The sequence below is a fragment of the Triplophysa dalaica genome, chromosome 1 (genome assembly GCF_015846415.1).
Source record: "Triplophysa dalaica isolate WHDGS20190420 chromosome 1, ASM1584641v1, whole genome shotgun sequence".
Lineage (NCBI taxonomy): Eukaryota > Metazoa > Chordata > Actinopteri > Cypriniformes > Nemacheilidae > Triplophysa > Triplophysa dalaica.
The window spans coordinates 9182722-9326900 of record NC_079542.1 but is presented as its reverse complement, the minus strand read 5'-3'; the positions used below and the strand labels follow the sequence as shown (position 1 = coordinate 9326900).

At 37.5% G+C, this 144179-nt stretch overlaps 4 protein-coding genes across 5 annotated transcripts; 1 reads left to right on the top strand and 3 right to left on the bottom strand.

Annotated features, from left to right (window-relative positions):
- Positions 1-36433: 36433 nt before the first annotated feature.
- stim2b (stromal interaction molecule 2b) lies at positions 36434-68000 on the bottom strand. Its single transcript, XM_056747532.1, has 12 exons — positions 66767-68000; positions 52265-52395; positions 50049-50160; positions 47789-47900; positions 46884-46999; positions 45296-45473; positions 44930-45107; positions 44454-44615; positions 43195-43295; positions 42830-43068; positions 42237-42417; positions 36434-41896 (listed from the first exon to the last, which is right to left on the bottom strand). Exons 1-12 carry the CDS (start codon positions 66906-66908, stop codon positions 41374-41376), a joined length of 2175 nt encoding a protein of 724 aa, XP_056603510.1. The 5' UTR covers positions 66909-68000; the 3' UTR covers positions 36434-41373.
- Positions 68001-69751: 1751 nt separating this feature from the next.
- Positions 69752-87788, bottom strand: tbc1d19 (TBC1 domain family, member 19). Of its 2 annotated transcripts, XM_056757322.1 has the most exons (21): positions 87609-87788; positions 87412-87484; positions 86977-87022; positions 85754-85829; positions 85557-85631; positions 85410-85473; positions 84774-84820; positions 82928-83038; positions 82297-82369; positions 80686-80724; positions 80043-80155; positions 77943-78017; positions 77039-77101; positions 75575-75659; positions 75447-75491; positions 74575-74607; positions 73575-73684; positions 73388-73479; positions 72340-72455; positions 71979-72049; positions 69754-70662 (listed from the first exon to the last, which is right to left on the bottom strand). In XM_056757322.1, exons 1-21 carry the CDS (start codon positions 87705-87707, stop codon positions 70588-70590), a joined length of 1581 nt encoding a protein of 526 aa, XP_056613300.1. In that variant the 5' UTR covers positions 87708-87788; the 3' UTR covers positions 69754-70587. The 2 variants fall into 2 exon arrangements, with proteins under 2 accessions (XP_056613307.1, XP_056613300.1); XM_056757329.1 differs by lacking the exon at positions 80686-80724 and having other exon boundaries at positions 69752-70662.
- A 2264-nt stretch (positions 87789-90052) lies between these two features.
- cckar (cholecystokinin A receptor) lies at positions 90053-94316 on the top strand. Its single transcript, XM_056752036.1, has 5 exons — positions 90053-90226; positions 90556-90807; positions 92403-92661; positions 92843-92970; positions 93539-94316. Exons 1-5 carry the CDS (start codon positions 90100-90102, stop codon positions 94123-94125), a joined length of 1353 nt encoding a protein of 450 aa, XP_056608014.1. The 5' UTR covers positions 90053-90099; the 3' UTR covers positions 94126-94316.
- A 2459-nt stretch (positions 94317-96775) lies between these two features.
- Positions 96776-140543, bottom strand: rbpjb (recombination signal binding protein for immunoglobulin kappa J region b). Its single transcript, XM_056749455.1, is given in 12 exon segments — positions 96776-101294; positions 101296-101479; positions 102259-102362; positions 102455-102610; positions 102979-103119; positions 103199-103311; positions 103471-103608; positions 104502-104676; positions 106479-106644; positions 110131-110226; positions 117625-117663; positions 140415-140543. Coding segments are annotated over 12 exon segments (1482 nt in total). The 5' UTR covers positions 140435-140543; the 3' UTR covers positions 96776-101144.
- Between the last annotated feature and the right edge of the window lie 3636 nt (positions 140544-144179).

The window sequence follows — 144179 nt, the reverse complement described above, 5'->3', positions numbered from 1 at the left end:
ATTCTGGGCAGCTCTTCAGCTGGATTGTTTTAAACAAAGACACTTACAGCGTCTGTCAAATGGAATCCAATGAAATCATCCAGTGTCAATCCAGTAGAAGGGGAAGGTTTACTTTACATACCTAAAACCAAAAGCAGGTTTTAGCTGGGAAGAAGTTTGCACATCAGTAAACTGAAAGCCACATCACATCTTCTTTTCCATTTCAAAATTACTCTTTCAGTTCAAGAAAATGTAACAAAGACTTTTCTCCTGAACACAACCCTTTCCCGTCAACAATGGTGTAATTTTGAAAAGAAAAAAGAAAAGAAAATCGGAGAGTTTGGATTTCAATTTCATGTATGAACTTCATCCTGAACACTAGAGCGTCAACCTCACGCATATATACAGGCCCACCAACACAAATCTTCCATATGTGCTAAATTATGTTTTGTAAATATTGAAACCGACCACCTGCAGTCGTAATTCTAACTCTGTCATTAAACAGGCGAAGAATCACCCTCCCTCACAACATCTTTCCAAACAGCTTTAACACACTTGATGCCAAATCTTAAAAAAAACACCATAGACACAGAGCCAGTCATTACATCTCCTCAATCCTCTCATAGCTGCTCTTTAAACTCCATGTCAACATGTTTAGATTTGGTCAAAAGTGATACTTGTGCTAAAAAGTTTGACAACCACTGTACTAATGTACATATCAAGCTTAAAGGCAGTTCCACCATAAATTTAAATATTTCTATCATATCCTCACCCTCATGTCATTCTAAACATGACTTTCTTCTGCAGAACACAAAAGACAATATTTTGAAAAATGTTGGTAACCAAATAACGTTGGCTCGCTTGATTTCCATTCTATAGACACAAAGGCACTGAGACGTTTCTTAAAGGAGCAAATCTTGTTGTTTTTGAGACTTTGATTATGTTTTTGTGTGTTTAACAATGGATGTTCATGATTCTAATAAAAAAAACTTTATATTTCACATATTTCACGTCTTTTGTTTACCGCTGTCCCTCTTCTCACAAAACGACTGGATTTCTTCCGGTCTATACAAAGTCCCTCCTTCCGAAAAGCTCTGATTGGTAAAGCTGACCGGTCTGTCGTGATTGGTTCCCCGCTTAGAGTGTGTGTGAAGATGTCCCACCCATACCATATCAGCAAGCTTCCGCTTCTCAGGCTGTTGTGATTGGTCGGTGCTCCTCTCAGTGCAAGTATATTCATGAACTTTGGCTTTGAGTAATAAACAGTATCACGTCAACTTTACCAAATCAGTGCGAACATGCAGATCCATTGAAGTTTAACGGTGGTCTTCTTGTACATGTGCAAACATCAATCTTTGTTGGAGGTTGTGAATTTTTTTCCTACTATGGCGATTGCCGAGGGAAAAGACATCGGACCGAATGGCGTAAGACCGGTTATATTAATTAACACTAATAACAGAAGCATTAGTTTTGCCTTTTTATATTGGACCCGAGTTGGATAATAAAACAAGCATAGTGACTAGGAGACATTTGCAAGCAGGACTTCAAAGGATGTTTCATAGAAGTGTTTAAGAGGTAAGCGCGCACACACACAATATAAGTGTAGTACACAGAACAGCTTTCACAGCCGATATCAAAGTCATGGAAGCTGTTATTTGACTGTTAGTTATCTCAGAATGTAGGTAAGTGAATTCTTATTACCAGCTGTAGGACTGTGATGATAGTCAAAGTAGTTTACCACGTAGCTCAGTCAAATGTTTATGATCTCTGATAACTAAACACTACTCCAACATTGGCTCGCTTGGAGCAACGTTGGCAACGTTGGACGCTTTCTCTCTAAGGAAGGCCTCGCCCATTTTTTTGCATATTCTTTTGGGCAGGTGGTTATTAAAAGCACTCGAAATAGTGACATTATGTGCCTGGGAAGTAGAGGGCTGCAGTCCGATTTAAGCCCTTCTCTGTAGTCGTTGAAACAATAATTCTGTTAAAGACAATATCTTGCTTGGCACTGAACTGTTAACTTTATCATTTTGCAGGTATTATTTATAAACAAACAGAAACATTACACACTAACTATAAGTGGAAAAATGCAATAGGTGGGAATGTGGCCTTTAAAATACTTTAATGTCATACTGAAGATTCATATCCAGGTTTTAAAAGCATGAGGGTGAATAAATAATTTCAATGTTCTTTCCCTCTAAATTTAGCAAATCTACTCTGGGAAGATAAGTCTATAATATAATTAAAATAATAATAATAAACCAATGATATCAGTACAGCAATTTATATCTGGTCTGCACTCCCCTTCAATGAGAGCCATGGGGATATTGTTGTTAAAGTGAGTGGGAAACCTGCAAATCTGAATAGCTAATATAGCTTTTCAATTTAATATCCAGTTGTGAAAATGTCATTTATAATCTGTGTGTGTAAGGTTTTCCTCCACTGCTCACACTCTCTATTTTCTACTACGGATATTTAGTCTATGGGCACCTAATTGTGTAAATCCCACGGCTGATTTTATCCAATGTGGAGATGTTTGTTCTCGCAGCATGCAGTATAGATCTCTCGTCGAACGGTCACACCAGCATCAGTCACCCGCTAACAGCTGTTTTGTTTTACACAGCTTCTGCCCAAGTCATGTCACCTCGGCCCTTGAATATGCTGATTCCAGTCCATCTATTGACACTTGTTAAATATTTGTTCATAAAAACAGGACACAGGACAAGAGAGTGGCAGCTAAAACACTTAAGTGGGTGTGGCTAAAATAAGCATCAGTTCACAGTCGAATTGAGAGACTTTTATACCCTAAATAAACCAACAGCAAGTCTAAAAATCCAAACGTATCCCCTACAAAACAAAGATAAAAAAAATGTACACAGTGGACACATAAGCAGTTAATGCAACTCAAATTTAGCCCATTTTGAGTAGTAAACACCTCAAACGTACAAGTTTGAGGTGTTAAATAACTAATCAAATCAATAGAAAACTGTTTTCATATCATGTGTAGTCCAGATAGCCTGTTGCCTGCGGCCTCAGCCTAGGGGCCAAGACATAATACTTAGACATACTCAAGGCACACTTGAATAGTGCTGCTTATATTGGCAGTTTACTCACCATCAAATAGGATGTGGGCCTGAGAGATTCACAAACATAACTCACCGTCCCAGGAGGACTCATAGACAAACCTATGAGTTGGTAATGTCCAGCCAATTTTAACAGTTTTAAATTATGGCTGTTATTTCAGTTGTTAAGAAGAAAAAGGACAACATTTTCCTTTCTAAGTCGACACTTATTGCTAAGACAGATTATTCTGACCAGAACAACTGTGCATCTCTCTGACTGCTTCACTACAGGGATTCCATGGCACTTTCCTTACAGTTTCCACTAACCAAGCAAGCAAACACCTGAATAAAACATTCACAGATATCAACTTACAGAATTACTTCCCTGAATGAGAGAAGGACTGTTTTTTATATTTCACTTTGCAAGTCTTTTTTTCTCTTTGTCACACTGAGTTTTGGCAATGCCATTGCAATCAGAACACCTGTTGTGCTAATGTGACATACTTGTTTGTGCCAGCTACTTTATATACATGGTTGGGAACCAACCCAACAGATGCCCATGTTTCATGAATTACTTAGCACTCGTCTCCAAGCAAAAACTTGTTTCTACTCATATTTCAGTTTTATTTACTTTTCAAGTATAGTCTACGTTTAGAAATTGCATTTCAGTATTTCTGATTAATTGTCAAAGATTGCAGATGCTGTCAATCAACTTCAGCGTTCTTCAAAAAATTCTCACAGCAACTATCTTGAGGTGAATAATTTGCATTAATTCGTATGATCTCGTCTGTATTTTCTTTTATTACAGCATTTAGGCATGACACCTCTTAATCATTTAAACATATAAAAACCTTAATGTTTAGCACAATATAAAGCAATTTAAGAAGAAACAAACACATACACGTGTACAGTTAAAAAAAAGGAAATAAAATGAAAAATTGCTATTTATTTTTATAATATTCAAATATTTAACATTTTACTTAATGTTTAGTCTATACTCATTTGTAAGTTTTAGTACTATTTGCTTTAGCACGATGATTAGGCATTGGGGTGGAGTTATGGGAGGGGCTTCAATATTTTTTTTTTCTAATAATCATGTTTTTGTACGATTCACATTCATGACTCACAAATTCATACGAATTAACCTTCACGTAAAGTAGTTACAATTCATGTGAGATCAGGCTGCAGTCTAAAAAGAAAGGTAAAAATGTATAATGGATAGGAGAGACAAGGAAGTATTTTGTATTTTAAGATGGATATATATGGTTGACAATTAATACATAAACCATATATTGTTTAGAAAATCAAAAAAAAAAAAATGTTTTAAATAGTATGTACAAATTTGTGATTCGTGCTTACTTTATTCTAACAATAACTACCAATATTATACAAATCACATAAGGCGAGAGATAAACTAAACTGATCCTAAATTCTGGTCCTAAATTCTCCAATAAAAAATAAAGTACAGAGGATTAGTTTTTTACAAGCCAAAATATATTTATCCATTCCATATTTGCTTTTTAATTGATTATACATTATGGGGAATTAAAACACAATATATAGTAATTGAAACATGCACAATTCAATTTACAAGTATTTACAGGTACAAAGTAATTAAAGGCGACATGGAAATCTCTGCAGTTGTGCATTATGCACAGTCATGAAAACAAATAGACATCTAATACACTAATCATAATTCTCCACTAAGTATACCAGCATACATCCTACTTCATGACACGCACCTGTTCATGACGCTAATTATAACAGAAACTCAATATGTGGTAATGTGAACCTGAATTTTAACTTCAGTATTGTTTTACTCTGCTACAACACATAGCTCCTTCTTCGTATCTCCATATCACAAACACATATACATCTGTTCTACCTGCTGGTCTTCAATCCCAGCTCTCTTAAAGCTCTCATTCAAGTTCTGACAGCCATGCAACACGTTTAGCACATCAGTGGGACTCCAGATCACTAGGGGCTTTGCCAGCGCTGCTATCTCCATAAATTATGTGGATCATGGGGCACGTAAGCAAGCTTGTTAAAATTGCAAATGAAATGAATGGAATTCAGAGGAAATGAGGAAAGGAAAGAGATGTGGGGTAAAAGTAGGGATGGTTTAAAAAGTGAAAGAGTCAATATGAGAAAAGACTTTTAGGAGCTGTTGATGTTCTTACGCCCACATAGGAGTGTTGCGAGGAAGAGAACGAGATCCTTGTGAGATAGTAAGGGTGTTATTGAACATCAAAGCTATTCAAATTGGAAAAAGGATGATTTACAAATGAATGTTTTGTGGGTGGGTCCACAGGGATGGATGGAAGGCACTCTTGAAGTCTTTGAGAGGTTATGAAGTTTGGGTGTCATGTCAACACAAAAGATATATCAGCAGTCTAAATTCAAAATATTGGAGAGACAAGTTTAGCCAAGTAACGGTCCTTTTTGGTTTCTTTTGATTGTTATTCTATAGTTTGTGAATGTGTACCGGAAGTAAGGGGGTTAAAAAAGTGTGTTTGTTTATGTTGTTAAGATGAAACCTTCTATATACAGTGCCAAATATTGTTTAGATACCTCAAGGAATAGTTCACTTAAAAATAGATCAATTTCTTCCCAGACTGAGCAGGTAAAGTCAGATTATCATTTCTGTCCAGAACTAGCATCCAGAGATAACAATATGCAATGAATTGATAGATTCTAAACTAAACTGTCACTTCATGAAGTCTATTCATCTCCTGCGTTATAAACACCTGCCGTACATGAACAAATGCGTGGACTCCTATTGCTATAAACCTGCCGATCTGTTTGTTCTCTCTCCCTCTCTCTTTCTAAATCAATATGCCTTTAAACGACATCTATGAGTCACAAAGCAATATTCGGTCCCCTGCTGAAATGTGCTGGGAACAAGTCAAGAAAGATCAGGCACACCAACAAAGAATTTAACATGTTTTTTCTTGGTTCCTATTAAGCCAAAGTTCATGAACTCAAAATGCACAAATCCTTAATCTATTCTCTTTAGTACAATTTAGTTCATTTTCATCAGTTTAGTGGCCAGCACTAGATTCAGATTTTTCAGCTAATAGTGTGAATTTATTGTGTTTGTGTGATTTTTTTTCTTTATGGGCCTATTAAGATTGACTGCATTTGCCCTTTTATGTTCATGTTCAAAAGAGGCTGCTATTGAAACAGGGCAATGCTATTAACTCGAGAGCTGAGAAACGTTCCAAGAACGTGATACCGTGTTCGGTAAAATGTCTTGGTTCTCTCAGACAGACTACTAATACCCCTAATGCTGTATAATCTCTGACTAACTGTAGGTTTTGCTTGCTCAGAACATGTCCCTGACTGCACACTGGTCAAACTTTTTCCTTTCTGATGGAAAATACATATCCGGGGCTCAAAAACAATGTCCGCTATCTGTTTACACCAGAGACAGGGATTTACATTGATTTACGTACCAGATATTTGTAGCGGGCAGACAAAAATATGGAAAAGAAGGAGAGAAAGAAAACAAGTATTAAAGTATAAATCTTTCTCGCACCTTCAGTCAAGAGATAAAAACACAGTTGCAAGACTAATCTTTCGGTAATTTACACAAAAACTTTTACCGGCATGTCTCTCATGGTGAGATTAGCAGAGGGATTTATTTTGCATTCACCACCATTGGAATTAATATCTAAATCCAGCGGAACCAGTTGTGTCAGTTTGAGCCGATAAGTGGAAATATGTCTCTGCTAGATTGCTTGCTCTCTCTCTCTCTCTCTCTCTCTCTCTCTCTCTCTCACATGCCCCTCCCATTTCCCCTATTCATTTTTTCAGTAGTTTAATAAATTGCATTTATTAGATGTTTAAGACTGTTTAATCCAGGGGTTGGCAAAAAAATATCTAGATCTAGATACTTTCTTGGATTCCCCGATAACGATAAGCAGTCGATATTTTGCATCCTATAGTCTTAATATGCTGTACTAGCTCCATTTTACATGCTTTCCAAAATATTCATTGTTTTTGTTAAAAGACAGTGTTCTCACTGTCTCATTTTCTCATCAAATGTTGTCATCATTCACTCATTCTCATGTCAACCTTTGTGACTTTTACGTCTGCAGAACTTAACTTACTTCTGTTAACCAAAAAACACTGACCCCACTGACTTCCCTCGTATGGACATTTCTCAAAATATCTTTTTTTGTGATTCACAGAACAGTCATATACCGGTTTTCAACAACATAAGGGAAAATAAACGATGTTAGAATAAATTCAATTTGAATGAACAGAAATTACATACTAAATGATATAATTTCGCACATCGTTAAAACAAGATTTACCATATTATCGCACACAATATATCACGCAAACAGTTGTATCCGTCTGCTTTTCTTTAATGGGTTGCATGAGACATTTTGTATCAATGTTAAAGGGCTCGGCAAATCTGTCTATAGCTCATTCACAGCACTAACACATGTCTGCTTCTGTCAACAAATGACTTCCCTCAATTTTCTTCAGAACAATTGAGAATGTAAGCTATGACTGGATGCCTGAGTCAAGTCTTAAGGTCTGGGAACTTTCAGAGCTTACTTTGGCCAAGGCCCACCCAAGAGGCCATATGACTGACAGGTAAAGCAACCCATCACGTTTGGTTTTGTGCTGCGTCATTCACAAACGTATGAAAAGTGAACCGCAACAACAATGATTACAAGTTTATGCCGTGAACCTCGCATACTTTTAAGAATTAAGCGAATAGTAGATCGTGATGAATTCTTATTACAACTGTTGCAAACACAACAGCTTACTTCTTAGACCAGATGGCTTTGCGTTGTTTCAAGGTGGACCATTAAAGAATGTGACATGCACATCCTGTGAAGTTAAATCAATCAGATGATGGCTTTAAACGTGCTGACGTGTTTCCAGAAAGGTGTGCCTTATGCATCAGACGTTTAGCCAACTGTCCGTAGATGTGGCATCTGAGGCTGAGATTGCCATGCAAAGGACAAAAATAAATCAAATTAAATTATTAACATCCTGAGATAAAGTGAGTCTTATCTGATAGAAACCTGGATAGAAATCATTTTTTGAAGAAATCAAGTGGGGGCCAAAAGTGGGGGGAAATTTTTGCTCAAATAATGATACATTAGTAATTTAGCATATGTTGTTGAGTTTGGAATATAAACTGAAGGTTAGCTTTGAGAACAATTTACGGAGTCTTGACAAAAATTAGGCACAACACAAGTTTATAAAGATTTGACTATAAACTACTATAAAATATTACCACAAGGAAAGAATGAACAAATATTAATAATGATAATATTGTTGTCAGTGTATGCTTTATTTTTTTAAAGCGATTTGTTTAGCATTTTTGTATTTTAGAATGAAACCCAAACCTCCTGATGTGCTGTGGTTTGTCTTTTCGCCAAAAAATGTTGTTGTATAAATATAATAAAAGTTTTGTGTTTTGTCCACCTTATATTTTCATGGTCTTACCCTGAGGGAGGAGTAAAAACAAACATCGTAAAATATCCCCCCAAGCATCACTTTTGACATTACTATCTCAATATTCTGTTATTTTATGTTAGTCTGATAACTTTTGTCAGTTTCCGCATTTCTTTGGTTAAACGTACCATAAAGCAGGTGTCTTGCTAAGCTCGGTTACCATTGCTTGATTTCCATTCCTTTCCCTCAGTGCCCACATCCACCAGGAACCCTCTCGTGGTTCCAGCAGGTTGGCTGCCGTTCCCCATCCTCAATACTGCGCTCTGAGCTGAGAAAGAAAAAAGAGAAGGTGGGCCTACAGCAGGAGGAATCACCCCTGGGGAACGAAGCAAAAGTGGGTTGTATAATGATAAGCTCCTACGTGCGTGCGTGTGTGCGAGCCGTTGAATTTCCAAATGTGACTCTGCGACCACTGTTGCAGACAAATGACGACATGAATATTTTTCAGGCACGATATTTGAAATGACTGTATCACTCAGTGGCTTTCATTAAAATCTCATTCCAACATACATGCTCGCGTACACATGGGAGAAGCCGTACTGAATATCTGGATTTACTTGAGAGAGTAGCAGCATATTCCGAGGTATCCTGGGACCCATTTCCATGGACTCCACATCAGCAACCCTATACACAATACTGGAAACATTAATGTTTAATGCATCGAGAAAAAAATGCACACACAACTACAGCACTGATACGGTGTAGGCTGGTTCTGCTTATAGATACATGAAAACGAATTTGCTCACACCTTTAAAGAACTGCTCAGGAGTCCCTATTTTACTAACTAAGCGCTGATGCTGAAAATGAAGATCAGTGAAACATATCATTTAGCAGATATCAGCTTTTTATCAAGATAAATGAAAACAGCAAAAGTGAGAGGCATGAAAGTCTTGGTTCCCCACGGGATATCAGATCTGCCGAGTCTATCTTCCTTTTTAAGTTTTATTTAAAAAACTTTTACATACTTGCATTTATCCACATTGAAATATATCTGAGGAAAGAATCCACTGTATAATTGTTTAATTTACATACGTTTGATGCTTTGTTTTTTATATGCGAATCTGTTGCATTTCTGTTAGTTTATCAAAGTGTTGTGGATTTTATGCTATTTGTGCTATACTTCATAGAATGCTAATCTAAAGATCACACAGTTCAAAAACATCAGCTCATCGTGTTGAGATGTCTACATGAGCCAACAAAAGGTTAGTTTCAAATTCCATCAACATCTTAAAACAATGTGTTTTTTTTAATTATTTGAATCATTTTGTTCATGTATGGCCATTATACTGGCCATACTGTGAGCTTTCCAGCCATCAGCAAGGTCCACTGAAAGACCCATCCCAGTCGACCATTAAACTGGTCTTTTCTTTTTCTACGGCCCTGCATCAAAATGACGATAAATAAGAATGTATTAAGATGCGTAGAAGAAAAGACAATTGAATATAATAATTTTATGTAAGAGACTTATATAATGAAAAATGTTTACCTATAATAGTTTACAGAAAGAGCCTGTTCTCCAAGCATTAAATGACTCAAGCTTTATGTTCCCATCCTTACAATAAGTATACACTAAAGATCTTAATGTCTTGAGAGGTTCTCTAAAGGTGCCATGCAAGTTTTTCTACACCCACCTACAATTATAATTGGACTGTTATGTTAATGTTGCAGGTCTTTGTGCAAGCCTGTTTGTTTTCATATTGCAATTTATGTATACACATGCTGTACAGTACAGGTACTCATGTATGTGTATGTGAATGTTATGGAATAAGATGAAACGTGGAAGACATATGAACACAACAGTAAAAAAGTAATGACTTGCCCAGGATGATGGAGATGGATAGAGAGACAGAAGTGGAATTCTGAGATGATTCTATAGTGTCACTGCTGGGCATCAGGGCCCATCGGGCGTGAGTGAATGGACGATCACCGCTGGGTCACTCGATATCAGCAGAACACACACTCGGATTCTCTTCAGCTCACATCTACTTTCTGTCTCTCAAACAAAGGTCAAAGCCCTTCTCAGGCATTACTTGGCTTTTTGATGAGAGAGGAAGAGAGAGTATCTGTCAACATACTGTAAATCTGCTGTTGTTGTAAAGTTTTTACATTAGTTTTAAAGTGGCTTGGAGACATTTATCATCCCCATCCCAAACTTGACTCATTCTAAGCTAACAAAAACACAAGGCTTCATTATTTAAGGTCTTTATTCACCTCTGAAGGCACAGTTATGTATATTATATTGAATTTCTGTCAAAAAATGAAACACTGGACCGTTTAAGCAGAGTTAGGAAAAACTATTTAACTCAATGCTTAACTGTAGCTCAAAGCTTCACAAAGATTTCCAAACAACCTCTATTCCCGAAAATAGCTGTTACGGGTTTACAAGGTATCCATACTGTTGGTGAACATCCTCTTAAAGCGTACCTGGAGCGGATTTCCCCGAAGGTCCATCAACGATCATGTTTTATTCAGCTTGAATTGCCAAGGGAATAGTTAAAACTCCCTGCCTTATTTTACAGGAAGAATCAATGCACTGCATAAGCATTACAGAGGGCTTCCTTCCTTCCTTTCTCCTCCTGACGAATACCATTGAACAAAATCATCTTACTCGGACGTGCACAAACATTTGCCCACACACCTGGTTAACAAACACACACACAAAATAAAAATGCAAGCTTGTGTGTTAGCATGTGTCAGTATGGGGGAAAGGGGAATTCGGGGAGCGTGGTCCATCTGATGAAGGGTAAATGGGTTTGGGGGCTTTGAAACTCAAATTCGAATGTTTCTTTGTTCCATTGATATTCTGCACGTAAAAGCAGTTGTTCTTGCACAGACATTCGCACCCAAACAGTCATGTTAATATTCTTTACATCATTACCTAAAGAGCAAAAAACAAAACACCAACGAAGAGAAAATCATTCACTCACATGAACTCTTATTCACACACGTGCTACAAACCAGACATGTTGCTTCAATGTTCTCTGTGTCTGTTTTTGTATCATATCTGGTAAGAACAATGGAAGTGCTGTCGCCATACAAGCTCAGAGAAGGCAGGATCAAGCTGTATCACGGATGTACTATGGTGCAATACAGACCCCTGCTGGATGGAGAAATCTAAAACGAACCAGATTTATTATCAAAAACCAGAAATGCATATCCGACTCGCAGGGAATTTTATATCAAGACCATGACATTCACTACTGTATATACGCCTATATCCAACCCTCACAGAAACCTGTTCACAATATAAGATTTAAAACAAAACAATTCAAGAGAAATAATATAGTGTCATTTTGAAAGTTTTTTCTTTAAAAATTAATTTCTGTGCACATTTTCAAACATTTGGCCCTAACAAGTTTAGCCAAACGTGTAGACACACATACAGCTCTTCAATCGATGCACTTTCCGAACCATATAATATCAGTCGTCGCCCTCAGCAGATCATTTTTTTCACACAGATTTGCATTGATACATTAATATGCACATATGATGTAAATTTAACATGAGCTCCCTGCTGCTTTCAGAGGCGAAATCTCTCTCCTTTTGCCGCTTTATTCCGACTCCTTCATTAGCATGCAATTCGGTTAAATGGACAGAATGGTTCTCAACCTCCTCTTTTTCCTCCATTAAAGGAAATCTCTTTCCCCTCTCTGTGTCCTGAGGTTTTATCTCTTTCCCTTTTCTCTTTTCTTCTCCTCTCTCTCTGCCCGCAGGTCCCTTCAGTAGATTAAGTTCAGTGTGGCTGTGAGACAGAGCGTTGCTGATTCAGCCATATTCTTCCAAATGACCCAAATCCTCGCTCACACTGGAAGAACCTCATTCACTCACAGACGACTCCCTCCCTCCCTCTCTCTCTCTCTCTCTCTCTCTCTCTCGCTCAACCCCTTTCACCTTATTCCTTTTCTTTTCTTTAGCCTCTTTTCTGCTCTCACTACTTTGAACAGTATACACTTCTTTCTTTGTATGCTTTGAACTGTCAGGAACACTCCCACACAACAAACATTAATGATAAATGTTTAATAGATGTCTATATGTAATTACGATAGTACTTTCATATAGAGAACGCACACCACTCGGGATGTGGAGGGTTCGTGCGGATAAAAAAACATAAAAGAGACCCGAGAATTCAGTTGATGCAAACACAAAAAAATCACACTTTATGACACATGTAGTGTACGTTGATTGGTGTTGTGCATTATTGTCCAAAAATTGGGATTGGCATGTGTTAAACACGTGAAATTGCAAACAACAAATGCAACAAAACATGCATTCTATCTTAAAGCGAATGCTCACACAGACCTGTCTGAAATGCCTCGTGTAACCACACCCATACAAATCTACGTCAGTTCGTAGTATGATTTGACTAAGACCGCCGTAATAAGCATGTAAGGTAGACGTACAGTCTGTACAATTGCTTTGGAACCTGATGTTCCAAATATGGTAAGAGACGTTACATTTTTGTCACACGCTTGTCGTATTAGACCAATCACTACATATTGTTTTCTAATATGCATGGACGATCTTGTCCTTTATTTTGCTCTTGAAATATGCAATCAAAAGACCAAATAAAAACAGCTTCCTTCTCCTTCTTTTAGTGGTGCTCCGGATTTAAACCAAATTGGGCTTCTTCATACCAACTCAAACACTGAAATGCGCTACTGTCATCCCCCGCTGTGCTCGGAGAGCTGCACTTAACTTCCATTCAGCCATGTTGGAATCGAGAGCCCATCTCTGGCACCATGGGGTAGACCCAAACCCATGAACAATGCTGCCCTCAAAGCGTCAAAGATCATTGGTTTATGACAAATGACTTGCATGCAGACTCTGAGAGCAAACCACATACAAGAACATCCAGAGTTTTATTCACTCTGTTCACTGACCCCTGAATTTGTATTGACAGTTCTCGAAAGGAAGCGGGAGGCCAAGATGTCAGCGTCGTGGAGCGTAAACATGGATGAGCCCACCATGACTTCAAGAAAGTTTAACTGAGATTGTTTACATCGTCTGTGGTAAAGTGGATTGTGTATGCTCTTGGGATGTTGTATTGAATATGTGGCTTTGCCAATCTTAACCAGGGCTGTCAATTGAGTGCACTGGGGCAATTTATTCTAAAAAATAAGCAGTAAACAAATGAACGCCAACCTAAATCCTGCTTCCTGATCAGTGCAAAAGGGATGTTTCACCATCATAGAAATTCAAGTGAGGAAACGCCTTAACGTTTCTGTGAGCGTGCAGTCTCATCATATCACGTTTACTGAAAGCATGCAGGACAACACTAGAGAGAAAAACTATACAAAATGTAGTTGTTTTGTTATAAAAAAGTGCAAGTCAACTAAAAAGTGTACATACTAGGGATGCCACAATACTCTATATAATATAAAAACGTGTATGTGAATTGCTGTTTTCCGGTTTTGCGGAAACCAGCAATAGCACCATGCCTAACCCCTTAGAGCGTAATGTACGTGGAGGTCTGTAATACAATAGAAGTTCATTCAAATACTGCGGCGCTAGACCATGTAGGGCTTTATAGGTAATAAGCAAGATCTTAAAGTTAATGCGATGCTTTATAGGTAACCAGTGCAAGGTTGACAGAACCGGGGTTATATGCTCATACTTTTTTGTACGTGTAAGAACTCGAGCTGCCGCGTTTTGAACCAGTTGCAGTTTTTGTAATAGGCCCGCAGGGCAACCACCTAGAAGTGCATTACAGTAATCTAGTCTTGATGTCATGAATGCATGAATTAATTTCTCTGCATCTGAAAGTGACAGTATATGACGTAATTTAGATATATTCTTAAGATGGAAAAATGCAATTTTACAGGTGTTTGCGACATGGCTTTCAAATGAGAGAGTACTGTCGAATACAACGCCAAGATTCTTAGCTGATGACGAGGATTTTATGGAGCATCCGTCAATCATTAAGCAGTATTCTTGGTTGTTACGCATAGCAGTTTTCGGTCCAGTAAGTAACACTTCTGTTTTGTCCGAGTTTAGTAGTAAAAAATTGTTACTCATCCACATTTTTAAGTCAACTATGCAATCCTTTATTCGATGAAACTGCTGGGTTTCATGAGGCATCGAGGAAATATAAAGTTGAGTATCATCAGCATAACAGTGAAAGCTAATTCCGTGTCGCTTTATTATATCTCCTAGAGGTAGCATGTATAATGCGAAGAGCAGGGGTCCCAAGACTGAGCCCTGTGGTACACCGTACTGGACTTGTGATTTCAGTAAAAAAAAATCTTCTTAACGTTTTTACTGTTCCTGTCACATAACGAAGAACACTGAAAAAACGCTTCAATTGTGCCAAGCCATCAGAACCGAACTGAAACCTGTGGGTGAAAAACCAAGGTTGGTGTTGTTGCATCCCCTGTACAAACTATTCATTTGATCATTTGTAATCGTTTCAAACCCTTAATTAATATAAGCTATTTCCCTTGAACCTTTTCGATTTTTGTTTGATTCCTTTCTTTAAAAAGTCAATATTTTCAGAAGTATTACTTTCTCCATCCCAGTGAATGTGCGGTATTAAGGATCACCTCTCAGACAACGGTTCTGTACTCCACCTCTTTCTGCTCTGTTCTAATATCTTTGCATGGTTAGGATAAAAGGATGAGAGAGTGAGAGGTAAGAGATCGAAGTAAAGACGAGAGAGAGCACCAAAGCAGATGAGAGAAAGTCAGTGTAGATGACAGCAAATTACGACAGGTAAAAAATATGTGAGCAGGCGAGCAAGAGAGAAAATGATGAGAGTTTCACTGGAATCAATCAAAAAAGCATGGCAGGATAGCCCAAATCTTTTTGATCAGTTCGGCACAGAGAGATGAGAATGAAAAAAGAGCAGGAATAGAGACAACGGAAAAAGCTAGAAAAACAAGTGAGTGGAAAAGAGAAAGAGTTTGGAGACAACACCGTGACTGTCTACCTTGTCGAAAAGTTATGATACGCTGCGTTTCAACTGCCACAAAAACAAGATGGGATTGGAGAGATGGGTGGCTTTAGGAAAAATAAGATCCAGATATCAAGCTTTACAGATACGAGGCCTTCTGCATTCGTGATACTGGCAGAAGACAGCTGCTCCGAGGGCTTAGCCAGTAGTGGCTGATAGTAAAGCAAATGCTCGACGATAATCAAAAAGGAGAGAAATTAAAGCACAGCTTCTTCCAGGCCCCTGCGGTGCTTCCCCCTTCTCTCCTCGCCAGCTTGCTATTTTTATTGGGCTGCGATATGAGTGGGCTTGGGTTTATTTTTCTCTCCTTTTCTTCGGGAAAGTAGGATTAAGAGGTTTGTGGAGAGGAGAAAAGAAGAGAGGAGTAATGTGAAGACAAGCTGATTCGAAATGGAGAGATGTTCATACGGTCGCCCTCTTCTAGCTGTGTAGAAACAGATTAAATCTAATTAAGGTTACACAAGCAAATTACAGAAGGTGGGTAGATGCAATCAACTGGAGTGACAATTAGAAAAATGGGTTAGAAACATGCTACCGTTCAACTCACAGGAATTACAAAATTACTTATTTTTACTCCTTCAAAAATATGATGGTAATAACAATTTCATACAAAAAGTAGGATTTCTTGCACTAGGAACTAATTACAAGCACTTGGCAACAGCGCTGAGGATTACCATTTGTTGAATAAGAACGTTTTCAATACTGGCTAAATAACATTATCATGTACAAAATGACTATTGTACAATTATTACAAATTTTGTTTATATATTACAGCCGTTATTTGAAGAAAAAAAGGCAAAAACAGCACGCAAACTATACCAAAACCTCTCTGCACAACTTTAACACCTTGTCCACTGAGTGATGCACACTGATCCACACACAGACATCAGAGAGATATACCAAATAAGTTAATAATAAATAACAGAATAAAAAAAAAAAAAAATGCTTTATCCAAGGTCATTTTAAGTGCATTGAAGTTCCCATCCATGTGGCCTCTGGGAATCTGGATTGCTAGCACTCGCGCCTCCAGTTAAGCAACACAAATGCTTCAATAATGCAATTGATGGTGTAGCAACAGAAATGTGACATACTTCTACAAACACAAATGATGCATTACACAGTTTTATATGACTGTTTTTGTTGTTTTAGCTGCAAAGTTTGAGCAAACAGAAATCTATCATACTTGGCAAAGAAACATGTTAACAAATATGATAACCAAAAACTAAAAGATGAATTTATCACATGATAATGCATAAACATGCTGAATGTGCTGGACATTTTTTTGTGCGTTTTACAATGAGGTGTGTGTGTGCATCTATGTCTAAGCCAAAGTAGATGTTTTTGAAAATATTAAAATAGCCCATTCTAATAACAGAACTTCAGATAAGCACAACAGTTTTACATGTTTGCTTTCAGCCATCCGGGGAAAATAAGATGATTCTGTCTCTCTACTAGAGAGTTTCTGTCCTGTACTTTTCAGCTTTGTGATCTATATTCAATCAAACACCAACCTTTCTATACATTCTTACATTTGATGCAGTTTAAAACATACAAAAACGGATACATTGCCCCTGTAAAGCTGCTTTGGAACAATGCACATTGTGAAAAGCGCTATATAAATAAACTTGGATTGAATATAAGAGGATAGCATTAGAGTACAAAAATACTGCTCATTAACATTTAAATTTACATTTGCATGTATTTTTTATTATTAATTAAATAATTCATGTATTATTATATACATATTTTTTTAAAATGTCTAATAATGTCACGTATATTTAAAAAAATCCCCAAAATGAAAGTACATAGATTTGATGAAGGTAAAGTGGATTTTGTTCAACAATAAAGCTATGCATAAAGTATCATTTAGAAAAAGCTATTAACAGCAGCAACATTTCAACTTTAAAAGTTTGTAGCACTGTAATTTTTCTATTAAGGGTTTAAACTAAAGGTATTTTGGCCACAAACTACAAACAAAACCCTTGCTGTATGCGTCAGGATTTAAATCAAGTCACTCTTCCAAATCATTGCTTAATATAAAACTCCCTGCAGTTGCCTGCAGTATCTAGCAAAACAAAAATATTCAAAACATGACATTTCCTGGTTTACATCACACCTGGACAACAGATCACCGCTCGGGCATCACAAGGTGTCTGGACCTTTTACATCAGAGTGCCAAGATCATTCCTCCAATCAGATGGTTTCTTACACCACCGCTGTGCTGACAGCATTCAACTACACATCTAGTTCCCCCCTTCTGTCTGTGCATCTGTGATCTCAGAAAGAAACTCTGCATATCTCTCTGACATACCAAACTACATGCCTACCTCTCACCCGAAGCTCAGTCCTGACAAGACTTAGATCATAATCTTTTCACCTAAGACCTCCTTATGAAATCTGTCTCAGCAGCAGTTGTTGCCTCTAGGTGTGTAACGCAGTTTCATCCTGGCTGACCGACGCAACAACAGTAAATTAATTGCATGTTCCTTGTATACATTTTACAATAAGATGAATTTGAAAAAAGTGTTGCAATGAACACTGTCCTTTTTTTTAATGCCCAAATGTTGCATTAATCCTCATTACAGATGTTATACATTTTTTGATTCATTATGTTATTTCCATACAGAATGCTATTAAAACTCTCTCTGTAAATGACAGAGAGAGGCCCACCAAGTCGGGCCCACCAATGTCTTTTTCTAGCCAATCAGAAAACTAGACTAAATCAGGTTTCAGTTCCAAAAGAAGGTATAGTGGGACAGTGTTACTTCAAGTCTATCAATGGCAATGCAGACATTTGCATTTGGCTCCTTACCCGACTCCTGCGACAGTTCAGCTGGCATTTGGCCCTGTCCTTCAGCACTTTCCCTCCATTCACAAACTTCCAATCATTCCAAAAGTTTTAGGATACAAACCATAAGATTAGAAGTCATGGTCCACAGTCAAATTTTGTATTTCTGCAATTACAAAGTTAAAGAATATGAGTAAATAACTGCTCCTTAATTTCTTCTTAATCATTCCATTAGATCAAAAATCAGCTATGGCTATGACATCTATTTTAAAAGTTTTTCCTTCCTTACTTTGCCAAAACGTGCTCCCACCCTCTTCTGGAAGACATAAAAAAAATCCAGACAACGCATCTAATCAGCTTCAAAAGTTTTTGCCATCACATCAAATACAGATGCCAACGAACCTACGAGACATTTTATGGTAGGGGAATTCAGTAAAAGCTTAGCAGCCATTAACTAAATTTTCCTCCAAACTGCAGTTCTGGCTTTGCACCTGAAATATTTTTCTCTTTTCCCATACCCTCTTCCCTCCTCCCCTCCGCTTCATTTCCATCGCCGGAGGATTCAGCAGCCACCACGATATCTGTAGCTTTTCAAAACTCAGGTCAGCAAGCAGCCCATCAGCAGCTGTATGTTTTTCTGTGATAAAGTTTGACACCAGGGTTCTGTGTTCCCAGTAGGCTTCATAAATTTGTCTTTAGTCACATTAGCTCTTCTCTTCCAAAGATGGCAGTCATTTACACCTGCCACAACTTTTTTGCAGCCAAATGTGCAGTATGTATACAGTGTATACAGTGGAATTGGTGTTTAAACAATATTGTGGGGTTCTTAGAAGGCATTCGTGAATGTGATCTCACAGGGAAAACGTAACTATTTTACATGTGAAAAAAAAAAAAAAAAAAAAATGAGGCCCCAACCTACTGAAAATTCACAATTCATATGAAATTCATACAAATTGCAATGAGATGTGTTGTTTTGATTAGTCTATAAAATGTTTCTGTAATTAAAAAAGTTTGGTGAAAGAGTGTAAAACTATTACTTACACATTCAGTCTTTAAAGTCATTACACCCAGAGAGGATTTTGATACCTTTCTCTTTCTCTTGCTGTATTTGAAACCTTTCTGTAGTAGATTGTAATTGCTTTTCGAAATACAGCTTGTTAGGTATTTCGGTTATATATATTTATCTAAATCGGTCATATATTTATATATCTATCCTGTACCGTGGGGGTTAAAGCGTGGCGTTAGCAACGCCAAGGTCATGGTTCGATCACAAGGCTTGCATATACTCAGAAACAACTAATGCAATGTAAGTCACTTTGGATGAAAGCTTCAGCCAAATGCGTAAATGAAAATCTGGTTTATCCTTTAAAACTGTTAGAAACAAGAGACATTTAATAGCTCACTGCAAAATGAACAGGCCATGTCAAACAATGCTGAAGGTTAGCAGCAAGGCAATGAATGTGATAAACACATTCCACACTAAAGCATTTTTCAGGGTACGAATGCATCTCCCCTATTGACTTTCATTCAGGCAAGACATCCTTTGGTCTCCCTGTTGTGATTGTCATATCCATGAAGGATTTATGGAAGAATCTTTCTTAAGACAGCATAATAAGATAGCACAATATATCTGAAGTAAACAAGTTATGTGGTAAGTGCCATTTATGTATGAAAGCATCTACTGTCTATGATGATGCTAGGCTTTCTTTTCTAACTATCAAACACAATATAAAAATTATATGGCAAACTTTGTTTAGCATAAATAACAAGACAAAAAATACATATACTTAAGAATAAAAATAAAATACTTTTAAAATCGTATAACCTACAAAAACACGAAGCAGATTTAAGATTAAAAAGAACTGAATAAATGTAGCTGCCAGAACATGACTGTAACAAATCTCAATAAAACTGAAGGAAGGAGGCGGGAACCGGCAAACATTCAAACATTTAATAAAGTAATATAACAGCCGGCGGCCCCTCACGGACGACCGCCGGCGAACAAAACATAATATAAATACAAACATAACATAAGTTCGGGCCCGGTCCTCTCTCTTCGACGGTCCGGTCGCTCGTTCCTTTTATGCTCCCATCTCCTACGTGATTCGAGCCCGGTGTGCGCACAGCTGGCGCTTATTCACAATTACTCACCGGACTCGAACCACGGTCTCGCCCCGCCTACTCTACTACAATGACATATTTAGGTTAAATATTTACATATAAAAATAAAATAAAACTATTGTTTAATCATACCACATTCGTGCATAATTCTTCACACATTCTTTCAGTGCAGGAATAGATCCCCTGCCTCACTCTCTCAACAACTTTGTGTGTCTTTTTACAGACAAGGGTGCCTCTCATTCATCTTTCAATAAAACAACTGAAGAAGACATTAGCCTAGAGGTCAACATACCTTTTCTAAAAGGTGGATGCTTAAATAATAAATAAATAGCTTAAAGAAAGGACATATGTTTAAACAGCTTTGTTGTTTGTGATTAACGTATCAGTGACTAAGTTTTAGCAGACAAAAGTTGTATTAATTAGTCTAATTAATACAGAAATCCCCTGTAAACATTACAATAATACTCATTACCTCAGAAGAGAAAAAGAAGTTTGCCATAGGTCGACAAGTAAAATACGACTGAAGTACCCAAAGTTCCAGTAGTTAGCTTCAAAATGTATTATGTGAATATGACTTATTAATTTGCATAATGATTCAGGCATTAGTTCGTGCATGGGGAAGCAAAGATTGATGGGAGTTTAATTATGACACTTCTTTGTTATTAAAGCCTAATCAGACTGAACTATCATATTTAAATCTTACCTTAAACTGTCTGCTGAAAATTTTACCACATAAAATCTTTAAGGAAAATCATTTCCTTTTCCTCTCAGCTGAAACGGAAATAATGCATGCTTCAGATGTACTTTCAATTTACCCGTCTCATCCATCCATAGAGAGGACTACGAATAGAAAGAGAGCTAAGCGATGCAAAAAAAGAGAAATACAGTGCATGGGTTGAAAAGTTGAAGGAAGATGAAGTAAAGAGTGGGGTCAGAAGAAATCAATAGAGAGAAGATGTAGAGCACAATGCAGCTGAGAGAAATAGCTTGTCTGTCGATATATTGAAGGTTGTAAGTTTCAGCATTGACAGTTTCAATCTCTAAGCCATTTCCTACGCTTGCAGCTTCTCTAAAAGTTTGTAGGTCCAATATCTAAGGCAATCAAATATGATGTATTACTTTGTAATCAATTTCTATGGTTTAACATTTGCTTGTTTTTATATCTACATTGCCACTTGACATTTTTTTCAAAACCTGATCTCATCCAAGCATTTTGCTTTCTGTTTTCCACTCTCTCTCTCTTTCTCTCTCTAAAATCTGTTGTCCTCCATTTCCTCTATATTAATGAACAGGCACACAGACACAAAGGGTATTCAATTCAATTACTGGTGAAGTGCTATTGAAGTGAAATTCTTCACCACCAATGGAACCAAAACCAAAATGTGTTTTTTGCCAAATCATCTAAACCTAATGTTGCCTTGTTGAGCCATTGATGCTCAAACAATGTTTTTTAAAGAGCAACCTAAACTTTTCAGAGCTGGATTCGTTAAAATTATTGGACATGAAGCCACAGTATGAGTATGTCCTAACTCCCAGTTTCAGTTATCTACCCGATCAAGTGTTTACATTTCCTGTCAATCAGATTAGAAAAGTTATAAACCACTTCTTAAAATCAGAATGAAATGTCAATCGAATTTAGCCATTCATATTTCGATTGAGCTGTTTATGTGGAGTATTTTTTTCGAATTGGATTTCAATGGAATACAATGGTCCAATGGAATACAATGTCACCTTCAATAAACAATAAAGACATATTTAATGAAGTGGTCAAACATATCGTCACATGGACATATCTACATAAATAACATTCTTTGAAAACAAACTCTTGACAGCTGAAATAATGTATGTATGAGTTGTTAGAATAGGACGATATCTGGCTGAGATACAACTGTTTAAAACTTAGGAATCTGAGAGTGCAAAAACGTCAAAATATTGAGAAAATTGCCTTTGAAGTTGTTAATCAGGGACACTATGGCAGCCCATCCACTCACACAATTTTATATATTTAATTTAGGAAATTTATAAAATATCTTAATGGAACATGATCTTAACTTAATATCATAATGATTTTTGGCATAAAAGCAAAATAGATCATTTTAACCCATACAATGTATTTTTGTCTTTACTAAAAATGTTCTAGTGCTACTTAATACTGGTTGTGTGATCCATGGTCACAAATGAGAACAATGTGGGCTGCTCATGCCTGAACTCTAAAAGCATCCCTGTCTCACTTTATTCGTATCTTAAAGTTCTTCCACCTGGACAGTCCACCTGCAGCACCCTGGGGTTAAATGCTTTGTTTAGAGAGCACATAGTGCTTATACAGCAAGACTGCAGTCTCAGTAACTCTGCAATTCACGCTTATCTGAACTAAAGAAACTGCGCAGGCCAGGCCTCGCCTGTCTGTCTGCTGTCTTGTCCTCTCTAATCAACAAACTACCATAGTTGTTGTCTCTTCAACGCGATGAATTTCACTTCTCAAATAAGTAACATCGGACAACCATTTTTCAATGATATTTTGAAACTGTTATGTATAATAAAGGTAGGAATAGCAATAAAAGATAGTTCTTTTGGGAGATGGTGAATAATACAAATCATTGCCCTTCATCACAGACAGCAAAACATAGCCTTTTCATGTATTTATTATATGTCACATTTATTGTTATATATTATTTTAATTTTATACACGTTACCAATTATTATTTGTAACTGTTAAGGTTGTGCTTGAGAAAAAGACAAAGTAAATTGAGATTAGCATGTACCTGTATGTTTATCCGATTCATCTTGCTTTACAAAAATCAGTCTATGGCTCTAGAGGTTCAAACTACATTTTTGTGGCAGTTGTTTAGATCATAAATACAGGTGTCCTCACATGGGCACGAGCTAGACGAGATTCTCTGGCTGAAAGAAAATATAAGGAATTCAGTCTAGGAGTGTGACAAGGAAAGGAAGAGATGATGATCTCTCTCGGCCCCTCACTTGACATCACCTTCGATCATGTGTGAAATATTACACAGTAAAAGCCCACTATTTATTTCCAACCTACCCAAAGGGAACAGAGGGAGAGAAGAAGGGGTGGAGTGAGAGAGGACCAGACAAACAAATATCAGGCTTTCCTCAATGGATTCGCTCTTATTCTGTTTCCATTATGGACGTGAGATTTTGTTTGTTTTTTCTGTCAGACGTTCGCCACTCTGTTTCCCCCTGACAGATTAGAATTACAAATTTATTTAGGGCCCACTGAAAAACAGAAACATATATGAGTGTTTGGATATTACAGCCAGCAAAGTAAGTGAATGAGTGTGTAGGTGGGACACTGTCTCCTGCAGGGTCTCTAGAAACTCGAGTCCTCAGTTCGTGCATCTTTAAAACACCTACGCAAACACGTTTAATTTAGTCTCACAAGCCACCTCTCCAGCTAACTTCACCACAGCACAGAGCCCTGCCACCTGCTGTTATACCTGACTTCTGTCACTATTGAGAGAAATAGAGTAAATGTATGTGCATGAAACATCAGCTTTTCATTTGTACAGCCTTAATTGCATTGATAAATTTTACAAACACTCACCTTTTGTGTTCCTGTGATCTGCATATTTTACAGTCTGCCAAATTTTTTAATAGTCTTTGCACTTTAATCATTATGATCACCAACGCAATGCATTCAACGCAATGCATTCAACGCAATGCAATATAGCAAACAAACCAAGAAAATAATGTGCTGCCAGATTTATAAATGAATGGAGAACCCCATTCCAAAGAATCTCCATCCTTTACGGCTTCATTGTCTTTATTCACATGAAAACATACATGGTCATGCAATCTTTGTTTTGGCATCCTTCAATAACTTGGATTTGGATTTGAAAGTCTCTCTTCACCTGCTGTGTTATTCACAAGCAGGCTTGATGATGCGTTAAAGTGATAATAAAAGGTAATTGGCTTGAAAGGTTACCTTTGTTAAGGATTGGTTATTCAAGCAGAAAGCCCTTTTGCCTTTTTCAAATGCATTTTGGATGGAAGCAAATGATGCCGCCTCACTTCAATATTCGTTCGGATTTACTAATGAGAGGAGGCTTGATGCTCTCATGCAGTGATTAAAGGGCTAGTTCGTGTAAAGAATTCTTCATCCTTTTTACTGACCCTTGTGTCACTGCCTCTTGTGTCAACTTACTTTCTTCTGCAGAACACAAAAGAAGATATTTTGAAAAGTAATTGCAACCAAGCAACATTGGACCCAATTGACCTTCGTTGTATAGGCACAAAGCCTTTCAGTCCCCATAGGATTTTGCAGACATTTGTGATTTCTGCGGCCAAAAATGTTTAAATTTGCAGCCGCTTTATTCAAATTTTGCAATAAAAATTGCGGGGTTTTTTTTACTGAAAAAGTCAAAGAAGTCATATTACATGGCTAAAATGAATATAATCGTTTGTTTTAGATGTAATGTAATGTGTATACACTATTTAAGGTTAAAAAAACGCTGTATTTTCCACATACCGTGCATGTTTGTATCTCCTCTTTCCCCTGCCTCTCTGAAACGCGTCGATTTTTAACAAAGCTCATCGCTCTGAAATGCGAGGTGTGCTATGATTGGCCAGTTAACCATGCCTAGTGATTGTTCGAATACTCCAAGCGTGTGATGGAAATGTAACTCCTCTTACCATATTCATATCATCACGTTCCCAAGCAATTGTACTGACAGGTGATAAAATGTTATCGGTACTTTCCTTATCAATTCGTTCCTGAATCAGATCCGGAAAATGTAGATGATCAAGCCGATATATCAACTTTGCCAGCGTGTTTTGAGCAGGTTGTAAATGATTGGTAGTTTTTTTTTATATTATGTTAAATAGTGAAAAACTATAGCTAAAATTTTCCATTAGAGATCAACAAGTGTTACGCCATGTCTAGTTGCGATTCAACAAAGACAGTAAACCCCATTATAAACACGACTTTTTTTGCCTCTAATTGGAACATAATTACTGATTATTAGGACTTATGTTGTCTTTTTTCACGTTGCACGCGTGTCTATTTTCAGATCACACAAAGAAACAACATGCGCTTCAAACACACAACAAACTCAACTTGCATTAGTCCGTTATAGAGTCTTTTACAATGAAAATATACTTACAGGCTGCGAATCTGAAGCGGCAGACTGTTCTTGCGAAGTTGTAATGGTTGGAATTGCCCCACTTTTCAACAAAAGCTTTCGTGCACAGCCGGCCTTGATCTCTCCCAGGTTCATGAAGAAATCATCTGTGCAATGCGCTGCACACACTTGAACATTCGGACTGTACTATTCTGGAACAGTATTGTAAATAAAATGTAACCATTAGAACAAAGAGGCTTTCTTTTTGCAACGAAAAACACAGGTCTCCACGTCATGGCTGCGGCATGACGATACAATTTACAAGTACAAGTACGCCCACCTAACTTGCGTTTAGATTTTGACGGTCTTAGTCAACACACAAAAGACACAGAAAAACACTTATTCGCGCCATATGACCCCTTTAAAAACACTACCTGAATTGGCAAATAGGGCTCATCTTTAAAACTACCACCCGTGGAAACATCATTTATGCATTTCCTGTTATTAAAAGGCATGCAGCAGATTCATCCTCAAGGTCTGGAAATCTTGGCAGCTTTAAGTTTAAGACTGACAACCAATCACGTTTCGTTTCATGCCGATTCATGTCTATGGTTGTGGAAATGTCTCTACGGTGTGCGATATCGTTTATGAGTTATACCAAGAACCTTGCATACTTTTAATAAATCAGTGTTTAGTTGTGTGATGAACGTTCTTTGACACCAAAATAAACATGACAGCTTTCTTTATAGATCAGATGGCTTTATGTTGTTTCCAGGTGTGTTGTTGAAGAACATGACACATACATGGGTGAGGCTGACTTGAATCAAAGCCAATAGCCTGCAACCTTTAGCCAAAAAAGCATAACAGCTAATGCTAACGCCTTCCGCAAGAAAGGATTTTTTTTAAAAGATGGCAATGGATGTTTTTAGCAAATTGTAAGTGATACAGACCCTTCTATCTCCCTTTTATACTATCTTTGCTTGACTTTTGAAGTAAATTTTTACGGAAAGAGTCAATTCGCGATGTGATGATGTCTAGCCAAATTATGCAGAAAAATCTGCGATCTCAAAAACCTGCAGGGACTGCTTTGAGTTATTTCTTGAAATAACTTTTTGTGTTCTACATAAGAGTCCTAAACAAGAAATGAGGATGAATAATTGATACAATTATTTGTTTTGGGTAACCTATAACACCTCACAGCAAAAAAAACAATTTTACATTTAGCTTGCGGTTTCTGAGGGACCTGTATCAGGAATTAATTCACTGGTTTCGTGCCAGATACACACTGGCTAGATTAAATTATATATCCTACTGGCCCTTTAAATAGCTTTAATGTTGGTATCTATTTCTTTGTGATAGCTACCAGTGTAGCAATCTACTCTTTCAAATGGATTGCTTGACTGTAGCTTACTTTAAATTATATGTAGCTCGTATCTTGGAAGGCAACCGTGTAAAAAAGTAGCTTTTAGAAAACTATAGAGTCAGTGCATCTCTTGGGAGAGACTGATCTCATTTGCTGATGACGTGTGTTTATGTAGCTTTAGAACACTGACCAAAAAAGATGCTAAACAAAATCTGCTTTCCATCTTGCTGCAAGCACTCAATTTGCTCAAATTTCAATAACTATAATCAACTAAAAACAGACTACGATACACAGACACGTATAGATATACAAACACACTTACAAACATCCTGATAGGGTGTCCGTTCTCAGTCCATGTGGCATAACTGCATGCATGCTCACGAATGCTCTTGACAGGCTTTGCTCTCCAACTGTTTGCTCGAGTTGTCTTGATTATAGTTGTTTGTGACACTCAGAGGTCCACTCTCTCCATTCCGTGAGAGGTCCGTGCTCCCTCACTGTCCGACTTTACAGCCTAATGGCAACTCACTAAAATGATCATTAATCTCAATCTCACAGTTAGCTGCCTTCAATTCACCTCTGAATGATAGTATTTTCTTCCCTCTGAAAAAAATTGCTTATAAAATTGCTATTGTATGGCAACAAATCATATTTTGACATGGCCAAATACAACGGGTTAGAATCAATCCGCCACGTAGTGAACTTTGACATTCAATAAACGTCAACCAATATTAATATGCGCTGCTAAGCGTCCGATGAAACCAGGGCTCGTGGATTACAGAATAGCATAACAATTATGCGAGAGCAGGATGTGCCGAGGGGCGTGGACCATCAGCGATGAAGAGAAGAGGGTGAGGGGCAGAGAAATGCCATCAAATTAGCCCGGTCGTTTGCTTGCGAGCTATGTGGCTCGTGAGAGGGAGAAACGCTTAAGACTATTTGCTTTTAATGAAGTATGTGCATGCGTGTGTGATGGAACCCAGGAGTGTGAAATCACTAAACAGGGGGAAAATGACAAAACTTTCTTACCCCAAACTGTGTCACGAGTTAAAGGGATAGTTCACCCAATATTCAGTCATCGTTTATTTACCCCCATGGTGTCTGTGGAACACAAAATAAGATATTTTCTCTCTGTGGTTTTGTATCCATGCAATGGAAGTCAATGGGGTTGGTTACCAACATTCTCCAAAATATATGTTTTTGTATTCTGCAGTAGTAAGTCATTCAAGTTTGGAATGATTTGAAGGTGAGTAAATGTTGATAGCATTTTAATTTTAGAGTGAACTACTGTACAGTATCACATAAACACAGTACAGAATACTGTACACAATTGTACCATCCAATCATTAATAATTGGTACAGTTTTTGCAGTTGGCCCATATTCCAGTGTGATGTCACAACCAAGTTACACTGGTCTCCTCAACTTCTGTATGTGCTTATCAGCTATCATAGCCATTGCCTCACACACACACAATTTATCACCTTTAGACTTGTCTGTACCCAGGGGCCTCTTCAGATTAGGTGTAAGAGATCTTTTCTCCTGTAAAATGAAGATCGCTTCATTCTCTTACAGCTTTGAATTCTATATGTTCTTTTCTTGTGCCCTATAATGACCAGGTAGGCAATGATTAAATGCACCACTTATGTGTATACAGTCAGTCGACATGTGTATATATAGCCACGGAAACAAAATTAAGAGATTAAAATTAGTTTTTAAGATTTAAAAATGTACGATTTATTGGTGTGTGTTGAGGTAAAAATATCACTTTTGTTCTACGCTGTAAACTACTAACAATATTTCTTCAAAATTTTAAATTAAAATATAGTTTCTATTTGCATTTATTTTGCAGAAAATGAAAACTGGAGAAATGCGTGAGAAAAAAAAATACTTGCAAAGAAAATAAGTTCATATTCACTTTTAAACAATGAAACAGTTATATTTTTATGAATTTAGGAAAAGTTATTTTTATTTGTTATCCTTGCGTTTTATCACAGTTTTTATGTGTCTTGTCGTGCTGTCGTGTTCACATTGCTGTTGGATAACTTTACGTCTGAGTTGACACTGGACTGGAATGGTCACAACACACTTAGAAATGCTGATTAAATAAAAATTTGGAATGGTCTCTGTACAATACATTTATAACTATGCTTTCATTTTACACAGAGTACAGAATAACTGATATCCTTTGTATTTTTCACATAAATCGCAAATACTCAAATAGACAAGCCAGCAGTTTGTACTACACAACACATATATAAACATACACAAAAGCAACTGTCTGGCTATGCGAGGGTGCTTTGTTTTAATGGTTAACGAGAGGGTCTGCAGTTTATGCGTGTATGTCTAGGTGTGTATCTTTTGAATCCAGCTAGTCTGTTTGTGTGTGTGTGTGCGTGTGTGTGTGTGTGTGTGTGTGTGCGTGTGTGCAAGGTGCAAAGGCTCAAGGTGAGTAAGTGGAGGTAGAATTGAAAATGACACTTGTGGGTAATGGTACTCCAACCGTCTGTGGAGCATCATGGGAAATGACCTGGAGGATGTTGTTTGGGCATCTCACTGCAACTCAGATTGTGTCATTGTTTTCATGTTTCACATTTCTGATAAAATCTGTTAAATTTGAAACAATGTAAGTTTTTCCTTAAGTATCTTTATACTTTTAGTTTCTGTCTGACAGGGAGTGTGTTAAAACGGCTGTTGTTAACAGTACTCTATTCTGCTTTTGTTAATACAGCACAATGTTTTACAGCCCACTGGAGGCGACGCATCTCCTTCCCTCTGAATGCTGGTGTAATTTAGGATTACCACAGAATTAATTAAAGAAGTTTTTGAGGGGTTCCAAATGACTGCTGTAGTATATTGCACTGCGATTCCCGCTGAGAGAAAAAGAAAGTGACTTTTAAGTGACTAAGGAACCGGATACGATGTAATGAGAATTTCATTTGCAATACAAAAGTGAATGTTGATTTACTCTTCATATAAACCATCAGCGCTCTTTCTCTTATTATTTCTTCACCACTGATACACTGAAGATCTCATGCCACTGTGACATTTTCCTCAAGTGCCTTATACGATCACACTCTCCTTCTATCTTCCCTTAAGGTCAGTGTCGGCCCTAAATCAATAAAATGATGTCAGGGTCAAAGTGAATGTTGTATCTTTAGCCTTGCTTCAGAACATCACAGAAAAAACTAAAACGTATCGCCTCGGTGAAAATATCTAAATGAGCACACCGGTCTAGAAACATAAGGTGTGTTTGTTTGTGTGAACCTGCACACGCTACTTTTGCAGTACAACAGAGATGGTGGTAATGATGTGCTCTCCCACACCTCCCTGTCTCTTCTACTGAGTGTGTATGCTGAGACGTGCCAAGCCATCTGCTGCGTTTGTGTGTACACACCCAACAGCTCTCTTTTGATCATGCCTGATCAAGTCACTTTTTCCCATGCGCTGTTACGGACTTTGATATCTTTTAAGGAATCGCTCTATATTTTGTCAGATCCAATGATTCCACTCACAATTATTACCCGGAGAAAAAAAGCGTTTCATGACGCCCACCAATGCTTTCAAATTTAGTCAGCAAAAGGCTTTTCTTTTGAAGCTCAAACTCAATGTTTTATTTTAGAGAAGGAAGAAGACTTTTCTTCGCCTCAGTTCTTTGATTATGTGATTGCATTAAATGCAGCAGAAAAGCTAAAATCATGGCTGAGAGTCATATGGAAGGAATAACAAAGAAAAGGACTGATTATATTAAGTAATGAGAGTTTGAAAAGAAATCTCTCACTGATTTGGTGAAATAAAGTACAACATTGAACTTAGAATAGGCCTACTAAACTCTCAAAGAAAGCTGTGTTATTATTATCCCTTGCTAAGTGTCTCTATTAGTATTGATATACGTTGTGTTTAGAGATTTTAGCAACCCACCTCACGCTTACACATCACAATATGTTCTGCATGTTACAGACAAGAAATGTGTGTGGCTTGTTGCAAACTATTGAAAACAGTTTTAAGGTAACAAAACTTGATCAAATAAAGTTGATAAAACAAGCTAATTTCACATCCTTTCAGACAGCTCTGAATTCTACCTCCAACTATACAGTTGAAAATCCCCAATCTCATGGAAATGCCATTTGACACATTTTTAGGAACTTTCTGAATTTGTATTGAATGTGATTACATGTAATAATTGACAGATACAGTAGAAAAAGTCTTAGTATTTTCACCCCCAAAAATGGTTTTGAGCCAGTTATATATTTTGCTGTTATATAAATACGTTATATCCTTCAGCATATAAGTGAAAACTTGATAGTATATTTGTCCTGTGTCAGCCACCGTAGTGGAAATGGAGGGTGAGCGGCGTACTTAGTTGTTGGTTGCAATTCACAACCTTACCACTAGATGTGGGTAAAACCTACACACAGAACCTTTAAATGCAAAAGGAGACCATACCGAACATTTAGTTGATTTAATTGTTAAAGGTCCAGTGTGTAATTTTTTGAAAAGGATCTATTGACCCAAATGCAATATTATATACATAACTATATCTTCAGAGGTGTATAAAGAGCTTACATAATGAAGCGCTACATTTTTATTACCTTAGAATGAGCTATTTCTATCTACATACACCGCAGGTCCCCTTGTATATAATTTGCGACGTTCTGTCAACTGTCGTAGTGTTTCGTACAGAAGGGGTAGGGGTGGAATGAACGTTCTTGTGCAATTCGCAACCCTGCCGCTAGATTTCACTGACTGGACATTATATTGATAAATAAAATTGATTTATGACATTATTTTTTTAAGAAAGTGTCTAAAACTTTTAGCTTTGCAAGAAGGCAGGTTGTGCATCAATCATTGTCTTTTTTGTTTGATTTTGTTTTTAACTTTTTAAAGAGCTACGCAGACATAAAAAATAACAATGCATTGTTATCGTTACATTTGCCTGTTACTTTAAATTGGCTTGAACTCTTTGAGTTTGGAAGTTCTGAGTTTGAATTCCTGCCTCCGACACTGTCTAGAAGGCATCACTACATTGACTTTGGGAGCACAAGAACTTATGGCGCTTATCCACTGCATAGTACTGCAAAACTTTTGGGGGTTTTACCATTGGGTACAGTACCTAGTACCTGATACTTTTTTTAGTACCACCTGGGTTGAGGTTCCAAGCGTGCCGTACCGATGCCAAAAATGTGACGTGTGTACTCACAAATCACCGATTGGGCAGAGATAATCATTACCAGCGTCATTGGATTTGCACATCAACACCAGTCACATTGTCTGTGTAAAACCTAGGTTCCTTACACAGCCCTATTTCCCTTTGTTGGCTAAGCAAACATTTTACAAAGGTTGTGTTCAATTGTAATATCCATCTTTACAGGGAACCAGTTTAGTTATATGTTGTCTATAAATGACTTCTTCTACTGCGCTGCTTAAATTAATAGCTCACTTCAGAATATTGCCCCATTCACTTTCTATAGTAGGAATAAAAATTACAATGGAAAGTGAATGGGGGCAAATTTTGAAGTGAACTACTTCCTTCCATGAAGAAGGGAAAAACAGACACAGAAAGATTAAAATCACTGAAAGAGGTGCTTGCCTTTGGTCACAGGTTATAATACTCACACAAACTGCATGCTGCAGTGGTATATGGACGAAGATGCAGGCACACTTTGAGCAAAAGAAGAGGCAGCCTTTGATCTGGGTAGGTCTATTTCCCCTTGCATTTCAAAGCGGAGACAAAGCACACAGTCAACACACTGATACTCTGAAACACAGAGCCACACATGTACAGCGGCACTCAGCGAAACCCTCTAGCACTGTGTGTCCTTGGTCGAATGACTGACTGACAAACCAAGGCTTAGGCCATCAAACGGACTTACTCTCTTCACTTTCTGAATTCTCTTCCTCTTTCTGTCAGTTTCTCACACATTCACTCTTTCATCCCCCATTGTTTTCCACACACGTTTTACTTTCACACCATTGAGCGTTCTGGAAGTGTATGGGAATATGTATGTAAGTGATATGTCAACTCGAGGCTTTGCATATTTGGATGTTGCACATTTGCTATCACAATCCCATGGTGTTTTTGTTACACTCTTAGCGCTAGTTTACAGCGTCTGCGCGCCGCAAGGCAGAGACTGTAAATCGCTTCTCTCCTCTACTGAACCAGATAGCAAGGCAGAGTTAAAGCGACATGCCAATATCATTCCCATTCTCTGTCTAAATTTATTCTTCTCTTGCAATTCACTCTGTCCCGTTTAAGGGTCAAAATTTCCCTCTCCACACATCCCATACACTGACTAGAGAGCGTCTGTCCTCCTCATCCCTCTACTTCGATCAAGTGAATTTAATAAATTCTATACAAGTCAAACAGCCAGGCTTGATCTCTCAAACAAAGAGAGCTTCTATTTGATTTGCGCAAACTCTGCGGATGAGAGCCGGGATGAATAATACATGCCTCTCTTCTTCATCGTATTCGTCCTTATTAAATATCTCCCAAGCACCCCTCTATTCCCCCAGCAGGCCCTGTCGCCCCATTGCCAGAACCCTGGGAGGAGAAGCCTTATCTTGTTCCACTCTCCCTTTGCCCTACACTACATACAGTCTTTGTTTTTTTTTCTTCAAATCTCTCATTCTCTGAGTAGAGAACGAGAGAGACACATTAATTTGATAAAGTGAGCTTTATTATTGGCTGTAGGGAGGCTCTTGTTGTGGTGGAAAAGACGACTGATACCGCTTGAGTCGCCAAGAGCTTGTTTTGATCCAGCTCTACCTGACACACACACAACTGCCCTTGCAGAATTGCCCATAATAATCATATGCTTATTGCATATATAATGAATCTATCATACAAAATCCATTGTGAGATTCACTACACAATGCCATCGAAAGGTTTTCACAAGCTTCTTCATTCTAGATCACGCATATTCTTTGGCAGACCAGTTCATTTTGTTGCAGATGGGAAAGTGAAGCCATGTACGCTGACACACACACGCAAGAAACCTGTGATATAGTTGGGAGTGGTTTTGAGGCTTTAACTTTATTCAAAACACTTCAGTGGTGCAGTACTGCCATCTAGTGCAATGCCATTTATTGCTTACAACAAGACGGTTTAAATGAGAGGCTGTTTTTTTTAGCGGAAATAAGTGTGAAAAAGAAAGACAGTGGAATATATGGAAGAGCCAGGTTGCGTTGTTTTTTAACATTTCTCTTTCTTGCTCTCTCTTTTTCAGCTGTCTGAACAGCACATTTATCAAAAGGATCTTCTTGGCGTTTCTCGGTGTGGAATTGATGAACCATCAACACAATTCTCTTCACTTTCTCTTTATATTGATAAAGCAATCATGCATGTTTCTCCTCCAGTCACCAGTGCCCACTTATAAGATAAATGGTGTGTCACACAAACACAGTTTTGCTTTTTTCTATTGCTCTAATGTATACTTCAACATGTGAGAGAGGGAGAGAGAGGGAGAGAGAGAGAGATTGTGCAGCGCAACTTCCACTGTCTTAAAATCTGTGTTGCTCTTGAAACAATGTGATTGTCTTAACTATTTTAACCCTTACAGAAAGGGATGACTGAAACTAAAAAACAACCTTTGACCCATTACAATTCACAGCTGAAAATCCCCTACTAAAATATCACATACACATGAGAATCTGCTTGTTTTGTTATCCAACTCGGGTCCAATATAAAAGGCAAAACTAACGCTTCTGTTATTTGTGATAATATAACCGATCTGACCCTACCGGTCCGGTATCATTTCCCACACCATAGTAGAAAAAACGTGATCTCTAACAAAGATTGATGTTTGCGTATGCACTAGCAGACCTCCGTTACACTTCGATGGATCCGCATGTTTTAAACTGATGAAGTGAAGCTGACGCCATTGTTATTGTTTATTGTTTAAAGCCAAAGCTTATGAATACACGTGCAGTGAGAGGGGGACCGACCAATCACAACAGCTTGAGAAGCGGAACTCGCTGATATGGTATAGGTGGAACATCTTCACACGCTTAGAGTAAGGGAGCCAATCAGGACAGCCCTGATCAGCTTTACCAATCAGAAATCCAGTCGTTTTGTGAGAAGAGAGACAGCGGTGAACGATTGACTTGAAATATGTGAAACATAAAGGTTTTTTTTAATCTAGAAACATGAACATCCATTCTTAAACACCCAGAAAGCTTCGAAAAGAGGGAAAAAACTATTTATATGTCATAAATAGCTCCATTATGAACAACCATTCAAAAACATTTGTTTATGTGTGTGTGTAATGAATTAACAAACCTACCATATATGTCTGCTTAAAATAACTTCGATCTCTTAAAGCTGTCTGGTCCTGGTTGCAAGAAACGTAGAAACTCTAATTGTAACAGTTTAGTAAGAGTTTTCTTACCTTAAGGGGTTACAACAGGGCCCTAACTTTTAGCAGGTGAGGAGTCTCAGCAAAAGAGAGAGAGAGGGTGAATGGTGATGGGTTCAGTGTACAGAAAGCTTGGGGTAGTTGCCTGCTAGGATACTTTACAAATCATTTTCAATGAGACAGGCAGAGGGAACATAGAGCTAAAAGTGCCATAAATGTGCAATAGATAACTGCAGTGTGCATCTAAAAGCTGTGCCCATTTCTGCTCTACAAATGTTCATATATCGCCTGTATCAACCAGGCAACAACCAGCTCTTCTTTAAATTAACATTTTATGTGGCATATTTATTTGTCTTGCCCTCAAGTTAAGTTTCCACAGGGGGAATCAGTGCTCTCTATGACTGGTCCATTCCTCCTTACAGATGAACAGCTTCAGTTGAAATATCACTTATCCACAGCTTGAGGAACAGAAACTCAGAAGTTCATGCCATTAAAAGCAGTGGTTCTCCGTTTTACTGTCCATCAGATGTTGCTACTTACAAATGACAACAGCAGTCCACACACTTAAAAACAAACTTTGACACCTTTTCTAAATCAACTTAAAAATGGGGAAACAGAAACCTAAAATAAGACCTTCCCAATCCCAACAATAAATCTTTACTACTGCGCTCCAATACGTTTTTTTGTATTAAAAGGCCAGTACATACATATGTTAATGACATAAAATGTCATTAAAACAACAATATCCGAAAAAAAAGTGTCAATACTTGTCTTTGCAAGAGTAGGAATTGCGTCATCATTTAATTTACTCAACCTGTTCAAGTCTCCAAATATTCATAGCCTATGGCATTAGAAGTGATTGTTGTCAAGCAAAAGTTTTCCTACCACTAAATAAGACCGTACGTCCATTTTCACTTAAGTCATAAGCAGTTATTTTTGCGGACTGTCCGAGTTCACCTTTATTTGAAAAGCCTTACTGAGGCTGAAAACTGTTTGTATTGCAACCAACTTGTAGCGTATGTAGCATTTTATTCCATTGCTTGTCTTGCACATGCGTAGAAAGTCGACCTTGCAGGAGGCCTGCGTAAACAAAGCGACCGTTAGTGCACTTGAAGCCATTTAAGTGAAGGATGGGTCGGTTTCACATAGAAGGCTTATCTTAAGCCAGGACTATGCCATTGGTAAATTAGTTTATTTAAGTAGCTTTTATTAAAATACATTAGAATAAACATTACTTGTGTGAATTTTCAGACACAAATATGACACTTACACATTTTAAGATTTTTCAGGGCTAGTTATTTACAGTTCATTTCAGACAGCTCAATCATTCAGTTTAGTCTGGGAACAGTTTTAAGACTTGTCTGTGAAACCGGGCAAAGGCATTTTATTTTTCATTCCTGTGAATTGCCTATGAGGGCTACAACCGGTGCTCGACGAGGATTATGGGATATCCTTTTATGACATGACAAGCACAAGGGCGCCAAAAACGTGGCTGTGATGATGTGTCAGGTCAGGCATGTCGACGCCAAATGTGTAAAAGTGACTTCTCATTCTTAAACTCCCCTGTAGCCAATGGTATCCCTTAAAACTCATATACTGTACTTGATCAAAATCAAAAACTGAAAATATTTTTCTTTTTTCAGTAAAATAATTTCCTGCTTGATTATTACCACATTAGCACATTAAAGGAATAGTTCACTTCACAATTTGAATTTCATGATAATTCACTCACCCACATGTCATACTGTACAAGCCGTCCATGTGTCTATTTCTTGTTTCGAAAACAAATTGAGGGTTATGAGGAAAAATTTCCAGGGTTCTTATCCATATAATGGACCTCGACAGGGGGCTATTGGTTTAAGTCTCCCATGCCCTTATCGTTTTTGTCAACTCACCATATATTCCATTGTGTACAGGCAACTTGACATAAAATACAAAAAAATAAATCACAGAAACTTTTTAAGGGATTGCACAGATGAGACTTGCCTCAATTATTTATTAACTAGTTCTACAGTATACAAATATTCACACAATAATCAACTCAATCATCTCAACATTCATATCTTGATGTCAGTCACTATATACACAACATATGTGTGTATGCATAAACCCTTCATCTTTGTGTCACCACGCAAAATGATGAGTGAATGAGTTTTGAGACACAATTTAGGCACCACTGTCTCCATGTCCTCTCTGGCACTGGACTCGCACTTCAAAAAAGGTGCAATATTTTTGGACAAAATAGAATCAGTGCCTTTTTTGAGATCAGAGCCTTGTTTGGGATGACTCTTATGAGGGGAAGAGAGGTATTATGATCACAGTGATGGTAACACCCTTGAAACAGGGCACTCAGTCCACAAGAGAGGGATTTGGGGTAAAATCTGCACATCATATATATTTCTCCTCAGAAAAAAGATATTTCCTTAGATACCCTTAAGAAATAAATTTTCTACAGTTAAATCATTTCTATTAAACATAAAAAACTCAAATAAAAATAGATTTCAGAGAATAGATGTGGTAAGAAGCATGGTAGACGCATCAAATAGTTTTTTTCCGGCTCTGATATTAATTTGTTGCTTTACGACGCATCTTTACAAATATTCTTCTTCATCTAACTAATATAACTTACTTTTATGCCGCCAAAAGCGACTCTTTCCAGATAAGGAAAGCAGTAGTGCAACAACCTTTAGCAGGATAATTCAGTAGCGGGTTCCCCACAGCAGTTAGTCATCATGATGCCTTAATCAAAAACACCTGGACAAAATACTATTGAAGTACAGCTGTACTGTACACAGCTTTTGTCTTTTTTAGTCAATGTTGACCTCAAACTTGAAAGGATATTTTAAAATAAGTGAAATAATGAAAAAAAAATTGTAATGCATATATTTTATGATAATTTGTTTTAATTTACTAATTAAGCATTTATTTGTGTTCATTATTTTACTGTGTAGGCGTTCAGACATGCTACTATGTGTTAAGAGTTTCCATTTTTTCTTGAAGGAAATTTTGTCAATTACAGGAGCACTGTGGAAGTAAACAGAAACTGAAGAAACTGAAAGCCTGTATTTCACCCTGTGCCCTTGAAATGAAGAGATTTTAGATGATTTTCACACTATAGGGCAAACCTTCATGAATCACAAAAAAATAAAAATGAAACACTGTGCTCACGATAATGCAGCAAAGTAATCTAAACTATTATAACTTCATATGGTACAGTATAGTTTAGAGTTCAAAAAGTATAGCTCAGGTCCAAAATTCTGTGGTTATTTACTCACCCTCGGGAAGTTATTAGTTTTTCATAGAAAGCAGAAATTTGTTTGTTTATTTATTTATTTAAATCCTGCCATAAGACACCAGTTAAAAGTAACCAGGATCTGTGAAGCAGAGCTCTTTTTATGGGTGCGCCAGACCTCCCGCACTTATTTCTCTACCAAAACACAACCAGTCTAAATGTTATTCTGAATATACTGTAGTCACAAGTTTTATTGGGTCTGGTATAACTTTAAAATATAGAAGTTAAAATTTCCTTCTATAGATTTTTTAAATTGCTGTTAATAAATGATAAAACAAAAATGATAAGTTCAAATGAAATATGTCACATCAGGAAGTTTCCCGTTCCTGCATTTCATGAAAAACAACAGCTACTTTCAGAGTGAGTAAATAATAACAGTACTTAATTTTTTAGGTGAAGTATTTTTTCTGTAGAATCCAATAATGTTGGGCTATTTTTACATAGATATATAATATAACTAGATGTCACATAGGAGCGCTCGTAGACATGTCCGCCATTTTGATGTCAATCATAGTTTAAAAATTCCACGACGATGCACAGCCATGAACATGAAATCCATCTGGATTTAAATTCCTGAAAAAAGGGGATACTCTTTCATTTTTGTCATGTGTTAGTTAAGCCATTATGAAGTTTGAGTTTACACAACATTTAATAAGTTTTAATAAGCATACATGTGTATAACTATAGTTGTAAACGCCCAGTCAGTGTGCTCTTGAGGTTTCACAGACAGTTTGCCAGATCTTTGTAACAACATCAATCATCACACCTAATATCCCTAATCCAAATAACAGGACTTTCATTATCATTTTACGAATGACATCTTAATATCGAAATCCTTACACTTTTAACCTGCGGAAAAAACATCCTGCAGTAACAGTTTAAAAAATAGACTCTATAAAATATGGACAATGCGCTCCCATTCACTTCCATTATAAAAAAATGAAGCCAATATGTCAGAGTTATGGCCACAGCCATTAACATCATTTGGTTGGAGCCAGAGGGTCCTATTTTAACGATCTAAGCGCATGGTCTAATGCGCACGGCGCAGGTGCTCTCAGGGCGTGTCCGAATCCACTTTTACTAGTTTAACGACGAGAATACGGTCGGCGCTCCCGAGCGCATGGTCTAAACGGGCTACACCGATTCTTTTAATGATTCATGGGTGGGTTTTGGGCAAATGTGCAGTAAACGAATCAGAGACTCATCTCCCATTCCCTTTAGGAGCCAGTTGTTTTCGCTCCATGGCGGACTGCTGTTTACACAGCGGAATTTGCAAGAGCAAAGACCGGACTCCTCTCCAGAGAGGAAACGCACACATCCACAGGACAAGCCAGATTTTTTATCTTTATGCACACAATAATAATCTTTTACATTGTAGTCCATTTATTTGTAATATTTGGCATGTTTGTGTGCTGCTGCGCATCCTTCTGTGTGTAATAAAAAGAATGTACGAGCAGTGTGCACTCACCCATAGGTGCATATTAGTTACTTTACGCCCTCTTAAAAAAAACAAAAAAACATATTGCGCTATTGACTTTAGAGCAGGTTTGAGTTGGTCTATGGCGCAGTCTATTGGCGCAGTATTTTCAGTTCCTCAAAATAGCAACGTGCCAACAATGCGCCTGAACACAACTCTTTTTTAGACCAGCACGCCTATGGACGCACAAATGAGCGCAACTGAATTTGCTATTTAAACAAGGTAGTGCAGGACGGGATAAAAGAGAACTGCGTTGGGCTGAAACTAGCAAAAACACTCGTGCCGCTTAGCACCGGGTGTACGATAGGGACCAGAGTCTGCGCATTAGTGAGCACGAAGTGGAGTGCGGTATCAAGGTCCTGCCCATATTCCCTGATGACTCCTTCGTAATCAAAGAAATCATGTACCACACCACTTTTTATAACTTCTTATAACTAACTAAAACTAACCTTATTCGATAAAAGAACACTTGGACATACATCAACGTGATAAAAACTGACCAAAAGAACAGAAAACATCTTTAGATTTTTTTTTAAGTATAATTGGATTTTATAGTTCTGTTTTGGCTCCGTTTGCATTTGTTTACATGGAGAGGGCAGGGTCTATGACCTATACTGTAGCCAGCCATCAGGGGGTGATCATTTTTCAGGATTTGTGAGGCACACCCAATTCCAAAGGGGGACTTGGCATCACAGAAAGACTCGTATAGTTCCAAAATGGCAGACCACCTACAAATAGTGAAACGGCATCTAGATATATATATCTATGAATTTCTTTCCGGGTTAGTATGCTTCCTGATCCCTTCCAAATGGCATAATAATAATAATGGACTTAACAGAGAACAGAAACTGACAAAGACATTAAAGAGGCCATTCATGCATCCCAATTCGCATACATTCCATCCAAAATAGTATTTCAAAGGAGAGTTGGTATCTTCCAAATTGTTGAATGAGTATTCTTTATATACCCTAATGGTCTACTGAAGAGCAGATCTATGCACATTCTAATGGCTGGTGTTACCCATAAGTCATTGGGAGAGGGAGGAGTTTAGTGATGCTACACTGAACAAATAAATCAAAATAGTAATGCTTCACTGAACAAATAAATAAAATGATTTAGTAAACATCGAAAAAGATTAATGAATGAAGAAATGCTTAAATGCAAGGAGGAGTCGTATTTTAATGTGTGCAAGTAGGCTAATTGTTCTGCAAAATTCTGGCCATAAAAGGATTATGTGCGAGACGAAACCATTCCAAAAGGTTTTCAACCCAAGACTTTATCTAGATGGAGCTTCATTTTTTTTAAATAAAAAAATACAAAGAAACTAAAAAATGTTTTGGCTTCTGGTTGACAACATCCCCCTCCTTTGCTTTGTTTTAAGGCTTCTTTTCCTCTCCATTCTTTCCACTACCTCTCCACTGTTCCTCACAGCTTTTTGCTTTTCTTAAACAAGCTCTTGATCTTGGAGCGTTTTTTTTCTGCATTATCGCAGGAGTCCTGTGAGGAGTGAAGCTGCTTGGGTTCCTTGATAGCTTTGCCTTCTGTGTCGAGTGAGCTAATCGAGGGGTAAATTCCCTCTGAAGGCATCCCTCCGGCGGGCAGCTGCCCCATACTGTATGACTTTTCCAGAATGCCATTATAAGCCACAGCTTTGGTGCCATGATGAAAGGTCAAACTTTGAGATTCTGGGAGGGCAGAGCGGGTGAGGTCGGGAGAGCCCTTGTGAACTGAGGAGGAGTCAAGTGGAGATGAAGGGGAGGATGAGGATGTGGGATATGTCTCCATGGCGGCTGCCTGGGCCTCTTGCGCTATCAGGAGAAATTCCTCACGAGAGATTTTGCGTGGCGGGGTGTCCGTGCCTGAAGCACAGGTACCTTGAACAGAGAACTGTTTCCTGCCCAAAGAGGAACTGAGCGAGTCTGTATCCGAGTATGTGTCCTGGGGGTCCCTGTATAACAGAGACACAAAAAAAATCAATTTTAATTAAAATAAAATTACAAACACACAATAGTAAAATGCATTATACAAATGACAAATAAACATGTCATATAACACATTAACAAGTAAGTACTTTCACATGAAGCTTTCAAACAAATAAAATATAGGATTAAAAATATGTAATTTGTATGATTTACGCATACTTCATTTAAAGCAGTTATTAAACAATTATATATGAACACTTAATCCTGCTATTGACCAGAATCAGGTTTTCCAGGCAGCTGTGAATAATAAAATAAAGGTACAAGGATAAAGATAAAATGTACGCAAAAAAGCTGTAGATGTCGCACCCCTTCCTTTCTACAGTGAAGAAGATGTGGTCATCGTCTCCATCGGGTCTGTAAGCCAGCGGGGCCGATGCCATGGATAACAGGTCAGGGTCAGCAGAGAGGCACGAGGGCTGAGACATGAGACTTCTGCGAGAACGACACACGCTGCTGTTCCGGGTCAGAGGAGGTCGAATCAGCGGAGCTGTGAGGAAAGATGACGGTAAATAAAAAATTCAGTTTGAATGTACAAAAAGTGACTGATGAAAAATATTTTCTTTCAATATTAATTTGCTTATATTCTTCCAAATATATTTGTGTTCTTTAGTTGCATTTTTTTATTCCGAATTAGTTGAATAATAAGGAAAAGCAGCCCAAATCTTATTTTAAAATTTCCATGTTCATATTTTATTTTTTTTTGTCATTTTTTTACCTTAGACTAATTCGCGACAGTAAGTTTAGAAATGATTTCTAAGTGGAGTTGTTTCTTTCGATTTCATTGGAAATAATTTGACCTCAACCCAAGCAAAGATTTTATGTTTCAAAAAGTTACTGCATGGACTGCAGCTTTAAAGTAAACAAATTTTCCTAATTTGTCTTTAAACAGAGGAACTTACAGGTGAACTGTGGAATGATCGGGGGCATGTCCTCGTCGAGGTCGTCCACCCCTCCGGCAATCGGGTAGGGCGGTACAGACATCCTTGGCATGACAACCCAGCTGTGGTCGGCATACAGGGAGGCAGTAAGGCTCGACAGCCCAGAGTTATTAACCACGGGAAAGCCGCACAGTTTCTCAATTTGCTGCCAGCGGTGCAGACGCTCCCGCAAACAAGCCGTGACCTCTGACAGCGATTTTCTATAGAAAAAATAAATGTTGACCTCTCATCGTGTTATGCGGGTAACCCTTAGCTTTATCTTTTATTAGAGCTGTGCGTGTGGTCGGGTGAGTGGTTTGTGAGTGAATTTTACTGTGTGCGCTTACTTAGCCTCCAGTATTTTGTGGTCGACTTCATCTAGCGATGAGCTGTGTGCAACATGGAGGGTACCGAACACAGAGTTCCTCTTCTTCTTGATCTTTTCTGCCTGAAGACCAGAGAATATACCAACATCATATACACATCATTATTGAAAACTTAATTGTAACATTTTCAGAAGAATGCAAAGTTCACCATCATAATGTTAGAGTGATGTAGGTTGATGTGGTTGCTAAGGTTTTTTAAGCATTCCTTACTGCATTGCTATGTGGTTGCTAGGGTGTCAAAAGCGCCCTAAGTACCCATGATATGACAGGGTTAGAGATTTTAAAAACGTTTAAGCAAAATAAGTAGTGATGTTATGTTAGTAAACACCTAAAAATGAGCAGTTGTATGGGATCTACACATTTAGTGAGCATTTTCTCATCTCTCGCACTGCAGCGATTGCTAATTGCATAACTGCTTGATGACTCGTTCCAGATGCAAATAACAAAAGGCAAAACAAACTACATAGTTAAAAAGTCATTTAACCGCATCATTAGAAATCTAAATTAGAGGGGAAAAGTTTCAGCTTAATTTTGTTAGTCTTCATGAGAGATGTTTGCTTGGGGGATTTAATCTGTTAAATACTTTACTTACAGACGCGTAAAAGAAATGTATAAGTAAATATTTTATAAACCCATGGAAGTGAAAAATACAACAAAATGTCAGTCATTTATTCATGCTCAATCCGTCAAGTTATGTCTGAAATAGTCCCCTATATAAACCCTTTCACTATTAAAAACGATTAGTAAACAAAACTTTCAAAGTATTATTAAAAGTCATTTAACATACTATTTTAAATTTTGACTAGTTATAAGTTGCATTACCTTAAAAACATGTTAAAATGTATTACCTCATTTTAATAATGTAAAGAATTTTTTTACTGTTTATAGTGCAGTTTAAAGGGACATTACCGGATGTACTCAAGTGCACACGTTCAACCCCATGATGCACTGGGCTAACAAGTGTACGACTGATGTACACTCGCATCTAGCTGCCAGCCATTCAATTGTGAGACTTGCACTGAATAATGTTCTGCGTCTCTGCACAATTTGATGTTTGCAGCACTTCCGGCGAACTACAAATTCACTCACTCATTTTCATTCACTGCTTCAAGGGGACTAAATAGTAAAGTAGGAAAAAGTGAATAAGGGTATAGGGGGCAATTTCGAATACAGCCCTACAAGAAACAGACAGAACAGAAGTGACAACATAATTCGCTCACCTCATCCTTTGCGACTGCGAGCTGTAGTTCTGCGTTGTGTTTTTTGATGTTGTAGTACTGCACTTCCACCTCATGTGTGAGCTGTAGCCACATCTGCAGTGATTCAGGCACGGACCATTCCGTCTGCATTTCTTTCTCTGCTCTCTTAAGTGCCATTCGCACCTGAACATACCCAACAAATAAGCACTCGAATCAGCACTGTACATTTAAGATATAAACTGTGAAAATGCTTCCATCTAGTGGTGTATTATGAAAAATATGAAAGTGTCATTGTTATAGAAAAATCAAATAATTGCATTACCAAATTAACAAATGATTTCTTAAATTTAATCATATTGATTTAATATGACATATTTATTTGACTGTAGAACATACTATTTTTAGATATACAGCAATTCTGAACACATAAATATAATAAGTTTATAAAAAAAACCCTCAATCTGTAAGATGCTTAGTGTTATTAAATTGGTTCCTACCTGCACGAGTTCCTCCTCTGCATATTTGAGTCTGCTAAGCTCACACTCGGCCCCCTCTCGCAGCTCCTTCAGACGGCTGGCTTCTCTCTTAGCACCGTTGATCTCATCACGCATTTTCTGCTCCAGGTTCTGCTTCTCCACCGCCACCGTCCGATTTTCCTCGTGCGCCTTCTCCAACCTGTTTAAACCAGACAGCATCAACTTAAGTCACGTGAAATTGGATATGTCCTGTAAACCAAACAAATCTAATGCTTAAGATAAAAATTAATATTGGTCAAAATAATAATAATTTCTATAAAGACAACGCAACGTCCAGACCATTGTAATGTGACTTATACAGACATTAAAAGTCTCTCTCTCTCTTACTGGCTCTGGAGCTCTGTGAGGCTCAGTTCAGCATTCTGAAGACTCTCCAGGTCTTTCATCATCTGAGAGATGTGAATTTTAGATGACTTGTTCTGAATGTATGCAAACCAGCAGCCTCCAACTCCAATGATGATTGAGATCATTAATATAAAGTCCTTCAGCCAGTTATGATGAGGACCTACAGAAAAAATGCACAAAATCAAGCCATGAGGGAAAAGATTGTTAGCTGGCTTTATTTGATTTTACTTTAAGTTAAAGCAAGCATGATGAAAATGTGGTTTGTGTAAAATAAAAGAAATTCACTCTCACAAACCAGTATGCATTTCTTTCTTTCATTGAATACAAAATATATTTTACAGAATTAAAATGAAACAAGCCAGTCTTCAAAAGCCAAATTTAACCAGAGTATGTTACATTATAAAGCCCAATTAAGAATTAAGAGACTATTTCAAAATGATACTATTTATAGGGTATTTGTTTAGGTAAAATGATAATTTATGTTTCATTCTGGGAATGACGTCTACTAACAATATCTCTCCCAAATTTCAAATAAAATTATTGCTTCTATTTACATTTATTTGCAGGAAATCTTTTTTTCATACTTTAAATACTGCAAATTAAAAAAACAAGTGCATATTTAATTTATATATTTTTATTTACAGTTATATTTGTACATGTATTTCAACAATATGTTTTTAATGTGATAACCGCCCTTTTTATCCGTCTGTGTCATGCTGTGAATCTTTCACATTGTTGTTGGACGACTTTACATCAATCCTGAGCTTTGATTTTGTTGAAATTAAACAGACACTGGACTGGAATAGCCAGAATACAACTTTAAAGCTATAGATGTTTTGGTGCTTTTAATGCTCAACTTAAATCACATGACAGCAGTTTGAATTTTATACCTGTACTCAGTGACTTTGATTGGAGGTTGCTGGGTTGGTGTTTGTGGGGAGTGGGGGCTTGTTGGTTCTGGTTTGGGGGGTTGCATTTGTTGGGGCTGTTTGGGTCTGGTTTGATCTTGTTTTGTGGTCGATGTAAGACAACAGAGGAATAAAGTTACATTATGCCATTACTATTTTTCCCTGGTTGTTCATCTGTTGTCTTGTGTCGACCGAACTGAGTGCAGCTATGACACGTCAAAGGAGATCTTGCCCTACTGGCTGAGCCTGGTTTCTACCAAAGTTTTTCTTTCTCCATTTATTCATCATTGGAGTTTGGGTTCCTCGCCACAGCAGGACAATGTTGGCTTGCTAACCGGGATACTGCATGTATTAATTAATTTCATTTCTTTTCATTGACTTCATTGGTCTATAAACACCATGCACAGTTCTGTGTTTTACTCTTCTGTGTTTTTCTTAATCTCTCTTGAAAGATGCTTTTGAACAATGCACGTTGTGAAAAGTGCTATATAAATAAATTGAATTGAAAATTGACTTGATTTTATGGTATTTTGATGTCTTGGATCTCGACAGATGTCAATATAAACTGTCGCTGTTTGCCAAAGGCTGAGAAAGAATTTGTGCTCTGGGGAAAGAACATCAGCATACGAGTTAAGAACAATGAACTAAATACTGGCACTTACGTAATGGAGGTCCAAAAAGTACTGCGTCCAATGCTTTCAAATTTAATTTCTGTTTATGTCGTTGGTCTAAAATCTTTAGCTGTAATGACATAAACGAGGGTTCATTGGCCGCTATTCTGTAACAAAAAGCATATACAGAGCAGGTCAAAGAGCAAGAATGTGTGTCACGGTCAAACAAAATCTGTTTGTAGTGACAATGACAACAAGCCTAGAAGGACAGTTTGTGATTCCTCAAACAAATGTTACTTCGAAATGTCAGGGTAAAATGCATATAAACAGAAGACGGCCGGAGAAATCTTTCGGGGATAAAATGTCTGAGAAAAAGTCAGAAAAGCAAATCACTAACAAAGTACAAAATAATTCAACTTAGTTGTAACATATACGGAAATAAAGCGGGGACAGCTTATGTTACTGTGTGTGTGTATGCATGGCAAGTTCAAGCTCAGAATGCTCATTTAAGAAGCGCTCAATGCTAAAATCACATGTGCTGCCACAAACATACTGGTCAGAGCTGCAGGAGAAAGGTGATCTGGTGCTGTGACATCATTTCATGAGTCATGGAGAAGTGACAGTGTGAGGAAACTCAACACTTTCTACAGCCCCCCCACAAACACATGCACATCTCCGTACACGCACTGAAACACTATCAACACTAGGGGGGGACACTTGTTAAAAATTAGAAAAAGCAATCTCTGGTTAAAATGCTGGTTTAAATTTCGTTTCTGAATGTAGTGAATGTACGTTTGCATATTGAATGAGTTGAACACATCAAATGAAGCGAAAAATATGTTGATTTTGTGAAGCAAAGTTATGACACGATACCCTATTTCTATTTTCAACCACAGTTTCATATCACTATGAGGTTCTATATCACTTTCACACATGCAGTGTGGGTGTGGGTTTACCGAGGTAGCGTGTTGCCATCTACATTAAACTCTCTGAAGTTTGTTTCATATTGAGGCAGCTCCACTGACTCCTTCAGCCACTGGACTGCATCCTCTATTGTCCAGTTATGCACTAAGAAAGACAGAAAGAAATGGGAGAGAATGAGAGAAGAAGGGGGGCAGAGAAGATGATCTTAAAAGCATGAGTTTAACTCAAGTTATTTTTCCAACTGTTGGCCTTTTGTCCTGTATTTACAATTTCTTGACATTAGTAATTGCAATACCTAAAAATGTCAAAATGTGCACAAAATACCCTAAAGCGTTAGGTCAAAAATGATCAAACTCAACAGTTGGGTTATAAATTAACCTATGCTGGGTTGTTAAAAAGCCAAAATGGGGAGTTGTTTTTAAAAAAAAATATATTAATCCAAAAATTTACTTTTGCATTTTTAGATTTTTAGATTAGGTTTGATTTATAAGTTTCTTTACCTATGGGGACCTCCATTTTGGTCCCTATGAGTGGGTGTGCATTTGGGTTTAAAGGGGTCATGTGACACTGCTCAAACGAATATTATCATATGTTTTAGATGTAATGCAAAATGTATATACACGATTTAAGGTTAAAAAACGTTGTATTTTCCACATACCATGCAGGTTTTGTATCTCCTCTTTGCCTGCCTCTCTGAAACGTGTAGATTTTTTACGAAGCTCATCGCTCTGAATAGCGAGGTGTACTATGATTTGGAAGTTAACTAGTGCGTAGTGATTGGTCGAACACTGCAAGAGTGTGACGGCAATATAACTCATCTTACCATATTTGGAACATCAGGTTCCAAAACAATTGTACTGACAGATACGCCCACTTTACTTGCATATACATTTGGGCGGTCTTAGTCAAATCATACCACAAACTGACATAGATTTGAGGGGGTGTGGTTACACAAGCCGTATCAGGCTGGTCTGGGTGAGCATTCTCTTTTAGATAGAATGCTTTTTTTGTCTAAAACATGCATGGGCAACTTATAACAACAAAAGTGTGTTGTGAAAAATATGTATTCGTGCAATATGACCCCTTTAACTCCCCACTGGGAGATTTGCAAGACATAGCTAAACCTTTACACACACACACACACACACAGCAAAGTGAATCTGCACAGGTGTTGTACTGGGGGCTATTTAAGATAACAATAAAACTAATTACTTAAATAAGGGCTAAGGAAATGAAAACCCACTGCAAATTAATATTTAATTATTTGGCTATCAAATTTCTTAAACTGAACAACATATTGCACACACTACTATATCTTTCCTAAACAATAAGGAAATCCCATTGTGTTCTCAGATTACATCTCTTCAGGGACTGATGCTGTGAGATTCCATCACTCCATTTTTGTAGCTCAACTGGCAACAAAGAATCTTTGTACAGAGCCATATGTGCTGTCGGGCTACAGTGAAAGCACTATTCGCATCTTATGATAAAACCCACTGTTTAAGACTACGTAAGTGTATAGCTGCAGACACCAAGCACTGACCTGCAAAATTCAATGTTAGAAGCTAAACCGATAGTAAGCAACCCTTAACGTACACGTTTTGTCTATCAAGATAATCTTTACACATGAACACAACATTAGTTACTTTTGAAGCCAGAAGTATAAAGCTTACACAAAGATATTAACAGACTTCCCCACATCACGAGCAGGTTATAACTGTGTAGTAGAGTAGGCGGGGCGAGACCGTGGTTCGAGTCCGGTGAGTAATTGTGAATTAGCGCCAGCTGTGCGCACACCGGGCTCGAATCACGTAGGAGATGGGAGAATATAAAAGGAACGAGCGACCGGACCGTCGAAGAGAGAGGACCGGGCCCGAACTTATGTTATGTTTGTATTTATATTTATGTTCATGTTTTGTTCGCCGGCGGTCGTCCGTGAGGGGCCGCCGGCTGTTATATTCATTTATTAAATGTATGAAATGTCTTCCGGTTCCCGCCTCCTTCCTTCCATTTTATTGAGATGTGTTACAAACTGGTGTGTTTTATGTCAAAGAAAGGTCTAAGGTTTTGTTAACCACAAATCTTATTTCGGGCAATTTACCAAATACTCATTTAGACCTTGGGGCGATAGATCTAGAAATGCTAAAATGCTCACTCAAGGTTTGCAGAGAAAAATCTGTAATCTCTGAGGTACTCTATGTTGGAAGCTACAAACTATCTTTAGCCACTCCACCAAACAAAACATAACTAACTTTTCACCGGTTGTAGGGTACTTCCTTTTGCTTTTTTTACCTTCTGAGATTTTCCAGCCCCGCCATAGCTCTTCCACCGTGATGTGCTGGTCCTCTCGATGAAGATTACTGTGTTTATTAGTCTGATGCTGCTTCATGTCCTCTATAATAAACTGGAGGAACAAGAAGACATTAATGGCCACATGAAAATGAGTTCATGGCATATCAATAGCTTATCATGCCCAAGGGAAATAAACAGAATTATCAAACTTTTTATCAATAAAAATGTCCTTCATATAAAATGCAAATATTTAATATTCAAAACAAAGAGCGATACCTCTTAACACAGTCAGACCTGTTGAATTACACAACATTTATGTATATGAAGCTATATAACTCACACAATGAAAAAAAATGTATTATAAAGAGGAGTAGTTCAAGTGCAACGTTTTGAAAGCTAACAGTTTCAGTCCCCATTAAGAATAAATGTACAGGAAAGAGCAACCAGTGCACTATTCTGTATTTCATTTATTGTGTCAATAAAAGAAAGGAAGTCATACAGGTTAGAAAAGACATGAAGATGCATACAATTTCAGTTTTGAAACAACTTCATCTTTAGACAGCAGTTGTCTTTAGGTTAGGCCTCTAGGTTATGATTTACATTATTTGGATCCGCTATTTACAATCTGCGGACACAGAAAGTTCCACAAATAAAAAAGTTCAAGTTATTGGCATGCCCCAGTTCTTCTGTGTTTGTTTATTGCATATTTAGAACCATATGAATCAATTTTATATGCTTTCTGCAACCAACAAAACTGCTCTACCAGCTCAGTTCAACCTGAGTAAGTTACGCAAATTGTTTCCCAAAAATAAACACAGAAAATATGATGTGACCCAGTCACAGCCAACAAACGAGGTACAAGACATCTCAAAAGTCGTGTAGGCTTACTTAGCAACTCTCACACAGACACACACACTCAGGAATCTGCTGTGCCCTGAAAGAGGACACCAACTTTCAGTAGCTGAAAGGAGGAGAAATTCTTGGGCCTCTTCTCTGAACAGGAGCACCTGCCATGACCAGAAACAATCCAAAACACACGTCACAGCCTCTTTAACAACACACGTACGGTATTCACAGAATAATCAAACTACTTAACAAATGCACAAACTCCTATTTCAATTCTAAGCCTGTATGACTTCGTTTCTTCAATGGAACACAAAAAATGAGTTACATGTTTCTACACAACTGAAGTAAATGCAAATTTGAATAAAATAATGATAAAAACATCAAATACTTTGTTCACAGCAAACCATTATAAAGTATATGGTATAGCTTTCACTGGCACATTCATGAGAGTAGCGATAACGTCCATCTCAAACCAGCTTTTTTTTCTTCTTACGTGTATAACAAAAGAAATCACATGCGGGTGCAAGAATATTAATAGAATCGTTTTTTGTTATTGAAACTGACCCTTCATTTAATAAAATTTACACATTTAAAAATAGAATATGAACACAATGAGCAAGGTTTCCATAGAAAACCATTATAAAGAAATACTTAATTTATCTAAATGGAACAGTTCACCCAAAAACAAAAAAGATATGTCTTTATTTACAGAGTTGTTCCAAACCTGTATACATTTCTTTGTTCTGAAGAATACAGAGAAAGATATTTGGAAGAATGCTTCATCAGAACAAAGAAATTTATACAGATTTGGAACAACTTGAGGGTGCGTCGATGATGACAGATTTTTTATTTTTAGAGAAAATTTTGCTTTATTGCATTAGTATGGCGTAATTAAAAGAGAAAATTAAGTACACACCTTAATAATAAACCATACTATGTACAGGAAAATTTATAAAAGTAGAGGAGACTGATTAAAACCGAGAAGTGCATTGTGGGATTGACACATTTGAGTGGTCTCAGATGGACTCTTTTCCTCACGGGTTAAAATGTGTTGGAATTGATGTATATCTCACTTGACTATTACACACCTGTTAAGTCATGCATAAATCTTAGCAAACAAGTGATCAACAAATTAAAAATAATTGATTTTTCATCCCATACTGTAAAAACAAACACACGCACATACAAAACACTTGGAGAAGCACTCAAATATCATTATTCTCTCAGTCTCTTCTCGCAGGCACGAACCAATGTCAACTTTGCCCTTTGAGGTCTCTACGGAGCCCTCCTCAAAAAATGCCTAAAAACATTCCTGGCCTGCATGTGTTATTGCACAGATGCATTTCCAGACCGAAATAACATATGCTCACCTCCACACTCTCGTTGACTTCAATTCCTCCATCATTGTCATCATCTAGCTGCTTGTGAATGTGCCGGAGCGCTTCTAAACTGAATCGGTCGGCTTCCGTCACACATGGAGGGACAACTGTTAAACATGGGTCTGCAGAGAAAAAAAGACAAATAATTATATTACTAAATACACTTAGCAAAGCAATAACCTTCTCATTGCATGGTCAGACTAACAACTGATGATTTGAATAACCAGGCCTTAAATGCAAATGAAGTCAATAAATGCTCCTAAAACTGGTCAGACAGACCAACAATGCTGCTTATTGTAAGTGATGTTCAAAATATTTTATTTCCAAAAACTATTAAATGAAAGATAAGCATTCTGACAAGTGGACTCATACTTGTGAATGACACTGTACATATAAAATTTCTATCTTTTCAAACTGTCTGTGTGTGTTTCCCATGTGCATGTCTGAGTATTTGTTGGGATCTGTTTACGGCTCTATGCTTTCACTGGTCTTGACACGCTTATTATGTTGCAGTCTGTTGATGGTGTTAGTATGCGGTTGGATCATATCATTGCTCTTATTTAAGATGATAAGCGTGAGGGAAAAATCCACTCAGTCTTAACAAAACTATTATTGGAAAATAAATCTGATTGGACGAAAATCACTAGGGGGTATAAGAAGAGTGTATCAGAGAAATAATTCACACAGAAAAATCATTTTTAAAGGTTCAGTGTGTCTTTATAATATACATAATGTTTTCTTCAGAGGTGTATAAAGACCTTACATTATGAAGTGTTATGTTTTTATTTCCTTAGAATGAGCTATTTCAATCTACATACACCACGGGTCCCCTTACATTGAATTCATCATGTTGTTTCTATGGTAGACCTAAAACGAGAAACTGTCGTTTCGTAAAAACGTTAACTCCCTCAGTAAAGACGTGAAAACGTGACGACGTCTTAGTCCTGTCTCAGCCAAAGTAGTGCTTTGAAAGGGCGGGGTTGAGTGAGCCTTTGGTTGCAATTCGCAATCTCACAGCAAGATGTCACTAAATGTCATACATTGGACCTTTAATATAATACAAACATTTTTAATCCTCACTTAAAGGGAAATCCATTAAAGTGAGTAATGAAGAAAGACATTTTTTATAAACAACTTAAAAACACTGCTAGACAAATGTAAACAAAAGAAGGTATTCTCTCAGTATTTGCATTATGCCTTGCATGTGTTCCCGTCTGATTATGTAATATATTTGTGTACCAGATGTCCCTATCCACACTCATTTCCATATGTGGTTCTTTGCCTAGAACACGCTTGAATTCGCAACCATCTCATGAACTCTGTGACAAGGATATCTACCAATGATCAATTTATTCTTCGATAAATTGGACACCAAGCTGGAAAACTGGGGTGTTTTTAAACCACAAATTAAACAGAAAGTGTTAGGATTTTTGAGGGAAAACATTCTGTAGTAAATAGGAAAGTTTATTATATGTTCAGATCTAATAAAATCCAAGCAAAAAGGACAGGTTTGTTGGCTTAAAAAAACAATTTCTTAAGATTGTTGATGATAATCTATTCTTTATTATTTATTTTAAACACAAGTCTTTTATTTCTATTAAATTAAACTAGAATACAATGCTAAATTAAAGCACTGACAGTGGTACATTTTGGGTCATATCATTAAATAAACAGGAAGAAAATGAAGAGGCTTTCAACAGCGTGTTTACAATAGAATGCAGGTCACTTTTTATTTACGTCACTCATGTAAACGTACTTCAAACCTCAAAGAGTTCCTACAGCGTGCGGCAGGATGTGACACAGCCGGGGGAAGAATATATAAAATCATGTTACAAAAATAGTGTGAGAGAACAAATGAGGGGGTGTCAAATTTAGAAACGCAATGATAAAAATAGATGCGTTTCCAGTTGTCAGGAAGTGGTTTATCTAAACGAATAGTAAAGGTCTCCATGAGAAACACACACATACACAAACTTATTTTAAAAAAAAGCTGTACGCATGAGATATGGATAAAAACTAAACCGTCACTCGCCAAAATATTATTTTAAACTAACTTAAGGGACAGTTAGCACCCCAAAAATGAACATTCTGTCATCATTTACTCACCCCTGAGTTTTTCCAAATCTGTATAATTTTCTTTGTTCTGATGAACACAGAGAAAGATGTTTGGAAGAATGTTTGTAACCAAAAAGTTCTTGGACACCATTGACTACCATAGTAGAAAAAATTTGCTTTATAAATTCCTTTGTTCTGAAAAAATATGATATTTTGAAGAATGTAGGAAAGCACACATTTCTGGGGCACTTTTGACTACCATTGTCATTTTTCTAGAATGGTAGTCAATGGTGGCCAAGAACTGTTTGGTTACAAGCATTCTTCCAACTATCTTTCTCTGTTTTGGAATGACTCAGGGTGCGTAAATGATGACAGATCATTTTTTATTTTTGGGTGAACCCTTCATTTAACAAAAAAGGAAGAGGATCTCAAAGAAAATGTAAAACTGTCTTTGAGCCCTTAACTGAAACAAATGAATTATTGAAATCATACCTAAACTGGGCTGAAATAGTGGGATTATAACACCTAGTCATATTTAGCGAATCTGAAATAGAGATCATTTTTAAACCCATTTAACAACTTTAACCCTGTCAGTGAACCAATTTCCATGGTTCACTTGGCAGGACTCAAGATATCATATCAGTCTCAGATACAATAATATTTTGATTCTTGGTGTATATTAACTTACAAGCGTGATATATTGGATGTTGTGCGTTCTCTTTCATCGGGTTGGTAATTACAGTATTGCAGGAGAGAAGTGGCTTGTAATTGACGTGTAAAGTAAATGCATACAGTGAGTGATGTGATATGTGCCTGGAGCGCTCAGGTTACAGTTGAAGGTCTAGTTCACACAGTACTAAAACACACTCAATGCCCACAGGGTCTCACTTTCGTCATCTTCTGAAGGAACTACGCAGAGTTAGGAACAAAGTTTATGTAGCCTAAGCCTGTTCATTCATCACCAGAAAAGAAAGGTTGAATGTACAATATGAGGACTTAAGGGTCTATGAGTGTGCAGACCAACGGGAGCCAGTAAAGGCTGCTAAGCCGCTGCTGTGAGACAGTCTCTCTTTATTTTAACACCCAGACTGGGCCTCAATTGGGTTTAAAGGTGAGCGAGAGTAAGAAGTCAAACAAGACATGACGTACAAAAGAGGATCTTACTGAAATTATGTAAAGTGCGAACATTCCCTCAGAGAAAGGGGAGTGGTGTGCAAGACAGAAAGACGAGAAAATAGATGCAAAACAGCGAGAGTTTAGATGAAGCTGCTCCCGGAACTGTACGATCACCAGTTCTGCCATTTTTTATTCTGAACTTTCTATTGCCAACTTTTAGAATAGAATAGAACAGATGGAATTGAAAATTACAATCACAACACAAACACGGAAACATCTGTGCATACTGTCAAAACCACAGGCACAAATTCTATTAAAGCCCCTGTGCATATGTCTCTCCGCATCTCCATAAAAAGGATAATCACTCTTCCGTGACAGAGATTGCCTATAATCCTCTGCTTATGAAATTGCATAAGTGTGTGAAAATACCTACAAAAATCCTTTCAAAATGTGAAAAACGCACACAAGCCAAGAGTTCTGCCTTCCAGAAAAGGAGATGCGGCTTGTGCGCCATTAGAGTCGGAATGTGCGGATTGAAGCTGAAACTCAAGACATGAGGGGTCAACCAGTAGCCAGAGAGAGAGAGAGAGAGAGAGAGAAGAGAGAGAGAGAGAGAGAGAAGAGGGAGAGGGGAGAGAGAGAGAGGGGTATACAGAAGGAGAGGGGGTGAGCCAATGTCTTAATTAGGGCAGATAATCATCTCGTGGAAGCAACAGTGAAAAGTTGTGTTTGGACATGAAGAAGAAAGAGTAATGTGGAATCCGATAACAGCACACACACACAGAAGAACAACCACAGATCTGTGATTGAAGATTAAGGTGTTGAGATATTAGTTAAACAGGCTGTGTGTCAGAAGCATGCACTCTCATTACTCTCAGTAAACACATAACACAAAGGCAGGACGTAGTCCCCACTGTCCATGAGTGAACTTCTCTGATAACATCAGCCTCAAGTAACATCAACACAGAAAGAGGAGAGTCCTCCATTTTGCCTTCATGACCTAATGACAAAAGCAGAAGTGATCTCACTGATACTATGATATGCTGCCTAAATTACAGTCGAAAGTCAATGGGGCCATACTGTGTAAACTAATGTCAGCTGTGACTCAATAGGAGAATTATGGTTGCCTCGTTTCAGATTTTTAAGGGAAAGATTTATCCTGAAATTACATTTCTGTCATGATATATACATCCTTACACCAATTAAATGTTATGTGTCTGTGCAACACAAAATAATTAAGGAATAAAATTAAACATCAGGGTGAATAAACAATTACGGAATTGTCATTTAGTGGGTTAAATATTCATTTAAGGGACAATCCAATTTTGGCACAATGGATATTAAAGGGATACTTCCTTGCTTAGATAGACCTTTTGAAATGAACATGACATATGTTCAGCTCGACCTTGGGCCTAAACAACCCCAACTGTAAACAGACAGCTCTAAAGGACCAGTCAGTGAAATCTAGCAGCGAGGTTTGGAATTGCAACCAACAACTCACTCCATTTTAAGGTATAAGAAAATATAATGCTTCATTATGTAAGGTCAACGTCTGAAGGCATAGTTATGGATATTGCATTTCTGTCCATAGATTCTTGAAAAGTGATACACTGGACAAATACTGTATATGATGTGTTGCCAATATATGAAAAACAGAAATGGAACCACAAGTAAGGTGTTATGTAGTATGTTAGGTTAAGTTACATGTATTACGTAGTATTTCTGTGCTCGATACACTACCCCCAGCGTTCGTATAGGTTTCAGAAATGACACGAAATTCTGTTTCGTAACAACTTTTCTTAGTCCCTTATTAGACAATTCTCAATGCAGAAAAAGTTTATTTGATAAAACATAGATTAAAGCCTGCATTACATCTGCTTTAAAGTCTTATTCTGCCCAAAACATTGCTGATTTCAGTAACACCATGAATATTATGAGTACCCTTTCAACTTCCTGTGTAAGAATTCTGACTTCCTGTTTGTCTGGAACCACTTCCTTCACACTTTGCTACAGACTCTCAAGAATGATTAAAGATTAAAAAAAAATCAGCCTACATCGGAGAGTATCATTTTCTTCTTTCTACATTTTTCAAACACTTTCATGATTTTAAAGGAATTAAAGGTGTTGCAAATGGTATTGATATAGGCTACATTTATGGTTAAGGATGCAAGTAAAAAATATGGCCTCCACATAGCGCATTTACAATAAAAGCACAACCCAATACATTTTATAACATACTGTAGCAGACAGCATACAATATGAAACTATATTTGAACACAACAATAAATTCAGTTGATAAAACTCAAACTGAAACAGTATTTTAGCTTAACAGATGCTCTGCTCATCATCAAAGGAAACAAAACAAATGAACTTTTATCTTGGACTGTGACCACCTCCCATGGACCCAAGCAATTCAGTCTCTCGGTTCATCCGCAATCTATATGCCAAACAGAGTAAAAGAGCAGGACATAACAAAACACAGAGATTTTCTACACCTATAGATGGTTTCATCTTAACAACAGGAACAAACGTTACTGCGCATGCATACTTTTGAGATCCCAGTACACATACTAGTACACATTCACAAAAAAATATAGTGCCTGTAGATTATTTCTGATTACAAGCGAAAGAAACCGAGGAGAACTGTTACTTGGCTAAACCTTTCTCTCCAATATTTCGAGTTTAGACTCCAAAACCAAGCTCAACCGCTAGATGTCAATGTACTAAAAGCTTTGTTTAAATGCGACCGAACTACAGGCCCCAATCAAATCAAATTGTTTATATAATAAAATAAACATTTAACAAATCATATATTTTATACAATTATTATATAGTAAAACAATAATACAAATTAATATTAACATACATTAAATCAAATTTAAAGAGTTAGACACTATTATTAGACACTAGCCAAACACGAATTTGTAGTTACCTGGGGGTCAGGCATGCGTGTGTCGTATGAAATGGTCTACAGTGGTTTGTAAAGCCGGATAAGCATACCTCTAGAACACACCTGATCTGCCAGATGCACAGAGCTACATAACCACTAACCTCAAATCTTATGCTGACTCATCCAGCACGTCAGCCTTCTGCACCCACAACTAAAAATAAAAAGGTCTGATTTTCTCATCGACCACTTGTGAATCACTAGAAATCAATACATGGGAAATAATACCCACATGCTGTATGAATAACTCAAGTTTACTGTTGAGATCCTCTTAATATAGGACATGTCTAAGAAAAGGCGTTTTGAAGAACAGAGTGGGATTAAAGAGAAAGTGATGTGCTTGCCATATTCTCAATGAAGTGGAAGATGAAACCTGTGTGTGTGTGTCAAAGTGACATTTCACATCTCAGGATTGCGTTTGGTGGTTTTAATGCTGGTTATTTTGTACAGAACACATCCCTTCTATTCAATCTTTTTATTTCTCAGTTGGGCATTTTGCTAAGTTGCAAAATAAGATCTGCAGATAAAGAGTCAATGCTCTCTATCTCTCTCTCTCCTTGAAGAAGAGGGAAAGTCCCTGAAATGAGAAGCTGCTGGTGTTCCTCTCATCTAAAATACCCCTTCATCTATTCATGCATGATTACAGATCAGCCCCAGCTTCTGTATAGGATTCATTTATGGGCAACACTTACAATAAGTTTGCTGATTTCAAAAGTTTTAACTGTTAAAGGTGCAGTTTTTGATTAACAGAGCCCACTAGCGTTAGATTATATATTTGCAACGAATCGCTTAGTCCAGTGGCCACCACTGTACAAAAAGATGTCGTTCTAAGGCAGGAGCGAAGACCTGTGTTAAATTATAAAGGCTTTCCAGAAAGGCTTTTAGCAGAGATACTCGTAGATATCTATGGAGATACTTTCCAAAAAAAAGACGTTGTAGAGAAAGACTGTCTAAAAGTAACCCCGAGGAGGTTGCTTTGATTCGGATCACCATGTGAGTAACATAACAAGATATGTTGTTGTTGTTACATTAGCTGTGTGCCGGAGCAGTTTTGAGTGTTATTGTTTATCTGGAACCGCTTCATTGTACTCGTCCAGATACTGGAGAGAGAGAGCGAGAGCACGTTGGAGCGGAAACTGAGCAGCGAGCAAGAGCGCGTTTTACTCTTTTTATGAATAAACTTTCTGTTAATCCGTGGGTCACAGGCGTTCCGAACCATAAAGCACGATCCGAACAGATCACGGATCATCCCGCGATACGTTTACCCACTATACCACAGTGGAGAGACAGAGGAAACGCTCATTGTAAAGTTGTTTGTCCGTTTAGGGCTGCTTTACAAAACATGGCGGCGAATTCAATGTATGCAGGGCCGCTCTGTATGTAGATATAAATAGCGTATTCTAAGGTATTACAAACATAATGGTTCATCCTGTAAGGTCTTTATACACCTCTGAAGACATAGTTTTGTATATTTTATTGCATTTCTGTCAATAGATCTTCCTAAAAACCCTGTATTGTTACTTTAAGATTAGTTATCGCAAAACTAACTAACAAAAACAATTATAATGACATTAACTACAATTGACAAAGATTATGCTGAAAACGGTATTGTTCATTGTTTATTCGTGTTAGCAAATAAAACCTTATCATAATGTGTTACCCATTCCGTGAATCCATCACTAATATGTTTAATGTTAACACAGTACAACATCTAAGATATTCTCATGCATCCATTAATAGTGAAAAGACAGAGATTCAAGTTATAGTTCACACAAATTTTAGATTATGTCATTATTCTGTTACTTATTTGCGAAAATGCCTTAAATGCACTGTAAGTCAATTTGATTTTTTTTTTAATACCTACATACTTTACAGTCGGCCTACTGGCCAAAAGTGATATCCAACTTTGGAAAATTGGCGTCTTTGCTTTTTTTATGTATTACTAAACTTACATATGCATTTTGCAAAGCTGTTAATTAATTGTAAACGAAAATAAATAAATAAAACTAAAAGCTTGGCAGAAAACAACATACACATGAACAAAAATATATTTAGTCAAGGCCTAGGAGAATGGCTACAAATGTTACTATACAAGATGATCAATAAATATTAATAACAAATAAAATTGTAGTAAATTGATGCTTTCTTTAATGTGAGCATTGTATTTTATGTATTTATATTCCCTCATAAGTTTGCTTTTCTGCCAAATAATTGTGTCTAATAGATACCTTATGTTTAGTGTCTTGTGCATTTTGAACAATAGTCCTGACCTAATATCGTGATGTTTTAATGTAACCTGAGGGAGCATTACAAGTAAATATTGTACAAATATGGCCATCCAGACATCCCTTTTGGCCACTACTGTACATGCTCGTAAAGACATGATGGTAAAAAAATACAGTTTTAATTTTGGGGTAAATAATTCCTTTAATGTAAAATGGCCTCTTGAAAAAGTAAAGAACATACCGTGATTTGGTGTGAACAATTAATATGTCCCACTGACAGCACGCTCATGAATACATATCAAGGGTACCGGATTCATTTGAAGACAATAGTACAAACATCAAACACATTCAGCAAGTTTGTATGTGTCTGCCAGGTGATCAAGGGCATGTCATCTAGGAAGCACAGCTGGACTAATGTGTGGCTTTATTCTGCTCTGTAGTGAGTATTAGCACCTCAGTGTCTTTCCCTCTTTAGCACCATTCCAACGGAAGCTACGGCTGCATGTATGACATCCCAGGCTTCCTGTTGTGATACCTGCAGGGTCATCGCTAAAATTCAAAGGGCCCAGGAAAAATTATTTATGAATAGGGTCCCTTTCCATCAGATCCATTGACTATGGCGACTATGGTGTACCCCGACAAACAGCTTATATCCCTGTACATATCATTACAAAATTGTAAGCATTAACAATAAATTATTGATATGAAGAGTGCACGTGTTTAACTTTGTCCGACGCGTGTTTGTTTCACTGTTTATTTGACCGTTCGGGTTTTGTTTATACTTCTCATTGATTGTTTTATGTCCTCTATTGCAAAATCAGTAACGGCACTGGTCAGCAAGCATTCTGAAATGCTTTGCTCACCTCGTGAAAGCAGGCAGTATGCTTACAGACCAACAGAAAGTCGACTGAAAATGACAAGTAAACCCCACAACAACCACATGCAGCGGATCACAAAGAACTCGTTTGGTTCCACTCGCTGAACAGTCCAGCTCAATAAAGTGACCTAGATATCCATAAGGCACAAATTTTCTGCATGAATTACAAATACCAGTTGGATTAAGCAAGCAGAGAATTGTGTTAGTTGTGAAGAGAATTAACCATGCCATTTCAATTGTAACCAAATGTAAAGCAACAGCAGCTTGTAATATAGCAAAGGTCATGGGTTTGGGGACCACATACTTATAAATCATACACTTTGGTTAGGGTTAGTCACTTTGGATGAAAGCATCACCCAAACTCGTGTTAATTAGTAATTATTTAGTGCGTCACTCATCCCAAGTCACTTGGAATACAACATTGAGTGGAACCTCAAATCGTGTGACTTATTGAGGCGAGCATTCATGTCACTTCAGTATGCTACCACCCATAAAAAAACCCTTCATCTGCAAAGCACTATCCTGGCAGTCACCCACAGCATCCTCACAACATGGCTATGAGTTCTGCATATCAAATGTAAGAACACTTTTGTAAGCAACCAAGAACATCTCTTTAGCCTGAAAAAACAGAATGTGAGAGAGCTACTAATGTGGACTGAGGCATTTAACTATAGATCTTGAAGGCAAGTATAGTCTAGCTCATGGTTTTAGGATGACATCAAGTACACAGAATATTCCCAAGATCTGACTAGTCCATTACAAGTAATGGAATTGATGACATCTGACATACGATCTAGAGCAGCCCTGTGACGCTGTTCCACTAGATCTTATCGGAAATCATTAGCAGGTTCTATAAAAATCCTCTGTCATAACCCTTTACTAGATCATGAGATAGTAATGGCACACAAATTTGGGCAATCCATGACCGATGACTCATTTTTTTTTTTTATAATATTATGGTAAAGAATATGAATAAAGCAGAAAAATCCCAAAATGCAAAGAATTCCTAGATAAATTTACATGTGAGGCATTTAAATTGTTTGTTACAGGCTGAGCATTTTACGGAAACATTATTTTCACATATTTTTATTACTAAGGTAAAGGGAAAGGAAGAGTTTACCTTTTTAGTAAATCCTGCTTTATCAGAATGTTAAAAAAAATGTTACATTACTGGTCTGACTTCAATGTCATGGCTTACCCAATACAACCAGCAAGTGAATATTTGCCGCCTTCACTAATATGTTTGCTTCTGATGTTTGCGTCTAAAGAGAAACTAAGAAACTTTTCTGACATAATCTCAGACTGTTTCCTAAATAAATAAAACACTCTAAAAGTAAAACCACTGATGAAAGAACAAAAATATATTTTTTTCTACTACGAAACAAAGTTTTTGTTATACTTGAACAGTAGTGACCATGAAATCATACTTCCGGGACAAGAGGTGGTTTGTTTGTTGAGATGCTAAACAGTCTCAATACACAAAGGCATTTGAATGTGACCAAACATGTTCACAGGAATACCATTTACAGGATTACATCTGTCAACCTATTCAACAAACATACATCCCCAAACTGAATTTGAATGAATCCTCCTAGCTTGATGGATACGAACGGGGAATAAAAAGCTTGCCTATTGATAACAACCTCTTGGGCATTTAGTGAGAGTTTAAGAAAGTTCATCCCATATTCTTAATCATCTGTTTGGCAATCTTATAGTCGAGAAAGTATGGGAATATAAAGCAACATAATATTGCTGTTGCTGTGTCCCAACTACGGTCACAGGTGTAAATTGTACTGAAACATTTTGGAATGGCCAGGTGAAAGACTGCAACGCGAATTGAAACATTTTGGCAAGATTTATGACAAGTTAGACAGTTCACAAGACAAATCAAAATTACAAATAAATGAATCACCTAAAAACCAAATAATTTACAAGTCGTGACACACTATCAATCTATCACTAATTGCAGAGGTTCTCAAATTTTTCAGCACGCGACCCCCAAAATAACAGTGCCAGTGACTCGCGGCACTCCCAGTTTCCTTGAAGGTGCTTAAAGTATACAAACGTTGCAGGCGCAAATGCCCACATGCACCTATTCTACCCAAACGCGCAAACTGACAACACAAATGAGCACAGTCGAAAATAATTTAACTTATTATACATAAACTATGAACTATTACTACAGCTGGTCGAATTTCATCAAACTGATTCGAGTACTAATGGATGTGGCTCTTTTCGTACCTGAGTACGATGGCCCCTCTGACTGCGGTGCTTCTGCGCCTTCCTGCGCTGGCCTCCCTGCATTGTCTTTGGTCTATATTAATCAACGTTTCATTTCAACAAATAAGTATTCTAAATTTAAAGCCTGAAAAAAAATCTGCGTGCACATGGGACTGATTCACGTGGTTATCACCTCAAGGGTCATGATCGAGGAAGAAATTCCAAAGGCTGATGGCTTTCTTTTTGCCTGGTTTTAGTTTTAACTTAACTAATATTTTTTATATTTTGTTACACTTATTGATTACATATGCTATTTCTAATAATAAAAAAAATATTTCTTGAAATGATCTTGTGACCCCGTCCTTCGGGGACTTGCGACCCTCACTTTGGGAACCCCTGACTTATAGAGTACACTTGATATGATAATCATCTGTGATACAGGAAATTCCAGCATTATCATGCTTACAATTGGTAGCCCTACGAGCTAACAAGCAAACTCGCAAACACAGACAGTGTCCGGCTCGCGTGCAACAAATGAACTCAACTACTTACAACGGCTGTCCTGCTATGCTCTCCCTTTCCCTTTTTTTCCTCTGTACAAAATATTTAACCATATTTAAACATTGTCTCATTCTCTCACTTATACAGACACACACAATAACAGTGGTATCCTGCAAAGTAGCAGATGACCAAATTCTGGATGGGAAACGGGTCGCTGGGTCAATTCCAACAGGGATGTTTCAGTCCCAGCACATACAAACGCTCATAAGCGTTTGTATGTTTATGGAGGAACCGGCCACAAATCGGAGGAAGGAACCGGCCACAAATTTACCAACAGCTCAAACTCTGATTTTAGATCAAAACTCATACACACAACACACTGCTAATCCAACAGAATACCACATAAAGTATCTATCTGCTCTGTCTCCCACTAAACACCACGAGAACTTCCTTCTGACGCCTTTGCAGGTATGTATTTTAATGACGAATATTATTTATAAATTATGTATAACAAAGACATAATCTGTGAAGATTTGTATTAAAGGGAGAGTTCACCCAAAAAGTAATTTTGAAAAACGTGTCTGGGTCTTCACCTCCATACAATGGGATGGTTTGGTTACCAATATTCTTCAAAAGTATCTTTTGTGGTCTGCTGAAGAAAGTCACACCGGTTTGTAATGGCACGAGGGTTTGTAACTGATGAAAGATTTAAGACAAGTAGTGCATTTAATTTAGTAACTTAAGTTTGATTGAACTTTTATTTGATATTCACACAGATCTTTGTGCTTATAATAAGTTAATGAGCAAAACACAATTCCCAAGTATCGTATCCAAGCCGAATGTACAGTATTAGCATGCAGACCGGGTCTGCCTCTATCTTATTCTTCTGGGAAGAGGAAACGATTAAAGTGAAACAAATATTTACTTTGATTAAAAGCAGTGTGCCATAAAACACCTACCGGTTCATTGATTATATAAGTTAGTTACTAAACTCAACTGGCTGGAGAGCAATAATGAATACATTGACCTTTCCATCTATTTATTGAGGTTGACTTTATTTAGACAGCTCTCTAAAACAACAACCTCGCCGTGTACAAGTTATCGAAAAAGCTTTACAGAAAATTGGACTGTAGTCTCATAAATGTGTTTTTACAGCCACTGAGAGATGCACTTACAAACTAATTAGTTGGCAAAAGAATATGAGAATAAATAATATTATGAGAAATGCGAGATGAAATGTCACTTTGCCCAGGGGTTAAGACAAATATTGAAAATATGTAAATCCTAAACCTTAGAAACGCTAAACTCTTAAAAATATGCTCGGAGTGTGAGCCTTATTTTAAGTGCAAAGATATTTTACATGCAGTCAAGCAAAAGTCAAACGGTTTAATATTGTTCTGATCTTGACTTTTATTTGATAGCATGCTGTACTTCCAGCATTCCAGACATCCAATTAGAGTGCACTAAACTACAGCAACACCAGAAATAAACGGTCCGACAAACAAGCGCTTTGCTTGCCGATGAGTCAATGACCATTTGCATGCAGGATTTTTAACTCCCCCGAGTAGTCTGCATTATGACCACAGATCTGCGTTCATCTTAAGAAGAGATTGCAGGTCCGTACAGAAAGCAATCTAACATCTCACCCTGATCCGTGTCCTCAGCAAACACTCAGACCAGACTGCAGCACGTCAGAAGCGATACACTGTCATGAATTCACGACTAATATTGAGAAAACAGCTGTGGGGTCAGGAATCAGAGCAGCTTGATTGATCGAAACAGTCCTGTTTGTTGCATTACGGTGATGCATTTCTCTTTGTTCCATTCGTATTTGTTTACATTTTATTTATAAGACTATAGGTTTCCTCCAAAAAAGGGGGTAAACAGGAGTGTGCATGAGGTGAAATCTAGCTATATCTTCCTGTTAAATGACAATATCTGGACATTCAACACCAAAATCTACCAGCAATATAGATTTGATTAACATATTTAGGGGCGGTTTCCTGGACACGGATTAGTTTAAATCAGGACCAGGCCTTGGTTAAATTAGGATATTTGAGTTGTTTTTAACTTGCATCTTGAGACAAAACAATCACACTGATATATTTGAATACATGTTAATACAAATTGTTTTCAAGACGCCTCTAAGATTGAACTTAGTTCTGGGACTAGTCTTAACCTCTGTCCGGGGAAAGCGCCCCATAGTATACAGTATTAAAACTATGGAATGAAATGATACTATATCTATATGGTGGTGCCATCTAATGACTGGTGAGAAAGGAGCAAATTCCAGCACTGTCTTTTCTTTTACCCCTTTCATAAGCCATTGCAAACTAATGTGCAAAACCTTTCAAAGCCCCCAGATGTTATGTGTGGTTGGGTAAATCCATCAAGACCCACAGTAGGCATCATGCACGCAAACACTGTTTAAAACACCCACCAAAACACTGGTGACAATGGAGCACCATGTGTTCTTCTTCGCTGTTATCTACTATGAGAATAAACACAGGTAGATTTGCGCCACGGTTATTACAAGGATGCGGCTGTTTTACCTGTAGGAGCAACAGCTGGTGCCGCTGGATCCGGAGTGACTCGGTTCGACAGAGTACTCGTGTATGAACTCTCTAAACCCAATACCGCAGAGATGACGAGTCCACGCAGCAAAAGAACCGCTGCCCCGGAGAAGAAAGTCATGGTGTGTGCAGAAGGTTTACGATAAATAAATAAATCAACAGACACCACACAGTATTTCTTCACTCAGGAATTAAATGTGTGTTATGAAAATCATCCGAATTCGTTGAATCAAAAGAAAGAAACGTGTGATGTCAACAGTAGTTCCATTAAAAACACAAAAAGACCAAACCTGTAAAAAGATAGTCTAAAAGACACGTCAAAAAAAGGAAATCCAACGATTAAGAAACACGGTCTACGATTTATGTATCCGAGGCGTCAAAAGAAGGCACAGAACAACTCCATCCAAAAGAGATGTTCAACTCTTCCAGGGTTTATAATCGGACACATTGAAACAGACATCAGATATTGTATCGGATTGAAAGACGTGGCCGTATCGGGTAAACCCGTAACCCACTTTACAATCCAGAGACAAGTGCAAACCGACGAGGAATCCCCCGTCTTAAATCACCACCAGAGAGATGAAAAGCACATATTCCTGCTAGAAAATAGCAAGTAGCCTACAGTCCGACGCGTTTAAAGTGCCATATCCCAAATTACAAAGCAAGTCAATGTAAGTCAGTCACGGTACATCCACAAACAGCCGGAAGATATCCGGCATAGTCAACGTGAACCGCCTGTGGGAAAGAAAGTCAGATCCCAATGTAGCGTTTAATCCGAATCCATCCGGGCAATCCGAATTAAACGCGTCCGCCGTTCATGTCCAAATATTAGACGAGTTTAAATGTCAAGTCCGCATGACCACGTCTAACATGAGGGCTCAGGTCTGCCCACTGCCTTTGGTAGTTGATGCAGAAACTAAATTCAGGGGGCGGAAGTCCGTATGCAAATAATTTGACAGCAGGACGCCGGCGATACGATTCTCCCTCAGAACAGATGCGATTGAGTGCTCTCGGGTGCTCTTGACAGAAAACCTCCTTTATTTCTACCAATTGAACAGTCGGTTTTGACTGAAACTGATTTTTAAGTCTACAATGCGCGTTTGGTTGACTATCGGCAACCAGGAGGAGAGAAACCAGAAAGTTCCTGATGGGGAATGTTGGCGCCTCCCTGCTCCATTGTTCAACACTTCCCACTTTTATTTCTTCTATTGCGACACGCCATTCACGCACTGAATCATCCAAGTTTTTCTCCTCGCTGTGGAATTTGATTGGTCGAGCGCTCCCAACATGGCAGGATCTTATTGGCTGAAACCAAAAGCGAGTCTTGAGCTTTGAAAAGACAGACGGCGGGAGAACGTTGAGAAAAGGTTTTGTTCATTCATACACGCAAATTTTGCTTTGTTAAACGTTACTTGAATTTTTCCCCTTTTGTATATTTTCCATTTATATTGTAAATAATCATTTTATAGCAGGCTCCCCAACTTCCTGCGTAAATAGGTAGGACGACACAAAATTACACCTGTAATTCCTCAGTCTGGCCGCTAGAGGCGCACATGATATTCCCAAAACGACTGCAGATCCGGTAATAAACGGGACGGGGGGTAGGAAGCATATTATAAACAGGTGGTGGCAGATGTACCGAGAGACCGGCGTGAGGCGATGGGGAGCAAAAGCATTGCAGAATACTGACGAGTGGCACAATTTGATATGAGGCGCAGAGGGAATGCGAGAGGCAGATACAAGAGGGCCATGGCAGTTTCCTGAGCTCACCTGCAGGGTTAACGATCATGATTCACTGCCTTTCCAAAAGGGTCATTTTGTACCCATGTGTGAAATTGTTTTGACAATGAATAGCTGATGCCATCTTTATATTTTATGTCCAGTTTCTTCTGTGTCCATGTAGGAGGAGCTTTGTATTAGCAGCAAATCATAGGTTTTGATTCCAAGGCAACATTGATAAAAATGTATACATTGTATGCAATATGAATAACTTTTTAACGTTTGGCCCAGTTTCACAGACATGGCTTATCTTAAATCAGGATTGCCTTAGTTGAATTAAGATATTTATGATGCTTTTATAAAATAAGAAGAATTACATTACTGGTTTGCATCTTGAGAGAAAACAATGGCACCAATTTATTTTGAGATATTTCTGGGCAAGTTATGTTGAGTTAAGACGGGTCACACGTTCATTTTAGTCTGGGACTATAGCCTCAAGCCTTGTCTGTGAAACCGGGCCATTATCTCCTATTTGAAAATGTATACATAATGAGTGCAATCCTTCACAATTCTTAATTAGAAACTGAATTACAGTTTGTAAAATGATAAAATGCTGTTGTGAAAAAAAAGACGATCAAATAAGCAATCTTGTTAAGTTTTTGGTGAATTTGTTTATAAAAATAAATACTGATGTGTTGCACACATGCAGAGATGTGTGTCTTTTAAATTATACACCCCAATAAACAGAATTAACCTTTAACCATTTTTTCTATTTGGATATTCAAAATATTGCAAAATTTTATTCCATTTGTCTTCCAAATAATAATTACAGACCTTATTAATTGGGTTAAGCAAATCACTTATTATCCAAACATGAAAGTGTTACACTCGTCCACCAATGCTTCCGTCATCCATAGTATTTACACTACAAGTCATTGCCTGGTGATTGTACTCAAATTTACTGGCACTGGGCCAGGTCTTTGGAGCAATGTGGGGTGTCTATAGGCTACAGGGTACCTCAACAGCCCTTTCAGTTTGTTACATTCACGGATCCTAATACATTGTAGAATTATATTGCCTATATCTTTTCTTTTAATAACTGTACGGTTTTAGTTTATTTGACTACATATAAACCAAAATTGCTTACAATATATATAGAAAGTCCTTTTATATCCAGTCATGTTTTTTCTTTCTGTCGCTTACAGTTCAAACCCAACAATGGAACTATTGGTCACACTTCACGATTGTCTGTTTGGCAAATATTTTACCAATGAAAATATTGAAAAGAGCTTGTCAACTTAAACAACACAGTGTTTAATTATTTCAAACATACAGTTTTACCATATTCGAAAAGTAGTGTTTTTATACTTGACAGAGACAATATGGAACTTGTAATCTATCTTACTTCAGGGTTAAACAACCCAAACCCAACCTATCAACCTCAACATCACTGTACAACTGGCTTCATCTACACTAACCTTAATCGAGACAGCCAGGAAACCGAGGGTAGTGTGTTATGACTACTTCGCTGCCCCATCCGGAAGACCGCCAAGTCATGCAGGTTCACACTTTATAATAAATAAATTTTACGCTTTCTCTTTGAGTCAGCGCAGCTCCAGGGCCAAGCTTTTGTCATTTAAAAGGGATAGTAAACTCGGTCACAATTTATTCAGCCTCATGTCATTATTCAAAAGATGTTTTGAGAAATATGTGGTTTTCTGTCCATACAATGGACCAATGTTGTTTGGTTCCCAACGTTCTTAAAAATATTTTATTTTCTACAGAAGAAAGTCATACAGGTTTGAAATTACATAAGGGTGAATAAATGATGAACGTATTTTAATTTGGGGGTAAACTATCCCTTTAAGATTGGACTATTAAAATGTTCTTTTGGTCATTTCAGAAGAGGAGAACACCGTCACATTATTTTGATTAAAATAATGAAGATAGATTTCTTCTTTGAAATAACATGCACTAATGAATCATGCGTAATGAGAACAGATTCAACTAACACCAGGAACATGTATTAAAGAGTAAATGGGGTCAGCGGCTTTTGGTTCAAACAGAAATATGCAGGTTCCTCAAACAGCAGTGGCGAAGAGGAAGATCTGAAGCAGGGGCATCACCTTAAGGGTTGAGAGATCAGCCAGAACAGCCTGCGAGACAGAAATTGTAAGAATCAGACTACATGAGCAGACTTAGGGCATAGACATCACAGTAAGTATTCATGAGAGAGGCATCCATTAAGTTAGTCTGGCAATGAAAGCAATGGACACCTAGTCAAAGTAAAAGAATGCACGACCAGCAAGTCCTGTTTCACAAAATGGCATCCGCTGGCCTGCTTTGAAGCTACTCAAGAGCTTGCAAGGTGCTAAGAGTACATCCGACTCGCAGGAGCCATCCGGGCGGGGGCCTTCAGAAGGAATCAAGTGTTCCCAAGCTTCTGTCCTCTTGGAATTGGAAGCAAATAAATTTAGAGGTCCCTATCAGGTTAGCACATCTCCTCTAATGTTTCATGACTAGGCCAGGGCACTAAAAATACAAAGTGTTATGATACTTTCTCCAGTAGGGGCCAGGTGGTACATAAGCAAGCAAATACTGTCCAGCAGCATCTTTACAGCGCCTTGGGGCCCAGGCCTGTGCGTCACTGCAGATTACAGCCAGAATCAATGCCAGCAGGTCATATGCACTTTTACTACAGCTGTCAGTCACGCAGTTGTATGCGACAGCATCTGACAATGCAACCCTCTTAATTGCCACAGGATGCTGTATTAAAGATGGCAGTATGGAACTCCACCATAAATATTTATCTGTAATACAGTGTCAAATCAGAAAAAAAACATTATTTAATGTCGCTGTAAAACAGCATGATTTTACTTTCCCAGTGGAACACGAAAGCTCACTAAGGAAAAATGATATCAGTAAATAATGACTTCAATTTCAGTTTATCATATGGAGCTATAATATGGCTTCATAAGACTTAAAATATAAAATACGAGTCATATGGAACTCATACTGTTCTTATTTGTCGTTTTTAAAGTTTGACTGATGTGGTTGCATGGGAAATAGCCAACAGAGTATTCAAACTTCTTTTGTATTCCATGGACCAAAACAACAGCATACAACATTTCTAGGTAAACAGAAGTCATATATTATGATGACTCGTATTATAAAAAAGATGATATCTGACAAAAGTATTTGGATAGAATGCCTTTAGTTTTGACTGAGCAATATTGATTGAGTGTGAAACAGTCACACATGGCGTGCCTATAGTCACGCTTGTTCCCAGGGCCTTTGAGATCACATCTAAACATTTTAGGCGTGGGGGACTTGGTCTGCATTTAAAATTGACTATCCCAGCAATTTTAAAACATGTGCCTTGGCTGGACTGGGTTACTAGTGTTGGCTGCAAGACACTATTTCTGTATTCGTTAACACAGGCACACACAGACACGCGCTTGCAAATAACAACCTCGGCCGATGCCAGTGATGTCACTTCCATCAGGTTTTCAGCTCGGAAAGCAAAGACTGCAGCGGCCAGAACTGAAAGGAAAGTTAGATGGACACTTGTCAAATGCAGGAATGTGACGTGTATTCCATGTGAATAATATCCATTTCATCCTTTTTGATTCTTACAGAAGTGTGTGCTAACTTAGATTTAAAATAAAATGTAAATCATAAAAGTTTATGACTTGTTAACTGACTTGTTGATATATATGATTGTATATACTAGTTGTACGATTGTGTTTAACTAGTGACCTTAAACAATGAAGCATCAGGATGTTACCATTATCTTTAGATGAATAGTGACACATCAGGAAGAACTAACTCACCTGCCACTATCTCTAAGGAATCATATCCCAATATACGGTCCCATAACAATAAGAGCTGGTCGGTTGACAGGTATCCGGAGAAGGCCCGGACTATCCATTTAAACGCAATACGTAATCTAAAGAAGATACATAAATAAACACAGACAAAAAGGTATATTAAATCATACATGTTACCAAAATTCAATTTTAAATCCTTATCTTCAATAATCCTTATCCTCCTTCAATGAACGGATTCAGAAAATAATTGTGAGGCTGTATGTGTACAAGTTAGCCATTAGATGGGGCTGCACTGCTATACATCACACTGTGCAAAAACAACTTCCCACTTGTATCGAGAATGACTTGATAAACAACTGGAAGCTAAAGCAGCATAACTACTAGATGTTTATCAATAAAATAACATGCACATTAGTAAATTCAGACTTAAAGGGATAGTTTACCCAAAAAATATCAATTTAATCACCATAAGATTGTTCCAAACCTGTATAAATGTCTCTGTTCTACTAAACACAAGATATTTGGAAGAATGTCAGTAACCACATAGATCTCATCCCCCATTTACTGCCATAGTAGGGAAAATAAATACTCTGGGAGTTAATGGGGGATGAGATCATTTTGGTTACGGACATTATTCCGAACATTTCAAAGACATTTATAGAGGTTTGGAACAATCTGAGAGGGAGTAATTGATGACTTTTTCATGGGTGAACTTGTAGTAAAGGTGTTTAATGTGTTTAGTTACTCTTTGCTCCAGCATTTGTTTTCGGGTTGGTCAGAAGATACACCCTAGGTCACTTCCTTAATGTTAGTGTATGGATTTTGAATCGTCCAACAAGCAAACATCACAAAACAAATCACTTAGAAAACTAATAGCATACATCTCTAGCATAAATTCAGGACATACACAGCTTACATGTAACAATTTGAAAACTTGAATTAAATAACTGCTGCCCTAACAACCAATAACAAATAAGAAGACACATTTTAAATACTGTATAATGTCCACAATCAGATTGATTGCATAGGGCACTCTGTATTATCAACTCACGGTTGGGCTCCTATCTCTCGTAGGTGGTAGAAAAGCTGAGGCAGATGAGTCTGCAGTAATCTCTCAAACCGCAGGCACAGAGACACTAAACCCTAACAAACAACACATACATGTCAGTTAGATGAGATCAGAGAGTGTTATTCTCAGCAACAGACACAAAAACCTACAGATGTGCGGACAGACTTACAGACGGATGTGAGGAAATCGAGTGCAGTCTGAAGAAGTAGCGAATGTACATCTCTTTAAACACGCTGTACAGCTTGGATGGTTCATTATATAAGAAACACAGAGGGGCCACTGCAGAACAGAAATGCAAAATAGTCATTTTAAAATGTAGAGAGATTGTTGCACTTTAGATTATTAGTTATATTAAGCCCTACATGGTTTAGCTTCGCAGTATTTGAGCAAACTTCTATTGTATTACAGTCCTTCATGTGCATTACACTCGCATGCATCCTGTCAGTTGGTAATACCTAGAATTTCAAAATCATGTTCACGTGGAAGATCCTTTTCCTATCTAGCGCCTAAACTTTGTGCGTGCCGACCTGACACTACTTCACTACAAAATTTCAAATGCTATTAGATTATTAATGATAATCTTAAATCTATAATTAACCTTATTAGTATTTACTTTTTTATTTAGCGTTGTCGTGCAAGCACTGTCAAACTCGTGCAGATGCAGCAGCTTTTGCCAGAGGGGAACTGGAATCCCCAGGTTGGGCCTGGTTTCTCCTGAGGAATTTTTTCTAGTTTGGAGTTTTGGGTTCCACGTCAACGTTTGCATACTGTTTTGCACTATTTGCCTGGCTGAGGGGGCTGCTTTAGAATTCAGAAGTTTATATAATTAATATTGCATATAGAAATTAATAATCTGTTTAATATTTGACCTGTGTTTCTCTCTCCTTTATCTTAAATGTTTGCTTTCACTGTGAGTGAGTGCGTGCGTGCGTGTGTGTCCGTGTGTCTATGTCGATATGTGTGTAAATATGTTCGCATATTGTGTGTGTGGAGCGTATGTCTGTCTTCTGTGTTTTCACCTTTTTCTTGTTTTTGCAGGTATATAACTTTAGTTGTTTTGCTTATAGTCAATATGTCTCATGTACAGCTGCTTTGTAACAATAGAAATTGTAAAAAGCGCTATATAAATAAAGTTGAGCTGAGTCATATTCTTTATGCTTCAAACCTACCATACATCGAGAAGCCATGGAATGGAATGACACCTGTGAGACAAAGAGGATTGATATTCTTTCATTTACACTCACATGTATACATTCCTTAGACTTAAAGTCTAGAATCACCTAAAGGATTATTAGGAACTCCATACTAAAACAGTGTTTGACCCCCATTCGCCTTCAGAACTGCCTTAATTCTACGTGGCATTGATTCAACAAGGTGCTGAAAGCATTCTTTAGAAATGTTGGCCCATATTGATAGGATAGCATCTTGCAGTTGATGGAGATTTGTGGGATGCACGAAGCTCCCGTTCCACCACATCCCAAAGATGCTCTATTGGGTTGAGATCTGGTGACTGTGGGGGCCATTTTAGTACAGTGAACTCATTGTCATGTTCAAGATTTGAAATGATTCGAGCTTTGTGACATGGTGCATTATCCTGCTGAAAGTAGCCATCAGAGGATGGGTACATGGTGGTCATAAAGGGATGGACATGGTCAGAAACAATGCTCAGGTAGGCCGTGGCATTTAATTAATTTAATTTAATTTAAACGATGCCCAATTGGCACTAAGGGGCCTAAAGTGTGCCAAGAAAACATCCCCCACACCATTACACCACCACCATAATTGCAATAATGAGAAATTGAACAGGTGCTCCAAATAATCCTTTACGCGAGTGTATATATTTCAGTATGGGTATTGAACACATGACTGTGGTGTTATGAGTGCAATGCTCTAGCAAAAATAGCTGTTTATAAAATTGTTGTGCCAATAAGTAACGTATCACTCACACTAATGCACTAAGTGACTAAACTTAATGAGTATAAGGTGCATGCCAGGACATGTTGCCATGTAGATACATGTACTGTACAAGCTGCTTTCTCACCATTTGGAGGGTAAACCACAGAAAACTGCTCTGAGCCAGACTTGCCTAAAATAGAATGGCACTGTCTTAAAAGTAGCCAAGGGAGATATTTTAAAATGGCAATAAAGCTAAATATGTAAAGGTATTACTGTGGATGGAAGATTTAGGTGGTGTAGCGCTGTCATAGTTGAAGTGCTCAAGAACTGAAGTGTCTCGAGAGAAACAGAGCAAAACCTGAAGTAAAAACAAAACACAAATAAGTGCCAACATACACACACACACATTTCTATTGCACATTTTTTATCTTTAAAAGTGGCTAATTTCCTGGTACAATCATAGTTGAAGAGCGTGTTTAGAGCCTTAGCGTGGCAAGGTCTAAAAGCTGCGTTCTTTCTCTTCCACTCCAGATTCTTGTAATGGAAATGTAATTCATTTTAAAATAAAAGCATATATCTGCAGGTACATTTTTTCATGTTTCCAATGATAGATTTTCCCTCAGTATCTTGATTTATAATTATTGATTCCAATCTAATTCTGATTCTAACCGTACATGGTCAAATACCATCACAGAAACCTGAAAACAGATCATATCAACTGAGACAATGATATAATGTTTCTAACTTTTCATGGCTTTCAAAATGTGAGCATTTTTATATATGATATACTATAAAATGAAAATGTTACAAAAACTACATTTTCTTACTTCAAATATAAAAAGGAATGTTATTGTAACAGCATTCAAATAAAACAATATCACAACAAAAAGTCTCTGAAACTGTTAAACTGCTCCAAGAGTTCACACTAAACCAATATTGACAAGCAACCAGGCTTCTTTTATCACCTCACACCTGCAACCCACATGACAATTCCAAAGTGACGACATTCTATGCTCCCGAGAAATACAAACTACTTGGCTTATCTGTTAAATTTTATCAAAATTCGCAGAAAACACAGAGAAAAAACACCCCAGCAAAGAAGTCAAAGAAGTACACTAATGGTTGTCCAGGAGATACAGGCCAATGAAACCCGCTGCACCACCAAAGTGAATAACAGCTTTAAAAATCCTGAGTGCTCTATAGAGTCCTTCTCAAATTGCTAGCTTTTAAGACTAAATTGCTGATGTTGTTTGGAGCCATTAACGCTATCTGGGTTGATAAAGTATATTCTTTCCCAACGACCAAAATGTCTATAGCGGATGTTAAATATTGTTGAAGTCAACATTTTGACTTCAACAACAATTTTGCACAGAAATAAAAGTGAACATATACCCATGGGAAATAGTAAGGATCCTACAGTTTCCTAAGGAATGACCCACGAATTCCCACTGAATCGTGTCTTGTTTAGAAAGCCTATCTGTGAGACTACACAAACCAGTCCTCTCTGTATCTATCCAGATCTAGTAACATAAATCCAAAGAACATGGATTTGCATGGATAATGTTCTCACGATAGCCTACAGCGATATGTATACACAAAACTACATCAATGTCGTTTTGAAATTCTCGGGAATGTGTTTTGTTTAATGACTCAATAAGAAAAATTCTTGAAAGGTCGTCTTTAGCATGTGTTAGATAGAATTAGAGAATTGTAAGAGAATGGCATGCATTCACTCACCTGATATAAATAGTCCTCGAACACAAAGTAATAATCATCATTGCTTGCAGTCAGCTTCACGTCCTGAGAGGACAATACGTCTTTTTAATCAAAAACAGGTGCACTTGACTTTCTGTACTAAACGCTCCCTTGCTGGACTAAAGTACTGTGAAGTTTCTTTCATTAAATCTGTCCAGCGGCTAAATGTTTACAGAAAAGTAAAAAAATCGGTTTATCTCTATATAAAGTCCAGATTGCTTTTATAAACAGTTACCACATAAAAAAAGATTAAAGGTACAGTTCATCCAAAAATAAATAAATTCGGTCATCATTTACTCAAGTTCTAGTTCATAGTTTATTTTTCACATACAAACCATACATAGTATGACATGCAGTGAAATGCTTTTTCGACTGTCCGAATAGAGTAGAAAAAGAGATAGGAAAAGAAGGAAGGTTAAACTATATATAAACAATGTATAAATATATATAGTGTAGGGGAGTGGGGAAGTGTCAGTGTAAAAAGCAGGTGCTCACCCTCGAGTTGTTCTAAATTTGTATAAATTTTGTTGTTCTGACGAACACAGAGAAATATTTGGAAGAAAGCTTGTTACCAAACACTTCTTGGCCACCATTGACTACCAAAGTAGGAAAAATATAAATGGTAGTCAAGAGTGCCCCAGAACTGTTCGCTTTTCTACATTCTTCAAAATATCTTCTTTTGTGTTTAACAGAACAAATACGTCTATAAAGAACTGTTTGGTTACAAGCATTTTTCCAAATATCTGACTCTGTGCTCATCAGAACTAAGAAATGTATACAGATTTGGAAAACTTGAGGGTGAGTAAATGAAGAATATTTTTTTGAGTGAACTGTTCCCCTTAAAGGCACAAATGTTTATTAAAATGTTATGTTATACCATCCTTACCTTATAAATGAGGTTGTCCACCAGCAGGTCATGTTGTATGACTCTAGCCTTCAGCTGCTCATAATGTGTTAGGTCCTGTTTGAAATAAAAACAAAAAGTATTGACAAAAACTACACAAAGTGAAATTATATCTGCAAAGTAGAGCTGGATGATATATCTAAAATGTTTCGATGTTACAAAGTACCTTTCTGAATTTTGATGATGCTTAATATTTATTTTAATTATTATACTCACTAATTAAATGGATACATGTAAATCAAATGTTGCTCTGTTGTGCTATCACCCTTTGTTGCGATTGTCTTCTTGAACAACTTGTAAACGAAGGTATTTGACAGAAAAAAAAAAACATTTTACAGGGGATTCTTTTTCCACCACTTTGCTTCTTTCCACACCTGTGTCGCTTGCTTGCACGATTTGCAGTTCTTGCGAGACATGAATTAGGGAAGTGAAATTGCCTGTTGGTGCCAACTGTGACACATTAATCTTATCTTTCAACAATATACTGTACTTTGATGTCTTCAGCACAATTATTTTGACATCTTATATTTGATACGTCACCCAGTCCTACAGTCTGCTTCACTGAAACGTCCAATAAACAATGAATAAACGCACTGATCAAACTACCCCGGAAATCACAGCTAATTTCATTGTTATAAAAAACACAGAGCAATTAACTAATTGATATTGGAAGTGTAATTGCTGTAATGAAGCAGTTATCCAAGACCACGTGAATCTGAATAATTCTATAATGTTCTCATTGGGATCACTTTCTAAGAAGCGTCCGGTCTAAAACTGTACAAATGTCACTGAAGAAAAGAGAGATGAGCCGGCCTGGTCACTGTCTTCGAGACAGCTGCTTCATAAGCACTTTCGTAATTGTTCCGCCGAAAGCATTTCAATGTCTTCTGATCTCCTCTGTCATGCTATGGGCTCATGCCCCAAGAGTGAAGGATTACTGCGCTTGTTTAAAATGTGTCGCCACACACCAGGTGTTTGTCTTCTTGTTAACAGACAGTGAGGGTACGCTGTCCAGATGTCGATTTCATTGTTTTAATGGAGGTTCAAGAACAAATCAATCAGCTGGAAGACATTGTTTTAGGTTTAAAGATGGCAGCTATTAAACTCACTGAGTGAAGAATCACAGCGGGTACCTGCTCTGTCATTTGTGCCACACAAGTAGTTTAAAGCTAATTGTATTAAAGTCCACCTGTGGTGAAAATCAAGTTTATATTGTCGTTGACTCATTTATATGTCTATGTGGTGTTTTTAATATGCTTTAAGATACACCATATGCAGCCTATCATTGCCGAGTTTTTTTTTCTTGATGAAACTGAAGTTTACCAAAGACTCTCTGTTTATGACATCATAACCCTGTAACCAATCACGTTTACAGATTTGAGGCATGGATATGTAAGAATGGCGAAAGACTGGGCACTGAAACGATCGTTGCTGTTTCAGCTCTGCTTTTGCAACACAAGCATGTGCTCCTCACACGTCGAATGATGCATCTGTGTCCCTACAATCCAAGATCCGAGCTCAGATTCATGAATCTGCACATAATAGATGGAGCAAGGGCATAGCGTTACATTATAAGGTATATTTTAAGGTAAGGAAAAATTGTATCACAGGAAATAACCTGCATATGCTATTTATGCTGATAAAGAGCGGTTTTAAGTGATAAAATGATCGAATGTAGCAGGACTTATTTGAAGTCTCCATTACCTGTGGGGCAGGACATACTGAGGGGATCAAAATGAATAATATCAGCTTTGCCCTTTTACCGATCATGTTGACGGCTTTTCCTTTGATTCCTAATTCTTGCAAGTCACTTCGAAAGCATCTGCTAAACGACACATGTGGTACCCACATAGTAACACTTATACTGTACTATGCACAGCAAATGGAACATTTCTGTAATTAACGCATCTGATAAGCAAAAATAAATACCCATAAAATGTCGATTCTGGCACATGTACACAACAATTACCATAAATGTCAAATAAGCTACACAAATACTTTCAAATGTTTAAATGTAAGTAAATGTTTATGGTACGGTTTCATATTTCTGAGGATCTGTGTTTATGTAAGACTGTATTTTACCTCAGGATCGCTGTAAGAGTTCAGGATGAGAGTCCATAGTTGGGCTCTTAAACCTGTAGGGCATCCCTGCCTGCTGTACTGCTGAGCGGCTGCACTGTCCTGAGCACTCACCACTAAACAAACACAATACACACATTATTCACACCTTTCAGTATTCACTTCAGAGAGGCTCTTAAAACCTTAAACACAAATCCATACACTTTGTTTTTTTATAGTTTGTTGGCACAGGCCAAAAAGGCACTTAAAAGGCCCAGACATTATACAGGCTGTCATAACAACTCTTTCTGAATAGCAGCAAACACACTTTCGACACCTTTGGCCTGAATTAAACTTGAAAAATTATGAAAACTTAAGAAGCTTAAATGGCGAGCGTTGTGATTCATACCTTATCACTGATTTAGCTTAGGGTGTTTTTTCCCCCTTTAAGACTTACTAATAAATGTTCTGAAAAGAATAGTTCCCTAACAAATGCATCAAATATATAGCCTCTTTCTGACTAAAATGTTCTGGGTAACTGGAAGATGGCTTCATTTGATGTGAAATGACAGACATTAAACAAGTATTTTCCGAGCGATACAGGAATACTACACAAGCATATGTGTCACGATAAAAAGATAGAATGACAAAAAGTGTTTATTTTTACCTTTCTTTCCTACCCGAATGTGCTCGCTCTCAAACAAATCTGTGTTGAAACAGCCGAAAGATAACAAGGGATCAAATAAATGTACGAACACAGCATACAAAACAAATATTTCATAATGTGTAGTGAACCTTTCCTAGCATGACTGCCGCTATATTGATCTCTATAGCAACTAATGGCGAGTTCACACTGCATGATTTTGGCCCCGATTTTCAGTTGCCGACTTGTTTTGAGAAATCACAGACAAATTTCTGAAATCGTAGTTCACGCGAATGACTATCACGCATTGTGAATTATCAAAGACGCGATCTGAGAGAGTGGGCGACTGCTGTGTGAAATGAGTTCTTAATAAAAAAATACATCGGCGGTGACCTACAGCCAATGAGAAGGCAAGATATTAAAAAAATAAAACTAACACTAACCCTCTCTCTTGATCTCAACAGGTATAGGTCTAGCTTTTTTTGAAACCAGAAACTTTGCATTAGCACCTATTGCTCCATTATGACATATCGCTTATGCTCCCTAAACTCTTTGAAAGTCGCTTTGGATAAAACTAGGGATGCACCGAAATGAAAATTCTTTGCCGAAGCCGAATTTGATGTGAAATGCGTGATAATGCAAATAATACGGAATAACGTACTATTCTACTATATAATGTTCTTTTTGTTGCAATTTGGACATTTCTTTAGCCCTTTTTATCACATTACATTTATATAATTAATCAGAATATCCTTTTTATTTTTTTGTATTGCTTTTCAATAAAAATAGTAACACAGCTATTCAATTTAAAATATTTATTTAAAACAGACAATCAGAAAACTAAAGCACAATATAAGCTACAAATAAATTACGAAATATTTGGTCATCTTTTAATGGCCCTTCTTGAATAACCATAGGCCATAACTGTCTGCTAAAAGACTGTTACTGTATATTTATTAACTGTAAGTGCAAACAAGTGGATGAACCCACAACAAATGAAAGATGATTCATAAATATATAAGCAACTTTTTTTTTTTTTTGACACTTTAAAGTGTTTCCACACTGCCGACATGTTTACTGCTTTAGTCAAGCTCGCACACCTCTAACTAAACGCTCACGCACCACTTATACTACCACTGGTGGCTGCGTCATAGTTCGGTAAAAATTATTCAGCCATTAGCCAAATTCGGCCGAATATTTTCGCTGGCCGAACATTCGGTGCATCCTTCGATAAAAGCGTCTGCTAAATGTATATGTAAGATACAAGGCAAGATAACATCAGCAAGCATAGTTTCCAATGTTGCACGAGAACTCTGATATCACGTGTCACTTCTCGTTAGGGATGTAATGATTCACTCAGCTCACAATGCGATTCACGATTCTTATCTCACGTTGCGATTTAATCACGATTTTTTTTTTACGGAATGAGTTGAGGAAAATTTTAATTGAACAACCGCCCAGAACAAGATTAGGGACACACTAGTGAAACGTCTGTTTAGTATTGTTTACCAGCATGGTTCAAAAGACCATCTTAATCCCTTGACCACAGCTTGGAACAACTAGCGTCTGCTTTGCCCTTGTAATATGTTGTGACTTTTGTAAACCAAGGGTTGGATGCAAGGAGTGAATTATTACCTGGGGGAACATGTGTGTGATCGTCTATACCAAGTTGGCCATAAGTAAAACTGAGCTCTGGATACGTCTCCCTCTGCAACAAACACAGTTTACAAGTTATAATTATAAAAAGGTTTCCTTAACAATAGGGACAAGGTGGTTAAATATGTAGTGATTCTAGATTGTAACGCTTAAAAAGCAACAGATTAGATTTACATTTTGGCCAAAATCTTTCACTTTACGTTGTCAAAATATACAAGTATAGTCAAAAATGTGATATTAAAAACCATGATTATTGATATTGTGCTAATATAACACATAGCATAACATTGTAAATTATTAGGTGCCAGTATCAGGCAGACATGATTTATTTGGCAAACATTAAGGAATATTTTGACTGATATCATTATTTGTTTTTTATATTCACTTGCAAAATAAAGATATATTTGGTAATTGAATCGTTTTATGAATTGTTTTGGATATTGTGACAGCCCTGATTCACATAAATATTTTCAGGCATCTGAACTTTTATTTTAAAATAAAATCAGTTGCAAATCAGGACAGTGTTATTATTTAGACTCTTACATATCACGGTTTCTTTTAATTTTATTTACAGAAATAGTTGTACAGGTGGAGAAAAAGATTGGCTCACCAGTTGTGAAACGTCACAGACATTGAGGGAAACCTGGATTAATCCCCAGTGACTTCTGACAGTGACCTCTTCACTCCGGTCATTATTAGGGTTCCTTAAACCGATTAACACCTAGAGGAAAACCAATGTAATCTTTCATTATCATCTACATACATTAACAGAAATCAAATTAAATATGCTTGCATATGTTTAACAAAAACACAATATTTGTTTTCATTGGCACAAATGCGGGGAACAAAAAAATAAGACAAAATTCACATCAAATAGTAACATAACTTAATAAATTAACAAGTTTCTACAAACACCTCATCACCCTTAAACCTATCCAAGAACGCTACGATTTGGAAGTGTCTAGTTTCTTTTATTTCAGATTAACATGCAACGATAACTATTCGTCCACACTGTGTTTTTATTTTTGAAAGTGACTTATTTGTCAGATATGGTGACCCATACCCGAAATGTAACCTCTGAAATTAACCCATCCAGTGAGTAGTGAGCACACGCACAGCAAGTCGTCAACGTTCACCCGGAGCAGTGGGCAGTGCCATCTCCTGATTGGGTCAGTCATGTATGTAGGATGTGACATCCTTACAGCTCAAAAGAGACTACGAGAAGAGACTCTCTGTGTTTTTCGGTTTGGGTTTTCGGTTTGCAGGGGTTCGTTCATTCTCTCCACTCTCTCCTTAAATTTTGTTTTTCTTTTTGATCAGGTTCTATCCTTGCCACCTCTAGAAGGGTAGAACTATCTCTAAAGGATGGACTAGAAGAAGATTTCACCTTTGACCCCTAAGTTTGTGCCAGGCTGCGGCCTTGTCTTTCCAGATACAGATCATCTGCATAAAACTGGTTCTCTCTGATCACTTCCGGCCAAGATCAACTGGAGCCTCAACAAACTGCATTAGGTGACTTTCTTTTGACGGGCAACACATCAAAGTATCATAGTCTTATTAATGGGTGCATAGAGCATCATAAATCCTTTTAGCAAAAATGCTTTAAAAGTAAGAAACTGATGTTTTGTTCAGGCTATTGATCTGAATATCATATACTGCCAAAAATCCATGTTCTGTTCTTCTCTCAGATTCAACTTCAACCTTCTTCCAATGGTAAACTGTATGTGTGTGTTATATTAGTATATGTCTAGTCTAGGTAATAAAGTCCTGTTTTATGACGTTGTTTGTAGTTCATGCTCATAATTCGGAGTCCCTTAACATGCAGATTCATGCTACCTGCTTGTAATTAAAAATAAATGATGATCAATTATACTTATCTGGATCGAAGTACATGATTTGATTTTCCCAAATCATGTACTTCTATTATCTAGTATAATTGATCATGATCAACTGAATTCATCCCAATTTGGGCTGATATTTGTTTCCCTTACAAAGGGTGGTGGAGAATACATTGCTTATAATTGAACCTTGTTTAAATAGTACTGCTCCTAATTGAATCCCCTACACAGCAGCGCCTAGGGAGCAAGCGGGGGTAAGGTTCCTTGCTCAAAGCCACCTCAGTTGTTCCCCCGTCGACCCTGAGAATCGAACACCTTCTGGTCACGAGTGCGACTCTCTAATTATTAGGCCACGACTGCCCGTGACTATATTCTGTGGCACAACATTCATCCCTATGCAACATAACAATGTTTGATTCTATCTGATCATAAATCAAGATCAGCTCGTGCAAATCACTTATTCAACCTTTCAGTCAATTTTCACTCAAAAAGTAATTTAGATGAACATTTCCTGAAAGAATCGAATCAGCCGCTCATTTCCGGGCCTGTCTTTCTCAATTGGACCGGATGGTTTCAATAAACTCATTAGGTGGATTATGCAAGCAAGACTATACCCACCTCAAGGAAATCTTTGGGTGCATAAACAGGTCTGAATTTGCTTAGGTCTGCAATACAAAACAGAGATAAAAGTGCATGCAATTTTGAATTACAATGCAAATTAGTGTAATTGAAAAGCAGTGAGCAAGTAACAAAACAGAATGGCAATCAGAATCTTTCTTGTTAACTTCATCCCATACCCAGTCCATTAAATTAAGATCCATCTGTTACATGTATGCTTTGGACGGATGCGTTTATACAAAGCAACTTCAAGAACATTACATTTTTTGGTGCACACTATAGATATCCTTAAAGTGAAAACCTTTTGGTTTCAGAGGGACTTTAAATCACCACATATTTACAGAAAGTAAAGTTTCAAAGAAAACTCAGTGGGGTTTTTTCGAGTTTTGGTAATTGGGATGTGGTCCAGGAGTCTGGCCATGCTCTGGTTTCACAGAAAGGGCTGTTTATTCCAGTGTCCTGCACACCGCGGTAAATGTTATCATACAAACTGATAGCATTGTTATGGAGCTGGTATACTGCTCAGGGATTCTGTGTACGAGCCAAACGTCTACATGTAAACCTTCTGCAATGCACAAACGCACATACACTGAGATGTAACAGTAACCTCTAATACAGAACAAACTGGGAGGTCACCTGGTTCATCGGTTCCCATCTCGTTCCATTTTTTAGTGAGCTCTTTCTGCTCTGGGACCGGCCGCTATAAAACAGGAATACAAGAAAAATGATTAAAATACCTGCACTTCTCAAGTGTATGTGCAATTCAGATATTTTCATGTTTACCTTTCGTGACAGTGGGATTCCTAATTCTGTACACATACTGTTCAAACTCTTCATGATTCTCTTCTCCCAGCCGGCCTACAACACACACAAATAATCTGTCATTTCTACATGTGAGTTTACAAAGAGAAAGGTGTGAGGGCAAAGAGAAAGAAGACAAACTGAGACAGACAGTGTAATAAAGAGACGGTGGGCTTAACCTGGGCTTTGCGCATATATGCCAAGGGCTCTTTGGTGTGTTCGGGAGGGGCTCGTGGATGCCCATGAGGAGGAAGACTATGGCAAACAAACACATCCGCAACACACAGGACAGTTACATACACACTGAATTATACTAGTTAAAGCTCTGTATATACCTAAACAATAGTCAAAATTATTACATGTATATCAATTATTACAACCTATACATTTTGTTTGAAATCATGCATATACTTTGCTGTCTTCGGCATCTTAATTCCAGATACACATCTTAATGCAACTTCAATATGATAGCATTTTAGAGAAATTATACTGCAACAGTTTGGGGAAGGCACTTTTCTCTTACATGACATCTGCAATGTGCACAACATGATGCTCATATAGAGAGATGATTTTTGTGACTGAAAATCCCTGCATTCATGTTCCAACACATAAGGAAATAGCGAAATAAATCCCCCTATTAATAAAATAATTATTAAATTAAGCGTGTTGAGAAAATATTTATATGCTCTCCTACTTGTAAATCACTTTGGATAAAAGCGTCTGCCAAATGAATAAGTGTAAATGCCCAAGAAGCACATATTTGTGTAGTGTTTGGGCGTGCACTTATGTTTGGCTATACAGTTTCTATTTGCTTCTGCCACTTTCAAAACATTGACATAAGATAGACCTTCCCATTCATGTCTACAAAAAAAGACATTTACTAGGAAACTTGTACCTCAAAACCTTTGGCTGTGACCCAAGGCAGATTAATCTCTACTTTTTCATTCATTTGATCAAACTTCACAACAACAATTGCCCCCAAAAAATTAACTAACTTCAGGGGTCATATGCTTTAGGATTTTTCTCATGTGTACTGTAAAAATTTCCATCTTAAAAGGTTTTACAGACTTTCATCTATAGAAGCGATTTGTCCTGTTGATTAGACACTCCTGTCAGTATTTGGACCTGGATTGTTTTAGGATTCATCAATTCGATCCGTCTCTTGTCTTGTTTACATTTTGCAAAACGGAGTTCCACAGTTCCTGCCATGACTGTTTAAACACTTAAAGCGGAAGAAGGAACATTCTAGACACTTAAATGAATGTGTCTGAGAGAGCAGATTTATCTTTTGAAATCAGGATTACACATAAATACAGACATTTTGGCCTAATACAAAAAAGTACACTAGAAGAAGCTAAGACGATTGCAATACACTTCGAATAATAAAACATGACCCACTTACATGTGCAATTCTCTGTAAACTGCATTTTGCAATTTTCTCTCCCAGCCTGGATGAATGCAAAGAATTCATCAGTGACACAACAGCAAGAAACTATGAATCAAATCACTAGTGACAATAAGAAAACATTATATTACTATTGTTGATTATGTATGCATGTGTAATTTCCATGCATTAAAAATGTATATGTGTGTATGGATAGATGACTAATAAACCGTGCATGTGTCCTTTAGGAAATTAGGAATTTTGGAGAAAGAATAACCTTGAAGATGAATCTCTTATTTATCAATAAATATTAATATTATAAAATTGTATAGTATTACCATATTGTTTTCTACATATTTGCCGTCACACCATAGGACACACATTACGGTTTATTTGACAACTTTACACTACTTTTTGTGACGTTTGAAATTACGTCATGATGTGACGTCATACCTGACGCTTTTAACCATCTCCGCACGTCATCTTTAAGTGATTCTAATTTTATTTCCGGTCTGTGCAAACATTCCTAAAAATAAGAACACACTTAACACAACTTCACCCACAGAATACGCATGCTGGCATAAGTGTAGCTGCAGCGACCGTATTTGGTGTTGCACATACTGCAGTGTCGGTTAGCTGTAGCCACTCACTTTTGCCTGTTTCTCCAGCTGAGAGTGTAAATGAGTCCCTTTGAGTCGCTGTACTACTTGTGCGATAGTGACAGACGGATCTGAACCCTCGTCCATCATTATCACACTCTGAAGTTCTTCTGTCAACGTGATGTTCAGGTCCTACTCATCTGTTACTAGCGCAGCATCACGCCTGTATCCATGCAAACGGCAACAACAAACCCTTCCGGAAACACGAGCCTGAACACAAGGTTCCTCTTAGAGTCAAACTCAGAGAGCAAATATAATTCAGTTTAATGTTGAAAATGATCGATTTAACATTGATTCGATGTTAAATAAATTATTTTTGCTATCTGTGAAAATATTTTGCTATCGAGTTTTGTATCGTAATCTTACAACATAACGAATACAAATAAATGTCATTTGTAAAAGACTTGCAATGACATTTTCTTTTTACATTCCTGATGAAAAGTCATTCTAAGGCTTTATTTTTTCATACGAATCAATGAAAAGTTTATAAACAGGTCACCAGCTCACAATACTAAGCATTTATGCAGCTGGGATGTCACTTTAGTTGTCTTTCTGTGTGGCTGTGTAAGAAAGCAACTTCATTCTTAATAATTTGCTCATTTAATCAGATTTAACCTAAACATGTAAAGACATGAACAAAAAGCAGATTTGCAGGAAGTGGATGAATGCCTGAATGACCACTGAAGGATACTTACAGTATGTAGGCTATACACATTAGCCTACGAAACCTGTGTTTTCTGTGTAAAAAACCTACCAACTATAACTTATGTTTTACTACTAATGTCATGGTGTAGCCTGTTAACTGTCACCCGTTCCGTATACGGGACACCTACGTTTGTGTCAATATTGTGCACGTAATTTCTAATCGAATCATGACAAAATATAATTGGAAAGGTCAAGAATTCAGATTTCTTTGGTATTTTTTAAAAACAATTTATGTAGGGAGAGTAATTGATTTTTTTATAAAGAGTGTGCTTACATTTTTGTTATTCTTTTGCGACCCTTATTTTTTAATCAAAGAAAACCATAAACTTTTTGTATTTATTTTTTACGATAAACCTAACAACATACCTTTATTTTTGTGTGTGTGTGTGTGATTTTTTTTGGAATAATCAGCTACTTTTCTTTTTTCAAACGAGACCAACCGTCTGTATTCCAAAGAATTCATGAGTTACCGCCATTTTAGTTTCAACATACGTTTTTATGTGTAGGCTCAAAAAGCTCAGACCGTTAACAGGCTTTAAACCTTTTACATTTACTCTTAAACTTTTACAATTTATACAAAATGCATTAGTAGACAAAGCTCTGCAAATGGCAACAAACAACCCACTCTTAAAAAGCAACGAATATTGATTTGAGATGACAAATTAAAGATGATAACAGGTGCTTTGCGGTTTTTGATGCAATGCTCAAGTCTTTCTTGCCAAACAAGTAGGCCTAAACAGGTTATTGCCCTTGGGTGAAATCCAGTGAACTTTCCTCTGCATTGTTCAGTTGTATACATTATAATATGATCAGCTACCATGGTTATTTTATTCATTCAAAGTACTGTATTAATATTTCTAAGTGGTTCAAGTGTTCTTGTCATGTTGCAGGAGATCAAGCACAAGCAGTCATGGGATTCACAAAAATTCAACACAGGCTCAAAGTATCACTTCGTTTGCAAATATTTTCCTTTAAATATACACACATTTACACACATATACACACAGTAATAGGGTTTAAAGTTATGCTACACAAGTTACGTAAATGTTTAAAAGCACTTTATGTCTAGGTTAAGTGTGCAGGTCATTTTCCGGATGTTTTGCTTTCTCTGTCTCTTCAATTCTATAAAGCAGGCTGTTGGAGATCCCTGCGTGCTTGTTTCAGTGAGTGATCAATAAACAACACTAAAATGGCCCTTAAAATGTCTCTCTCTCTATCTCTCTCTTTCTCTCTCTCATAAAACTTATGAAGTCAGGATAAAAGAGTAAAGACCAAGATCAACATTTCTTGTAAAATAGGAAAGAATTCATTACAATATTAAATTTAAAGTGCTTGAAAGGACCCTCTAATGGAGTCATAGTTACGCAGGTGTGTGTTTGAGAAAGAAAGTGAGAATGAAGTCAAGGCGGGGTCTGTGGATCTCTGATGGACACATGAACACTGCTCAAGTGCATTCGTCTACTTCTCAACTCATGAGCATGCAGCTTCATGCATATGCTGCAAGTAGCCTATTGTTTTTCTTACTTTTTAAGATCGTTTATTTCATCGTGACACTTTAAACAGCTTAATTCACGCTAAACACTAAACTATTCCGTAAATGTTGTAATTTAGAAGAGATGTCGTTATGATTTAACCTACAGTCATGTAGTTATTTTATTAGAGAGCGCAGCTGCGTATTATGGCACAGTGAGTGTTGCTCTAACCTGCAAGAGAGGAACTTCTGGATAGAAATCTTTATATTATACCATCGAGAAAAGCTATCAGAAAAATACAAACCATGGAGACTTACACAATTCAGGACATGGTTATCAACACGACTGATATTTTTAAACTATTGTGTGGATTGGGAATCGGCAATGCGTCGGACTGCAAAAATGACAGTGACAGAACAGCAGAACCAAAAGGTAAGAGCTGTTTTATTTGGGGTTTTAATTGATTTTAAGAAAGAAACAGTCAAAAAATGTTTGCGCAATTGTTTATGCTGACCAACTTGTGTTTACATACGGCATGTGAACGAGCGTGTGTAGACAATAATTTTTTAAAATCAAACGTTAGTTACAGTAGACTAAGTAAATGCACTGAGAGGAACCAACACTGAAAAATTGATACGAACTATCACATTGTCAAAAATATTGTTCACCTTGTAATGCGTAATGTTAGTTAGAATTGTTAAGTGTAACCGAATACATATTTCGCATGTTAAATAATAGTTATTTTCTCCTTTAAATCTCAGATATAAACCATACAGTGCGGATTGCGCTGTATATCTTTATCTTCCTGCTGAGTTTCATAGGGAATAGTTTGATCATTGCTGTGCTCGTGCGCAACCGGAGGATGAGGACAGTCACCAATCTGTTCCTGCTCTCTCTGGCGGTCAGTGACCTCATGTTGTGTCTCTTCTGCATGCCCTTCACTCTCATCCCAAACATCATGAAGGACTTCATCTTCGGCAAAGGCATGTGTAAAGTGGCCACGTATTTTATGGGTGAGTCAACTTTCAGTTTAGGAGACACTGCACTTCAGTAGTGGAACTTTTGGCATCTTCTTCACATTGCAGAATTGCTCTTGATGTATTTCCTTCCTCTTCAAAAATGACCATGGTAACCATAGTTTTAATTCATTACATGATATAAAGAAGTTGTCTTATATAGTCTTAATCATTTTGTAACATTTTGATGGTAGTGCCTAATGAAAAAAACAATAACTTTTTTCCAGTTTATTCATTTATGCTGACGATTCAGTTGTGTGATGTGATTGCGTGCTGTGTGCACAAAAACGTTTTTGGAGAATAAGCTAATAATTGTACAAACAAATAATTTCCCTTATGAAAATCAACCGTTGTTTTACTATAGGAAAAATATAATATTTTTGGAAGATTGCTTACCATTTTTATACCATAGTTTTAATGCAAATATCATGGTCGAACTTTAGGGTTAGTAATACAAAAGCAATTTTGTGTTTAATATGGTTTTACTTCTTTAAACTTAAAGTGACATGAGCTATTTATAGCCATGTTGATCTCACGCCTTGATATTTATTCTTCAGTAATTGTTCAGCATAAATCATTTAAATTATTTTTAATAAAGAAAAAACTGAAAAAAGACTTGTTGACAGTAACATAAGTTTTTGTTCAATTTCATGAAAACATGTTTGGTGACCATGTAGCCAATAGAGGCAAAACGATACAGATCCTTCCAAAAAGCAAAATAATTATATTCCAGCTGAAATTGTTTTTTAAAGTAATTGTTTTAGCGAGTCAGAACAGGTTGTCTGCACTAGAAAGATCACAGTACTGTATACGCTTTGGCAACCTGGATCAGGCCTCACACTCGTTTTTTTTTAAGAAAGTCTTTACAAATCATGGATTGGCACATCCTTTGTAAATTCTGTGGAACATCTTTAAATTTAAAGTGACATGATTTATACACGATCTCACGCTTGCAATTTATCACATAGTAGCAACTGTTCAATAGTGATTTCAGACCTCATGTGTATAATATCTTATGTTTGATGGGTCACCGTGTTAACTGTCTTTGCATTGTGCTCGGGCTATTATGTCATACTGTATGTACACGATAAAGCTGTGTGTGTATTTTAACATTCATACAAAACTGATTATAATTTGGATAGTGCAAAAAGACTTCAGTTCTTTCCTGTTCTTTAGTTCTTTTAGGTTCTTTCCTGTAGCTCAGTGGTAAGGTTATGGGTTTGATCCCAGGGGATTGCACATACTTAGAAACAAATGTATAGGATAATGCAATGTAAGTCGCTTTGGATAAAAGCGTCTGCCAAATGCATAATTGTAAATGTAATTTAACTCAGTGCCTTACGAGTCCAGAGGATGCATTGTTAAGCCATTAAAGTGCCAAAAGCCATTACCTTCACAAACAAGTAATACCTGTGTTATCTAAGCCTTAGATTGTTATGAAGTGTTTCTGCCTTTGTAAGTGGAGGCAGATGTTTCCATGTTTTGTTTACTGTTGCTTACATATAACTTATACTTCATGTCTCCTTAGGACCAGTAACAAGCCAATATTTATTTCCGTATGTACAATTTAGTTCTGTGTGTACAATTCCCAGGTATTTCAGTGAGCGTGTCCACATTCAACCTCGTGGCTATTTCTTTGGAACGCTACAGTGCCATCTGCAACCCCTTTACTTCTCGTACCTGGCAGACCAAGTCGCACGCAGCCAAAGTCATCACAGCCACTTGGGTCGTGTCTTTTCTGCTCATGCTGCCTTACCCGATAGGCAGCACGCTTGTGCCCTTCATGCGCAGTGACAACAGCACTGGAAACATGTGCCGCTTGGTTTGGCCCAGAGATGTCATGCAAACCTGGTGAGAATCATATACGGTTTTGAATTCAATGAGGGTTAGTAAATAATAAATAATAGAAAGGTATTTGGTCGAGTTAAACACTACCTTTAAATGTTTGCACAAACAATATTGCAGATGCACTCGAATGCATATTTTTTTTGTCTTGTTTGGCTTTGCCACTGACCTTTCTGAGGCTTTTTAGGTCTGTTTTACTGTTGCTGATTCTCTTTCTTCTACCTGGAATCATAATGATGACAGCATATGGCCTCACCTCAATTGAACTCTACAGGGGAATCAAATTTGAAATGGCAAACAGGAAGTCAAACAGAGGTATCTCTGACTTTCCAACCATTACAGTACATTTTAATGGTGGCATTTTGGTGCCACGGTAAGATAAAAAGTCATAAAGGTAATTTTATGAGATTTAAAGTGATAGTTGAGGAATGAACATTCTGTCATCATTTACTCACACTCATGTCATTCCAAACCTGTATGACTTTCTTTCTTCTGCAGAACACAAACGAAAATATTTGGAAGAAAGTTGGTAACCAAACAACAGCGGTACCGCCATTGTTGGGTGACCAACATTCTTCAAAATATTTATTTTTTGTGTTTTGCAGAAGAAAGAAGTTGTGTAAATAATGGCAGAATTTTCATTTTTGGGTGAACTTTTCCTTTAAATGTGTATTATTTCATAAACATAATTAGTACTTCAGGGCAATTATCAATAATAATTTCTTTATTTTTGAAAAAGATCTTTTTTTCAAAAATCCTTAAAACTGTGACTTTTCTTTTCAGTTCTTTACTGTCCTAAAATGACATATTACATTTCAGTTGTTGAGCTGCTGTATAAATATATAATAAAATCATGTCATTTGATCTTTACTTTGCTCTTTAGAAAACAGCACTACCAGCTTGAAAAAAGGTGACGGCGATGGCTGCTACCTCCAGCCGTCTAAGAGAAAACGCTCTGACCCGTCGACCCCCAGCTTGAGGGACACAAAACCTAAAGTTGGCAGAGTTAGCAGCAACAGCTCTACGGGAAACCTCATGGCCAAAAAACGTGTCATCCGCATGCTGCTGGTGATCGTAGGCCTCTTCTTCCTCTGCTGGACGCCCATCTTTGTCGTCAATGCTTGGCGGGCGTTTGACAGACGTTCAGCTGACCGTCTTCTCTCTGGAACCCCCATATCCTTCATCCACTTGCTGTCCTACACCTCCGCCTGCGTCAACCCTATAGTCTACTGTTTTATGAACAAGCGCTTCAGACAAGGTGTGTTGTTGACTTTCAACTGTTGCAGAGCCGAACCTGAGGATTTGAGCAGGGCAAGCAGTCGTCGAAGCGTTGTAGGAGCTGGAGGTCTTGGAACGCAGTTTGGAACAGGAGGGAGTGGTGGGACCGGACAGACTGATGGAAACACACAAACCTGTGGCACGCTTACCAGACTAACCGACGACAGTCTTCGTGGGTCTGCGCAAGCATAAAGAAAACAACCGGCAATGACCACAGCTTTACAAGCCTGAAAAAAAATCAAGAGTAGGAAAACTTTCCAAGAACTTGATTTTGAATAGTCTAAAAAATATATGTTCTCAGTAACAAAACATCAATGACAAATGAGACATGCTCTTGACAAACTAGTTTATATAGGCTAGTCTAGAGTCTTCAGGTTTTTATAGCTAAACAAATGACCATTTCCCTGCCTGCTAACTGAATCTAGACTTGCTATATACAGTCAATGACAAGTGAGAACTCCAACATGCAGACAATGGCTGCCAATAGCACTGAAATGCTGACAGAATCCAGTGCTTATTTTATAGACATGTCACAGTTAAATAAACAGAGACGTTGAATGGAACAGGACTGTTTCCTTGAGAAAGACTTCAGTCCCCATTAGGACTTTTGACTTATAAACGTTGGGCTTTACAATATGACTTTATGGCTCGTCTTGGCTCTACGATTGTCTGGCCCACCTTTCATTCCTTCATTCTTGTACTTTTTATTTCTGTGTGGCACGGACAATACACGGTAAAATGAAAGGGACAGTTTACTCAAATATGAAAATTGACATTTTCATACATTATTTACTCACCTCCATGTTATTGCATACTCAAATGACTTTCATTGTTCTGAATGCAAACAGAAAAGGAGATGTTAGGCAAAACCAATGCAAAGATTTTGTGACAAACAGCCTCAGTCTCCATTCACTATAATTGTATCCGAATTACTGAATAGAAGATAGCAAAGACTTGAAATGACATGGGGTATGTGATGACAGCATTTTTTAATTTTGAGTTAAAGGAACAGTTCACCCCAAAATAAAAATTCTGTCATCATTTACTCACCTTCGAGTCATTCCACATCTATATACAATCTTTGTTCTGATCAACATGATATTTGAAAGAATGCTTGTTACCAAACAGTTCTTGGCCAACAATGACTAAATTGGTCACACTTTCCTTGAAGCATGTATGTATAATGCATTATAAAAGTAGTTTAAAGCATTGTTATTTGTCTTTTAATGCATTGTAATATCTTATAAATAATTGTTATTACAGTTAATACATTTTAACACTTAGCAAGTCATTGTTACACTAAACATTTTAAATTGATTATAATTGGTTAGACCACCACTGGTTCGGCACCCCCTTATCTTCACTCGCTAATGCAGACATATGTACCCGCCAGAACCCTACGCTCTGGAAATGAACGACGTCTTGTCGTGCTAACCCAAAAATGTAAAAAAATCTCTCTCACGCACCTTCTCCGGATCGGTTTCACCTATGTGGAATGATCTGCCCGCTGCTATAAGATCTGCTGATTCTGTAGTCATCTTTAAAAATCGTCTGAAAACACATGCGTCAACATCTGACTGACCAGTTCTGACTTCTATTCCTTTTCTACTCTTTATAAAAAATAGAATTGTAATGCATTTGAACTCTATATGATACATTATACATACATGCTTCAAGGAAAGTGTGACCGAAAAAATTGCCTTATAAATTTCTTTGTTTTGTTGAACACAAAAGAAGATATTTTGAAGAATGTAGGATAGCAAACAGTTCTGGGGCACTTTTGATTACCATTGTCATTTTTCTTACTGTGGTAGTCAATGGTTTCAACTGTTGGGTTAAAAGCATTCTTCCAAATATCTTTCCATGTGTTCATAAGAACAAAGAAATTTATACAGGTTTGAAAGAACTTGATTATTGTCTGGGTCCACTGTCCCTTTAACTATTCCTATATTTGATTTTGCTTCTGTGATGACCACTTAGATGTAACACCATGTACGGAGACACAAATGTATATATGCTTCTGTAGATAGATTGTGGCGTTAACCTTTTTCTAGGAAAAATAATTGTTATCTTGTGTGTTAGCCCAAACATACTGTGTGTACCCTCTAGAGAGTCCATCCTTATCATAGCATGAGATTTTTCACACCTGTTACTCACTTCAAAGAAACTACCCAAGGCTGCTTTGGACATCTGGGCTATTTTCATCATATTATAAACGGCTTTACGGCTTGTGATATTTGTTTTAACTTTCTTTTTCATCTTGAGATAAAAGTTTTCTTTATATTTGTTTAACAAACTCATAACTTGATCCAGCATGTTCCCTGACTGAAATACATTGATCTATAACCACTGACAATGACACATTCAATTGTGTAAAGTCTTAATTAAATGTCTAAACAAGAAGGTTTTACAGGTATTTAATGGTTGGTCAATACAGCATCGTATACATTAATATTTTAATAGACCATTTTTTAAGAGTCTACAACATACAAAGTGTTTGATCAAAACTCAGTTTCAGCCCAAGTGTTTTAATCTCAGTATACGCGTTGTGTAACCTAGTTATTATAATATTTGTATCCTTTACCTAAATACCGATTGCTTTATCCGAGTGAAACTATCCTCACATAACATTTTCATCAATATTGTTTATATCAAAAGCATTAAAGTGATAGTTCACCCAAAACTGCCATCATTTACTCACCCTTTTGTCATTTCAAACCTGTATGACTTTCTTCTTCACAACACAAAAGAAGATATTTTAAACAACGCAGGCACCCATTCACTTCTATTGTAAGGACACAAAACCAATGCATATCAATGGTTGCCGGTTAACAACATTCTTCAAAATATCTTCTTTGGTGTTCTATGGAAGGAAGAACGTTTGAAATGACAAGAGGATGACAGAATTTTCAGTTTGGGGTGAACTATCACTAAGTGAAATTAACTGAATGGTACAAGATGAGGACTAACAAAGAAACCTACTATAAAAGTTATTTTAACTCAATTGAATTGTAATTACATTAAACTGACTTTAAACATCAAGTTGCTGGTACATGGTTACATGACTATGATTGTAAAGGAAAAAATCTCACTTTATAATGGATTTTATGCCAATATTGCAATTTTATTTGATGACATATGGAACTGAGCAGGTGCAATATGTACAAAAACCAAACAGACAGACACATGAAACAAAGCTAATGTTTACAAAAAATATAACCGGCCCTGTTTCAGGTTAGGGCACATAATCCTAACATCGGCCGCCGTGAATGAGTGAGACTCCTACCGTACTGATACCTCTGAATATTATAACTAGAACAACAGACCGAAAGAGTATGAAAGAGAGAGCGTAAAGGAAAGACAGAACCAGATTGATTTACAGATTAACACAAAACGAAAAGCTAAGAGTAATGTTGAATAAACTGTACATAAAGCCCAGCATAGAGCTTCAGGCACACCATAATCAATCCTAATATGAAAAATGACACTCGATAAGCAACAAATCTAGACAAGTTTGATTTACTCTAAGTGCAATACCAGTAGAGAGGAAAGTGTGGATTACTAAAACTTGCCCTAAAGGGATAATAACGTCTGTACCACAGCTTTTTGATTCCAGATGCTTTCTAAAAGGCAAATCGCTATAACATTATGACCAATTGAAGAACTTCATATAGACATATGAAATATAGTGGCAGCAAAAGAAAACAAGTTTGCAATTGCCAGTCTTTTTTTACGGTACGTTGACATCCTCTATTCTTCTATGACTATTGAGACATCTTTGTAAAGCTGCCCCTCAAGCTGTGTTTTATAAGCAGTGCATGAGAATGTAAGTATAAGACATTTGGCATTTTAGAAGACATCAACATCTATCATCTACATTGATCAGAGCTCATAAAAAAAACTGTTTTTGGAAGAGCAAAGTTAAACGGAGACCAACAGATACACAGAAATGACACCAGTTGACTCTGGACAAAAAAAATCGACACATTTGGAAAATAAAACGAATTATCGTTCACAAATTTGCCATGAACTGTTTTTAAGGCTTGGCACATTACCGCTATACATAGAACAACAAAACTATGACCTGTGTTTGCGATGTTGATATCTTCAAATGTTTCATAATTGACTCAATTAAAATGCAAATGTGTGTATTAAGTTAAAACGCACCAGTTCCATATGGCCATTTAACCAATCCTTCTAAAGCTCAACACCTTAAAAAACAAACAACAATGTAAACTGTAAAAAAACAAGATTGTCAATTGATATCTTTCAGAGAGCAACACAATGAACTTTACCACAGTAACATTACGGTAAATGATGGGGGCTGAACATATCCACAATGTAAACAAAACCGTGAAACAGAAACAGTTGAGAAATGTTCTCAGCATTAATGTGTGAATGACTGTTCACAGTCAACAATACGCCAACAAAAACGTGATGACTGGATTAAAAAAGTAAAGACGAATTGCTTTCTTTTGTTTGAGTAGGAATCGTTTCAAAAATGCTGTCTCATTAAAAGGCGAACTGGCTTAAAGCACTTAATATTTCTTTTTTGGGGTTGGGGATATCATAAAGCATGGGAAACAAAAACAACACAGTACAATAACACATTGTATAGTGGCTCTCATAATGACAATCGCAATTAAACCTTTATCACAAGAAAACATCAAAGGTGAGAAATGAAACAAACTGTCTTCTGTGGTTTATTTAATTCAACACAGCGGACAAATAAGCAACACTCGCAATTTTTTTAGTATAAAATGCATACATTTTTGCCCAGTGTCTCCACCATCTTTTGCCAAATGAAAGTTTGCATTTATTCGATTTCGAATTGTGAATATACAGTCAAACGGAAGAAGACTGGTCTGTTAAGCAAAGAATTCTGCTAAACCAAGTGCAAAGGTTTTTAGGGCATCTTTCAGAAACTAAAACCCCATGGAAGAGATTTGCAAAGAGGCAGCCGAAGAGATTTTTCTCAGAATAGAGGGACAATGATATTAAAAAGAAACAATTTAGTGGAGGCAACAAGTGAACTTTTTTTTGCAGAGACATTCAAGTTACAGTTTTTCCCGAAATATACTACATTATACAATGCTGGAGTATTGCCTTTTTTGATGTGTTTTCTACATACAGTACACTACGCTAAAGATTTTCCAAGTAGGGAAGACACAAAATCTTTCCAAAAAGTGTCCGATTAAATTAGCATGAACAAGTGAGAATAAATGAGATGACTCCGGTTGAGCCATGCTGCTCTACATGACCACGTGCGCTGTGGATCATGCTGGTGAAAATCAGTGGCTATTTCCACAGACCGAGACACACAAGTGACCTATACAGTATTGCTGTATTCTTACATCTTTGAGAGACACACACTTAAAGGCCATTGACTCCCATGTTTATAGTCCCATGATGTCCGTTCACTCTCAGGACATTAATATACAAAGTTAAGACAAACTCAGACGCGAAACACCTGTTGAGCTAGACAAACCGACAAGAAACATCTAAGACATACAGTGAGTGGGTTGAAGCCACAGACGCACAAAAACCGATAACAAAATGGAGGTGGGTTTCGCTTTGTTATTTTCTCTTATTATTATTAACGCATAAAATTCAAAAGTTAAATTACTGTACAAAAGAAGGTCACAAAACACTATTAGTGCTGGTTGATGAGTTCATTACACCTAGTTATTTCTTTTTGTCAATAATACTAGTCTAGTAGTTGGTGAGACACCAAGGCCACGATAAACGAATCCAATGACCAACGGAGTAAAGCTTCCTGCTTTTGGTGTAAGAGATACATACTCTTCAATTATAAAACAAGACAACAATGCAATAAAATATCTTTGGGTGTGTTCGTTTCTATTACACATTTAAATCCTCTAAATCTGAATGAAAACTTAAATTCAGGGAGCGTTACATATCAAAAATCGCACGTAAATGTTCAAAATGCAAGGCTTGGTTCCTCACGGCACATTTGTAAACCTCTTTTAAAGGGGTGAACTGAACATGGAACCTTTTGTTTAAAGTAAGGCCACATTTAGATACACATCTGGTAGAACATGTCTCCAAATTATTCATTTTTAGACAATTTGTCATGACAAAAATGCAAATGGAAGTTTAGGAAGACGAAACGCATTTCTGGAAACATTAAAAAACGTCATGGATATCATTAAGGAATTTGAACTCATGAGAATATTGAAAACATCCAACGCTACCAATATTTCCAAATATTTATATGCGATAACCTACGTGGGCTCTAGGATGTATGGACTACATTATGGCTGCCATTTCGAAAAGACATTGCATCAAAACCTCTAACAGGCGTCTATATTGTATGTTGTTTTCTGGTTAATATTCCCAAACAAGACATAGAAAGATGGCATTGTTTTCTGAGATGAACACGATGAAATGCTTAAAGGAAGCGTAGCGCATGTTGTAATGCAGGCAAGGCAGAGGCATTGCTTAAAGCTCTTCTCTTTTTAAAGACTTCATAAAAACTCATGGTTCAAAAATGGGCCATCTGAGTTTTCCCCAAATGCAAAATTAAAACAACTAAATCGAATAGAAAAAAACCTGTATTACAAAATACGAAGTATCAAAACGAATCCGCGCAAAAAGTCTGCAGCTATTTACAGAAGCCAGACGAAAATGGACGAAACAGAAAAGAAACGAAACGTTGAAATCTCAGAGGAGAAACATAACCTATTTGGTAACGAAAGCGTACTATGTTTGATATGAAAAAAAGGTATGGGGATCAAAAAATGTACCTTTACTAAAGCTTATACAAGATCATTGGTCCATAAAAATTGTCGTCCTCACAATTTCATGTGACCCTTTTTCCCAAGAGCTTAGACCTCCCGGCCATGATACATGTCACCCGATAACGCACTCGGACTGGAAGAAAGACAGTTTTCAATCGGAGCATTCTGTACATGGCTGACGTATCACTGTTGTGGTCTCATCTCCACATCTTTTACACCTTTAGGTGCTGGTGTTTTGACAATATGAAGATTTCTCTCTGGCATTGTTTATTGCTAGCACCAGACCGGCTCCTCATAGAAACCGCAAGATAGCTCAGGAGAGCCGTCACTCTTGGCCTCGCTTAATCCTCCATCTCCTCCTCTTGAATTCAATATGCAGCACTTTTACAATTAGTCTGTAGTCTTTATTTTTGTTCCGCGTTTGTGAGTTTGTGAGTGTTCCTACGTGTGTTATAACACCACGGCCGCGGCTGCATTAGAGGATGATGCCGTGACGGCGTTAGACGTGCTGTTTGGACCATAAGCCGTCTCTCCGTTCCCTTCAACTCTGTCACCAGTCGCGGAAAGTAAGCCGGCGCTGCCCACTCGAAGGATCGCTCCAGGCCGCGCTGCAATGCGGGCGGGGCCCGGGTTCGGGGGTGTATGTGAATGTGAGAGATGTCGAATAGATGAGACCGTCGCTACGGACCAGCGTTACGGGAACCTGGACCGGCTGTCGAACCCACCGCCAACCCTCGCGGAAGGCAGAGATGTCTGGAACGACGCAAAGTATGCTTTCTCCACACCTATCGAGGAAATATCATCTTTTAATAATTCAACTCACTGCCTGCAATATAATTAACTGACACGTCTAATAAAATAACATATTTGCTTTTCACAACTACATAAAGCTTTAATGTATGTTAGTACAAAAGCATGTGTGGTCTATAAATTTACGGCCTGTAAAATCTAAACATGTCATTTAACAGGTTATAAATGAATGTTTACTTCAATGATCTAGATGAGTAAAAAAGCATGGAAAAATTACACATGCTAGAAACTAAGGTACTGTGACAAAAGTTTTATAAAATCATATACATTTTTAAATAAATAAGAAATTATAGAATAAAAATATTAAAAACGTTAGATAATAAAAAAAACACAATTTAATTGAAATGTATGTAAAATATAATACAAATTATACTAATAAATAATGATACATTGATAAGATAAGAATTTATTTGTGCATAAATAGTTCAAGAAATCTATTTAAACAATCAAATGAAGAAATGAATAATAAAATCAAGAAAGGATAGACATCTTTAAAAATACAAATATACACTATTTACACAAACTTTGTAAATTGTTAATCACAATTTATTTTAATCACAATTTTCTATTTCTGCTAATAAGGCTTTAAAACAAAAATGTGAAACTAAACCTCAGAAGACCATTATAAATCTTCAAACACAAATCTAAAACTCTTAAAATAAATGTTTTAAAGCCTCCATGACTAAACTAAATGTACCATTATTAAATAATACACGGATATCTACAGTGTTTGTAAAACAAATAGCCTCCATACCTGTACATGGTCTCAGCCTCTACATCGCCAAACCACACGCGCAGATTTGGAGTGAAGTTCTGTCCTGTCAGCTCCAGCATTGCTACATCTCCCCCACCATTTAACTACTCAAACACAAACATAAACCAGGTGTAGACACTATAGAAGACATAAAACACAAGCTACTAGTGTAGGGTGTGTGTGCACGACTTGTTACCTGTAAGCTCTCGACCACAGGCACAGGTGTGACGGGCGTGTGTACAGGGCCCATGCCCTCATAGAAGGTGTATTCTGCTTTATCAGTGCTGATGATTGTCCAGGAGGCACCATCATTTATCATCTCTTTATTTGGTTCCTTTGGGCATGGAGTGGCCTGCAGAGCACACACACATACAAAATGATAAAAATGTAAAGGAGGCATGCCTAATAAGAAAATGGACATCATTGACCATTTTAACTCTTTGAATGAAAGGCCATGTTTCCTTGCTTTCTTTGTTTCCTCTCTGGACAATGTTTTTGAAATTGATGACCTGAACCAAACATCAAAGCAAAAGTAGCTAATAGGAGCCCAGAATAGATGGTTTAAAAAGCATCCCCAGCTGGATGATAAAATTGATGAGAAAACATCTTGTGCTATTCTATAGATAAGTTGATTATTGTGGAATGAATCCAGAATGAGTAAATAACCTTAAACGTTCGATAAATAGTGTAAATTTAGTCAAACATGTTCTGGTGGCTTACTTGAAATTGGATGATCCTCTCTTGAGAAAGGCACAGGTACATCCTCTCTGTATCCTTTAGGTAAAAGGCACACTTATGCAGCTGAGAGACAGGGTCATCAGCGTCCAGTAAGGCCGTCTGTTTATCCACCTTACGGATGACCTAGAAAGGAAAGGCATATAAACATCTCCAAGTGGTTTTCAGATCATGTGAATAAATGGAGGACAACGGCGAGTCTTACCAGTCTAGGCAGAGCCATTCCTGTCACAGAACACACGAGTTTGACAGTCTGGCCGTAGTGAATGTAACCGTCTCTCACAGTGAACTCCTCACCCTCAGACTCCTCATCATCCACTAAAAAACAAGACATGCATATGATAAATGAATCATATACAGTTTTTATTTAAGTGCCAACCTAAGGCTTGTATCTACATTGTAATTTGCAATGTAAACCAAATATTCAAATCAGTGCATAACTTTATTCATAATACTTTGTTATTACAAAACACTCACAGAGGTGGATGTAGAAGGCTCCCCATTGCTGTGAGCTGGCGTGGAAGTTTCCTCCCTCTACGTGAAGATATCGCGTACTGACCGTTTGAGAGCGAAGTCTGTTAAATAACGCCACCTTCGTTCCTGATGCTATACAGACTGCACACAGAAGACAGACAACTAATCATAAACACAGAAACTACAGACTCGACATCAGTGCACATGTTCTTTTCTCCAGTTTTTTTGCTATTAGCAAAAAATATAAACCGTCAAACAAATAATGGATGTATAAATTATTTCGTTTCGTTTAGGAGAACAAAATATATTTTGATATTAGCTCAAATTGAAATACAAGCAATGTAATGTGTGTAAATATGCTTATTACAGCACCACCTAGTGGACTTTACAGTTTGTAATTCATAAAGAGTCATTGATGAATGTTTAGATGAAAAATCTGAAACACAAGTCTATAAACGTTTTATGTAACTTTAAAGAATTATTACGGCCAAACTGATACAGTGATACACTAAAACCGATTGTTTTACAATCCACAATACCCTCAGAACATCGGCATTAAAAAAAACTAGGTGTATTTGTCAAAACAGTTAAATTAACAAATAAATGAAACAAATGCTTTGACTTTAATGGTCTCTACAATGCAATGCAAACACATTTTTGAATTATTTGATTTGTGCTTTGAAAAGTCAGGATAAATAGCAGTCTTTATGACTATTCTTTATAGTATAGTATACAAGAAATAAAAGCGAGAAATATTTCAAGTGTAGAGATTCTGAAACATTTTTAAGAAAATAACAGAGGATTGTGACCAAGCAGTAACAACACATTTTGAGGCTTGGTACTCATGTGAGAGGTGTAGCTTTGCAATATTTAACATTTAAAGAAAACAAGACTTTTTTGGAAATTAGGTTAGTCTGTGTCGTCCACGAGACATGACCACCTTAACGCCTTAACATCATCCTGTGATGTCCTCCAGGTCATAACCAAACGTATGAGTGTTTGTTGTGAGTGTGCTCTGGGAGGTGGACACTTACGGTCGGCGTTCTTGAGGGACTGTTTTTTTTTGGAAGGTTTGGAGATGACCTTGATCCTCTTGCTCTGGAAGACACCGATGTCTGCGCTGTTCCCGTAAAACATCTTTACAGACAGCATGAAGTGCTTGCGTTTGTCCGAATCTGAGATGTACAGTGTTTTGGCTGTGCAATAGTTCTGCGGAAACGAGACAAGATATATACATTCATGAGGGAAAAAGCATGCTTATCGTGTTCCTTTTGCCTTTACACTATCTAGCTTAAGTTTCAACAATTGTCAGCATTTCATTTTGCACGATTAATCGTGATTGATCACATCCAGAATAAAGGTTTGTGTTTACATTTGTCTTTGTACTGTGCATGTTCATTTTGTATTTATATACACATACACATACATGCATATATTTAAGAAAAAAGTATAAAATATAACAATTCATGAACGTTTATTATTTAATTTAATTTAATTTAATTTAAAAATGTTTTGTAAGTATAATTAAATACATGTAAATATATCCTAGATATGCGTTTATAAATACAAAATTAGCACACAGACATAGATTCAGGGTTTTTCCCATATTGAATTTTTTTTGGAAGCCTCCAAAACACATTTTTGTGAAGTGTTTTCGGTGTTAACTTCTATCTTTTGAACTGTCCTAACAGCTGTGATTGACACACAGCGTGTCTGCTAATCTCCGATTCACGTCTTAATGACTCCTTTGAAGCGATTCATTTTAATGAACGGTTGATACAACTGATATGTTAAGCACTGAACTGAAGAGACTCACTGTCTGAAAAGGATGGGATAATTACTTTTTTAAATACTTTTTGATGCCCCCAGAGGGCAAGAAAGGATTGAGAGTGACAGGTATTATCAATGACATATACCTATTATGTAACTATATCAAATATTTCTTTGCATATATTTTGGATTTTTTGTCAAAATTGGGCTCGCTGTTCAAGAGTAGGGTACATTTGAGGATGTGGCGTTAAGGATGCCTCATCGTCCCTGTTAAATATGAATATGAAACATCTGGAAGGTTCAAAAACCAATGTTAGATTGCTCTACGTAGATTTTTCATCAGCTTTTAATACTATTCAGCCCAGTGTTTTAATAAAGAAATTAATTTCAGAGTTTAAATTAGAATTCAAGATAGTGGGGTGGTTATTCAATTTTTTAAGCGATGTTAAGCGCATTGAGTACCCAGAAAAGCTCTATGTAAATGTAATAAATTATTTTTATTCTTATTAAGCGACAGAAGGCAGAGGGTGAGAGTAAACACTATGAATGTTTACATGTTGTGTTCAATAAAAACATGAAAACGTATAATGTTTGTGCGGTATTAGTTTAAGCAGACTGTGTTTCTCTATTGTTGTGACTTATGACCAATTTATGAAGAAATCCAAGTAAGCCCAAAGGGTTCACATACTTTTTCTTTCAACTGTACATTTCTGACCACTTTTAATATTTTTTCCTTATTCATTTTTGAATACCTTTTTTATACAATATCAATTTTCTTATTGTAGGGTTATATAATTTGCCCTAAAGAATGTATTTAACTTTGCTAAATCTGTCATTGAAGATTGTACTCATCCACTGTTCCGTGAGTTTAAAATCCTTCCTTCTGGTGTACGTAATAGTTTGCCTAAACTTAAAAGCAATCGGTATAGAAACTCTTTTACTCCTACTGCTGTAAGGGTTTAAAATTTGTGATGTTTTTTTCTGTTTTATTTGTTTGTGGTTTTTTTGTTTGTTTACAAACTCTATTTACACTCCTTTAGGATTATAATAAACTTTGCACCTTGATTTAACAAATGGATGGATGACTATGTTCATCAGCAACCACCGAAGACCAATTTTGACCCAGGAAAAATCGTAATATTACGCAAACACAAACTTTAATATGGATGCGATACATTGTGCCTAATCGTTTGACAGCCCTTCTTTTTTAATCATGACATCTGAGTAAAAGAGTGTGTTACCTTCCCCTCTAAGTTAAGTTGCTGCATCTCCTGATCGCTGTTGCCGATGCCGATGAAAGCGCATGGCTGAGACTCCTGCTCCGAGCACCCGTCTCTCTCCATCTGCTCTCTCTTCTGCTTCCATCCGCAGCCCATCAGATACACACACGGGGGAGGACAGAAAAACCTAAACAAACAAAGAAATGTAGACGACTGTTCACAATGCGTCTACAAAAATGCACTCTATGCATTTTGCCAGTGCTTTTATCCAAAGCAGCTTTTAGTGCATTCAATCTACACATTTTTTTTACTATTATGTTGGGATCAGACCCATGTGTTTTGTGTTGTTTACACAATGATCTAATAGTTAAAGGAAGCTTCACCCAAAAATGTTAATCCTGTCATCATTTATTCACCTTCCAGTTGCTCCAAATCTGTATAAATCTCTTTGTTCTAAAGAAAACAGAGAAAAATATTTGGAAGAATGCTTGTAACCACCCATTTTGTCCCTTCATTGATTCCCATGGTAGGGAAAAATATTTTATCATTTTTTGATCTGTTGAAGACAACATTTTAAAGAATGTAGGACTGCAAATAGTTCAGGGGCACTTTTGACTACCATGGTATTTTTTCCTTCTATGATAGTCAATAGAGGGCAAGATCTGTCTGGTTATAATCCATCCATCCCATCCATTTTCTACCGCTTATCCGAACTATAGAGGGCAAGATCTGTCTGGTTATAATCCATCCATCCCATCCATTTTCTACCGCTTATCCGAACTACCTCGGGTCACGGGGAGCCTGCGCCTATCTCAGGAGTCATCGGGCATCAAGGCAGGATACACCCTGGATGGAGTGCAACCCATCGCAGGGCACACACACTCACTCATTCACTCACGCACTCACACCCTACGGACAATTTTTCCAGAGATCTGGTTATAATCATTCTTCCAAATATTGTTCTTTATGTTCATCAGAACAAAGACATTTATACAGATTTGGAACAACTTGAAAGTGAGTAGATGATGACAGATTTTCATTTTTGGGTGAACTGTCCCTTTAAGTTAAAGTCACAGTGATACACGCCTCATGGAGCAACCATTTTTAGCCATGACCCATGTGTATTACCTCACATCATCACTAGGTGGCAGCAAAACATGAGTTATATTGCTACATCTCACACGTTCAGGTCAAGAAACCACCATGATTACAGTCAAACACATACAACAGGAGCAGGATGCACACCTCGCCACGCATCACAAAACACTACAGGAACCCACAGTGATCCACCAAATCTGAGCCCCCTGATGGTCTCGATCCACGTCACCGTTTCTGCATGCGTGTGTATTGTGGCCTAGATCGTCGAAGGGACTTTTAAGCAAACAGATATCAATCAACCCGACCACGAGCGCATCAGCACGAAATTTGCACTTGACTTTCAAGTCGAGATGTCTGCGGCTGAAGTTATCAATCACCGCACATCTGGGAGAGATGCTTGTCTAGACATGAGGTGGGGGAATACTTATGACACAAAACTGTAGCTTATATTCACCAACAGCGTTAACTTGTAAATACAAGGGGAAAAACATCAGCTCTGTAACCAAACTAACCCACAAACAAAGTCCAGTCAGACTAAAACGAGCTGTAGACCAGTAAGCCGACCAACTTGAGGCCACATGACACAGTTTGTATTTCATTTGGCATTTTCCGTACTAGCGTCTTTAAACAGCAGAAGGAAAAGTCTTGTCGCTTGGTGTGGTCGGATGTCTACTTTCACATCCTACTTTTTAAAAATTCATTTCTTAGAAAGGACCATCAGACTGGTGGGTTGATCTGTACCAATGTTTCACAACAAGGAAATGTGCTGGTTTACTCTATCTTATGATCTTATGACGTCACCGTGACAATCAGTCAGTGTGAAACCACATAAAGCTACAAATATAACTACATTTCTGTAAAACTTGGGTGGGTTTTTGCCAATATAACAAATCTGAAGGAAATATGATTGACGCTTGCTCACACAAAAAAATTCAGCGACGCCCCCAGCAACCACCCTAAAATACGGATGCTGTTGCTGGGGTGCTTTGGGTGGCTTTTTGAATAGTGTTCCATCCACCAGCAAGAATAAAGATAACACGCCACTTTTCAATTTGGTGTACGATCTGAGCGTCATTCACGTAGCATTACCATTTTAAAAGTCAATGGGGTCACAAGGACACTTAAAGAAGCGGAACTCGCTTGTCGGCTTCACATACATTTCCAATTTGAGTTAAATGATACACTTCCCCAGACATAAACCGTCTCTGATCACAGAACACATGTATATCATTTTACAAAGTGATCGCTTAGCTTTTCTCTCTGGCTCTCATTTAGTATTCTGTTGCTCTTGACAAGCGGCCAGGTTTTGGCTGTGTTCACGAGCAACAGCGTCGTCTCTCAGCCAAGTGAGGGCGGCCGAGCTGTAACCGCGACATCGGCTCCCCAGACGCTCTTTCTGTGCAGTTATCATCCTGTCTCTCTTTCCTCTGACCTTCTCTCCTGTACTTCCCTGACTCGTATCAACTCTCCTCCTTAATCTTTTTTTTTCTTTTTCCGTCATTATACACTGTCTCATCTTATCAAAGTTATCTCTCTCTTGCTTGTTTTTTTTTGTATTTTTCCTTTCACCTTTTCCTCCGTCCTCCATTACTCTTTGTTTTCTCCTCTGTTGGGACTGAGATGACCAGCTATGCAGAGTGCAAAGGAATGGAACAGAAAACAGGGGTCTTAAATGCAATGCAACTGCTGAAGATGTTTGTCAGATGCAATACACATTCATAGACCACCCAGAGCATGCTAACTCAATCGTTTCATTATTTTAGGGGCTTTTATGTGCTTTTGGGACAGCACAGTAGATAGGTGACAGGAAAGTGTTGGGAAGAGGGGAGCAGGATCAGCAAAGGACTCTTAAGCCGGGAACCGAGCTTGGGCACTAGTATTGACTAAAATCACCAGGTCTATTGACTGGCCACTTAGTAGAAAGAAATGTTGGTGTTACAAAAGGTCATTGGTCCGCATCCCAAAAACATCTGCAATATGTATTAAGGTAAATAATGCTTAGTTTTCTCAGTTACCAAAAATAATCAGTATTTGTTACATTTGGATAATCAAAAATGTATAATGTGCAACATTTCTTTTTATGGTACCCCAGATAACCTGCACGGATTGTTCTCCCAATTCATCCTCGACTTGTTTCAAACCTGTCTGGTTGAACACCAAGAAAGATATTTGGAAGAATTTATAGCAGCCACCAATTCTGAGGCACCACGGACTCCCATAGTATGAGAAATTGTCATTTTTTTGTTCTGTCGAACACAAAAGAAGATATTTTGAAGAATTTAGGAAAGCAAACAGTTCTGGGGCACCATGGACTACCGTTTTAAATCATTCCTCTATGGTAGTCAGTTTAGCCTCAGAATAGTCCGTTTCTAACATTCTTCCAAATATCTTTCTTTGTGTACAAAGAAACATAACAAAGAAATTTGCTCAAATAGATGGTGAGTAAATGATAACAGAATTTTCATTTTTGGGTGAACTATCCCTTTAAAAGATATCAAAACAAACTGATTAGTTGCTTCACGTGTCATCAATAACACTTCGGTCCTGTGTGTGAAGTTAAAACGCGAATCTTTACCTTTTCTCATTGCCGTATGATTTCTGTGCAACTTTAGCGTGCAGGATGAGCACAGTTTGGTCTCCTCGTTCCTTCAGGTAATTCCGCATGGCTTCTCTGAAAATCACATAACGAAAGGAAAAACATTTAGTAGGAAAGACAAAGTATTAGTGCTTACAATATGACCCATGACAGATAGAAGATTATCACAGATAAAAACGTATTACTGAAAAAGGTAAGATTCACTATTCTTTTTCAAACATTTCAGCACTACACAACTGTCGATCTGCATTGCCTTTGTGTGTTCTGTTTTCAATGTGGCAGTTTCGAGTTTTCAAACACATCTTTATGTTTCTGACCTGCAAAACCACTTTTAAAGCAGTAGTATCAGAGAACGGTCTGGTGAAAGCATGTTTAAGTGTGTGCCTCTTTAAAAGAGAAAGGCCTGAATGTACTTCAAAACCCAAAATCTCCAGAGCTCGACTAGAAACACAGGCCCAAGTTTGATTAGCCAATCCTCTGGTGAGCGCAACTATGTGTTGCTTGCAGAAAGCACACAAACACTGTGGCCAAAAACCTCAACTTTCCAGCTGGGGGTCTTTAAAATAAAGAAGAAGGAAAGAAGGGGGGTAAGAAAAAGGGCAAAAGGACAGAAACACGCGTGTGTTTAAAACTGAAACGGCACAAAATCTATTAGCTCATAATCGAAGAATTTCGATTCCGTGTCAATGGTCCAATTACCTCAGTAAACTGATGAAAAACATCCCAACATGTGCACACTTAAATTAGCTCGCGAAATGTGTGGAAATTTGACGGATTTCAAGGAAACCTACAAAAACAGCTTGCACCGCTATTTATTTTGATCACATAAATGCTGTCGAACTAAACATCGATGTTCTGCAGAAAAACACAACGTGTGACAGACTGTAAGAGTTCAATACACACTCGGGTACACGCTTGAACACACAAAAAACGGCCCATTTGCACAGATGTCGGTGACACCTGACACGGCAAAATGCTCAGAGGGACAGAGACGGGGAAGGGTGGGGGGGCAGATTACACACGCAGCCTCCCTCTGCCACGCAAATGTCCCACACACGCTCGAGTTAGATAGGCTTTTGTTATGGAAAGCAAGAGGGGCCCTGCGACACGAGGGAGGTAGGAGAAAGATGAGAGGAAAAGAGAAAGGGGGAAAGAGCTGGGCTCTGACAATAATCCTCCTACAAAACGACAGCTTGGAAACTACAATCTTGTACCAAGTATGATACATTCTTCGGGTTTTTGCAATGTCTGAAGGCCGTATGTTGACCGCAACAACAGCCCCTTTTGTAATATTGTAGTTTGGTTTGTCATAATAAATTCATCATGCACAATTTTATCTTTTCCCTGGATTTCTCCTCCTGTGTTTCTTCCAATGCAATTTGTATGTCCACGCGGAAAATGACCAGTTTGCGTGACGCAAATTAATCAGAGCAAATCACTTAAAGCTGTTGTAAAATGCCAATAAACACACGCCCGTGTCCTTGCATCATGTAATAATGCATGAAGTTGTTAAGAAATTAAATAAAACCATAAGCAGGAGGATAAATTATATATTCCGATTATAAATACCAATAATCTTAAACACTGTTTTTTTTTTGCTAATTCTTCTTGCTCATATTTCCCGTTTTTATGTAATATGTCCTTTTTTGACTCAAGTCTATGTAATATGAAATTCCCTGTCATTTGACACGCTGACTGACTATATGTCATAGTTTTAGAAAAAATATATACAGTTTTAACATACACTATCCATACATTTTGGTATCTTGGTATCTACAAAGATGAAGATATGAGCCTTCGAATTAAATGACTCTCATCCATTTCTTAAAATGCTTCAATTTTAATGTTGTCAAAACTATGGTCAAACCTTTTACTAAAAAACCAATGACAATCCTACAACTATTTATCCAGTTAGCATTGCTAATATACATCTTGTGAAAATGTTTATACACACAATTCCAGCACGAACATAGCGTTCCAATTATAAACCATCAGGCAATTTGTACAGTATCACCTTACAAAACAAATGGCAAGAACATGTATCTTATAAATGTAATTCTCTTTCCTTATTTCTGTACAGTTTTTCCTTAAATCTTTACTGCCTGCTCCCATGCGCATTTACTGTAAAGCTACTGTAAACACTCACATGACAAACAGCTATAGAAATATATTAAAATTGCACAAAATAAATGTAAGTATGTATTAAATTTAAATATATTGCTGGGGTCGTCCTTAGCATCCCTGATGAAGGTCTTTCGAAAGAGTGAATCTTGAACGCCTCCACTCAGCCTCACTGGATTCCTGCAGATCTTATGATGTCATCTCCTCAGGCCCATGTCACCCGATACTTCTGATACTCTTTATAACCTGCCGTGTGTGTGTGCATGTGTGTGTGTGTGTGTGTGTGTATGTATGTTAAGAAGAAACGTGATGTGGTGACCATCACTTATTCAAACGTGTACCGGATCAAAAATCTCTGCTAAGCACAGACCAATTTACCGAAACACCAGCTAATTCCTAATGCAATATTCCTAATACACATAAAATCAGCTGCATGCTTCCATTACAAGCAGAACAGCTAGAACAGAGAGAGAGACTTTCAACATTTCTTGCAAGTGTTTTCATGTCGAAAGGGCTCTGCTTTGATATCCAGCAACCTGACAATCCACAAAACTTCAGCAGTGTTTATAAATCTCCTCAGAAGACAGTTTGCTGATGAGTAGAAACACTTCAACACTTCACACTTTTGGCATTATGATCAATTACATGACATCTCACCATTTTTTTTTTGAGTGGGAAAGGGTCACCAACTACTAACTAACAATTTTTGACTAGTGAGTTTTGTTTAAGAAAAAATAGCAGTGTTTCAAGTGCATTATAGCATGTGGTATCTTTGAGACTGCCAGCAGAAGTTGGGTGTTTGAATTTCCCACTGTGACTACAGCCATAAAAGCAACACTTCTGTAACAAATTCAACACCCAACACTAATAAAGACAATTGATGTCAGATTTAAAATCGCCTGCTTTTAACAATGTCCCAGTGTACTATCCACACATCTCTTTACGGTGTCATTGATAGGTATTGGTTGAATATCTATTGTTGGACAGTTTACCCCAAACAAAAAATGATGTCATTTATTCTCCCTCATTTCATTAAAAACCTGCATCGCTCTGTTTTTTATACTTTAAGAAGTCTCAGTGGTTTATGTCACTACATTGGAAGTCAATAAGGGCCAATGTGGTTTGGTTACCAACGTCCTTCAATTTATCTTTTGTGTTCTGTAGAGAACAGTCATACAGGTTTGGAATGACATGGGGATGAGTAAATAAAAACATTTCAAATAGTCATAATTCATTGAACAGTGTTTCCCTAACAGTGAATCCACCCTACAAACAAACCATAAAGTTTAAAAATGTGTTCTACTCCATATGAACATCAAGGCAGGGAATATATGATTTTGGATGCCATTTCGGTTTAATGGACTAACATATGACGCAAAACACTGAGGTTTCATTGTTTCTGGCTGCACTTTGCACTGCTGGCAAAATAAGGTCATCAATAACATGCAACTCCATGCAAGCGGTCAATGATTCCTGAAGATCAATCGGAGAGTTTTCCTGTACACACAAGTCTTGCACGCAAAGGAAAGCCACCGGGGCATGTGACTTTATATGTTTCAGAGAAAAACCACAAGCCCTGGGCTCTGTTCCCTTGTAGAACACATACACGCACCATTTGAATTTGATATATTAACGGCTCGTATTAATGATTTATTAATATAACCATAAAGTATATATATATATAAATATATTATTAAGGCTTATTCAAAGGGGAATCAAATTGAAATCAAAAGTGATACATAAATAAAGTGATGAATAAATACATAATGAATTAATATAAAATACAATACAGGCATTTCTATACAAATATATTGATAAAAAAATAATACGTTCAGACTTTGCTTTGGAACAATGTATTGTAAAAAAAACTATACAAACATGAAAAGAAAATTAGTTGTAACAAGCAACTGCAATGCTTGACACAGTTTTACACATGCAAAAAGCCAGACACACTATAGAGGGAAGAAGCGGACAGACCTTTGTGAGTCATCTGTTTTCAGAATCAACATGACAAATATCGTCACTTCGACAGGAAAAGCTTTTGACACGCATACTGAACACGCACCAGCAACCCCCCAACACTCATACGTCAAGTGCCGACACCCTCATCACACAGACGGACTCACACACTTCAGGCACCTGTGCGTAAAGGAACACATCAACACGCTTACGCACACACAAACAGACCTAATGAAAGTCACCACGGGACACAAGGAAGAAAACCCTAATCTTAAAATCTGATACGATGCCTAGAAAGATGTGGGCTCAAAAAGTCAAAGACCCACATGTCTAGCCATGAATCTGCCAAGAGCCAATGTGTCAACAAAAGTACAATCGAAATGTTTATAGTAATGTTTGTTTTGGTGTTTTATTTGATTGAAATGTTCTTTTAATGTTTATAGCATCAAACGTTATTGTATGCATAGTAGGGCTGCCCTTACAGTAGACTATTCATCATTCGAATAGAAGACATTTATTTGAACAAATTTTAATTATTCGATTGTCGCAGCTTGTTATTTCAAGAGCGTTTACGCACCATGTTAGTCGCTTTACACGGATATTTGCTTAATTTTCCCAACAATGTGGACAAACTTGGGTTCTTGCAACATTCCAAAATACTTAATGTGGTAGGTCCATTAAGATTTAATTCAGTATACGCCTTAATAAATCGTATTATGTAAAGAAATGCCGAAGAGCCTAGAACGGAAAGTGCATCAAAAAAAGAATCACAGGACAAAGCGCATTTGTTCTGGGATTTTCATTTGTTCTGGGCCTTTCAAGTTCTGGGCTTCTGGTTTTTTTAACAAAATACGCTGTATTATATCGAAAATTTGGGGTTTTAGAATGATGCAGGAACACAAGTTCGTCCTCATTGTCATAAAAACTGATCTCTGTGTCTTTAAGAACAGGCGCAATGATGGCGGAGACGAGGAAATTGATAGAAAAAGTGAGGTCAGATAATGGTCTATATTGTTGTAGTGTTTAGTTAAAGCTTTATATTTTGTTTAATTGTTTATTTAATGTATTGAATATACTTATTTATTATGTTACATAAAACATCTTTCTCATAAATGAAGCATAAACCATCATCTTATGTCCCCATTCCCCAATGTATATATAAATATTTTAATGAATATCATAAACGTGTGAATAGTCTACTAATGGCCAAAATGAACGACTACTAAAATATCTGGTCGGGGACAGCCCTTATAGTAATATCGAGTAAAAAACAATGAAGACTTGGTTTGCAATAAATTAACTAAATAAAAAAATAATTAAACAAAGTGCTTTACTTATAGCTGGGGGTGGTCTTCTCCACCTTGATGGACCAATAGTCTGCCAGAACATCCATGACACACACCATTACATCACAAATACTTAATGTTTTGTGTCGGCCTATGGTCTGACGGTTCAAAGACTGCAGTTTCAAACCCGAGAAGAACTGCCATAAAAAAGTTGTTCGATCAGCAGTTAGCTCCTGCATCTCAGTCATAAATCTGTTTTTGCTAAACAAAATAAAATGAAAGGTATCCAACCAACAGACAGAGAGACCACAGGAGAAAGGCATGGAAAGAGATAGGAGAAAAAACGTGGGCTATGAAAAATTCACTGCACATGCTCAAGTTAGTTCATGCCCGCTTGTTGCAGAATTAGTAATTTAGCTAAAAACAGTAACTTGTGCCAAGACTGCATGTTTGAATGTGCACAGGATAAGAGAGAAAGAGATCCCCAGCTAAATGAGACTGTAAATGTATGAAAATGTTTATCTTCCTACACACGCACACTCACTCATCATCATCACTTCAACCAATTAGCAAACACATTACATCGTTTACCACTGATTTTTTTTAATTACCAATATACACACAAAGATTCTTCTAAATTAGTTTGAAGCACATGAATCTGATCTAATTTGAGATTGAATCTCATAGAAACAACAGATTTAATCTATGTGCATGCTGCAACCTTTCCTGTTTATTCAGATTCACAGGTGAAAAGAGCCAGCAGAGGCAGGGGCTGTGAAAGACGCAACAGTTGTACACTGTCAGGGTGTGTGCACTCTGCCAGCATTCAGTCATGTTGCGAGTTAACCGCAGGGCATGCGACTCGGGCAAGGCAGGCATCACTGCACTCTGTCCTCTCTATCGTTTTCCATGTCCGTCACATCTTCACAGAAAACAAGAGCCGCTTTATAGGACGGTTCTACTTAAAATGTTCTCTAAATTTGGTTGTATGTTTGAGTCTGTAATTTGGACTCTCAGAATCATGGCTAGAGCCCAAGAACACTGGGCACGTCTTTAATTTTACTTTAGAAAATGTTTATACTAAATTTTACATGTGGAGATATTCTATTTAGGTCAAACTTGTCATTTTTACAACCAAATTAGCAAAATAATAATACAAATAAATGCCAGTTTGAGTCACAAAACGTTTTGCCCAAATTAAACTAAAAGACATAGTGGAGGCTCACTGGTTTGTTATCAAATATGAGTTAATAGTTTAAAGGAGCTAAACTTCAAAAATACAGAAAATGTCATTAAACAATAAAAAAAATGGTGGGAGACTTATGTAAACAGAAAAAGTGAGAGAACTATAGCAAGAGCCTGAGAGAAAACAGTCAGAAGAGTGATAAAAAGAAACTGTCAGTAAGGGAAAAACTCCAGGCCGAAAACCAAACCTCAGGGAAGACTCAGGACTGTTCTAGGCCAAAAGCACTTTTATTTTCAGACTGCTCATTTAAAAAAACATAATTCAGCCAAAGATCAAACTTATTCATCACGGACTACAAGGACACCCGCCAAAAAGAAAGATTTGCGTGATCTGCACTACCAAGGAAGTCATTCATTTAGGAAAAAATTAAGACAATAATGCTTTATTTGTAGAGGCTGATCTACTGGTAGGAATGACCATTTTTATAAAAAAAAAACGAATGTGTTAGTATTTGAAATAGTATATATGAAATTTGTGGGTGAAAAGAAATCAAGCACAATTTTTGTGCACATGCGAATCCAGAAGAGCCAAAGTCATGAATGTACTGTCAATGCACAAACCGCCAAAGTAAACGTTAGACATTTAACACAGCTTCGACTAACTATAAAGAGTAAAAATCCTAATATTGGTGTATTATAGTATATGATATTGATATAACATCATATCATATTGCTTGTTGTTCCAGTCACTTTTATTTAGCACAATAGAGATATGCACATTGGGGGAAAAATTGAAAGCTTCAAAAGTCTAATCTGCGGCTTTTTTGTTTTCTCATAGGAAAATTACAAAAACTCACTACACATCGACCTCAAATTTAGAGCTAGCCTGTTTGTTATTAGCATGTGAAGGTGATGATCGTACCTCGTCAGGCGCTGTGGTTGAGGGCGCTCCCCGAACTTCCTGTGAAAAGAGATAAACAATTTAGCAGAAGATCGACCACAACATAAACAACAACATTATTTTACATGCACACTTGACGGTGCACCTGTGCATTATTGACTGCCTCAGCAGAAACATACGCAGGCCGTTTCCCATCATTCAACAGTGGGAAAACACATTCACACGCTCTAAAGTGCTGCGACAAGCAAACGTGCACAACTGGCCAGCATTCGCGTGCGGAATGCCTGCAGCTGTTGCACTGACCTTGTGGGAGTCACTTACGTGACCGTGTGTACAAACACACACACAGGTGACCGAACTGTGACACATTCCCATTCAGATTACATCCACCAGACTAATTATAAAAGCAGAGCAGTCAAACCTGCTGCAAACATGCATTTCTTTCCTTTGAAGGGTTTTAAAAGGAATGCTCTGGGTTCAACACGAGATAATCTCTATTGACATTGTAATGCACCTATGCAAGACTACACTGCATTGGGACAGACGTTAAAATACTTTGTTTTGAAGCATAGCCTTATAACTTAAATACCAGTTGTTTACATGAGACAGTGTAACAGAATCAGATACTAACATTATTTGTGCAAAACATATTTTTGATAAGTTCTGTCAGTGGACGTAATTCAGTAAAGATGACACAATATTTGCATTGATATTCAGAACAGAACGCAACATATTTTATGTTTTTCAGACGTATTTTATATGTAAATCATTGAAAATGATTGCTTCCATTGAAAAATATACAGTCATTGTTATTAACTTTAGCAGTCATTGTTATTAACTTTAGCAATCATTTGATTATATTATTATAAACATTAACTAAATTATTCTAAATCTATTTAATCATGCATATTTATTTATTTTTGTTTTTATTATTATTATAAATCATCACTAAACATCTTTTTCTGCTTTTAAACCATTTAAAATGCTTCAGCATGTCACAACCTTGTTTTTGAACCCAAATCATTCCTTTATAGTAATAATATCCCAGTCAGAACCGCAACACATAAACAACACTCCTAAAAAGCCCAATGTGTCGGCTGTCACAGACGTGATATTTCATGTCAGGCAGATGAAGTCTTGTTTCTTCTAAATGTCACAGTAAATTGTAGAGTGACACATCATCACAGTACAGTAATGTGGAACATTGATTAGATGGGTTTCGCTAATGCTCGTGACATCAGATGGCAAATGAAAACCGTTGCCTCATTTCGAGAGAACCTGAATCTATCATGACCCCATCTGTTTCAGGCCGTTACTACGGAGACATTGCAACTGTTATTACTTGATCTAACCAAATTACTACATTAGCCAAGACGATATTGGTGCTGCTGCCAATTCTTTTTAAGCAATACCACGACACAAACTATGAAAAACTCATATTCAGAACAACAGATAGTGTTCTTTTACATTCTGTATTGAATATAGTTGCCATAACCATTAAAAAAGTCTGTGTTCTTGTGTATTTTTGTGTGACGTCGGTTAAGTAATGTGTGCTAAAGTTTCAATTAGTGTTGACGGTGCAAGTCAAGACTATTAAAGTTTGAGTTCATCCGAACGGTCATCATTTACTCATCCATTTGTCATTTCAAACCAGTATGACTTTCTTTCTTCTGCAAACCACAAAAAAAAGAGTTTTGAAGAATGTTGTTAGCCGGCACCCATTCACTTGCATTGGTTTTGTGTCCCTGAAAGTGAATAAGTGGCTCTGCTGTTCGGTTAACAAGATGTTTGAAATGTCAAGAGGATGAGTAAATGATCACAGAATTTTTATTTTTGGGTGAACAATCACATTAAGGCCCGGTTACACAGACAGGGTATAGCTTAAGCCTGGACTAACCCTTAGTTAAATTAGGATATTAAAGTTACTTTTATAAAAATGCCCTAGTAAAAAACATCACTGGTGTGCATCTTGATAAAATACAATGGCGCTGAGATGAATGAATGAATGAGGCGTTTTTATAGCACTTTATTTTGTATTGCTGTACACCCAAAGCGCTTTAAAATCATAATCAATCATCAGGAGGCCATGATTGACATGGGCCAGAAGAAGGAATCTGGCCAAGACACCGGGGTTACATCCCTACTCTTTACGAGATGTGCCTTGGGATCTTTAATGACCGCAGGGAGACAGGTCTCATCGTCTCATCCGAAGGACAGAACAAGGTAAGGACACACTGTAAGATGTTTTAGAAGAGTTATTTTCAGTTAAGACTGGTCAAACATTCATTTTAGTCTGGGATTAGCCTTAAACCTTGTCTGTGAAACCGGGCACAAGTAAAAAAATGAATATGAAAATATAAATATATTGGTATTAATTATTATATATTATAATGACACGGGCCATCTATTTTTAAAGTTATCTGGCTTTTTTATTTTTGGAACAAAGTCAATGTAAATTTTGTAATTATGTCAATGAGAATTTTACTGTATTTGGAGAAAAAGACAGTCTTTGTAAGTCGTTTAAACCATTTCTGGGTCCAATTTTCCTCTTTTCAAGTAAGACTAACATCTCAGCAACCATTTATGAGTACTATTTATTCATATCACACATTTAAGCTTAGGGATGCACCGATATGTAAATTCTGGCCGAAAACGATAACCGATAATTCTTCAAAATTGGAATCCATTAACCGATATATTGTCCGATATACAGTATGTTAATAATAATATAACATTTTCTGTGACTGAAAATTCTTTTCACCTGACAATCATGTACCAAGCCTACTTTACACAAATTAATTATCCTTTAACTTTTAAATAATAACTTTTTCTGGTGTAATGTTCATTTAATAAGCAAATTAGAGAAATTATAGACACCCAGAAAGGTGTTCTCAATAGCCTAAACTATTTAAAAGTCTAACAGGCAGTAGTCGGCTTCAAACAATATGCTTTTGTTCCCATAATTTACACATTCATAAATATCTACTTACTACATAAACAATGTTTTGCTAATAGCAGTAAGTACTGTTGTGGATTTTAACTGTGAACAGCGTGCCGCTGAAGTGGTTCAACCAGAGGAAATGATTCTCAATTTATTGGGTGTAATAAATCGGCCTAAATTTTTTATCTGCTGATACGATAACATTTAAAATGACCATTTATCGTCCGATACCGATATGGCCGATAATTTATCGTGCATCACAATTTAAGCTTTTATAAACTCATAGTGTACACTACAGTCTTCAGTCTCACAGTATCCCAGACACCAATATTTTAGAAGATCATAAAACAAAATGTATCGCTGTCTGGCCATCTGGGATTTTGCTATGGAGATAAAGTTTAAGACAGTCATTTATCAGTAGCTTTACAGCACACTGCTAGTGTATATTTGCATTGTTTGTTTGCCTTTGACATCTGGTAGAACAATTGGACCCGAAAGAAGTGGCGCGTAACCTCAGACTTAACAAGCAGATTGTAACGGGAAAATACCAAAATTTTTTGTAATTTACAGCATTTCATGACTTTTTTTTAGTAAACAAGGAACAAATGTATACCTTAAAGGCACTCTAATTAGCTTTGGATAAAAACATCACTTAAATGATAACATAAATGTAAACAAAGGTGCAATGCTGAGGTTCACATCTGTGGCATTTCTGCATGATGCTGTTGGTCCCAGGAGTGTGTGCTAAACCGACATCCGCCTTGAGGCTAAAGCCAAGAGGAGACAGTGACTGTGAAGGGTTTAAAATAGAAGAAAAATCAATGTGGAGAAGCTTCCAGCCACACTGAACCTGAGGGAGCTACAGGAAGATCTAGATTTAAGTCAAGCAACTCCTGCAAATAGACCAGAGAAGACCACCACAGACCGAGACGGGACACTAATCTTCAGCATGGGGCAACTACATGTCATTAACCTTATGTAGACATTCCAAATAAAGCCGAGATCTGCATTTGGGCAATTCCAGCGTAATGATGTGACATTTTGCGTTATGTTTGTGATTCACGAACAACATTTGTTACAACATCAGAAAAATATCTGTCTATGAACAAATTTTCTATTTAAGAAAAGGGAAATAAACATGCGTTATGGATGTGACGAAAAAAAGGACACGTTTTTGGGATGTGATAAACTTTGTAGGATTTCTGTGGATTAAAATGCTCAAATCTTAAGCAATTCTACCCAACAAAGGGAGAATGGATGCCTCATCACAGAACATAAAATAGTAACTTTATTTTCATTTTCATGTGTCCATTCATGAGGAATACGTAGCGTTATGGATGTAACAATACTGAAAATGCCACATACCTGACTATGAAAAATCATGCTCTAAAAATAAAACAAATGCTTTAAAACTTGAAGAGAGACCTCATGTGGATATTTAAACCACCAAATGTTGATATCTGTGCTGGTATAGTAAAACCTTTGGTTAAAAAAAATGATTTTTTTCATGGTTAGGTGGACATTTTCATGGAATTGCCCATTTACAGACATTTTATACATTCAGACATTTTTTGTGTGTTTAACACATGAGTCATTGTGTTTATGTTCAAAAAAATAAAAAGGAAAACACAAGTTTGAGTTAAAAGTAATAAAACAATATAACACATATTGTGTGCTAGTTTTTAGGGGGATTGTAGCCGTCCCAATAGCTGATTCAATTAAAACACCAATAATTATGAAGTGTTACAGTCAAGAGATTTCAAGAGAGGAATAAATATGTAGTGCAAGAGTGTACCTGTGAACTCAAGTCACAACTTGACAGAATATGCATATCCTTGACTTGACAATCGTTCTTTTGTGATACATAATAAGAGAAACTAGCTGTCTTATTTTCTTGCAGACAAAAAACAATACAGCTTGTTCTTGCGTCTGGTGGAACACAAAAGGTCATTTAACCCTGAGCGAGGGAATGCTTGAAAAAAAGGGAGGGGATAAGATGGATAAGATAGAGATAGAGAGAGGTTTGAAATTAGGGAAACAGGCAAAGCATGTGTGGAGGCGAAGAAGAAGATAAGAAAGCGACAAAAAAGCAATTAAATGAGAAAGAAAAAGGCAAGCAAGAGGATCAGGGGTTTAGCAGAAAGATTAAACAAAAGATGGCAAAGGAGAGAGTGTGTGTGTGTGTGTGTGTGTGTAGTGGAGAGCAGGGACGAGTGCTAGTAGAATAATTATAGAGCTGTAGATCAATAAGGTTCCCACAGTGAAGTGCTGATGTTTGAGAGGATAATGGCTACCAGCTCGCTTTAAGCACACGCTGCTACCACACATACCCCACAATCAGAGAGCCATTTCAGCCTGCATCACAGCATCCAACCATCAATCCTGGATCTCTTTAGCACACCATCACAGATCAAACCATCATTTACATTACATCCATTACATTTTGACAGCGATGATGCCTTTTGTGGATCACTCAAGAGCTACAGAACATCCACCAAACCCAATGTGCAACAGTAAGTGAGGTTGAGATGTCCAGCAAGCACAATTTTTTAGATTTAAATCAACATAAAATTTATAGCATAACACAGCCAGAATTGAATGCAAGTTTGCAGAAGATTGTGGATAAACCCTATACTTGGGCAGTGTGTGACCAAAATCTTATTTTACAGAATGAGTAATTTTACATCACTGCAATTGTGATTACAATAATGTAGTATATTATCTGAGATGTCCTTTATATTTTTGGGATGTGATTTTGAGCTGAAAGGCATTTCTAACTTGATCAGTTCATATTTATTCAGAGAACTGCAAGCAAACTGAAATAACCAAGTCTGGCATTCATGCAAAATGTCTTTATTTTGTTTTACTCCAACAAAAATTACGATTTTAAAACCAACAGTTCATGTAAGCACGAAAGCACATAAAAACAATACCCAACAGTCTGCATGCTAGAAAGCTAGAAATTGCATTTTGATAAAAGATAACTAACAAACAACCATTTCTTCATCTGCATTGTTGAAACATGTACAACAATGTGAACTCCGAAAGTAAACACGGTCCACTTTGATTTGGTTGCATGCATATAGATAAGAACTGGAAGTACAGGTGATTTTGTTTTCTTGACCTAAATTTGCATCCAAATCTACAAAAAGATGTAAATTCCGCTTTAGCTGAAATGTTTCTCGCCTCTCAAACGAGGTTGTAAATCAGCCCAAAGATCTGCATTTTGTCAACACGGTTTTGTTCAGTCGTACTTCTAGAGAATTCATGGTTTTTGAAATACTTGTGAAAAAGCAATTACACAGACGGAAAAATGCAGTTGTTCCCTTTCACAACTCTCCACTTCAAACGCATAAAGAACTGAATGCTTCGTACACACGTAAATGAGTTCTTTTTATGCATCACCAGTGGAAGAATCAGACCTTTAGAGAGCTTTTAAACCAAGAAACTAAAATAAATGTGTCATTCGCAATACTGGCATGTAACAAGGCCTACTTGACATTTTTGTGAATTTGAGGATCTACGAAAACACATGGAAATTGAGCGTTCACGCAATTAGTCATTAAAAGAAGTGCACATAATCCATCGGGTTATCCAGATTCTACAAAAAGACGTCACCATCTCTTATACAAGCCGAAAATATTGTAATTGGTTACAAGGCCAAACATGAAGCACATGGAAGTCTATCAAATCTATATACAGTCACATGTCGAGACATTGTGAAAACATCACAAGAGAACAAAAAGGAAAAAGCGAGTTTGCGATGACAGGGTGAGAGAGATATGAGAGAAACAATTTCCACGAAAAGCCACCAGCATTTCCTTGAACCCTTCGTAAAGAGATAAGTAAAATGTGAGAACGTTCAGAAATGTGATTCAATGAATGTAAGATTTAAACCCGAGACGGAAAAAACAAACACTATTACAGTTTGCTTGATTTTTAAACCACCAATCATTCGACACGCCTCATGAGCTAATCAGAATACACAACGATACAACGCCCCGATTGTATTGTTTTGGAGCATATTAACAGTGCGTTCATTTGATCCCGAGGAAGATATGAGGCAGTAAGAATATGACACAAGCAATGGGCTTTTCCATTTCAATGCTGTCATGAGGAAATTGTTTTTTTTCGGTTTGTCCCAAACGAATGATTAGAAAAGTGCAAATATTTCAACTGGAGTCTTATCCTATTTATTCAGTGAGCTCATACAGTACGATAGTTCTCTCCAGCTATCTTCGACTCAACCCACGGCTGTTTTTGTGTCCATTCTCTTGGGACTATCTCACAGCTAAGACCTTCACACACTTCAGAACCAAGACAATAACTGAGAACTGTCCGCGATGACTACCAGCTTAAATCACTTCAGCTTTCAAGTAGATTCCCTTGAGAGATGATGACCGCAGGCCTGTGAAGCACTGCAACAACAGAAAACCAGATTATAGCAAAATAGTGTTAAAGGAACAGGAGAAATCTGTCACCTCCTGTGTTGTTTCAAACCCGTCCTGTTATTTTGAGGTGTAGGACGACAATTTTCACTTGTTTTTCTTTAAAAAATTTAATATATTCAGTCAAGTTGTCCTTGGTTTGCCTTCTTGTTTAATATAGACGGTACAAGCAACAAGCAACAAAATTCAACAAATTGATTATTTAATACAATTATATTAATATAAATGCATATTTACATAAATTGATTAAAATATAAATAGTTAAATTATTAGCCATCAGCCTAGCCAGACCGCCAAAAAAACTAAGACCGGAGCTAACTTCGGGCCAGGCGCATACATTCAATATAAATGAAGGAGAACTTAACTATGTTTTTACAAAATACCTAATTGGACTGAAAAAAGGCATGCATGATGAACATTTAATAAGCAGGGCGTTTCGGGAAGGAGATGGAGATTCAAGCAGTGCCATAAAAAAACACTTAAAAATGTCAAAGGAGAATGTTGGGGTGACATTTCGCCTTTTAAACGCCTACGAGTGGAGCTCAATAGAGGAAAAGGAAATGCTGTCAGAATCTGTTTTTCTGCATGTTATCCATTTTTGCTTCCTTCCCTTTGTCCTTCCGTTCCTTTCACTTCTGTCTTTTCCATGACAGTACACAAGGAAAGGTTCCTTTATTACTCAAGGTCGAGCAAACCAAAGAAATATCACTCTCGCTTTTGTGCTATAGCTAAGACAAACCTGCATGATGTGTCACAGTCGCGTTTCTTGTGTTGGTGGCAAAATTCGCTTACGCTTTGTATTTAAATAAGAGTGATTCAAGAATTCATTTCTTAACCTGCACAGATAAGCACAACGCTGACCTATATTTCATAACAGCAAACAAAGGAGTGGCTTGTATGTTTACAGAGTATGCACTTTACATTATTTTGATGGTTTCTGGCGGAGGGTCAGATTTAATTTATGGAGAGGTCAATAACTTTGCAAATCTCCTAGAGTCCCGTAGATGCTGAGTCTGACCAGCTTAAAGCCTTTATTAAGTAGTTAAAAAGACATATTGACTCTTTTCCAAAAGGAAGTGTGAATGATGTAATGCTTTCATCAGCTGGAGCAGAAGGGAGGGTATTTTTTTTACATCAATACAAAGTACATCACTCCTCGGTGGGGATTTTAATTTAGACACTGCAGGCGACAGGAGATTTCAATGTAACATGATGGATGTGTGCAAAGCTGTAGTTTGAGACAGGAAAGCGATAATTGACCGCCAGCACCAATACAAAAAAACAATCTCAGTCCAAGATCTTAGTAATTTACTTTATTTTTTGATAGATCGAAACACTGTTTAAAAATGTCTGACAAACTACTTTAGTGCAAGCCAGATATAATTTCTTTAAAATCTCAGTTTGTTTTAAAGACTAGTTCTGTCAAGATCTTAAGACTGACACTTTATTTGCACAGATGTTATTCCGAACCCTTATTCTGGGTTCAGACCAAACCTGATCAATCAGGTTCCACGCTCTTTATAACTTGCGGGAAAAGTTTGTTATTTTCACGAGAGTGATGAAAATTACAAATATTTTTACATTAGCATAATAAGAAGATTGACACACACACCTTCTGATGCGAGTTCGCGTCTATACACCTCTTTGCATTGACTCGCACAAAACGCTTAATTCGAGTTTGGTATGAACTCAGTGTTATATTATAATTTCTTCTTGGGAACACACAAATAGAACATTTTGAATAATCGTTATCGAAGGCCTACAGAGAAAGTCTGCACACGGCAGCCATAATTGCGATTTCAGTCAAAAAAGGTTTTGATCAATTCTTGATCTGTTTTGATGGGGGAAGACTGATATCTTCAAAGACCACATGAAATCAAACCTGACATTTTTTTACATTGTTAACACCCCATTACTATTCCAATTAGTGGAATAAATACAAGCTTTGCTTTTTCACTCGAAAATGTCACAATATTAAAGTCGGTTGCAACTTTCTGTTCATTAACATGTAAAATAGCTATTTTATTACCATAAACTTTATCAACATTTTTGGGTTTTGTAAACTCAAATTGTGCTAAAAACACTTTTTCCATAAATTCCAATTTTGAACATCTTATATCTAGAAAAGCTATAGTCTTTGATTCAGGTTTTGCAATACAATGATTAGTTTGTAGGAACCAAAAAGTCAAAGATACCTTGACACATACTACACTGGCACTCAAACGTTGGTCTGTTTCTATCACATGCCTAGCGTACTTCTTCAAAAGATGCAGAACACCCAAATGATGTCCAATGACACACCGAAAGAGTAAAATTCGAATGTTTTGTGGACAGCCCCATGACAGCTTGAATGACAGCTGAGTATTTTTCCCTCGTCTCTTACAAACCACACGCCACACTGACAGAAATGGGAAATGAGAATCCTTGACCAACTGAATCTACAGACGGTGAAATGTAAGATGTGAAACTAGAAATGCATTAAAACACTGCCTCTGACTAACAGCACACGTTTACTGTTTTGCATGTAGCACTGGTGCAACAGAGGTTTAAAGTTTTGTAACACAGGCCAAACAGTTGCAGCACAAGTATAAAAGTTTTAGAAGACAAACTTACACAAAAATATATATGTGTGTGTAGTTTATCATATAAATAGCCCGGTAACTGACAAAGGACATTTATATCATTTGTTTTTCCGAAGTTCCCTTGTTCTGTTTTAAGTTTTCTTAATTCTGTGTTTTCCATTTTTTATACAATAAAATACAATAATTATATATATTTTTCCAGTAAAATTATTATGTATAACTGCAGTAAAAATCCTCATTTAGAAGATACAATAGTGTTTTTGAACCTTACTATGGAAAATAGTAGTTTAGTAAATAAGAGTAAATATACTGTGGTGTTCATGTAGTCAATTAGTTTACTAATAGAATACTACAATTTACTATAGTAAACGTAATTATACAATACAGTGTTTTTAATCTGGATGTTCACGTTAATCCGACTTTTATTTTGACGGGTCGCTGCAAACAGAGTGTGCTTTTAAAACAGCGTACTACACGCATGTGTAGTAAAAAGTTCAATCGTGCAGCTCATTCACATTCACGCAAAACAAGCAGATGACATATTGAAAAAGCCGCATCGCGCCTGCGCTATTCCTTCACTGTTTCGACATCGCGGAAATCACAGAGATTTAACTGTGTAAAATCACCTTTTTCAGGTCACAATAAATTAATACAGAGATTTACACATTATAAAAGTAGCACTTTCGACAGCATATCACACTTAAAATTTGTTTTAAAAAATTTGTTTAAAATATAACTTCATGTTAAAAAATAACTATATAGGCTCCTTTACTAATGCAATACTTTTACTTAAGTCTATTTTTGCTGTACAGCACTGACTGTTTTAAAGTGATAGCATTAATTGTAGGTGTCATGCTAAAAATGAACACGATTTGACACAGAATTGCAGTAATTTTACCATACATTTTATTTATGTTATTTGTTTAATAAAACAATACGTTTAAATGTTGTGTACCACAATTTGTGTTTCAGATTGCGTGAGGAAGGTGCTTCTATGCAGATAGTGACAAGCAGGTGGTCCAGAAAGGACAAGGCGGCTACACGATCGATGACATGCGGTTAATTATTGAGGTAGAGAAATACAAATTGATATATGACAACCAGGACTGTTTTTATAAAGACATGAATGCTAAAGAAAAGGCATGGGAGGCAGTTTCATCGGCCACTGGAATGGATAATAAGTTAATTTGAAAGTCTTTTAATAGGCTAGGCTAATATAACTTCATGTAAGCATCAAGTGTTTTGAAGTACCATCCTAACATCAAAACTACAGATGAACTAACATTGAAATATATAAGCATCTTTTCAGCTATTGTGTTTGGCCCTGAAAAGGTTTATAATTTCATTTCTGTGTTGTTCTTGAATGATATTAAAATCAGTTACTGAAAACCCAAAAAAATCTAGCCATCATCTTTAGACAGAGACTGTACGTTGTATCCCCTAATGGGATAAGATCGATTTTGTGTCTGAATGACGCAGTCAAGGTACAAGAACAGTACAAGATAGTTACAAAAGTGAATAGATAACAGTAAACATCCTAAAAAATCCAAAGAAACTATGATAAAGGACTATAGACGTGTATCTTGTGCTCATCTCCCTGTTTGAACCACCAACTGCACAACTCTTTGGGTAGCTTCAGGGCTGCAGGCAATGACTTCATCAAACACAGAATGGAGAGGATTAAAAGCGCAGATACCATTTCAATGCCTCTGGCATTCTTTAACTGAGAGATCCACAGTTACCGCTGCTGTTTTCACAGCAGGACACGCAAAGCTCAGGAAAAAAGTACTGATGTTATGCTAGAAGAAATAAGTCAAAAGACATGCATTTAAAGATGTAAACGACCGTAAAAAGTGTCAATTTGTATGCATCAATGCTTCAAAGACTCAGAGGGATAGTTCATCCAAATGAACAATTCTGTCATCATTTACTCACCATCATGCCATTAAAGACATGTATATGACACTGTTTCTTCTGTAACAAACGAAGATATGGTGTGTACAATGGAAGTCAATGGAGGTCAGTGATGTATGGTTGCTAACAAATTGTTAATATTTTCTTTTGCGTTTGTCAGATGCTTTTATCCAAAGCGACTTACTTTTCATTGTATTATACATTTCTTTCTGACTAAGTGCAATTCCCTGGGATCGAACCCATGACCTTGGCATTGCTAGTGCCATACTCCAAGCACTGAGCCAGATGAAATTATATACATAATTATTACACACAGTACACATACATATATAAAAGGAAACTTTTATTTTGCATACGATTAGTAGCAAATAGTCCTTTCACAGCCCTAACTGGTATGAAAGAAGTCTTTACATTTTTGTGAACTATCCCTTTAAGAAGGTTTACTCAAAAAATGAAAATCTGTCATCATTAACACACCCTTGCGTCATTCATACACACATATCCACTTTAATGCTCAATAAAGCACTCAAGAGCGTCAGCAAAAAGGTGTGCAGAACTGAATAATCATTAAATTACCTCCTGTTGTGTTCCTCAGGAGAAAAAATGTCATACAGGTAAAAAATTTGATTAGGGTGAGTAAATCATGACAGAATTCATTATTGGGTGACCTCATTCTTTTAGGGCATTTTCAGATTAATGTGTGGTTTGCTGCGGTCCAAACCCGAGTGCGATTGTTCCCGGCGCCCCCCACAGCGTTGGTTTGGTTTCAGACTCAACTTGATTCTGTCGAACCCTGGTGCGTTTGCGTTCGTCTTACGTCATCAAAAATGTGCACTGCGCACGACAGAAAACAGAACAATCAATATATTGCGTTTTATTCATTTGGTGCTATTATGCGCAATAGAGTAAATTAAATTTGGGTTTACTGTACGCGTGTTGCATGCAGAAGGCTTTCTGCTGCTTGCAAACAGACTATTTTGAGGAAACCGTGGATTACCATTGACCTGCCACCCCCGATTCCACCTGCAACGCTGAAATACAACGCAGCCTGCACTCTTGCTCGAATCCAAGGTAAATCATCAACATTATCATCTCTACATGTGTAGACGTTTAGAGTTACAGTATAAGGAAACTTGTCAACATCCAAAAAAAGCAAACTAATTACCAAATACCAAAATAGGGATTCATCTTTTAAATTTGATGTTCCCTATATCTGGGGGAGTACGTATGTGTGTGTCCCGTCTGTCATAAAGTGCCTGCGAGGCAGCCAGATAGATTTCTGAGACCTGAACCTCGCGACTACATTTACAATGACTACTTACTGAGAAATACCATCTTCCTGAAGTCACAGCAACAATAGTAACACCACAGCTCTGCCTACATACAATCTCATGTCCCGACAGGACCAGAGGCAAACAATCCCATCTATAGAGATTTGACACCCATTAAGTTGCCACACTATAGCTTGTAAATGACATCAAAAACCTGGCAATACATTAAACGTTTACATACAATCTCGTCTCATTTTCATTCTTTTCCAATTGAACGCGCATGCCGCTATAATTCAATGCAGAGCCCTGAAATAAATAATACTGAGGCTGATGCATGATGCCAGTGGTGTACCACAGCCCAAAGGCAAACCATTAGCTCGAATCAGCTCAGCATGTTCTGAATCATCTACATTCGGTGTCCGCAAGCTGCTTCCACTATGAAGATCAACTTAAAGTCAGTTTGAACATATGGATTAACTTACCTTTTATAGCGGCACCAACCATGATTTCATTCGGAATTAATTTACTGTTAACAGAGTCAGCCATGAGCGAGCAGTTAGTTAACGCTCAATTGAGGCTTTGATTTCCTTTCTACCAAAAAACAAGTCGTAACACGAAAAAAAGCTGAAAGATATTAACTAGCGGAAGCCATCTGAGTCAAGTTAGCGGTAACCACAAATTACCGAATTATGCTGACCTCTTGACAGCATCTAACAGAGAGCCGAGGGCTTTTCTTAAATCATTCAGTATGAGCTCCATATACTCGAATGTAACACAGAAACGTTCTGTGCGACTCGTAGCGAAGGGAGAGGCCTGAGCTGTGCCAACATGTGTCGGCACAGGAGCCAAGCATCACATTAGTGAGGATACGAGACTCTGAACAAACATTCTCACAAGCCTCCCTGATGCCAAAGCCTCTGAGGAAACCTGGATTATGCATAAAGTACTAGAAAAAATGCCAGATGAAACCAAAGACTGAATGAGAGAGTCAGGAAATGACAGAAAAGGGGAAAGACCTGAAAAAGGGTTAAGTGTGGTAAAATTGAATGACTGACAATCAGTGAGACATAGCCGACCATATGCTTTTCTTCAGGCACTCCATATGTACAGGAATAAAGTTCTCTTTGACTGGACCTGTTCATTAACTTAATGCTGTTTTGACTGGGCAAGGCTGTCTCAAAGTGGGTAGTCTGGCAAGTGGCGTGACAGCATAATATCAATTTGACAGGACATGTGGGTTATCTGATGAATCTATGTTTTGAAGAATCCTGAGGGCAACACTGAAGAGGTTTCCTCTTAGTGATGTCACTTAAACGTGACTATTTAACAAGGTGGTGATTTAGTATGAACTTGTGAATTGTACACAAAAAAATACAATTATTATGAAATGCCATTCTGCTATAGCCCCCACCCTAAAACGTAATCGTCATTTGGGGCTGGAGTAGATTAAAGGGCTTAAAATGCTATAAAAAATAAAGCAATCTTGTATAGCAATTTAAACAATAAACAAAATAATAAAATGAAAACCACAAAACAAAATTGCCTTAAAAACATGTTCATATTTTAATTGCAAAAATAAAAAACTAAAACTAAACTGAAAATCTAAAAATAAAAGCTAATTCAAAATATTAATAACAACTACAATAAAACAGAAAAAAAAAATCTGGTACGTGTTGCCAAATTGTCAAAACAAGATGTTACATAATCAAAGTAACGGCGGTTAGCATCCAAACCCTTCATACGCAGGGTTCTATTTTGAGAGAAGGGTACTGAGACGAAGCCCTAATGCCCTTAAATGCCCCTGCCAATAGCACAAGGGAGGGGCACTTTGGAAGAGGGACGGGGTGGGTAGCTCTGGTTTGGTTGTTAGGTTGGGCTAAGTTTGGTCAACTTAGGCAAGACGCATATGGCTGAGCTCACAACGGCAGCTTTTTCTTTGACATGGGGATATTTTAATGACAGGGAAAGAGTCAAAGAAAACCTACTCCATCTGACCACTTCCAACATCAAGCAGAGCCCGTAGAAGCTCCATATGGGACTTTCTGGAGAGCCGTTTTGCAGTTGGCCGTATGCCTAAACAATCGTTAAAGCTCATGCGTGCGCACGAACACACTCATCTCTGCGTGTGTACAGTTTTAGTTCATTCTAGACACACCAGTGGAGGAAAAAAACATCCCTTTACTGTTTGGTAGAGTTCAAGCTTCGACCAGAACTAATCCACACGAGAGAGAAAAAAGAACACTTGTGTCATATCAGTCTTGGGTCACAATGAATTTCCACCTAAAATGCTTTGATGGTTAATACTGACCTTCAAGATGCAAGTTGGTGAAATACAAAAATTAAGAAATCAAAAAGGGGTGTTCAAGGCTGGTAAGGGTGACCACAAGCACAAAACCCACTCCATCACCCACACCCAATCCCCATGTACCAATGACATCAAACCAGTTCTGCAAACACTTCAAATAATCAAGCTCATCTGTAGGCTGTGCCGCACAAGACAATGATTTTTTCCACTGACAGACAATGAGTAAAACGAAAAGAAAAACTTCAAACACCTCTCGTGACCTTCAGCTCACTTCTCTGTGCTGGGTGAGGGGTTACGAGGTCTAATAGAGAGGAAGGTGGTGATGTGCTGCCCACACAAGTCAGCTCTAACTCACTGTCTGGTTTCTCTATGCGTGGCTCTATCTCAACTGAGGAAACACACACACACATTCAGCACTACTCCTTGTTCCTCTTTCAGTATTTGACTTTCTGTCATATTCACTTTCTGTCATGGACTGTATTTATCATAAGATGGTACAAGAGACGTGTCAAATATTAGTGAATGTGCGATTTAAGTTTTAGGTATGAGGGAAACATCAGAAATATAATGTGTTAGGTCTTGAGTCTTTTGTTTTATAAAATGGTATATAAAGCAGTAGCCTATTTCCACGAATGCCAAACTTGATAAAGATTTTTATAATTAATCTCATTTTATTTTGTGTACATCTAGTTCAAAAATAAATAATATGATACAAAACAATTGGATTACTTTTATTTAGAAGCATTTCACTCTCTGGCAGTATAGGTTATGTAAACAAACATGTTAAAAACTGCAAAAGAAAAGTCATATCACAATATATAATCTTACTGTGAAATAAAATTACTCATACAGTGATGTAAGATTTTAGTCATACCGGCTGACTTCAAGAAACCTTCAAACATGATGGAGCTCTGAAAAGGGAGAGTCCACATTTGTATTAGTCACTAACACCATGTAGACATTACTCCTCCCTGACACGATCGATCAAAATAGAAAGTCATTTTGTCTTTTTTATTTAAATTTGCAAGATCACATGTTTGACCTAAGGAAATAAATCAAACACAACATAAGATTAAGGTGCTCTTATGATTCAAACCAAGAGATTGTATTTAAAGATGGAGGATGACCTCTTGAACTTGCGTTCAATTTACTTACAACGCACTTCCTGGCCCATTTGACACTGTCAAGCAAAGGTGACATTTTTGAAGAAATGATGACTCATGCAAGATCATCCAGACTAGGGGTGTGCGATATGACGATATTAGATCGCGAACGATTAAAATGACTGCACGATCCACTTTTTCGGGAAAATCGTTAAATCGTCCTATATAGTGCTGTTCTATAGAATTCGTCAACATACTTGCGATAGATTGCGCCATGTTAACAAGCTCGTATACGTTGCTTGTGAATTCAGTAAGATTAAGTGACGCGGTCAGTGAAGATGGAGGGAAAACGGAGGACTTGGTCCCTAAAAAAAATTCTACATCAGTAATATTGAAATGGTTTGGGTTTTCCCCAACTGACACGGCCCAAACAACAGTTATTTGCAACACAACGAACCTTTTTAACCACCTCAAAATAAAAGGGACTGAAAGAGTATGCCGACAGTCAAATTATAAAGGGATCCCACGCGAGTAAATCAGGTACAACCAAGCATACGGAAACTAAAGGGATTAAACAACGACTTTAGCGAAAGAACCATTTGAGAGAAAAAAACACGTATCCGTATGACAGAATGAACAAGCGCTGGAAAGATGTCACTGACGCGGTCGCATTTTACCTGGCCAAAGACATGATTCCCATAAAGACTGTGGAAAATGAGGGCTTTAAAAAACTGCTCAAAGTCGTAGATCCACGTTACGAAATACCCAGCCAAAAATATTTATCCTCCACGCCCATTCCACAGCTTTACTCCGAGTGCCGCAACAAGATGAAAAACAAAATTCAAAATGTAAAGTTTTTTCTAACAGCTGATTTATGGTCTTGCACTTGCATTAAATATTAACTTGATTAAAATATTCTTCAAAATATAAATTGTAAAGAGTATATTTTTATATGGGGACTTAGTTTGGCTGTATTGAAGCCCCTTTAATTTGCAAAATAGTCTTAAAACCAACTTGAAGAAGAACCGCGATAAAATCGTGAATCGTGATCTTTCTTGAAAAAATCGTGATTTGAATTTTTTTCTAGATCGCCCACCCCTAATCCAGACCTTGTTTTGTCATTCCTGTTCTGATGACTTAAAGGTGTCCAGGAGCTTCCAGCTCAGATCCCACAGGAGCAGATCTTAGCAACGTAACAGATTTGTACTGGAGAAATGCAAGTAACCGTATACTCATCTCTGACCAAGAAAGACCCGAATAATACTGAAACAAAGAAATGTCCACATTTGATCAGTTTGTCAATGCTTTGCCAAAGCATTATGTTACCTCATTTCCATTTACCATTATCAAATTAGATTTGTGCATGTTGGAACGAACGTTCCACACTTTTATTACTCATGTCCCATACATCAAGTTTGTAATGCATTACCATGTCACTGATTTGCTGAGCTCACGTCACTTACATCAGATTAAATCAAAAATAACAATAAGGGTTTGAACCTTGAACCATGTCTGTGCAAGATGCATGAACATTTAAAGAAAACTAGAAAGAGAAAAAAGGGAAGAGAAAAAAGAAATGCATATTCTGATGTTTAAAAGTAAAACAGTGATGCTCGAGGCCTTCCATAAAGCATTCAGACTTTGTGTGAGTCACCAGTTCTTTAGATTGTCACCTTTTCTTGTCAATGTAAAATGAGCAAGAGGAAGTACATCATTACAGAAGTTGAAAACAAGTTCAAGAGGTCATCATACTCCTTTTAGTTTCATTAGTTTTCGAAATCGGTTAGATTTTTTATCCTGACTGCCAATTATCGAAACCAACCAGCGAACATGATACATCTCTAAGAAATATTCTTCTTTCATCTGTAAAACACATTTAAGGACTCTGAAACGCATCAACGACAAGTCAATGTCGTCAATTACAGGGCACAATCTTAAAAACTCAGCAGGATCTTCGAGAGTAAACACTGTCAACCCATCACTCCATAACACTGAGGCCCGTCGCCAAACCAAAGCAAACAATTAATCAATGTGGAGCTATTTTCCTGTCATAGAAAATCTGAGTTTTTTCTGTTTAGTTAGTTGGGGTTTTAAAATATAATACGTCCCATGACATCCATACAGTTTTACCTAATTCATGATCTCTAAAATGATTATGTTTGTACAGAAACATGATTACAAGAATTTGTCAATTTGATTTCTAGTTAGAACAGGAGAATGAAACAGGCGAAAGAGATCACTTCCATGTTTTCTGAATGAAACATCCTGGATGAAAAAAAATGCTGACGGTGAAGTTCCCTTGGCTATGCTGTAATCACAACAACCCGGCCAGAGCAAGAATGAGGAAACTCAAGAATTAAAGGGCACCACAAACACTTTGCACTCTCAGCCTCTCTTTACCTCATACAGAAGACATGCCAAATCAAACACAACGAAGGATCTGGGTTTCTTTTAACAGTTTTTCACAAAACCGCAACATTTTTTGTCAATATAACTTCTTATTTGGCTCGGTGTGATAATGGCAATTTGATCCCTGAAGAAAAGCTAAGACCGTTTAAAACATTCCAAACTCACGCAAGTAAACGACATTTCTTGCTCCCCTAGCATGAGCTCGCCAATGAAATCAAGACCCTTTTTGGCAAGCAGATAAGCCCCTACAAATGATATATCAGTAGTCAACTGACCAGTCGATCAAGAAAGAATGTTCCGATGGTCTGAAACATTTACAAAGTTTAATTTAAAATGACAGAAAATCTTTTTCCACAATCTTCATATCCCATATAAGCCTAACAGTTAGTGAATGCAACTCATATCAATGGACCAGAATGATGGGGGTGCCGTGCAAAGCCTGAGCCAAGCTGAATTACTTGGAAATGTATCATTTTGTTCTCTAAGCTCCTTTTGGGGCTGTAAAAAAAAGCCTCACCAGCCCTATCCACCTCAAAGTCACATTTCAGACCTATAAATGTGTAAGTGTGAGCCGTGTCACAGAGGTCTGACATAAAAATGATGCAACAGGCGACTTTATTACACTGAGCAGAGAACTTCCTTTTTTCTACTCCTCATACGCAGAATGTTAACTAACAACCATTTTTTATGGTCGCAGGTTAAACCACATTAATGATGAAGCAATTTTCTGAATAAAGGTGAGAAAAGCATCTGCGATGGTAGAAACAACCCCGTCTTTAATGGTTTACCTTTGCTTAACCAAAAGACAGAAAGCAAGGGCAAGCGAATGAGACCGCATGCATGCTATCCTTTATTCTATACACGATGTGCTTTGTCTTGAGGCGGGTCACTGAATACACCTCCGCTCTTTACTTTTAACCTTTATACTGTCTCTGTCCCTAGAAGAGCTTCTTGCCTGCATAATAGGTATTTGGGAAGGAGAGACGGCCCTAGGGAACAGTTCTTTCACACACGCACACCTACCTGTTTATCAAGGCACACACCTTGCATTGTCCCAAGCAGACAGGCTTTATTGTGTCATTATACACCACACGGCTACGATTAAACTGCACTCCAGGTCCACATCACATATGCTTTGGCAAAAATTAATAGCGGGAGAAATTGGATGGCGTAGGGATAAATAAAAGCTCCATCCCTGGTGCATGATACAGGCTGCATAGTGCTTAAGGTGATTTCATCACTCAAGGAGTTTTTCCACACTAGCGATCATTCTGTTCCTTAGACATACACATGAAAGGTTTGGTTCCAGAATGAGATAAACCATGATTTTTATTATGTTATTGTGTTTTTATTGTGTCTTATTGTGTCTTCACAGTGATGCCTTTACAAAAAAAAATCTTTCTTACTATTTTTATAATCTGAAGACATTTTTCCACTACAAAGAACGTTTTGTGAGGTTCTACGGATGTTAAGGTTTCTTCATGGAACCATTAAGTCAAAATGGTTCTTCTATGGCATCTTGAAGCACTTTTTAGAGTGTATTACTGATCTGAATAAATCATGTTCCCAACATTCTTAAAAATCAAGGTGATAAAAAATGTTCTTCACAGCGATGCCATAGAAGAACCATTTTTGGTTCCACAAAGAACCCTTCAGTCAAAGGTTCTTTAAAGAACCATCTCTTTCTAACCTTTTTTTGCCAGAAACAACCTTTTGTGAAACAGAAAGGTTCTTCTGATGTTAAAGGCTCCGTCTTTTGGAGCACATTTATTTTGAAGAGTGAAGATTTTTTATAGGATGGAAAGTTATATGGATAGTTCACCCAAAAATGAAACTTCTGTCATCGTTTACTCACCCTCTTCTTCAAACCAGTATGATATTATGAAGAATGCTGGTAACCGAACAACCGAACCAATTGACATGAACTGGTTTTGTGTCCATATAATAAAAGTGAATGGGAACCGTCGTTGTTTAGCTACCAACATTCTTCAGAATATCTTCTTTTGCGTTTGCGCAAGAAAGAAAGTCTTACAGGTTTGAAATGCCAAAAGGGTGAGCAAATCATTTATATAATAATAAATAACAATTTTGGGCTAAATTATTCCTGTTCTCCAGCCTATTGCTGAAGGAACTTATGAGATGGCAATTACTTCAGGTGACAAACATCAAGCCATTGTGAAGTGAAACTTTATGACACATTCTTGTTGCTACCATGGTGATCAATTTACAGTGTACATAACAGTAGGCTGACTTCTCCAAAAGAACTCCGTTCAAGTGCACAATGTTGAATTGAAAGGGTCACCCCTACATCTCTTTGAACAGGCATTGCTTGTTTGTGTGACCCAATGCATCTTTAGTATGGAGTGGGTAGTAAGTGTTTGAGGGTCACTATGGGTTAGAGGGCATTTGTAACCCCCAGACCGTCGGTCATCAGGCTATCACCAGCTGTACATGAGAAGCCCAGGCTTTATCAGGTCAAACAGTTGTGCAACGGGACCACACAAAAGACTGTGCACTCAACTGTAAAACCCCAGCCATGCTCGAAACGTTATGATATCCTCTCTCATGCTAACAATCCTTCTGTCTCTAATTTCATTTGGTGAACATCAGCAGGACAGGTGGCCAGTCAACCAGTCGTTGGCTTCCCTGTCAAAACGGCGGCAGTTCAGGTCCGCTGGAAAGCCCCCCACCCAAACAAACAGTCTGCCGTTACCTCCGCCCCTCGCCAAAATAACGAAGAAAAAACCCAGCCAGGGGGTGTCTGTCACCTACTTGGCTGTTTGTAAAGATGAAGAAAGCTACCAAAAACGCTGTCTACACGTGTACAAATTCAACCAAAATCGCTTTAATAAACATTGCACGCAGTGACCACGTGCACAATCTTTCTACAGAAACGCACCTCGCGCAGACTTCCCTCAGGGACATTAAACACCGTTTTATTAGAACAATAGTGACCATGATTTTGGTGGACTGAACATCATTTACATCACCGTCATTTGTAGTAATGTAGTAAAAACCATGTTGCATTTTCGTAAGGGTTTAGTGGGTAACTTATCATTTCACAAGAAACGGTCGTCTCGAAATTCATTCAAAATAACATCGTGATCTGGCAACATCAAAACCCTGCCCTGCGAAAGATTCAATCGCACAGGTTCCGTTTCGTGGTCAGTAAACGCTGTTTCCAGCCACGATGTCCTTAGTTGCACTTGCCATTAAATAATAATTCGTCTGCACCGAGAGGGCGACTGGAGAGCCAGAGGCTGTGTTTGGTAAACAACACTTCACAAACGAGAACAAACGCGTGATACGGACAACCGACAAAATTCGTCTGACCAACGACACCACGACAAAAGCACACTTTGAGAGGGGAGGTGTTTTACTCCAATCCCAAATGATCCCAAGCCTGAGACAAAGCGACTGTACTGTGCATTATGATCATAAACGTGCATTTATTATACCATGTGTCGGGCATCCACCACTGGAGGTTACTAAACTGTTCATTTGGGGTTTCAAAGTTTACCATTATAATACGGCGTGTTGTATGGTTAACAAATACAGGATAAACGGTCTGGGGCTGGCCCTCGACTCCCCGTGCAGACGCACCGAGATGGACTCAACACACGCGCACGAGAGAGGAGCACTTAAATTATAAAACAAACACACACGCAATACATGAGATAATAACAAGCTCGGCACTGGAGTTGAACGTATAAAGGCAGTAGACATTTACAATGCAAAAGAAACCCGCAATGTTTGCGTCAAATCCGTTAAATGATGTTATAGTGTATGAAAGCAGTAGAACTCCTGGAGCTGCAGCAGTTCAGAATCTCAGACTTACCCTGTCACAACAGGCGCCATCTTCCACAAACTCTCACCAAAACTCCAAGACTCGCGAGATCCGCTCTCCCAGAGCCTTACTAGCCGCCGAGACAACAGAAGCAGACTGGAGATCGCAGGAGCGAGGGAGAGAGAGAAAGGGGGCGGGTGACGAGAACAGGAGGGGGGGGCAGGGTGAGTGAAAGAAAAGGGCAGACACCACAACAACAGGCGTGGGAAACTGTTAAGGTCTCGCGAGAGCTGGAAAACTCTCACCATACGGCTGAGTGAGAGATGCACGTGTCATCGCGAGATTGGTCTGAAGCGCCGTGGATGGATGTTTTGGTGAAGCAGAGCTCCCACGTGCTTACACGCTCTTAAATAACCTCTTCTGTCGGGCTTGGCACGATTTTTTTTGTCGCAGATGCAGACTTTGGTGTGATAAACTTTGCATGTGGTTATGCGGTTAAGGATCCTGTTATCAAACTGGGATTGACCAAATCCACGAGTTTCCATTTAATTTCCATTTAATATGCATTTAAAAAATATAGACACTAAATAACACAAACTTCCTAAGTACCATTCTGCATCTCTTTTGTAATACATGACCTCAAACTACAGTTTTTGTCATGTTTGTTTGGCTGTGAGAAACTGTAAATAAAAATATGGTCATTTAGGTTCTTGAATCACATCCATGTCCCGACCCAGAACTGGCTTCAATAGTCTCCTAACCGTCAGTGTTTGTATTGCTTTTGGTTATGTATAAGTATGTCTGAGAAGAGTGTGATGTATGAATTAAAGATGAGTAGCGGAGAAGAGCAAGAATTAAGAAATGGGAGCGAGGTAAAATAACTGAGGATGAAAAAAAGGTTTCACACAACCTGGCTCAGTGCTTTCAGCCTGGATTGGGGAGGAGGAAGTCTCATGCACCGAAGCCATTTTTCCATTCCTTTTGCCGTCCTTTTTACGATCTGAGAAAGTAACCTCCAGTTACTCTTAGAGTTTTATAAAAACTGTAAAGTTTCTGAAATCTTTTACAGATTAAACCAGTAAATGGCTGCATAAGTGCATAAGTGTTTGAAGGCCTCACAGAAACATCACAGCGGTTGTAACAAATGCCTTAAGATGTAAAATGATGATAGGGAGTGAGTTTATCCAAGTGTAACTATTGGTTTTAAACTTCGACCCCCTAAAGTGTTATAAAACTAATAACACATTTTATGGATGCACACAAATATGATTTAATGTTTCCTTTAGGAATCCCCATAATTCTTTTCTCTTCCTTTTCACGCCACAGTATGTAAGCATGCCTGTGAGTTTGTTGGAAAAGTGCTTGAAAACTTGCCAAACCTTGACCTAAGTAACAACTATTATTCTTAGTGCTCATAAAACATTAAGTGTTGACATAGTGTGACAGTATAGGGTCTCATATCTGGGCAAACAATGGGTGGAACAGAGAAAGAGAGTTGGTTTGTGTCCCCTTTTTGTGTACCACTACTTATTTTTTAAGGCTTCACTGTAACTTTTCCCTGTCTCCCTTTTTATTTTCACCTTCTCCCTCTCCAATATTGTTGTCTCATCTGTCTTGCAGGTCTCAGGTGATTATTTTCAATGAAAAAGGCTCATCTCTGGAGCGCAATGAAGCAGACAGCATGTGCAGCCAATGCAAGCGATTACAACCTAAACCATAAGGGTGCCGCCCGTAAATCCAATTTTGATGACTGCCTGTGTATTTGGTCAAGAGAAAGACTGGTCTCAAAAGACCCAGGTCCCACTCCAGACCTGAACCAGATGCTCACGTCTTCATTTTGACTATGGAGCTGTGCAGTGTGTGGATTACGCCTAGCCCCTAAAGATTTTTAATATTTACTTCTGGACACACTCATCAGAGTGAAAACAGTCGTCCGAATAGGAACTGAGGAGAGGGAAACCTGATAGGAGAGATAAATTCAGCCGTCCCAATGTGAGTAATGTGGAGGGTCACATTCTTAATGTTGAGAAGCATATCATTTGTACACCAAAGTTACATTATATTATTTCTTGTGGGCATTAAATTATTTATACAAGATGGAAATGCATTGCTGTCTTGGTAACGAATCCCTCCAAGCACACACAACCAAACACCATGATGAAAACCATCATCTTCTGAAAGGTAATAATGGGTACCCTGAGATCAGATTATATTTCTGTATCTGATAATGAATGCCAACGGCTATCACAAGACACCGCTGACATTTTGCTGTGCTGAAGTGACCTGCAGATCCAAGCAGTCACACACAGCGAACAAAAATCCCACAGATTTCAACATTTCACAGTCATCTACAAAAGACCCAGGCGTCAACTTCGCAGACAACCACGACCTTAATCACTATTTCTGTCTTTCTAATGTGAGAGCCGAATGGAAAATTCATTGTAGTGTGTCCAAGAACAGCTTCAAAACAGTTTAACATGACACAAGTGAAATTAAATGATGAGTTTAAAGCTGTTTAATGCCTTCCCAGACTAGTGCTCATCCGTAAATGTTAATTTTCAATATTACACACTTACACAGAAATTATCATTTCACAGATGCTAGACGTTTCAGAAATGAATTGACAAGTATTTAAACCCTCAGCGACAATTGCCTTATGTATGGTTTTTCACTTTTTGTTACACAGGATTATGTGAAGCAAAAACATTTTATAGCAATTACTGTGGAGACTGTAGTCTCTTGCTCTGTGTTAGGAAAATAGTTGATACTTCCCAAAGCAAATCATGGAATGCAGTATCTAAGCATAGATTTGGCCCAGGGCATCTAGCGCTGATGCACAAACCAGTGACTCGAGAGATCATGCATTAGATACTCAAAGAGAAAGCAACACGCAAACTAGTAGGAAGGTTACATTATGTGATTAAATATGGGTCCGGAAGTGCACGATTGCACAAGTGAGAAAACTGTCAAAACCTATTTGAAATACACTTCTTTACTGTAGCAAAATATGGTTCTTATTTTATAACTAGGCATGGTTAGCCAATACTGAGACTTTCAAACATTTTAAACAAACAGAGACAAGAAATGTGTGCTACAGATGGTGTACCCTAAAAATGTCACAGCATTTAAGACTTTATCTTATCAAAAAAGTACTTGGGCTGGTTTTTCGTTTCTACGGTGGTTTAATTTTTTCTGCTCTAGTCCTTAACTATAAATGATCTGTAAAACTTTCCATTTTGGAAAATGGACCTTCTCATCCTGTGATTATGGGTATGGTGACTTCATTCATAAACATCTTTTTGAAGTTTGATGGTAGTTCCTGTGGCTAAGTTGGTCATGAGTTTGATTCCAAGTAACACACATGCTGAATAAATGTATATCTTCAGTGATATATACAGTATATCAATGTGTTTCGTTTTGTATAAAATGTAAATAAGAAAAGTCATAGGGAGATCAGTTGACGCTGGATTATATAATGCTGACAAGGAAATCCCAGCTTTCTTCTGACTTTTTATGTTTGCTCTTCGTTTTTATTTCTACCTTTTTATAGCCCAAAAAACTAATGAAGTTTATATAAAAGGTGTAACAGATAAGCCATTGAGCTAACAATAAACATCCATGTTTCCCAACAAAATTTGGTAATCTAGGTGCATCCCCTATAATTGCTTCTGGATTGGGAAGGAACTGAACTGTAACAGGCAGTGACTAGTGCATTGATGTTATACCCTGGATAACATCTTCCATCATGACAAGGGATCCAAATTCTTAGTTATTATCCTGTGGATGTAATTTTGTTTGTCACATGGGATGCACATG

Bases quoted from the DNA above. Each gene is read 5' to 3' on its own strand.
- stim2b (XM_056747532.1), bottom strand. From the start codon at position 66,908: ATGACTTTCTTCTCCGGGGCAGCGGTTCTTTTGCTGCGTGGACTCGTC. The intron at 47,901-50,048 runs GTAAAAAAAGCA...TGTCTTTCTTAG, and splicing joins GGGCTGGAAAATCTCAGAAG to TGCATAACTGGACAATAGAG. The intron at 42,418-42,829 runs GTAAGTTCCTCT...CTTTCCTCACAG, and splicing joins GATCATTCCACAGTTCACCT to CTCCGCTGATTCGACCTCCT.
- tbc1d19 (XM_056757322.1), bottom strand. From the start codon at position 87,707: ATGATGGACGAGGGTTCAGATCCGTCTGTCACTATCGCACAAGTAGTA. The intron at 85,474-85,556 runs GTAAACATGAAA...CCTGTTTTATAG, and splicing joins GAATCCCACTGTCACGAAAG to CGGCCGGTCCCAGAGCAGAA. The intron at 77,102-77,942 runs GTAAGGATGGTA...TTGTCCTCTCAG, and splicing joins TGGACAACCTCATTTATAAG to GACGTGAAGCTGACTGCAAG.
- cckar (XM_056752036.1), top strand. From the start codon at position 90,100: ATGGAGACTTACACAATTCAGGACATGGTTATCAACACGACTGATATT. The intron at 90,808-92,402 runs GTGAGTCAACTT...TACAATTCCCAG, and splicing joins AGTGGCCACGTATTTTATGG to GTATTTCAGTGAGCGTGTCC. The intron at 92,662-92,842 runs GTGAGAATCATA...GAGGCTTTTTAG, and splicing joins AGAGATGTCATGCAAACCTG to GTCTGTTTTACTGTTGCTGA.